Raw genomic sequence first — 142916 nt, forward strand, 5'->3', positions numbered from 1 at the left:
ACCTCTTTCCTTTTCTGTCTTAGGGAAGCCAAAATGCTTCCACACCTCCTATTTAAAAGGCGGTGGTGTGTCCTCAATTTCTAAATCTTGCTCTGCGGCCGCCGACCTCCTCTGCTCTACAGCTGCTGACGCTCACCATATTATTGAGATTCTTTTTTTCAGAGTACTGATGTGAATCTTTACCTTTGAATCGATTTATCACGATTTTAAGATTCATCTTTACATCCCTACCCGCCTCTGATAAGGTAAATAGCCACTCCTAGTTTGGGATTTTGGGGTGGCCAATCGGTTTTCAAGGCGGGGGCCCATGCAACCCCTCTGGACACGCCCCCTCTTACACTATAAAGTGCTAAAAGCTATAATTTAATTGATTGATTATCAAAAATATGAATAAGCTCCTTTGAGCTTTTGCCTTTTATGAACTCCAGACTCAACATTTGGGTTCAGGATCTACACTTCTCCAGATTGGCTCCATGCCTCTTTTATATTTTTGCCCCGCCTCCGTGTCTTTCACACGTCCATCAGCGTGAGGAAGACCGTCAAAGAGGCGAAGGTGAAAAGAACCAAGTCGAGCAAGGACCTCCTCCAGCGTGTCAGGAGGAACGTGGAAACATAACCTGAGAGAAAACACATGAAACAGTCACTCTTTAAAGGAATAAAAACATACCTGTCGATGTTTCAACGTTCATGTGTACTCACCTCAGATGGTGTTCGGTTGTAGTTTCACCATTCTGACATCCAGCTCCTAATAACACGCCTTCTTCTTTCAGCAACCTCTGACAGTACAGAACGTCCGCCTCCACCTCTGATACCTAAAAACAGAGATGTTAATCTTTACAGTGTGTTATCATTATTGGCCTTACAACATCCAAACAATACCATAGTTTCCTCTACATGTATTTGAAAAGGTCCTTGATACATTCCCACCTCTGCTTGCTTTAAAATCTCAGGTGGTAAACGCAGGCGGGGGTAAAGGTAGATCCCGCCCATCGCTGGTTCACAGCTCATCCCGGGTAGATCGTTCAGGAACTCCTGAGCCCGCTGAGCATTCTGGGACAAAGTGGCCTGAGTGAGAAGAATCTCCTTTGAAGAAGGAAATACAGTATTTTGAGTAGGAATGTAAATCCGACGTCAGGAAACATAGAGGAATAAATGCACTTGATTCTCTTTCATAATCTCTTCTAAGCACACAGGGGCTCTACAGATGTGTCACCTGTGTGTATGCGTCATAGGAAGGGTCTCCAGGTGTCGGTGGGTTGACCATGATATGCAGAGCGAGCTGTCCTGTGACTGGGGCGCAGATATCAGTGCACAGACACGTATCCACAAAATGCTTCACCTCCGGGTCAATGTTGATCAGCTCCATGTATCCGGTCCTCAGACCACACCTGCTGGGACACAGACAAGTTATTTAGTCATTCTTACATGCTAGCACACTAAAGCTGTCTGCAGGTAAAAGAGACAGAACTCACTCTCCCATGGTGCCGCTGGACAGGGAGTGAAAGGAGACCAACTCCACCTTCTCGGAGAACTCTTTGCCCATCTCAAACAGGACTCTCTTGAAGGAAACAAACTGTGTGCCCGGTCCGAACACACAGTCCTGGTACACCTGGAGCACAAGGGAACAACATTCATGATTGGACTTACTGCTGCCATCCGAAGAATGATACAAATATTAAAAAGTTATGACTTGAAAAGTGAATTGTTCTAACAAGGTGTTTGCCTTTTATCAAGATATGTTCACATTATTTTAAAACATATAATTCATGGAATACCAAGAAACTTAGTGATCTTGTTATAACTTTAAATGCTTCTTCTAAAAACATGATTCCTTAAAGGGGACATATTATGAAAAATCCACTTCTACAGTGTTTTTGAACATATATTTGAGTAACCTGAGTGTCCATTCTGGTAAAAAAAATCCCCTCCCCTCCCCTCCCCTGGTATCTCCACCCATGGACTCCACCCCCAGCCTAGAGCTAAACTTTTGAGCAGGTCGGCCATTTTTATTCTCGCTACAGAGGAGTGATGTCTACGGGGAAACTCAGGGGGGGCTCATTGCATTTAAAGAGACACACACACCAAAACGGAGCATTCTGAGAGAGCTGGTTTATACAGGGTCACAAACCTCCTCTGGTGCTTGATTCATGTTATATTTTGACTAAAGCACAGCACAGATGTTTCATTTAGACCACAGGGGACTGGTTGAAAAGGTAGGAAAGGGGTATAATATGTCCTCTTTAAATTAACCTTTTTCACACATGCACTCCAGAAATCTTCAGGACAGCATGTCCCTGAAACCTACCTGAGTTGCTCTTCCACACCTTCCCTGCTGGGAGACTTTCCGAGCTACATGTGTGAACACCAAGAGCCAAATTATACACCCCTGACTTCATCCGTATTTCGTTCTGCCAGCCGCCTAAATTTTCTGCAAGAGGTCGGGTTGAACTGATGTGTGAACACAGCAGGAAATATTCAGAAAATTCCCCATGAACTGGCTCTGATAGTAATTACATAGAAGGAAAAAAAACTGTCTTTATAGAACCGAACCCTGTCTCTACGTCTGCCATTTTGGATTTATGCAGCATGTTTTTCTGTAAAGACTTTCTTCCTGGGACTCCTGCCCTCCCTGTCAGACAGAGAGAACTTCACGCTGAGAGGGACATCGATGAATAAGAAACTCTGGAAGATTTCAGGCTTTCAGAAATGTTGTAGACATTTTCAGCAATTTGTGTGAAATTTGTCAAATTTGTTTTGTTACCTCGTCTACCAACAACAGGAGTCTCTCAGCTGCTGCAAACTGGATCACTTCTTGAATTGACTTTCTGTCCTGCACATGACCTGTGACGACAAACAAACTCAGCAAACTAAAGGTAATGACAACAAAGAGATTTGAACAGGCAGCTTTAATGTCGTTTTTCTTTGCTGTTTACCTGTAGGGTTTCCTGGGTTGCTGATGTAAATAGCTCTTGGGTTACAGCGCCCCCTAGCAGCCTTTAAAGCTCGGTGTAGCTCTTTCCGATCGACAGCCCAGCCTTGGTCCTCCATTAGCTTGTACGGCTCCAGCGTCACCCCGGCCTCGTCCAGCAGGGCGGGTATGGTGTGAGGACAGGGCAACGGGGTCAAAACACCTGTCTGAGTCTCCCCCTCCACAGTGGATATCAGTCTCACTATCACCTGAAGAGAAATTATCAAAATATCAAACTTATCCTTAGTCTTAGTTAGCCACTGCTGTGAGCAGAGGTGATGTTTGTCAAAAGACAAGGCAGGCAACAGCTTGGGGCCCCAGGTCCGGTTCTAGGACAAAACTACTTGCATCTGAGATTAAAGGGGGTGCAGCTATAGTGACCAGCAACAGCAATTAAAAATAGCATATAGGGGTCCTGATGTCTCACAGGTGGTCCCCGGTTACCAAACAGATATCGCGCACCTGTGATGACCATCAGATCATGGATGTAATAAACACGATCTGAGTCACTGTTGCCTTGATACTTATTGTAAAAAAAAAAAAGTCTTTATTTTTTTGCATCATTTTCAATTGAAGATGCAGAAATTTAAAATGAGGGTGCAATTCAACCTTTTGCACCCTTGGCCTGTTTTGGCCCCAGGCCACTCGAGGGGCCCGAATTGCCACTGGATGTGAGCTACTGCAGCACTGAGAGTTTACATCATAAAACAGTCTACAAAGATGGACAACACATCACGTCCCTCAAAATGAAGCCAAAAGATCGAACGTTTTACAGGAAGATGTAAAAAAAAAAAAATACTCTGATATTCTTACATATATTTGGCAGATAAATTAACATTAACATAACAAAAAAATGTTTTTTTTTATTTCATGGTGACTTCAGGTGTTATGGGATATTTTTGACTCGAGATGTTAACTAGATAGCGAAACATTCTGATACAGTGATATTAATCGTATATTTTTACCATGAGGGCCTTCTGAGAGCCACCAGAAATGAAGACGTCTTTAGCGTATGAGGGCACCCCGGCGTCTCGTCTCGTGATGAACTCAGCCATGCTTTGCCTGACGTACCACATGCCAGAGGAGGCTGTGTAAGAACCTATTTGATCAAACATTAGATGTGTTATTTTTCTTTCTTTCTTAAAAAAAAAAAAAGAATATCAACAGAAAACACCTCACCAATACTTCCTCCATCGCAGACCTCCAGGAACCTCTGAGCCCTGAGCCTGACATCCAGAGGCAGATCTTTGTCCTGTAAGAGCTCGGGGTACAAACACACTGACAAGACCTAAGAAGAAAAACAGCCCAAATATGGGATACATGCAAAGCACATAGAGAATTCAGAACATAAAGTAAGCTGTCAGATTCTGTTGAATTTGGATCATATTTATGGATAAATAGTTCCTGAAACATAGCTTTTCTAACCTCATTGCTAACGTTAGCTGCTGTTGATGAAGAAAATGATCGAGCATCATCATATGAGCGTTCAAAAGTGTGACGAATCAAAAACAGCTGCAGTTAATATACAAATGGAGTTACTTAGAATGATTCTAGTGGAAACCATAAAAGGACAATATCCTAAAATAACAAACAAAAACACATTTTATTTTGTTAAAAATAGTGTCTGACAAGTTTGAAGAAATAGTTTCCTGATGTAAACAAAAACAAACAAAAAAGACTGACCTGGCGAACAAATGAGACAGGTTTCATTCCTGCTTTGTGGAGATCACCTGAGCTGACATCAATCACCTCTTTAAAGGGTTGCAGGGCCCCCTGCTGGTAGAAACACATTACATCAAGATAATAACTTCCCCTCGGCAAAATTTAATTGGGGGCCCCTCCAACTACCATTATGTCTGCCAGTGTCCTGACACTCTTCCTCTTTCACTTCCAGACAGATAATTCCTGTCAGATGGGGCCCCATTACGGAGGTTTTCTACTGTCAATTCTACTGCTGCAGTTTTGAGTTTGTCAGCCTTTGGGGGCCCCTTTCTGGCCTGAGTCCCCAAGAATTTGCCTGTCTGGCCTGTTGACAAGCAGCGCCTCTGTGAATGACAGACCTTCTATTGAACTCAGATCAGGGTTAGGTGTGATGCTGTATTAGACTCTGCATCACTTCACTGAATCAGCGCTGTTGGGTTGTGGAGTTACAGTTGGACCATGTCAGTGTTATAGCGTTTAAAATTAAATTAAAGTGGAGCGGGTTGTTTTGGTTTATTTTTCTTGGTTGTTTGATGGCGGGGCTAAAATTATTCTTGGTATGGCTGTATCCCAACCAAGCCCTATCCAGCCGACGCCGCTGTTTGGATGTCCGGGGATGACCCTGCAAGCCACGAGCCGAAACACGTCGGTCTAATTTGTTACTACAAGTGTTGCTGGAGCCTTTTGACCTTTTCAAGCCTTTCAATCTTCATTTACCTTGCTAGTTGGTGAAGTTGTACCTGTGTCAGAACATCCCACTCTGCTTTGGATGTCTGGGGTCGCCAGAGAACAAATAGCCTATATAAATCCATTTTAATCGGGTTGTGATCAAATGTACGCTAAATCCGATCACGTTCACTCACCTGTGTGATTTGTGCAGCCAGACTCTGCAGCTCGCTGTGTGATGAAACTCTGATCCCCTTCACTCTGGGACTCACAAGCTGCAGGCCACTCATCCTCCCTTTTTATGCTCAATTTGTTCTTAAGCTCTCCAAACGATTCACATCAAACCCTGCACACTTTCAAAGGACAGACTCTGGAGACGCTTCAGTGAAAGTTGCAAAATCTGCCAAGCTCAGAGCATACCTGAGAGTAAATATATAACCATATATATATAAGTGTCCCAGCTCCAAGTTTTATAAGTAATCCTTCAAACTAAAACCTGCCTCTGAGGTGAACTTTGTCCTCGATGAAGGCGGAAAATGCTACTCTGCTGTTACATCCGATGAATGTGACATAAAAATACAAGTTATGATCCTGAATATTTAAATCAGGGGAGCCAGTCACCTAGTGGTTAGTGTGTGCGCCACATGTACAGAGGCTAAAGTCCTCGAGACCGCACAGCCTTGGTTCAAATCTGGCGTGTGGCTCCCTTCCAGCATGTTGTTCCCCACACTCTCTAGTCCTGTTTCCTGACTTTATCCACTGTATCTCTAAAATAAAGGCATAAAAAGCCCCAAAAATAAATATCAAACAAAAGATAATATTTAAATCAATCTCTTAAAATCAAAGAAGTGAGAGATTTTAAATCTTAGGCAGCGTCCTTTATTTAAATGAGAGGATGCAAACATAAACACAACTAAAGCAAAACAGGTTAAATGCTTATAATAGTAATATAATATAATATAAGGGCAAATAGAAACAATAACATAAGATATGAGCAGTGACACTCGACAAGGCACCAGATCTCATACTTAGGGGTGGCATGCCCCAGTCGGGCCACCCGACTCCAAAAAGTCTGGACACGCCCCTGCACCTTGCATATATAAAAATCTTTAATAGTCAAAAGATAACATTAAGCATCACTTCTTGTTCTCTCGGCTCCCTCAGAAACGATGACAGTTGCTGTAAATACTTTTGTTTGACTGCCTCGTTTCAAGTCACTGTTCGGGGTACAATATGTTCAGAGATCCACTATTTAGAGTCCGAAGGATGAAGGCTTATGGTTTGTACAGGCCGTGGAGGGTCACAGGGATGATGGTGTTGACTGTCGCCCGGGCCAGCTCAGTCAGTTTCATGGCGTCCAGCACCAACAGGAAGCCTGGTCTCTCTGCACCCGGCTTCACCACGATACTCAGCAGCACACCTGAAGCACAAAGACAGAAGATAAGGTTCCTTCACAGACATGATGGATAAATGCGTATCTAAGGGTTTCATTTGGGTTGATATTTATCCGGTGTTTGAAAGTGTAACTCTGTGTCTTCTGTACCGTCGTCCTCCTCTGTAGCTCCAGGTCTGGATACAAACAGCGGCTCTGAAGGGTAACACTCGTCCTCCTGCCACACCCAGGTCTCCTTGGTCTGAACGTTCAGCTTCACGATCTAAAACAAGTCAGCAAAGACAACGACGACATCACCAAGACGTTTTTTTTGATTTCTTAAAGGTAGGGAGACAGACGATGTGTTTACTGAAGGCCGCTCTCTCTCTCTCACCCTGTCAGGGATGAAGTGGTTGAGTCCCAGGCCGTAAGTGAAGGAGTATTTCCTCCCGCTGCACAGAGAGTAGTTAATCTGGGGAAACTCAAAAGCTGCACGAGAGAAGGAGAGACAACAAGATAGATGTGATACACAGAGTTTATAGTCACACTTTGTATTTTAAAGTAGATATTTTTTATTCACTTTCACCATTAATTATGTCAGTCTGGGACACTAACTGAGTCGCATTACGAGACGTGTAAAAACCTCCTTATTTATCGGATACTGGTGTCAGTTAAATCCCTCATTTTTAATCCTCTGCCTGAAACAGTTTATTTCAGCTACTGTCTCTTTAAGGCCCCGCTCCACACGGGCCCACTTCCCCCTGATTGGCCACAGGAAAGCCATTGGTCATAGGAAAATTTGAGTCAGCTTCCGGGTGGGCGTGTCCTTGAAAGAGCTGCCGGGATGGGCATCCTACAACTTTGCTCCGTACTTTAATGGGAAGACTTCCAGGGATTGCACAGATGTGTATGTGTGCAGTGTGTGTGTGTGTGTGTGTGTGTGTGTGTGTGTGTGTGTGTGTGTGTGTGTGTGTGTTACCCTGTCTGGGTCCAGAAAAGAGGACTTCAGGTTCGAGCCAGATGGTGCCATCAGTACGAAGAACAGCAGTAGCTGTAGTGTAGGGCAAAGACACTAGATTCTTCCCCTGCTCCTCCTGAGAACAAACACAAAAAACCACAAGAGGTATTCAGACCTTCTACTTAACACGCAGTAAAAACAGAGTGTTAAAACAAGGTTACGCTCATGTTAAAACAGGAAGTTGGGATTTAGTTGGAGAAGAGTGTTAATAAGATCCACCAGGGGGCGTAACACCATAATGATATGCAGATATATTTAGGATCATGGATGTGTGTATTATTCAGTTCTGGACACCGCAGATCTCAGGGCTCATTGTTTAAAGGAAGAACGTGTGACTGTTTGATCCAGTAGATGTCGCCCTTGAGCACCAGCATGAAACCAATACAAACTCTCCGCTCTCCTCCAGCGACACACCTCCAACCCCCCTCCACTCGCATTCACACCAAGGAGTTATGAATCAGAACGCACCATAATTAAACACCATTAAGCACAAGCGGTGGACAAAATGAATTGTCCTTGGCTCCAGCTGCAGTCACCTGTGTCCTGCATTGTTGTGTTAGCATGCTAATGTTAGCACGCTTTAGTTAGCTCGTAGCTTCATATTGCACAAAAATTGACACAGAAATGACCGTGATCTAAAGACACTTACATGACATCCAAAATAATCAGTGAGTATGTTCTTCTTCTTCTCTCTAGTCCTTGACTTAAACAGCTTTTAAACTCAAGGGGAGGAGCCGGCCGTCCCATCTATGTAAACACGGCTCTGACAACAACACAGCCAGCGGGACTTTCTTCCTTTAATCATTTGCTTGTTCAATAAATATCCTCGCAACAAAGAAGGCCGTCTTCTTGAAAAACATTTAGGATAATACATAAATTAAATAATAATCTATACACCTTTTTATCAATGAGCAAAATACCATGTTAAGAAAGTGTTATCATAGCTACTTTAATCGTTTGTCTTGGACAATAGTGTGCGTGCATGTGTGTGTGTGTGTGTGTGTGTGTGTGTGTGTGTGTGTGTGTGTGTGTGTGTGTGTGTGTGTGTGAGTGCGTGTGTGTGTGGGGTGTGGACTCACCCGATGTATATCCAGCGGCAGTACGTATCGTCTGACCTCGGGTTGAGGAGCTCTCATGGCTGCTTTCTTCACGTCCTCCCAGTCCTCCCTCAGGTTGGCCAGGTACAGGTAGTTATACACAAAGTCATGACTGTGCGAGCAAAAAGAGAGAGAGCGATGTGAGGACGAGAGTACACCGCTAGTCTTTAAACACTCACACACACACAGGGTCACACACTCACCCTTTCCAGGTGCAGACGTCGACCACGATGAATCCCTCCTCCTCCTCGTACGCGTTGATGTGGTGAAAGATGTTGAAAGCTGACGTTCTGAACTTGTGGTTGCTCAGATAGTTTGCTGGGTCCTTTGTGGCGAGGTGGAACCACGTCTACAAAAACACACATTGAGTATATGAACACGTGTAATCAATGAAACCCCTCCCAAAAAAAACAACTTCAACAGACAGATTACTACAACAGACTCCTGAACGAGCTGAAAGAGCTGCATTTATTTGTGGTAATTTGTGTCTTTTTGAAGTTATTTTGCTCTTTTGCTTCTTTTCCCTCGGGCTCACTTTGGTAACATTTTGCATCTCTTCATAGTCCTCTTGCAGATCTTGATTTTGGGGCTTTGTGTCCAAAAGCTTTTTTGTATCTTTAAGGCTGATAGTGTTGCATTGTTGTCATCTTGCTCCTCTTTTTGGTCCCTTTGTGTTGGTTTTTGGGTCTTACCTGATGAGTCTAATACCAAACAAACCTCACAGTTTTTTATGTCTTTGCATTCACAGGTTTAGCATCTCTTTGCTGTAACTCTATGTCTATGCTTTGCGTCTTTCTGTGGTTGTTTTAAGTGCTGCAGAGTTTTGATCAATCACAGCCGAGGCTGGTGATTAAACACGATTAATCCCACATTTAAACACACCAGTATTTACTTTATAAAATGTTAAACTCGTAATGAGCCACATGGAAACACAAAGAAAGGTACTAGAAGCCTGTTTCAACACAGCCCATACTGATGTTGTTTTTTGGGTGGCACATCAGATTTTAAGTTGGGGCCTAGGCCACCCTGGCTCTCTCCCTGGATCCGCCCCTGCTGCCCAGCCAAAATAACCTAAGCTCATCTTGCTCATCGTGCACAACACTACACATACAGAGGCGCCAATTCCTCAACATATGGATGCAAACACAGGACGACTGATGGTGTGTTAACGCTGCACAAATGTATTATGCAATATTTTGCGATGAGGTAAAATAATTTAATTTTGAAGGAAAATTAAAGTGAATGAGGCTCTTTGTAAATGTGTAAAGTCCTGTTTCATTTGCATTAAAGTGTTTAAGTCTCTAGGTGAATCACACGTGTTAAAGTTGACAGCTTAAGTTGTTTCTAGTCAATTTTGGCCGCTTAGCATCCCTTTGACTTTTTGTATTTCCATTTGTTTTGTGTCACATTTAAGTACTTTTTCTTTTTTTTTGAGGGGGGTAGGGGTCTTTTTATGTCTCTTTATGCACATTTTAAATCTCTTCATGATCATTCTGGCTTTTTGTTGCAATTGGTGTGTTAATTGTGGTATATTAAGGAGCTCTGTTTGATTAGTTTTTGTGTCTTTTTGGTCAATTTTCATGTCTTTGGATTATGTTTGATCCTTGCTTTATAAAGAGGTTCTGGTTGAGAACCCTCATCTATCCATGATACTACTAAACCATACCAACATCTTTGCTCCACCCCCCTGCCTGACTTACCCCCATGGTTTCGTTGGGTTCAAAGCAGTCCATGTATGTGGCTCCTCTGAAGCTCCACGCCGAGAGGAACTTGAGCAGGTTTATCTTCACCGGCGGCTCCACGAACACAAAGTAGTTTTTTGTCATACCAAAACTGCAGACACATAAACAGAGAGAATAAATGTGTTCATATGAAGCACTTACAACTTTGTGAGGTGTTAATTAATTATTTTATGTATTCTTGGTGAGAAAATTAAGGAATGAAGTGTGAACCTGTGAACGTAGGAGGGCTTTAACCTCTCACTGCTGGGCAGCTGAACCACAACCTCAGATTTCTCCAGTGGATTTGACTTGTCTGAAAACACAGGAAACGGGGAAGTGACATTAAAGGTCACATGTGCTCCTCCTCTTCAACCAGTTTAAATAAGACTCAGAACTACCCTAAACATGTTTGTGAAGTTTCTTGTTCTAAATCCACTCTGATCCTGTATTTGATCATGCCTATAAACCCCTCTATTTCAGCCCTACTCAGAACAGGCTGTTTCTGTGTCTGTAGCTTTAAATGTAAATAAGCTGTGTCTGACCACGCCCCCTTTCTGGAAGGGCTTGGGTGTCTCTGGCTTTCTTGCTCCATGTCCTATTGTTTATGTTGAGAAGGCAGACTCAGAGGGCAGAACAAACACCTAGCAGTGGGAGTGTCACCCACCTGGGGGAGGGGTTACTGCCCTTTGTGATGTCATGGCGGGGGGCCTTCCTGGATGTATTCATAACTGCTCAGCGTTAAGAACCACACGTTTAAAGCACCTCACTAACTCTTACACTAACTCAACATATGTTTTCAAAACAGGCAACATTTTAACAACTCCTCTGAAACTTCTTACAACTCCCCCAAAACTGAATTCAATATGCCTCTCTGCTGTTTAAAAAGAGAAAACGTTTAATAAAATTACAGAACAAACTCACCTTCCTGAGCAGGCGGGATCTTGACGATGTTATAAGCCAGACTCAGGTTTTTGCCAAAGCAATTTCCGATGTTATAGACCGCACCATCTTCGTCGATGTGGGGGTGGGCAGTCAACCCGTTCACTGAGAGGTACTTACACAGGTCCACCTGTTTCATGGATTCAGGCAGAAGCAGAAAAATGTGTCAGACTGATGAGGAGTAGGTGCAGCAGATCTGTACAAAGCTTTTTAAATGGCATACCGTAAAACTTCAAATAAAGCACATTCAGATTTAAGGCCCATTCTCGTTTACAGAACCCAATAAGAGACTCCTGTGCATTTAGTTTTGATTAGTTTGCAGATCATAAATTGTAAGATTAACAACGGGGTCTCCCCACAGTGCAGAGACGGGCTTACATACAAAGCAAGATCAAATAAGTGATTTTGTAATTCCTAATTTTTTTTCCAGGTGTAAATTTACAATTCATAGTCTTTCCCATCTTTTCTGTTCATGGTAAATGGTAAATGGTCTTGAGCTCGTACAGCGCTTTTCTAGTCCTGTGGCTACTCAAAAGCGCTTTTACACCGCAGGTCACACCTACACATTCAAACACTGATGGTTGATTTGTAAAGTGACCACCAGAAGTAACTAATCCTATTCACACACATGCCGACAAATCAGCGGGAGCAACTTGGGGTTAAGCGTCTAGCCCAAGAACACGTCGGACATGTGGCTGCAGGAGCTGGGGATCGAACCCCCGACCTTCCTGTTGAGAGACGACCAACTCTACCAATGGAGCCACAGCTGCCCCTGAATGAGTTCTGTTTGAAATTAATCAAAGGCCCGTCTCTTGTTGACGCCTGTCCCAAATAAAGGCAGGGTCATCGTTTCATAAGACTCAAGTAAACTAAAGCCTCATCCATTCATTTGAATTTTATGGTAACCATTTAAATTATATAAACATTTAAACTAACGCAATCAATACTAAGAAGAGTAAAATAAATATGATCCATAATTTTTGCAGCATACATACAAAGAAAACTTATAGTCTCCAAACTATTATGAGAAGATTATAATCAAGTTAAAGTTTCACTTGAGCTTCTACAGAGTCATCCTCTCTGCAAGTCCTAAGAAATGATTGTGATGTTAACCAATCAGCTCTCACCTTCTCTAAAGTGTCCAGAGAATCAGGATCCACTTTGGTGATGTAGTTGGTTTCCGTGACAGCGTAGAAGTCTTCACCGATTGGATATAGGTTCACCATGCAGTTATCAGTCACTTCCATGCCTTTGAAGTAAGTGAAGAACCTGTGCGGAAACAAAGAAGCTTATGGTCTTTTTTATGAATTACACCTACTACAATTAATTTAGCAGACGCTTTTATCCAAAGCAATGTACATCAGAGAGTAAGTACAACACAAGCAAGGATCTAGAAAAAAAGAAACAATGTCAGTAGGTGCAGACGATCAGCTTTGAGTCCGATTGGACACACAGGTGCTGACAGGAAGTGACCAGAGGCAAAGCACAACATGGACGCCAGTACTTGAGAGCTCTAGTCAGTACAGAAATCATCTTAAAAGTCGCCGTTATCAAACAAAACCATCGTCATTACCATCATCTTCATCAATAATATCGAGACCATCAGGGCGCTGGTGGCGCAGTGGTTAGTGCGTGCGCCTCATGTGTGGAGGCTGCGGTCCTTCAAGTGGGTGGCCCACCCGCGGCTCCTTTCCCGCATGTCATTCCCCTACTCTCTCTCCCTGATTTCCAATTCTATCCACTGTCTTATCGCTCCATTAAAGGCCCCAAAAGCCCAAAAATAAATCTTTAAAAACAAAAATAATAATAATATCGAGACCATTGTGATCATCATCATTTTATGTGACCAAACTTCACTATCAGTATATAAATATGTTAAATAATGACATAACAGTTTATAAATACAGTGGGGCATTTGACAACACAGGTAAAGACTCTGCACAAACCCTCATGACAGCATCAGTAAAAAGACTCTACCACTGAGCCACAGCCGCCCCCTGCATGACATTGACCATATATTCAAGGTCCCAGGGGAGTAGCTGTTGGGGACATGGTTAAATAACATCCTGTTCTGTTGAGGGTTCACCTGGAGAAGATGTTCTTGCAGGGGTCTGGGTAAGCTGCTGTTCCAAACTCAGTGATGACGATTCTGTTCTCCGTCATGGCACGGACATAGGAGTCCGAATTGATAAACCTGCAGACGAGAAATGACGTGTAATCATACGCCAGAGAACCGTAAATTCACAAGGTATTTATGAGTCATCAAACTGTCAGGGTTTATTTGAATTCCATAAAGCATTTAACTGACTCGGCTAAATAAACGAAAAGTATTTTCAGCAGTTGGAAATGGCTGGATGAAGGATTTTTGTGGTCTGCTGCTGATGAATTTCATGTCAGCTGTTTTTCTTCAGTTGCAAATGATCGACTAACACAAATCAGATGTGATAAAATGCTTCTGTACCCATTTGAATTGGCATGAAAATGATAAATATGATAAAGGGAAACATCTGCTAGATTATTTGTTGTCAACAGAAAAAATTTAAAAAAAATGTGGGCACAGCAATTTTGAGATGTCTTTTAAAAATTCCGGGATTCACACCTTGATCAGATCCAAGCCAAAAACTCAAGAAATCATTTCAGTACAGTGGTGGAAGTTTTCCCGAGATCAGACATTATATCTCAGGCACTTAAAAAGTGGTATAAACGTTATGCTTACTTCCTGTAGGTCAAAAGTGATGTGCTTACTTCCTGTAGTAGGTCAAAAGTGGTATGCTTACTTCCTGTAGTAGGTCAAAAGTGATATGCTTACTTCCTGTAGTAGGTCAAAAGTGATGTGCTTACTTCCTGTAGTAGGTCAAAAGTGATGTGCTTACTTCCTGTAGTAGGTCAAAAGTGGTATGCTTACTTCCTGTAGTAGGTCAAAAGTGATGTGCTTACTTCCTGTAGTAGGTCAAAAGTGATATGCTTACTTCCTGTAGTAGGTCAAAAGTGATATGCTTATTTCCTGTAGTAGGTCAAAAGTGATGTGCTTACTTCCTGTAGTAGGTCAAAAGTGGTATGCTTACTTCCTGTAGTAGGTCAAAAGTGATATGCTTACTTCCTGTAGTAGGTCACCTGACCGTCCTTCATGTCAAACTTGTGAATGAGAGCATGTCCATCAAACAAGTGGTGGAAAGGTTCATCCCCTATCTCAAAAAGACCTGGACCCATCCTGAGAAGACTGCCGCCCAGCCATGACGGTATCCTACCTGCAAAAATACACACGTATGTGGCGTCTGATTTTAAGCATTTATGTTAACATAACTTTAAGATGAAATGATACAAGAGGTGAATAAAAGAGTCCAGCTAAAGAATAAAACATGCTACCAATAATAAAAACGTGTCCGTTTATGTTGTATAGATAAATAATGTGTTGAAATGTTAGATTAATGAAAATAAACCAATAGTTTGGTTTTCTGGGAGTTTTTTGCTTGTTGCCTAGCAACTACTACACAACAAATGTAAGTCATGTACGCTATATCTTGCCTTGTTTGGATTAAATTGACGGAATATAAAGTTTGAGCAATATTGAGTGCCGCCCCTTGATTTGCCTTCTCGTTTTCCTACCTGTGATCTCAGCAGGTATGGGTTCATTCAGCTCCTCCACCGTCTCAAAGATCTTCCTGTAGCCTGCAGCAGGATGCTCAACCCTGGAGAGAAAAATTACAAACCAAATTTTGGACCCTGAATGACTTGAATACTGATTGGTTTGATCATCTTTACACCAAAGTCCATTTACATTTTTACCATTTGTGGCATTATGGTGATGCTAATAATAACTTCAGAGAATATTCATCCATGCTTCACATTAAAAAAAAGTGAAATTAGGGCATTTATAGACTGCTGATGGTAGCCTGACATGTGCAATGTAATAAAGGTTATATAAAATGTAATGTTTTTTTAATTTAACTCTGAAAAAAATGGAAATTACAAAACCTACACTACAGTAAATAATAAAACAGGCATCTATCCATCTCTGTAAGAAATTTTAGTAAAACCATTAAAGCCTCCAGAGGAGCAACTAAATTAAAATGTAAGGATGTCAGCTGTATTTTCTGTATTTTTCGTCTTAAAGGTCACATATTCTCCTCTTTTTCAGCCAATTTAAATAAGTCTCAGAGTTCCCCCAAACATGTCTTTGAAGTTTCTTGTTCTAAATCCACTCTGATCCTGTATTTGATCATGCCTATAAACCCCTCTAATTCAGCCCTGCTCAGAACAGGCTGTTTCTGTGTCTGTACCTTTAAATGTAAATGAGCTGTGTCTGACCACGCCCCCTCTCTGGAAGGGCTTGGGGTGGATCGGGCTTTCTCGCTCCATGTCCTATTGTTTACGGTGAGAAGGCAGACTCAGAGGGCAGAACAAACACCTAGCTGTGGGAGTGTCACCCACCTGGGGGAGGGGCTACTGCCCTTTGTGATGTCATGAAGGGAAAATCTCCAAACGGCCTGTTTGAGCACACATATTCTGAAAAGTGGAGAGGATGGACTTTTCTCATAATTTGGGGGGTTTGTAGACAGACTAGAGACACTTATTAGTGTTAGAGAAACATGGTGAAGTGCATTTAGCTAAATATGTGACCTTTTTTAACTTTAAAACCTCCTTTCTAGTATCTCTTTTTTATTTTCTGGCACATTCTGTTATAAATAAATCCTCATTAGAATTTGCAATGACATCCGAGTAAGTCTTATTTGGAATTTAAAACTTCAAGAATAAAGCACAGCATGTTGAGACATAAACTTAAAAATTAAATCTGAGGGGTGCAAGAATGCTGATTCTCCAAAATGTCTTAAAGGTTTTAACTTCAATTAAAAGGTTTGATCTAACTGCTGCAGCAATCACATAATTCAATGCTCTAAACCAAAGCCCTTTCAAATGTTCAACCATTTTGATTGTGAGGCGAGTTTTCCTTTACAGCAGGTTTTCAATGTTTACTCACCAACACATCTTTTTCTCTTTAACAGGGACAACAACAATCACTGCTAAGCTGCTCTAGAGTTTCTTTTCTACAAATCTACAAGTTGTAAAGGTTTTTCTTTTTTTGCAGATACGTTTGCATCTTTAAGTTCCTATCCTGCAGAAGAGAAAAGAAAGAAAGAAAGTTTTACTCACCGGCTGACCATGCTGCTGTATGTTCTTCTCACTCACAAACACAAGCTGCCTGCGAAAAAGACTCTGGCATTTAAACCAAACACAGATTTCCTGCGGCGAGGGATGGAAATTCAGACCACTCCTCCTCATTTTTCCTTCCCCCTTCACTCATGTTCTCCTCCCCCTTTCTAAACTTCTTCACTTCTCCCTTGATTTCCTCTTAAGCATTTTTGCTCCTCTACTCTTCCTCCACCTCCTCCTCCACCTCCTCCTTCTCCTTCTCCTCTGCAGAGCTGAACAAGCCATCTTTGTCTCCCCTCCTTTCAGCCATCTGGCCCTCGGCTCCTTGCAGAATGTTCTCCGGGCCTCAAATCAACTTCTTTGTCGACCCTGGAACACAAACACCCGCCCACCTACCCACCAATGATGTGGTCAAACTAATACAGTCAGCTGTTTAGAAGCAGTTTGCTTCTGCTGTTGTTTTTACATGCATGTAGAAAGAATCCAATACACCAGTAATCAGTTCCAGACAGGCTCAGAAAGTATTTTATTTGGCTCGCTTTGGCGGGGGAGAAAGGGGGTCAGAAAAAAAAAAGGTGGGGGGGATTGAATGATTAAACATGTCCAGTCTACTTAGTGTCCTGTGTCATTTTGATGAATGACATTCAAACACTGAATAGAATGAAAAAGATGAATGAAGTTTAAAAGGAACATCAATCTTTCCTCTAGTGTCTCTGTTTTAATGCAGATAACAAGCTGATGCTGCTTAATGTCTTACCAACTATTTATACTCACACAGTGTTTGTTTGTTTCCAAGAGCATGTTTTCGAGTTAGATTTTTGCTAAATGTAAAACTACAATTGCAAAAACAAAACATGTCTTGCATGTTTTCGCCCTTTTTGGACTGTTTATTTTTTCAAGTGCCATAACTAAGCTCATCACGTCTTTGTACATTCATACTGATTCCCCATCGGTGTATTATGGTGTCCCGGACTGTGAATTAACTTTGCATTCCTGGATTGTGGAAGCACGGCACAGCTGGAGAGATACACACACACACACACACACACACACACACAGTCTCAGCTGATACCATCTCATCTCTGTTACTACCTCTGAAGACAATACAGAAGGGGGATCTATTCCTCCCCCCCATTGCAACTCAGTGTCTTTCAGACTGAAGATGAAACCTCACAAGGACGTAAATAACGCAGCTTAAAGCAGTGGTCTGAATAAGGAAAGTACCAGGATGAAGGTACAGAATGTACTTCAAAACAACCCTGGTATACTTGCCATGTATCTTTCTGTATTTTTCAACAGTCAGGCAGCTTAGCAAAATTATGGGGACATGCCGGACAAAAGCATCATGATTATTTGTGTCCAACCACCTAGGAACCAAGAAAAATTATGTAATACATTGCCAAAATGAACATATGTATTTGATCTTGGCAAAAATAATATTCTTGTGTTATTTTAATGCATTCCTTGACCCAGAGAATTTCTATATTGACCACAAAGTTGGACTTTCTAAGTGGCTTGGAAGACATATTGGCACTTAGATATTTTACATGGCCGCCATCTTGATGAAGTGGCTCCCCTCCAAAATTGAAAGCTATGGTGACGGAGACTATGTGGAAAAAATAACTGACATGGGCAAGATTACATGGATTACATTAACTGTTATTTTTATATACTGTATATGTTTTCTCCTCTACATTTCTGTTGCTATATTAACTGTTATTTTTATTTCAGCTTACTTTGTCACAGTTTGAATTGTACATATTGTATGTCACCACATTTATCTGTCTTTCACATTTAATATCGACTCTTTTGAATGGAAATTGTTCACACGTTTAAACCCACATTCAGAGTGACAATAAACATCTGGAGTCTGGACAAAGATATTTAAATAGAACAGCTGAACATGTTTATTTCCCAGGGTTTGCATAGTAAACAATGTACATGAAGGGTAAAACTGATGAGTGCACAGATGGACATCTGATCTGAGGTATCAACACACACCAGACTAGCACTAATACTTCATATAGGATAAATAGAAAAAAAAAGACAGTGAGACAATTTAAGTCAAGCTTGACATGACGGGGGCTTAGTTTAACCTTCTGAAGGGAGAATTAAATATTTATAAATTAACTTTTTATGGTGATACGTGAGCTAACTTTTCTAAATCCAGTGCAAAATATCACTCTAGCCAAAGCTCTAATCAGGGATGGGTTAAACATGACAAACGAAATAGAAAACGAAGAAAAAACTAAGATCTTAAAATTCAAAATATCCAGATAGAAATAAAAAAACACAATCACATTGGAGGCAAAAGAGGAAAATCAAAAGGATAAGAATAAAAAGTTTGAGTAAGAAACAAAAAGGCTCAGAATGAGTTTAAAATAAAACTTCAGACACAAAGATATAAAATGTTTAGTAAAGTATCTAAAAACATGAAAAGAAACTCTTCGAGTAAACACACATCTAACACGTCTCCCACCATCATTGTTTGTATAAATAAAGACAAATCTAAAGTCTAATCATTTCCCAGGTGAACCAGTGATCTCACAATTGCATATTTTTTCTCCCAAGTTGTTTCTTACACACAATAAAGCCGTTTTCACACACGCACCAAAACTCCTGGGTGTGCTGCATGTGTGTGAATCTCCACATGAAGTCAGGGCGAGCTGATGTAAGGATGCAGCGGGTTCTTCTCGCTGTGAGGGACAGATGTGAATAACCCAATGGGCAACTAGGGAGGATTTCAGGGGCAGGCTGTCCTGCAATTTTCAGGAGTGCATGTGTGAAAACAGCTTCACAATCACACACACACACACACACACACACACACACACACACACACACACACAGGTCAGTATCAGCGAGCAAAACAGGCGACAGCTGAGAGAGGAAGATAAAGGCTAAAGAGAAAACACTTGTGTAACTATAACAACTATATTTCAGAAGAAAAAACCCTGCTTCATTAAAACATGTATTTAAACATGGTGTTGCCTTCATTATACTCAGCTGTCAACACACACACACACACACACATTAACACACACTTATACAATTGTAGAAGTCCTCCAGAAGTTACATATCAGCTCATACATGACACACAACAGGAGTGTAAGCATTTCCAATGTAACAAGGAAAAGATAAATGCTGCAAAGAGAAGTCAGTTTTCCAACGTCTTAGTACCAGAGTGCAGTTATAATGATGTGAAGAGCTGAGGCTTCTATAAAGGCGTCACCTGTACAGTTAATTTAGTTCCTGATGCTGAAAGCTTTGGTCTTCTTGATGCTGAGGAGCGGCGGTTTAATCTTTGGTTTGTTGTTTTCCCTGTCTGAGGAGGGACACCGTCGGCTGTAGATGTCCGGGTACTGCTTCTGAAACTAAAGCAAAGATGATAAAGCTCATTACTGAAAGACTGACTTTAGTATATTACATCCATTCTGATCCAAGAACGTAGGCTTAAATAGAACAAAGAAAGAACAAATTTAACAAATCAACTGGTTCAGCACAAAAAGTGCTCATGACTCCATCACACACCACCACACAAAAGGAGGCAGCAGAGGGCGACGTCCCATGAACTGAGACATAAAGAGCGAGTCATGCAGCGTCACTGGATCACAGCAGTGTCACTGGATCAGAACAGACTAGCATGAGTCAGCAGTTTTTTAAGTTAGTCTCCACAGAGTTGAGGAAACAGATGCCAGATCATTTCCTAAGTTTTAATTATCCCTATCCCTTCTGCTAGCCTGTTATTGGCATTTTCCAGTATGTGTTAGCATCAAGCTGAGGAATATATCCTGGTCCATTTGTGAGAAGTTGTGTCACCCTGGGGAACAATGCACCAGCCGCGACTGGTCAATGAATGAGCGAGCAAGCAAACATTGCCTCTCTTACCCTGCTGCATCAGTAGCATCAACTCACAAGATAACTGAATTTTTTTTCCTTCGATTTGTGACGGGTGAAGCCAAGCTTCTCTGAATCTGTGCTTTGCTCAGGGTGGATTGATGTTGGTCTTTTTGAGTCCCTTGAGATTACATTTGTTATGAATAGACGCTATACAAATAAAGATTGATTGTTTTTTTTTTTGTTCTTCTTCACCTGTTTCAGTTTCTTGCGTCTGTCCTTCTCACTCAGGCGTTGGTCTGTCAGCAGGATCTCCAGCAGCTCCTCCATGGCTTTTTGAGAAGATTCCGCTTTTTGCTGTTCGAACTCGGCGCCGCTGATCTGATGGCAAAACGCGTAGATCGGCATTGGAGCGCAAACTGGATCGCCAACATCAGCGTTAGTAACACCATCGACCGGGACCTGGAACCAGAGGAGAGAAAAAAACACATGTTAACTATAAATCAAAAGCTGACACGTCTAAATCCTTCTGTGGTTACACTTTTTTGTTTTCAATTAGCCTGACATGCCTCATCATCAGCTCTGGCATTTTTCAGATAGTTACCTAATTACATTGTTTGCAAGCACAACAATTTACAGCACAGAGAGAGATCGTGCAAACAGTTCACACATACAGCTCCTCCTGGAAATATCAGGAATTTCCTGCAGGTGTGAAAGCCTTCATAATGATGTCATCAATTAATGCATAATGTTAAGACTTAAAAAGGGAATAAGTTCAAGATTATAACTGCAAAATGAATAAAGGCTCTATCAATTGTATCAACAATCTGGTCCCTGAACCTCTCTCCAGATATGTTCAAAGACAGGACGGAAACAGGGTAACAAGAAGCACTGTGAATGGAGACTGTAGCGTACAACATCGTAGATCTACGTTTGGTCAATCGGCCTTCTCCATCAAAGGCTGTGAACTCTGGAACACATTACCACCTGAAATAAAATTAATGTCCGACTTAAAATCTTTTACAAAACAGGTGAAATGCTCAAAGCAAGCCAGAGCTGTACCCACTTTTAATTAGTATCTGAAAACTTCATTTTAAACTGGTTTATAACATTTGTATTGTTGTACACGTATTTTAATGTATCCTCATATCGTGTTATGGGGTTTTATGTAACTGAATGTTGTACATTTTAATCTGTTTGTTTACACAAAGGCCCAACTGGGGACACGAGTTGGAAATTAGCAATAGCTATATACTCTCGCAGCACATCAGTTTCATGCTTTGTATTGAAATTATGTTAAATTGCATTGTCCCTATTAAAATAAATACATTCAAATTCAATTAAAGTTTTTTCCAGATAGATTTAAACCACAGACTGTAAATACTAATGGATGAAGCCTGAGTGACGTCCCCCATCTGTTCCTGCAGGGGGCTTTGGAAGCCCATCGATGGCGGTCGCCATGCTGCAAATCCTGTCTCAGTCTAACGCTCAGTCAACGACAGGCTGAGAGCTGGAGCTGAGGCGGGTTTTAAGCCTCCTGACAAACCGTTGAACCGTGCCCACCTCTCTATCAGGTCAACTACGGGCCTTGTTCACCCCCGTACAGTGTGTGCCGATCTTTTTTGTTTTAATATCTGCTGTAAAAATGGCTTTTTTTGAATGAGATGTGTATCTGACCTCCTGCAGCCAGCTTCAAGCAAATCCTCATCGATATGCAGGATTTTGCACTTCTGCATAAGCTTGAATTTTCAACACCAGAGGTTGCTGCATGATTTAAAAATCTGACCCCCTGTCGCTGCTAGAGCAAAATGTGTCAACTTTCAAAGGGTAAAGGGCGAACCTGTACTGCACGCAGGTACTGTATGTGGTCATTGATGGCACTGAGCAGGTACTCGGGGACCGACAGGATGCTCTGTTGATGGTCCATTAGGAATGAAACCAGTCTTGTAGCCAGAAGCTCGTCCAGATCACACTCCTCAGCGCTGCCCAGGACGCAGCCGGAGAACGTGTGAACCATCTGGAACAAGAACCACAAAAAAAAGGTAACAAAAATCAGAAAGAGAGAATACAGGTGAATAAAGACACATAAATACATGTTCAGATAAGAAAGGAGCAAATTCATAGGATGTTTGTTTTTGTTGCTAACCAGTGTCCGTGTGCCGATGGCGGGGTGGAGGCGGGGCATGTCCACGTTCTGGCTGATGCGTGACATCATCCTCATGAGTAACTGCAATTTCCTGCGGGAGGTGGGGGGGAGGAGGAGCGTACAGAGCTGCAGGGCCTCGATGGCTACACGCTCACAGTGAGGCCGGAGGAGGCCTAAATACACACATTCATAAAGTAACGGTTAGAGAGAGAGAGAGAGAGAGGTGAGCTCTGCATGGCAATCGATGAAGAATCACTCCACATTCATCCATCGCTGCTACATCACATTCACTAGATATGATAGATGAATGGATGGGTGGATGAATGGATGGAAATATTAAACTACAGCTACAGTGAGAGACGATTAGTCAGCAAATATTCTACAAACATAAAATCTTGGACTATTATGGACTATAATACTGAAGGAAGAGGCATCGACATCCCAGATCTTAGCCCGATCCAGGACTGAAAAATGTGCCTCATGTTCCAGTACGGATATCTCCATGACCTTCACATTCTCAGATACATATACACACTTAAATCTTGTCATGGGAAGTATTTGGAAAATGTAAGCTTTGCCAGTCAGAAGTAAACATTAGGCATTTTGTGACTGGAGGAACTTTCCCGTTGCTCTAACCAGGAGGACGGACGCCGCTACTTCTTTTTCTTCTCTTGTTCTCAGTTGGAACTGGAATTGTACCCTTGTACAATGTTGTTTTTAAAGGATTTATTTAGCTTCTACTTCAGAGCAGGTACTCTTCCAGCACAAGAGGAACTTGAGTGTTAATGTACACTAATTGTCTCAGACATACAGTAGGTTTATATTAATAAAACATTTGAGCAAATGCAGCATCAGGGAAGGGCCATTTTTGTAGAAACCAGTGAAACAGCTCATTAAAAACATCTAAATAAAAAATGACCAATGCACAGACAATAAGACTGACCTTAAAGTCTGAATTGCCAGGTCACCTATTCAATGCCTTTATGACCATGAATGGAGCAACACACTATAAAACACAGAGCTCCATCCTTGCTCTTTTTTTTTATCTTACGGTATGTTGCCGTGCTATTCTAGTAAACAGGTCTTACCAGGAAGTGTTGGCCAATTGATGGTACTCCAACAAGGCTCCCAGTAGTTTGTTTAAATACATCTTCACAAAACGAGTGACTGCACCGAGCGCTCTTTCATCAATGTTGGATGATTTTTGCTACTTTAGTCCCTCCTGATATAGTTTCCCCTTGAAGTCTTTAGTGCTTAAAAACATCCACACACATTTTACAAGTTCATCTTTGGCTGGAGTGTAGATGTTGCAAGAGAGAACCCTGCAGGAGGGCTTAGTGTTTTATATTTTGGTACAAGATATAGCTACCTGGGTCATTGCATTTATTTAGAGCCATTATTACCAGACAATAAATTACCGGTACTGATATTCCTGTTTTTTAGAGCATCATAAAGCTGCATGGTGCAATCGTGTTTAATGACACAGAGCACCAAAAAGTGAAACGCTTTTACTCTCCTCCTCAAATCAAATCTCAACTTTACCCTCTGAATATGAACACAGTTGTATTTCTAAGTTACAAACCTCTCATGCCAGTCGAGGTCAGATGTTAGATGTAGTTAGTCTGATTAGACATTCAGAGACAAGCAGACAGACAGACAGGTAGAGGGGAGAGGGTCTTACTTGGCTCAGGTTTGCTTTGAGTGGGCTGGGAGCTGCTGGCGGGCACACAGACAGGCGGTTTGAGCAGCGAGACGAGTCGAGACGGCTTCGACACATCCAGAGAGCTGAGGCAGCGCCGGACAACAGCGGGCGCAGAGAGCGTCCTAAGATTAGAGGTGCTGGCGGCGGGTCTGGGTCCAACGGGTGCTGCGGCAGCGTGCGACCCTTGTGCTTCGGCGGCAGCAGATGAGGAGAAGGAGGAGAGGGGGTGATAGGAGAAAGCGGGAGGGTGTAAGGAGGAAAGCGAGGGGCAGCGTGATGAAGAGGAGGCGGAGTGATGCTGGAGTGCAGGAGTGTTCACGTTGAGGCAGCTGGCTGCTCGGTCTTGCAACTTGCTCGTTTCCTTCACCTCTTCCTCTCTTGTTTCCACGACAATGTCCAGGCAGCTGCCCACGCTGCGAGGCCGTGAAGAACGCAGCCTATGTGTTACTGACGCGCCTGTGAAAGACGCCACAGACAGTCTATTTCTGGTTTCAACTCCTGAAGCAGTTTCAGGAATAACTGATGTGAAGTCTGTATGAGAGCGTGCCGTTGTGACTGCAGGGCTGTCTTCCTGGCTTCTGTAGCTCCGGGCGCAGGACGCCAGGCTTTCGTTGGAGAGAAAAAGCTGTTGCCGGGTGAGAGGGGCAGAGTTGTCTAGGATAGTTTCCATAGAAAAGCTCCTGGATTGAGGCCTCATAGAAACAACTGTACTCAGGCTGATGCAGCTGCCGCCAAGCTGACCGCCAAGCTGACCGCCAAGCTGACCGCCAAGCTGACCGCCACCTCCTTTCAGCGCCGCCAGCCGGGACTGAAGCTTCCCGCCGAGCACGTCGCTCATGGGCGACTCGGTCTCGTCGCATGTCCCCTGTCTGATCAGCGACAGGAGGAGACACTCTGTGGAGCGGAAAGACGCTTTGGCCGGAGGAGGCGCCGAGGGGAGGTCATGCTTCTTTCGTTTCCCGCGTTGGTGTGTGGCGGGCGCTGCAACGTACCCACAAAACACTGAGAGCGAAATGCAGGGGACAGAGAGAGGGTGCAAAGCGGTAGCAGGCAGAGTGTCAGTGCAAGCGGACAGCGAAGCGGAGGGAGAGGGTTAAGTTAGTTCAAACATTTACTGTACATACAGAACAAATGAGCTGGTTTGAGACGACACACAACAAGCAAACAGACGCAGAGTCAGTACAGCCACTTAAAGCTCTGTTTAGACTCCACAAACAGAAGTGACATCATCCAGAGCCTCGGTTAGCCGTCCAAAGTGTTAGCATGTCTGCATAACCTAGTTCAAGATCCCGCAGTCAATCCTGTCAGCTTGAGCATCATTTCACTGCTGCAACACAATCAGCATCCACTGGAACTAAGGGCCTTCAAAGCACTTCAACCAGAAGCAACTTTGGAGAAAATTCATGTTGTGTCAACTTGCCCCCCTTGTTGAAAGAATGCCACTCTTCACTGGTATTTCCCCCATCATACAATCTTAGATAGAATAGCTGAAGAGAGACAGGAAATGTTGGGAGGAGAGAAAGGTGGATGACATGCAGCAAAGGGCCGAGGTTGGACTCGAACACATGGCCGCTGCTCTGATGACTATTGCCTCCGTACATGGGATGCGCGTCACAACCGCTAGGCTATCGGCGCCCCAAATCTGCTCCTTCTCACGGTCAACCATCAATGTTTTCCAGAGAAAACAACGCCTTCTTTTGTAAATCACTTTAGCAGTGTCCGAACAGGTGGCAGCGATAAGTGGATTTCTTTCACTGATGGTCTGAATCATTTAGTGAAATAAGTGTGTTTCATGACCAGTTTAAATACTTTTAACTAAACTTAGCTCATTGTCAGAAGTAACAGGAAACAGCACCAATGTGAACTCAGTCCATGATACGTACCCAGGACGTTGATAAACAGTTCATACAGCTCGTATGTGAGTAACGGCTGCGGGAGGCTGTAGAAGTAATCAGACACCGTTTTGAAGACGTCTCTCTCAAAGCCGGGATAGGACGGCTGCTCGCGGTCGTACTTGGGCCCTGAAGATAAACAGAATGTTACAGCAGCCACCAAAGCAAATAAGGAAACAGGAAAGCGTATCCCCTAGAAATACACAGAGCAGTAAACTTCACTCTACTGAAAGGTGCACATTTAATTCCTGAGATTTTAATAATCTGAAAGGACATCTGTGAATTCACATTATGCATAAAAAAGAAAGAGGATTAATTTTGCATCTTCCTCCTCAATTGCTCAATTCTCTTGATGTTGCCGTTGAGGTATTTACGCAGCTTCTTGTACTCACAGTTGGCCAGGCTCTTCATGGCAGACAAAACCCAGTGAGGCAGATCATCTGGAGAGACATGAACAGGTTAGACATCATGAACAGGTTAGACTGGTCGAAGGACGATGTTTAGAGTACTCTTAGTGGCTTGTAATTCAAATTAAGACGAGACCTCATTATTTAAGTTATGAGGTAGACTGAAGGGGATGTTTGTCGATTGTCAGCTTTATCTCAATCTTCTGTAAAGTCAGTAAATGCAGCTGTTGCAGATGTGTCTCTTGACTAATTCCTCCTTTGCTGGAATTGCAAACTTTAACACACCACACAGAAAGATAAACTTATCTACAAAGATACACTTTGGGGGCTGCATGGTGGTGCAGTGAATCCCCGTCTGACAGGAGCCTCTCTGTGTGGAGTTTGCATGTTCTCCCCCGTGCATGTGTGTGTTCTCTCCAGGTACTCCGGCTTCCTCCCACAGTCCAAAGACATGCTCGTTAGGTTAACTGGTGTCTCTAAATTTGACCATAACTGTGAATGTGAGTGTGGCTGGTTGTCTGTCTCTACATGTCAGTCCTGTGATTGACTAGCGAACAGACCAGGGTGTAACCCCGCCTCTTGCCCAATGACAGCTGGGATGTGCTCCAGTTGCCGCGACCCCAAATGGCAAAAAGCGGTGTAGATAATGGATGGATGGATACACTTTGGAGTGTATACAAGACATACAGCTGAAGACAGACCACAGTGCACAGCTGTAGCTAATTGCTTACATTTGTATTGAAAATTGAATCAATAAGAAAGCTATTCAAAATCCCCCTTAAATTGAGCAGAACACAAGCTAAAGAGGGTCTACAGTATTTTGACAAAGTTGTATTTAATTAGAGAGAATCGACAGAACTAAAACTTACACCCTAAACTTCATTAAGTGATACTTTTCTTGCTTTCCTGTGATATAAAAGTATCAAAAATAAACCTTCTAAGGGGCGCTGGTAGGCTAGTGGGTATTGTGCACGTCCTATGTGCGGAGGCTGAAGTCCTCCAAGCGGGCAGCTCGGGTTCGAGTCCGACCTGTGGCTCCATTCCCGCATGTCATTCCCCACTCTCTCTCTACCCGTTTTCTGACACTATCCACTGTTCTGTGGATTTAAACCTTTAAAAAAAGAAGAAGAAATGAACCTACTTGTCTTGTCGTCCAGAGTAACCACCCCGTGCTTGTTGACTTTGGTCATATTGTGGATGATGTTCTGTGGGTTTATGTACCGCTGGTCCAAAACTTCATCAAGAGACGCAACTCCCAGAATCCTCTGCAGGCTGAAACACAACACGCAATGTTTAGTCATAACACACACAAAAATCCTCAACCTCATAAAATCTTCTTTCTGGAGGTTTGAAAATAAATCAAATAGCAGTGCTATGATTCAATGCAGAGGATGTCTATGACACAAAGTGATGTTTGATGTGTGTGACTGTACTGGGTCAGGGTGGTGTCTCTCCAGATCTCCTGCTCATCCTCTACTGTCAGCTCTCGTCTCGGCACCTGCTGCTCTCCCATTGGCTGATTCTCTCCGCCTCCTTGGAGGGCAGGATCTACATTTTCCTGTAAAAGCACAGAGAGAGCAAAGACCACCATCAAACAATTATTGTTTTGTCATCTTTAGTACCTCGAAACCTGCCACTATATTCTGGCATCTTGAAAGCGGCTGATTAGAATGAGATAAGTCTGTTTTTTTTAACACTTAGCTGCACACAACAGGTATCATTCTGGCTCACCTGTGTCTCCTTGTCGTGCTTCTTGATACTCCTAAACTTGAAGAAAACGTCCTTGTCCCTGAATGAAGGCCGCTTCTTGATGGAGCGGGAGGCTGAGGTTGGAGCTGCACGGGGAATGGTCTTCAGAGGAGAGGTGGAGGGAAATCTGAGGACACAACAAAATATGTGTACAGACTGTTACACAATCCACCTAATCTCTTTTTATCCCAAAGTGATTATCAAGAAGAGGATTCTCGGGGTGCTGATAGCACAGTGGTTAGAGCGCACGCCCCATGTTTGGAGGCTGTGGTCCTCTGGGCGGGCGGCCCGGGTTAGAATCCGACCTGTGGCTCCTTTCCCGCATGTCATTCCCTACTCTCTTTCTCTCCCTGATTTCCGACTCCATCCACTGTCCTGTCTCTCCAATCAAGGCACAAAAAGCCCAAAAATAAATCTTTAAAACAAAAAAGAAGAGGATTCTCCTGGGTACCTGTAGAGCGTTCCGTTGTCCTCCAGATCCTCCGTGCCCCAGCGACCCTTCACATCTTCGATCACGTGGTTCTTCAGAAACTTCTTCAGGAGCTGCACCGTCTGCTGCCTTGTGACGTCGGGGCCGAAGTTGCTGTTGTTCCGGAGCAGCTGGTGCAGCCAGTCCACGGCGGCAGAGGCCGTGAAGCAGGAGGCGTGGTGTCTGAAGTTCTGCCGGTGTTTTCTGAGGGGCATGCCGGCCCGAAACAAACGGGTCACCTCATTCCACTGGAAGAGGACAGAAGGAGAGAAAAATCGTACGGACTGATGAGTGCATGAACAGAAAATAAAAGAACAGCTGATAGAATTTTGACCTTTAGAGAGATTTGAGAGTAAGCTGGCATCATTATTACAACATAAATAAGTATCACCATTTCATTTTTGCAAATTAGCTTTGCTTTCTCACTCAGCATGATGGAGGCCCTGGTATAACAACCAGGGATGGGAATCACCAGAGGCCCCACGATACAATATTATTCGATTTTAAACATTTTCCGACATGCTGAGAATTGCGATACAATATATTTAACTTTTTTAACTGCATATTATATCCTCAAAATTAAACTGAATCAAGAACTGTTTTGTCAAATAAGAATAAGTGTAACTCACTTCAGACTTGTTTTTATTTATACACAGTAATTGTTAACAATGCAACTTGTTCAAAATGAATTGTGGACTATTCTCCACTTTAAAACCTGAATTCATACATTTGAGTTTCTGGACAAAGGAGTCCTGCTGTCTACTTGTTCTCTTTTGATACTTTCTATATACATATTTTTAATGTTTGCTGTTGCAGCTAAAACACAAATTCCCTGTAAATGTCAACTTAAATGGCATAATTAACTATTCAGCATTTCTTAAATATGATAAAATACTGAAAATAAATACATAGATACTAGAGGTGGGGGAAAAATCAATACGACAATGCATCAAGATATTTTGTGTGGCGATACTATATCTTCTCATGGCCGCCAAGTATTTACTTTTTTATTATATGAATAGTAAATGTGCTTTTTAGATTCTTAATTGCTGAAGGGGTTAAACAGTGCATTTGATCAAGTTGCATTATTATAAATTTCTTCAGTCGTTTTAAATCACAATAATATCAAATCGAATCGAGTGTTGTGATAATATCGTATCGTGGGGCCTCTGGTGATTCATGTGTGTCCCATAGGTCACACATTTACCTTTAAGTAATGAACAAACAGTAATTTTATATTTATTATTAGGAAAAATGTAATGATGTATGATGTAAAAGGATCTTAGTTTAAAGACCATCATTAAACATATTCTCAATATCCAGGAAAACATTTGCCTTTTTTTTTTGCTTATGAAAATTACTTTATTAATTTATTATTTATTAATTTATTCAACTTTTTAAAAATATATTATGTCTTCTTGATTGTGAGCTGCTGTGACGGTGTAATTTCCTGGAAAGGATGAATAAAATATCTATCTATAAAATAAATGTCAACACTTATAAGAATGTCTGCAGGTTTAATTGGCTTATTAAATTGATCAATTAAGTTTCAGACATTCTTATAAATTCTAACTACATATGTCATTAGTCTTCAATTATAGTTTGTACTTACATTTTATGGGCAAATAGATTTATTTATAAATTATTGATGAATTAATTAACGTGAAAACAGTTTGTGTTGCAGGAAAAGCCACGACGACAAAACAACCAAAGCTCCGTTTAATTGACTTTAGGTGGTAGAAAGATGTCGTAAAAGACCACTTTAAATCAGGAATAAACAAATGTTTTAATACCTAGCCAGTCTATTTAATAACCTGAATCCCTTTCGGTTTTGTATATACAGTGCTCAGTCAAAAACGGATAACATTTAAAGAGTTAATGGATGTTTTCTCATGAATGAAGCTAACTGTTAGCAGCAGGTTAAGTAGCCTTTGACCTTTCCCAGTTCGGCGTGAACTCACCAGTTTCGTGGCTCGATACGGTCCAGGGGTGATAACATGAGAACTCATCATTTACAACTTAATAACTTCATCAAGAGCTTTAAAAAATATCCATAACTTGATGGAGGAGTAGCGGCAAGTCTTTGATAATAATCCTCTGCTCAGCCTGACTGCTCGGCTGCTCTCCGTCTGTTCAAAATTACGAGCCGAGTTCTTCTGCCACCTGATTGGACGACGCTCGGGTCACGTGACGCGCGCCAGTCTGCGTCGGGTGGAGAATCAAAACATGAATTTATGGTGCGTTCAAGTGGAGTCGAATACATCGGGGAAGAACTACCGTCCGAGTTGTAAAATGCACATGAACAGCTGCTCAAGTTGGAACAATAACTCGGAAACTCGGGAAAGAATTGCCGATTGACGTCAGAATCGTCCTCACACAAAATATGTTTAGCTACTGTTAAGATACATTTTATTAATTCGCGTATTGCACATCAACTTTTTGCTTAAATACTACTTGTAACAGAGTAGCATCCACGATGTTTGTTGCTATTGTTACGATATTCAGACTTCCCCAAATAAAAATCCACAGTCTGAAGTCGGAAGAACGACTTTCCAACTCGGAAAGTAGGAACATCCGAGGAGCACCTGAACGCAGCAATAGACTGAGAAACTATTATTCATTTATTCTATGAATCTGTCCATGTTACATTTCTCTGGATTGATTTTGAACATGTATTTCAAATGTTATGCGGGACTAATAATAATAATATTAACCTTTTTATTATTATTCAATTGTTATTGTCTTTATTGTTAATTTTATTGTTTGTGTGTGGATGTGTATGGTGAGGTTGTCCCCCCCCCTCTCCCCCCCATTTCTCTGTAGCTAAACTGTATTGCTCTGTTGTCAGCTGTTGCTGTTTTTAAATGTGCTTAAATGTTACTATGTTATGAGAAAGATGATATGGGTTGGTTTTTTTCATGGCAAGTAATAAATCCATAAATGCAAATGGTCTGGAATATCCACCAGGTTAAAAAGGAAAGAAAATGTATTTTTACTGACTTTAAAGAACGGCATCAGGACTTTGGGCATTTACAAAGCCTTGAAAAACTCTCTTTAATTGTAAAATTATATGTACACTTACTAATTCTTGTTGTTGTTGTTGTTTTTTAAAATAATTCCTCATGATTTGTAATTTCTCTTCATTATATTGTGGTATTGTAGAACAATAATTGATAAATAAAGAAAGCTATAAAAAAAAAAGTGAGGGCTTGATATCTGACATTTCTTTTTAATTAGGCTTAATTAAGGGAAGTATTTTAAAGGTCATGAAAATTAGATTTTCTTCTACAACATGTTCCTATTGGTTTAAAAATCATCTACATGTAACACGTTCAAGCTTTAAATGGACAGAATGAAACACTGTTTGCTGTTCTCCAAATGTAGAGGAGAACCAGTGAAGGAGCTGCATTCAGCCGTGTTGCATTCACTGACTTGCACTGTAATGGAATTTACTGCATTAGCATAACTATACGAAGAAAGGGAGTATGCTAAGAGTCAGACAAAAGGACAGTGGAAGTTAGAGGCTTTTTCAAAGGGATGAATACTGGGAGGATGGGGATTGCAAAAGACAGTTCTGTAGATATGCTAATGTCAACAAAGAGTACACTAACACAATTAATCAATCAAGACTTCTGCTTCAAAGATCCTCTAAAGACATGTCTCAGGACAAGTTGAATATGCTGCATGGAGAACAAGAGTCTGATAAAGTATTTACAAATTAAAACAGTTTAATTACCTTGTAAAATACTTTAAATTAAAAAATAAATCTTGAATCCCTCCTCTTCCCCCCCTTTGAAAAACCCAGGATTTACATTTGTACAATTCTACAATTGACATAGCAGATGCTTTTATCCAAAGTGAGGTACATGAAAGACTAGGCCTAAGTAAAACAAAAGCAATTATCGAGAGGAAACAACGTCAGGAAGTGCAAACATACAGCACAGGTGCTGACAGGAAGTGACCAGAGGCAAAGCACAACATCGACAGCTGTATCTGAGAGTTCTATTAAGCATCAAAACCATCCTAAATATCACCATTAACAAACAAAACTATCATCATGATCGTCATCATCATTAAGGTCGTATAGGTGTTCATAAAGAGCTGGGTCTTTAGCTTTGTCTTCAAGGTGCAAAGGGACTCTGCAGACCCAATGGAGTTTGTTCATTCCACCACCAGGGGGCGACAGAGGAGAAGAGTCTAGTAGGGCCCGGCCACACTGGCCATCCGTACCGTGCCCAAGCACGCTTCAACCCTAAAGTCCAGTTCGTTTGACCAGTGTGACCGCTCTGTGCTGTGCTCAGGCACGGTACACTTCCTTGGCTTTGGCACACTTCGGAGAGGTGTGCTTCGGCACGGTACACTTCATGCACAAGCACAAGCACGCAGGTACACAACGCTGACAGCCTTCATTATGGAGAAATCCAGAGTTTCATGACTGTATCTGACTAAAATGACACAATATAAGCCACAAAGTAGCTGTCATGTTCTCTGTGTTGTTCTGCGATGTGCGACTCACCTGCGGACTCGGCCATGCATCTATTTTTTTTAAAATGTATTTATGGCTGTATCTAATTAAAATGACTTAAAATAAGCTGCAAAGTCAGTAAAGTATCTGTCATGTTCTCTGTGTTGTTCTCTGATGTGCAGACGCCTGTTTGTCAACTGAACACGCTTCATAATAACATAAAGCATGCATGTGCTGTATTACGACGTTATGTACAAGCGGTAGTCGTGCTTAGGCACGGTTAATCCTGGCCAGTGTGACTGGGAATGGCGCAGCAGGGGGCCAATCGTGCTTGAGTACGGCACGGTACGGATGGCCAGTGTGACCGCGTCCTGAGTGCTCCCATGTGTGCTCAAGCAGGGTACACTTCCTTAGCCCTGGCACGCTTGGAAACTAAGAATGCTTCAAACGTTATGCAGGCCTACAAAAGGGAACCGTGCTCAGGCCCGGTAAGTCCTGGAGCAGTGTGAGTGCAGGCCTGCAGGGGAATGAGGAGGGAAGCTTAAGCACGATATGGGACAACTTTACCTGTGTGAGTGCGCCCTTAGAGGCCCTGTTGTGAAGGTTGGATCAGACGCCTTTCATTGGCAGAGTGTAGTGATTTAACATACACATTCAAGTTTTGCAAGTAGATGTTCATTCAAAAGTTTAAGCCAGAAACCATACGGAGGCTCAGCTGTAAAAAGATGTCAAATTCCATCATCAGATTTGCAGCTCTTGCATATTGACTCAAGATGTGATTCAGAACTGGTTGTGAAAACACTGCTGTCCTAAAGTCAGATTTTATGGGGACTGCAGAAACATGATTTACCCTCCACCATAATGTTAAAAAAGGCTTTACGTGGTCAACTCTGAACACATCATTCTGCACAGAGAAGGTCAAGCATCTGAATTAAGTTAAAAGAAGTAGTTGGTTTTAATAAAGTGGGGTTTAAGTGAAAAGCCATGTGGCCCATCCCTCGTTCTGCTTCTTTCAATAAAGTCATCAAATTATTAGAAATAACTTTTTACATATACGGGAAATTAAGTCCTTGAAATAAATCCAACAGTGTCACTGACCCTCACTATAAAGTCATCTCAGAATAACCCAAATGTATTATATTTTTCACTTTTAGCTTGAATACAACATTAAACATTGAAAATATCTCTGTCATGAGCTCACTGCACATAATGCTTAGACCTTGAGCAAGGCTGCCCCCTGCTGGTCATTGTGGGAACCTTCTATTAAAAGATCTCCAGCCACTTTTTGTATGTTTTTTTTTTTTTTTTAATCTTATTATTATTAAATTATCTACTAAATTGATTCTGTATTTTAAGATCAGCATCAAGCCATCAACAAGAAGACAACATCTAAAGTCTGTAAGCAGAGGTAAAAAAAAACTTCCATTTTGTACTATGTGTGAGTGTATTTTCAGGTCTTTTCTTATATCACACTGCATACAGACTTGTTTTCAAAGTGGATATTGCACGTAATGGTAGTTAATTTAGCTCACAACAGAAACAACTTTAAAAATTAATTTTATTAAATAGCTAGTCTACATTATTACGAGGAAGTAAACGAGGAATTTCATTGGCAGATAAATGACTTACATCTTGAAGTGTAAACTTTATAAAAGTGTGTAAAAATGTCCCATTACAGGTGAATGAATGAAAGGCTTTATTTCCAACTAAAAATTAAAATAAGATAATTAAAAACAAACAAAGTGTCCAAATGGAGTAAGCAGAAGTAAAACGTGTAGCTTATATTTCTACCCCTTTCTCACTTTTCTTCTATTATTTAAATATTATTCCAACAAATTCTCAAATGAATTTAAAACTACTCTTCAAACAAGTATCCACAGTTTATTTGTCATAGTACAAATCCAAACTTTAGCACAAATAAATGCATGAAAGTAGCCTATCATCCTCCAAGATTAAAAGTATGAACTGAGCAGAATAAACTTTGCCCCCCAGGGATCAATCAAGTCGAATCTACATTTTTACAGTCTATGATCTACACCTAAATTAATGTAATGAAAAGTGATTTATTGTTTTATTGATCTAAAGTTGCAAAGCAAGTCAGGCTACTTGTTTAATGGATATAATAGAGTGAAAAGTATATAAGCGTATATTAATCTGAAATACGGTGGATTGGGCCTATACAGTAGGGAGAAGACCAAGTGAAGTGGAAAGTAGGATATATCTGAAAGATATCTATCATTTTCAACCATCAATTTCAATGGTTGAGTTGAAGGCCTTTTATAATACACCACTGACCATTTAGCAGAGTGCAATGCAAATGCAATATATTTTTACATGTCTGCAACTGGCTAATCGTCAACAGTTCATCCACGACGGTGAAGAGTATCAAGACTCCTCAAAATACTGCCGTGACCCGGATTCGAACCGGGGTTGCTGCGGCCACAACGCAGAGTACTAACCACTATACGATCACGGCGAGCTGTGCTTCGGACGACTGAAAAAACTGTTCTGCACTCAAAGTCCACTGGTCTAATGTGGCTAACATTCAGCACAACGACAGACTGCTGATTTTAAAAAAAAGAACGCTTTCTAAAACTTGAAAAATACAGCAACAAAAAGTCAAACTAAAAAGCAATATTTTGGCCATACGTTTTCTTTCAAAGCAAAGATCCTTTATGAAGAAGAGTCATCACTCAAATAAAAAATATAGGACCGATATGATGTACAGAAGCAGATGGAAAACGCGTCTGGGTTACTTGTTCTTAACAAGGAGTTTGGTTTAATTTGTATTTCTTCAAAAAGCGTTCAAGAATAAATTGTTAATTTTGTTTTAAAACATAAAATACAAATAAAGTTCCGAGTGAGCCATCCTCTTTTTTTGGTTCCATTTGAAAGTAGGCGTGGTTAAAGGGAGTTTAAACATGCAGTCTCTTGCTGATTGGTCGTAGGCGATGTATTCATACGGATTCTGCCTGTTCTCTTCACTCATTGGATAAGACGTAGCCGTTGCTGGCCTATGATTGGCTGAAAGCAGAAAGCGAACGAATTCAAACCCGAGCAGTGTGTGTTGTTGAGGGAAGCGTGTTTTAACGTTTACTAGTGCTGAGCCGTCAACATTAGCAGCAGTTTAAACAAACTACCAGCGTAACATGTAGCAACCTCAGCAGGCTCATTTACTTTACTTAAAATGTCAGAAACTTTACCCTCGACACGAGGGGGATTTCTGGATTTCAGTCCGGTGAGGAGAGACGTCGCGAATAAGGAGAATGATGTTCCTGTTTTGAGTTTGATTCAGTTTTCAAAGGCTCCTTTTGTGACATTTGGGACCGTGAAGTTGGGGACCTCCAAATCGGCTGTCTTGCGGATTGAAAACCCCACAGAGGATGCAGAAGCGGAGGTCATTGTTGAAAAGATCTCCTCCAGTAAAGGGTTTTCTGTGGACTACAACAGCTTCACGATTCAGGTTTGTTCTGAGCTAACTATGCTACCTCAAAACTCTACTCTACATCCATTCATTTCATGCCAAACTTTACTCTACATCCATTCATTTCATAATGCTTTGTCCCTCAGAGCTGTGATCATGTTCAGGAGTTTTGCAACGATAAAATAATATCTAGGGCTCATGTTTCAGCATGAGCTAGTTTGATGGTGCATTTAAATATTTGTTTGTGTGTGCGCTTTGTGTTTGCAGCCTGAGGGCTCATTTGGTCTGACAGTAACCTGGACCCCAACAGAGGAAGGAGGAATCAGAGAGCTCCTCGTGTTCAATGCCAATGGAGTCCTCAAGCATCAGGCTGTTCTGCTGGGGAGAGCAGAAGCTCCCAAAAAGAAAAAAGTAAGAATCCTGAGCTGCTCATTGACACTCAAATATCCTCCAAAATAATATTTATATGGTATGCATTCTCCTTATATTCTAGTAGACATGCAAGGATTATCTGTTTTAATTTCCCCCCCAAATTGTGTGAACTTGTGGCTGCTAGTTTGATTCTTCTTCTTTATTTTTTTTTATGCATCTAAAAACAATGATATTTTTCAACTAGTTGGGGGCTGCGAACAACAGACTTGTCAGTGTGGTCGATTAAATGCTGCGTCATGTTGGTTGTGCTATTTGTTTAGTTCTCTGTCTTCTTGTAATATTAGCACACGGTTTTTGTCTCGTCTGTTATCTTCTCACCTCTTTCATTTTCTGCCAAAATGCTTCCACACCTCCCATTTAAAAGACGGTGGTGTGTCCAAAATTTCAAAATCTACAGCTGCTGACGCTCACCATGTTATTGCAATTCTTTTTTTCAGAGAACAGATGTGAATCTTGACACCTTTGAATCGATGTATCCCGATTTCATCTTTACATCCCTCGTGTTTCATGTAAAATAATTGCTAAAACCTCTTGGCATTATCTCCTGGATATAATGCAAAAACATTATTTTAATTGCCTACAAAGGAATAACAGTTTGGTCCGTTGACAGATGGATAAATGTTCTGTCTTTGCATGATGTCTTGCACATAATGCATCTAATAATCCTGGGCCTTACATTGCACCCATCAGGGTTGATGAGAGACAAGCATCCGTAAAATAAAAAGACACAATCCCAGAGCTGTAGATATGTGTATAGTGTTTCAACATGACCTATTTGTTTTTTTTTAGTTTTTTTTTAGAAATATAGTAGGGAATGTGCTAATAGAGCCTTTTAATACTTTAATTCTAAATATGACATTCATGCTTTTTATTTTCCTCTCGTGTTTCAGAAAAGCTTATGGGACACAATCAAAAACAAAAGAGAGGGCGAGAAAGTAGCCGCACCCAGGAGGAAGAAGCCGGAACAGCCGCTCAAGATGTCGGCCAATAAGACCTTCCAGGTGTCCCGAAAACCACAGTACAAACGGGAGAAGCCCCGCAGCCCCCTCGCCTCTCTCAACGACGGCAAAGCTGTTCGAGAGCGATCCCTCTCCAAGTACAGTCCCATGATGGACTACCCTCAGAAAGCAGAGGAGCAGGACACCTCGAAATCCAACCAGAGGCAGCGGTCTCTGGTTTTGACGGACCAGGAGAACGTCCACCCTCACTCTCCTCTCGTCCTGCTCGTCCCAGCCGCCAAGCTGATGGACTCGTCTGACACCCCGACGAGCAAACCGGAAAACAAAGATCTGCTGAGAATGCTGAACAGGACGCTGTCCCCCATCGGGACCCCGGAGAGGTTCAAGAAGCTCATGCCTCATATTCAGTCAGACAGCCCAGCTCCTCTGAAGTCCGCGGCGGATTCTGAAGAAGCCGACAGTGGGTTAACCGGGACCCCGGCTCTGTCTTTGAAGGACGCTCTCGCTCTTATCGACTCCGATCTGAGCCACGTGAACGCCAGTCCTCGGGACGCCAGCTCCAGCTGTGGGTTTTCAGATTCACTGGAATCAAAAAGTGTGAATCACGGCTGCACACCCGTGCTCAAAGCGTTACCTGACAGCCCACCTGTGCACGAGTCCAATGAGCCCAGACTTACCTTCTTTGTCAGCAAAGGGGCTGATGTGTCGGCGGCTGATACGGCAACAGAAAGGGTCAAAAAGGCTTCTTTTACCTCCGCCACGGTGATTAAAAGCAAAGCTCCAGAGGAGACAAACTGCTCGAGTGGAAGGAAAATAAAGAAGTCAAGGCGGAGGCTGTTGGAGAGAACTCTGGAGCTGTCAGACAGCAGCAGCAGCCAGTCCGAGTCTGGATCAGGAACTCCGAGTCTCCCTGTTATAGATCCAGAAGCCAACGGAAGGCCAAAATCTGAAGCTGCAGACTCTCTATGTGATTACAGGAATCAAACCTTCCCCAGCCTGACTCCTCGGCCCGACGGCTCTCCCACACCCGTCACCTTCCCCGTCACCTCCATCGCATCTTTGTCTCCTGCTCGCTTCTCCTTCTCGTCCACTCCACCGCCTCCTGCAGTCCCCGCTTCCATCGCTTTAACCTTCGCAGCGCCGTCGCCCTTGGGCTCATCATCCCCTCTCCATCAGAACGCCACATCACACCGCACACCGCGCGCGCTGTCTCCAACGGTTTTGCCGCCTCCGTGCGTTCAGGAAGACCAGTTTCCTGTTCAGATGGCGGGGCAGAGCAAGAAGAGGAAGAGCGAGGAGTTTTTGAAAAGTGACGCGAAGCCGCAGGAGGCTGGGAAGACGGAGCGGGTTAAGAGGAGCAGGGTGGTGGCGGCAAAGACGGAGTCGATAAGATTGCTCCAGGAGAGGAGGCAGGCGTCGCTGAGACAACAGCAGAGTGCAGCAGGTGAGTGGAATCCCACCGCAGCAGAGTCGATCAGTGCCTCTCCCCAAGAGGGGCTCGATGCACAGCACTGTTACTGCTTTATTTAAATCTCAAGACACACCGGCAGGATCGTTCCAAACTCAGGAACACCTCATCGTGTGTGCGCAACAACTCCAAGCTGCTCCCGAGTGTTTTCACTCTGCAGGGAGAATTATACACAAGTTTCAGACTTCTCAAGTAAATGGACAAAACACTTTCACACATATATTTTATTTAACCAGTTTGGTCCCATTTGAGATTAAAAACCTCTTTTTCAAGGGAGACCAGGCCGAGACAGGCAGCAGCTAAAACACAAAGTTATAGACGGAGACCCAAGGGGAGACAAAGTACAATTAAGAAAACACTCAACTTGGGATTCAAATAGAGAACCGTCTATATGAGTCAAATCTGGGAGTCACTTGTTCAAACATTCAAGCTTGAAACATCGACATCCTGTAGAATCTGCTTCCCTGTCTTTCGTTTTAGATATAAAAACATTTAAGGACTCCAGCTCCTCGAGTCCAGTGTTTCCCCTAGGTTTACAGCGTTGGGGGGGGGGGACACACACACGCCGACACACTTGAAGGAATCTTGGTGTTCATGTGTTACTTTTAATGACAGCTGTCCTTCTTCTATCGGAAAGGTATCCTTAAATGACTTTCCGACTCTATCCATTATCCTAGCTCTACAATGAAGGCACAAAAAGCCCAAAAATAAATCTTTTTTTTTTTTTTTTACTTGACCTTTCAAGGGGGGGGGGGGCGTCCCCTAATATAATGGTAGGGGAAACACTGAAGTCATTCTGCAAAAGACTCCAGTCATATCATCGTACTACATCTACGTCACCCATCAGAGGAGTGAATCTAGTTGAAATGATTTTTAAGAAGTTGTTTTAAAGTGTTCATGAATGAATGGATGCTGCAGCCCTCCCTTCTGCACCTACATACCTGGAAAATGGCGGCAATTCTTCAAAGTGAAAGTAGTTATAAAAAAAAATATTGAGTCTCAGTAGGTTGCTGTTAAAATCATTTGTGTCTTCACACATGGGAGTCAAATGATGCATGTCTTTAAGCTTCTGTGCAAAGAGTGTATCTGTCCTGTGACCCTCTGTATTTACTCTAAGTGTCCCCCCTCTCTCCCCCCCCCCCCCCCCCCAGGCTCCGTGCGCTCCATGACGTCATCCTCTCTGAAGACTGTGAGGTCTGCAGCTCCTGCCCAGGCAAAACAATCGAGCTCCAAACTCACCTCCAGAGGTATCTGGCTGATTAAGAGTTGATTTTATTTTAGCTGAGTAAGTCCGGTAAGCCCTTTTCACACATGAACTCCTGACACTTTCAGGAACTTTCCTTTCCGTGTTGTATGCACTCTCACACTGTTTTGGATGGGATGAAGGGGGGGGGGGGCAGCTGGGCAGTGCGTGCTGAAGTAAGAGGAGGAAGGAGGGGTCTTTTGTAATGACCCCTGTGACTGTAAACATCTGAGGCTATAAAGCCGAGAAACTCAGAACAACACAAGTTACGTCATCACCCTGCCCACCCGCTCGAGGTGAATGTTCCAGACTATCACCTGCTGCGTTCACACATCACCTCACCGAGGCTGGCAGAAAAAAAAAAAGAAAGAAAAAAAAAAAAGTCCAGATAAATTCAGGGTCTGTCCTTGGCGTTCACACATGAAGACCAAATCTGGAACTTTTCAGGATTGCATTCGGCGCATGTGTGAAAAGGGCCTCCCATGAGTTAGATTTCAGATTTTCTCCGACGTAATCGCTGTCAAAATTCAAAACTGCTTCGATGTCTGTGGCTCACAGGTGCTCCGTCTCTGAAGTCTTCCGGTGCTCGGTCTGTGAAGACGGCAAAGGTTGTTGCTGTGGCTCAGTCAAAGCTCACCTTTATAAAGTCGGTGCAAACAGGTACGTGACGGCAGAACAATCCAGAATCCACATTTTGTAACGAGTGGGGGAAAAAAAAAAAAAGTTGTTTTACATGTTTTAATTTTACCTCCAGCCATACCGAGACACCCGATGCCGTTTGCCGCCAAGAACATGTTTTATGATGAGCGGTGGATCGAGAAGCAGGAGCGGGGCTTCACCTGGTGGATCAACTACGTCCTGACCCCCGATGACTTCAAAGTCAACACTGAAGTCAAATGTAACCACCTTATATTTGCATCCGGATACTTTGTTCAGTGTGCACATTTCAAAACATGAAGCTGAGTATCTAAGCCTAAAAAAGGGGCCATGACATCACTTTTTTAAAAATTGTATGTCTCGTGCAGTGAACGCCGTGTCCATCGCCATGGGCAGCGACCACAAGTTCAGCGTCCCTAAAGCCCCCACCAAAGAGGAGATGTCTTACAGCACCTACACGGCCCGGCGCAAGCTGAACCGCCTCCGGCGTTCTGCCTGCCAGCTGTTCACCTCAGAGGCCATGGTCAAAGCGATCCAGAGGCTCGAGGTGGAGGTGGAGGCCAGGAGGCTGCTCGTCCGCAAAGACCGCCACCTTTGGAAGGACATAGGTAAACGAAGATCTTAATGTGAAACCTGCTGGATTTTTTTTTTTTTGAAGTGCACTGGAGTTTCAAACAAACCGTGTTTATTTTCATCTTCCAGGCGAACGAGGGAAAGTCCTGAACTGGCTCCTCTCGTACAACCCGCTGTGGTTACGGATCGGGCTTGAGGTATTCTGACGCAGCGCTCTTTTCTTCTGCTCTTCCACTTTGTTGTACAGGATGTTGCTTAACACAATGTTGCTCGTTCTCAGACAATCTTCGGGGAGCTGATCTCACTGGAGAGCAACAGCGACGCCCTGGGTCTGGCGCTCTTCATCCTGCAGCGGCTGCTGTGGAACCCGGACCTCGCCGCTGAGTTCAGACACGCCAAAGTGCCTCACCTTTACAAAGACGGTAATTTATGATCACGTGAGAAACGTAGTAGACGTGTCATTTCACTGTGATCAGACTGATAGTATGTGTTAAATCGCTCTGTAATGATGAAAGTAAAGGTGTGGCTTTAAAACCATTATTCAGTCGTTTCCTAATATTCCCCGTATTGCAACATGTTTGTCACCATCATGTGTGTCCCTTCTCCGTTCAGGCCACGAGGAGGCGCTGTCTCGCTTCACGCTGAAGAAGCTGCTCCTGCTCGTGTGTTTTCTGGACAAAGCCAAAGAGTCTCGTCTGATCGAACACAACCCCTGTCTGTTCTGTCAGGACGCAGAGTTCAAGGTACGCTCAGGTTTCCCCGTGTCAGCAACAAACAGTTTTTAGATTTATTTATTCACTCAAAAAAAAACAACCTGTATGGAGGTTTAGTTGCCATGCTACCCTCAGTGAAGTTCATTCTAAAAGGGGAACAGATGCATCAAATGACACATTTGGTAAAAAGCACTGAAGTATTTTTTCAACATGTTTTTCTCATCTGGTTCTATGAGGATTGACCTCATTTACTGCCTTAACGCAGATGTAGATTTGACCGGGGTTAAGAGCAAAATGAGGCTCATGTTTTGAGTACAGATTTTAAAGTTAAGAGGAACATTTCTGAATTAACACTGATCTTTCAAATAAATGACGTTTCCTCTCGTGAGTTCTTCTCTGCTGGCGTTCACTCCTTCCATGTTGTGTCCATCGTGTTTTCTCACAGACCAGTAAAGACCTCCTCCTGGCCTTCTCCAGAGACTTCCTGAGCGGGGAGGGGATCCTCCCGCGGCACCTCGGCTACCTCGGGCTGCCCGTCTCCCACGTTCAGACGCCCCTGGACGAGTTCAACTTCGCGGTGAAGAATTTAGCGGTCGACTTGAAATGCGGGATTCGTCTAGTGTGAGTTGAGACCTTAAGACTTTAAACGTGGTGCTTTGATCCTCGTGATGTGATAGGTGCTTTTTTTCTCCGAAGGTCAGACTCGGCTTCATGTCTCTCTCCTCACAGCCGAGAAGGATTTAAAGAGGACATATTATCCCCCTTCTCCACCTTTTCAAACAGTCCCCTGTGGTCTAAATGAAACATCTGTGCTGTGCTTTAGTCAAAATATAACATGAATCAAGCACCAGAGGAGGTTTGTGACCCTGTATAAACCAGCTCTCTCAGAACGCTCCGTTTTGGTGTGTGTGTCTCTTTAAATGTAATGAGCCCCCCTGAGTTTTCCTGGTAGACATCACTCCTCTGAAGTGAGAATAAAAATGGCAGACCTGCGCAAAAGTTTTGTTCTAGGCTGGGGGTGGAGTCCATGGGTGGAGATACCAGGGGAGGGGAGGGGATTTATTTTACCAGAATCCCACTGTGACGTCACAAGGAGAGCACATTTGAAACGGAGCATTTTTCTCTGTGTTGTAAGACTTATGCAGACCACAAACAAACGACTGGATGGATTTTTTTCACATTTTGTGGGTTGGTAGACACTCAGGTTACCCAAATAAATGTTCAAAAACACTGTACAAGTGGATTTTTCATAATATGTCCCCTTTAAAGTTTAGGAGACCCAAGCAGAGCAGTGTGCTAGAGAGGATGTCCTCGTTTTGGGATTCACTTTCTTACTGATAAAAACGTGTTGCTCCTTGATCATCTTGTTTGTTTTGCTTGTATACTTCCTTAAATGCACAGAAACACGGGTTGAAACATCTGCATGCATCTGTTTAAGTTCTTAAGAGGTGACCTGCTCTGAAACACGTCTGATGTCTCTCTCTCAGCTCACAGCTTTGTTTTTTTTTCTCTTCGCTTCCTCTCAAAAGTACGACAATAAAGGGATTCTCACCAGTGATTTATAACACGTTTGTTTTCCTGCTTCCAGACGTGTGATGGAGCTCCTCGTGCAGGACTGGAGTTTGTCAGCCAAACTCCGCATGCCGGCCATCAGCCGCCTGCAGAAAGTCCACAACGTCGACTTGGCTTTGCAGCAGCTCAAGAGCAAAGGGGTGGACCTGAAGGATGAACACGGTAACTAAGAGTTTCAGCTTGATGGATTTTTGCTTGTTTTTTGTTAGTTTCTGTGCAACACTCTCTCTCACTGAAGTGTTACTTATTTAGTGTTTTTATACGCAAAAGAGTTTCCTCCACTCTGTCGCTTTTTTCAAGTCATTTCTTAAATCCTTCACTTGTGTGAGAACAACAACGTCAGTGTCCCTGCTCACCTTTTTGTGTTTGATTGTTGTTTGATTGTTGTTTGTTATGTCGCTGGACGGCAACATAATCGGATCACTTTGCACCCTATGATGCTGCGTTAAACTTTATGTGACAAAATGATCGCTTCTGCATAGATCAGAATGTGTAAGAACGAGTACGCAGGGTAAAAACAGTAACTTTGATTTATCAACTTAATCCCTAAAAAAAAAAGACAAGATTGAACATTTAAGATATGCTCTTGTGGACATGAAGAGGCCTCAGTAATGAACAGTTACTTTAATCGCCCGTCAGTCTGTGATTTCTTCTTCAATGATATCCATTGTCTTTATTTTCAGGGGCGGCCATTGATGCCAGAGACATCGTGGATGGACACAGAGAGAAAACTCTGAGCCTCCTGTGGAAAATCATCTTTGCATTCCACGTATGTGTCTGACTTTGTTTCCAGTTTTAGTCTTTGTTTAGCATGTGGCCAGAGCTGACTGACATGCTGTCATCTAACCATGTGCTCAGGTGGAGGTCATTTTGAACGAGGATCAGCTGAGGGAGGAAATCTGCTTCCTGAACAGAAGCTTTCGGACCAAACTGAGGCTGGCGTCCCTTAAAGCGGACCGGGGTCTTCAGTCGAGTCCTGCAGGGACTCGGTCGGCGTACGAGCACAGCAGCACTAAGATCACTCTGCTCATGGAGTGGGTCCGAGCGGTGTGCGACTTCTACAGCCTGAAGGTGAGTTTGAAACTTTTCTTCCTTTGATTTCTGGAGTTTGTTTTAGCTTTGACTTGACGTCTTCTTCTTGTCAGGCGGGATGCAGGGAGACTTTGTTCCCCTGCTGAACTTTGTAATGTCATGTTTTATTGAGCTGTTGGTTCGTAGCAGCCTGTGAGGCTCTGTCTCTTTGCTCTTTGTCTCACCTGAAAACACCTGGCTGAGGAGCATCTTCAAAGCTTCAAGTTTGTCTCTGCCTTTTCAGACTGCTGCGCTTTCTTCTGGTTACTAAACAAACTGCAACGATGTGCTTTATGGAAAATGTTTGCAGCAAAGTTGACCGTGTGTTTCAGTTTCTTTAAAGGTATAACATGTGACATTCTGGGTAAAGGAAAAATCAAATATACCCTATGTAAACATATTGTGGAACAACAACTTTCTTAAAAGAGAGTGAAGTCAGACTCCTGCTGGGTTTGTTGTTCTCAGCTCTGTGTTCATACGGGGACGGGGCTTCTTTCAGTTTGTTTAAGTTTCTCTCAGAGGCTCGAACATACGCGTGTTAATTTCCCTGTGAAGCCCTGCCACCGTGTGTGGGAAGAGGAGACGGCCCCGCCCACTCGGGGAGCCTGATGCTAGCTGCACAGTGACAGAGTGACAGCTAGAGTCAACAGACTTTCCAAACCAAAGTGCAGACTTCCTAAGGCCGAAAACAGATCATCTTTAGGATGCATTTTCAGATGTTTATTAGCGCTCGTCTGCAGAAACCTGAAAGTGAAACAGGAAGGGAGGAGGGGGGGAGCTGAAGGTTGGAGGAGGCGTGTCTGAAGAGAGCACTGTTTTGCTCTGAATGTCAGTGAGCCTTTTAAGGGACCAGAAATATTCCTCAAACTAAATATTAGTTTACGTCTCTTTCTCTATTAGAACAGCTGTTTATCTCCCCTGTTCACACGGCTGGACATCGACACACAATTTCTACCTAAACATGTAGCGCCCCCCCCCCCCCCCCCCCCCTTCCTTTGAAAGCGAGTTCACAGTCTCATAATTCCGCCTTTAAAAGAAAAGTGACTGAGGTCTGTCTGTCTGTCTGTGTGTGCAGGTGGAGAACTTCACAGTGACGTTCTCGGACGGCCGCGTCCTCTGCTACCTCATCCACCACTACCACCCCGGCGTCCTGCCCGCGCAGGCTGTCAGTCACAGCACCACCCAGACGGTGGAGTGCTCACAGAGGGGGCGACTGGAGCTCGACTGCTCCGCCAGCGACTCGGACAACTCCTTCGACTACCCGCCAGCAGGCCACAACGGTACTTTAATTTCACTTCATGATAAGGTTTTACTTCAAATTCAACAACTTCTTTCTGTAAATATGTTTACAGTAATGGCTCAAATATACCAATTTACATGATTTAAAATGTGTGTTAGTTTTATTGGAAGGCATCTTACGCCCCCCCCTGTGGGGACCCCTGCCCTAGAGCACAGCTATTCTTCCTCTTTTTACTATGAGGGTGATTATCTCGATTTACAGACTAATAAAACCCTTTTATTTTAATCATTGTAACTTGAGGTCAAAGCAAGTGGTTGACTTCAGATGTATGTAAAGACATTTAAAAAAAAAAAAAAGACAATGTAGCGACAGTACCCGACTTGTTATGACTGGATCTGTGCATTGTTGTTTTTTTTTAAATTTGTGCACAGGCATGGGCTCTCCGTCGGTTGAATTCAAAGAGCTGCTGGAAAATGAGAAAAACAACTTCAGGCTGGTCAACACGGCCGTGTCTTTCCTGGGCGGAGTCCCCGCCATGATCAACCCGGCCGACATGTCCAACACCATCCCCAACGAGAAGGTGAGAGCAGACCTGGAGGTGGTCTTTACCCCCCCCCCCCCACCCTGCAGACGTTATTTGTCAGCAGAAGAAGAGTCAAAGACGGACTCGCTGCCTTGTTATTTTTCATTATTGTGGACTGAAGATTCAATAACTGAATTCAGTAAATAATGTTTGAATGGAACAGTATCAACTACAAATCAAGGAAGTCTTATCTTAGACCAGGTCAAGGCCTTTTTTTTGGCTCTATGTCCAAAACTAAATAATCTTTTTAAAGCACAAAGTCATCAGGGTCTCATCTAAAAGATTTGTCTGCAGTCATGCAATAAACAGTGTAGCCTGAAATCAATCTTAGAACCTGTTTAAAAATCTTCTAAATCTATTGAAGTGTTTGTAAAAACAAACAGAGCAACATGTCTTGTATTCGCAGAGCTCTTTTCTAAACTCCCCTTTCCTTCATTTCCAGGTGGTCATGTCGTACCTGTCCTTCCTGTGCGCTCGTCTTCTCGACCTGAGGAACGAAACCAGAGCAGCTCGGGTCATTCAGGGCGCCTGGAGGAAATACAGACTGCAGAAAGATCTGCAGCTGTACAAGGTTAGTTCAACGTTTGATAAAACTCCAGAGTGTGATGGAAGTTAGTTTATCTGATGTAGACACTTTGGTCCTTTTGGTCCTCTGACTGTGTGGAAGCTCAAGTTGTGCACTACAAACCTGAGTCTGTGTTGATAATGTGGCTCACATTTTCTTTTGAGCAATTGCAGTTGCCAATTGAACGATAGACAATAGACAGAGAAAGGCGTGCACGATCTTAAGTTGGTGAACACTGTTAAGTTGATCTTGTTCCTGGTTTTGTTTTGGTCACAGGAAAGAAACGTGGCTGCTGGGAAAATCCAGTTACTTGTGAGGAGTTTTCTGCAGAGGCGCCGAGCTCAGAGGCAGAACGAAGCAGCCGTTCTCGTCCAGTCGCTCTGGAGAGGCTACGCTGCCCGGCACAGGATGAGGCTCCACAAAGAGGCTCAGCTTCGGACTCTGCAGCACAACGCAGCGACTCTCATCCAGGTAGGTGTCAAAACAAGACCGTTGAGAAGAAAATGTCCCATCACACCGGACATATTTTTTTTTTGCTGTTTCCTCTGGCTCTGAGGCGAGAAAACAAACGCATTGTCTGAATTTATTGCACTATTAAGATCAAATAAAAAAATGTAAACATGCAATGCTTTCTCAATCAGCAGGCGTATGTTTAGCTTATTGCATGTAGTCAGATGAAGCTCTAGCTATCAGCTGCCCTCATATTAAATGGTGAGAAAGTAGTGGTAAAATAAAATGTGTTCAGGAGGATTTACAACTAAAGGTGTGTTAAAAACGAAGAGCAGCAGACAGAAAAGGAATCTGATCTATAGAGCTGATATGCACTCTTTGTTTATTGACTGCACTTCATATGGTTTATGCAATATTAAAGAACGTACAATGCACATATATACTTCTCTTACTGTGTAGGCTTTGTTTACGTCTACACTTAAAGTGTGATCAGATCATGCAGGACACTTTTCGAAACCAGGTGTGATCAAGGCCTCAGGCAGCGTGCACAGTAGTAAAGTAAAAGTGTTCCTGATTTGAAAGCCTTTTTGTAATATTGAAGCCTTCTCGTGTTATTTAATCACACGATAAATGTTTGTTATCTTTTCCTGCAGACTCAGTGGAGGATGTTTTCGACCATGAGGGCTTACCAGCGCCTCAGATACTACACCATTGTTGTCCAAGCACAATGGCGGATGAGCAGGGCGGCCTCAGCGTACAGAAAAGTCTACTGGGCGGCCACTGTCCTTCAGAAGCACTCCCGAGCTCTGGCCTTGGGAAGAAAAGACCGCGAACTCTACCTCTCTCTTCGAGCTGCAGCCGTGAAAATACAGCGAGGGTACAGGAGATGGAAAGCCGAGAAAACCTCAAAGGAAGAGCGTGCTGCCAAAGTGATACAAGCTGTGTTCAAGAAATGGTACGAGGGGAAAATGGCCGAAAAGAACGCTGCTGCTGTTCGCATTCAGTCCTGGTATAGGATGCAGACATGTCTCCGTCAGTATAGGGAGGTCAGGAGAAGTGCGGTGCTCGTCCAAGCCCGGTACAGAGGCCACGCGCAGAGACGCCGCTTTCAGAAGTTGAAGCTGCAACACCGCTCTGCTGCCGTCATTCAGAGTGCCGTCAGAGGCCACGCCGTCAGGAAGCAGGTGGTGAGGATGAGATGTGCTGCGGTCTTAATCCAGCGCTGGTTCAGGGCCTCTGCGAAAAGAGACGCGGAGAGGCAAACGTTTGTGAGGTTGAGATGTGCCGCCGTCACCGTACAGGCGGCTTATCGCGGTAACGTGGCTCGGGAGTGCCTGAGACAACGGCACAAGGCGGCGACGGCGATCCAGGCAGCTTTTAGGAGATGTGCTGCCCAAAGGCGCTACCGCCGTTTGAGGAAAGCTGCGTGTGCGATGCAGGAAAAGTACAGAGCCACGGTCTTGGCTCGTAAAGCAAAGGGGGATTACGACGCTCTCAGGCATGCCGCTCTCACTTTACAAGCTAAATGGAGAGGCAGAGCTGACAGGAAGAGGATCGAGAAGTGGCATCGCTGTGCAACGCTGATACAAGCTCACTACCGTCGGCACAAAGCGAAAACGGAGTACAGGTCCCAGAAGGCAGCTGCTGTCCTCATACAGCGACATTACAGAGCTCATGTGGCCGGACAGGAGACGAGGAAAGCATACCTACACGTGAGAGCGGCCTGTGTTACTCTCCAAGCTGCGTTCAGAGGCATGAGAGTCAGGGCGGAGTTGAAGAAACAACACCTGGCAGCGACCGTTATTCAGTCTTCAGTCAGGATGTTTTTATGTAGGAAACAATATTTCCTCCAACAGAGTGCTGCGGTAATCATCCAAAGCCGATACAGAGCTCTTCTAATGTGCAGGGCGCAGCAAAACAAATACAGCGAACTAAAGCAGGCGGCCTTAAAGATACAATCTGTCTACCGGGGATTCAGAGCAAGACGAGACCTGAAGAGGAGGCACGCCGCTGCCCGAGCAATCCAAGCTCAGTTCAGGATGCACAAAATGCGCATGGCATATCTCGCCACCAAGTGTGCTGCCATCATTATTCAGGACCGCTACAGGGCCAAAATGCTCAGGGACCAGCAGATGCAGACGTTCAGAGGCTTGAAATCTGCAGCTGTCGTCATTCAGGCAGCGTATCGAGGCCACGTGGCCAGGAGGACGATCACACAGATGCACCGAGCGGCTACAATCATCCAGAGAAAGTTTTCCACCGTTAGAGAGAGAAAAAGATTCCTAGCGCTCAAGGCTGCAGCTCTGGTCTGTCAGCGCAGGTACAGGTTAGTGATCCTGGCAACAAATGACTGTTTAGACTACATATCAAAGCGTAGAGCGGTCGTTTGTTTGCAGGCAGCGTTCAGGGGGTGGCGGATCAGGAAGCAGTTGCGTATCCGGCATGCCGCAGCTTTAATCATTCAGTCTTGCATCCGAATGTACCGGCAGAGAAGCTACTACAGGAGGCTCAGCTGGGCTGCAAATGTGTTGCAAGCACGTTTCAGAGCCAACAGGAAAATGAGAACAGAGATGCAAGTACTGAGTGCAAAGAGGAGCGCTGCCGTCGTCTTACAGGCTGCCTTCCGTGGGATGAAATCCAGACAAATAATCACGCAAAGACATCAGGCTGCTGGTGCTATTCAGAGAGCGTACAGAGCCCACTGTGAACACAAGCAGTATCTGACCTTAAAGTCCTCCGTCCTCACCATCCAGCGGAGATATCGGGCCACTGTAGCAGCAAAGGAACAAACGCTAAATTATCAAAACATGCGCAGATCTGCTGTTGTCCTTCAGGCAGCTTTCAGAGGACAGCAGGTCAGGAGGGAGGTTACTCACTGGCATCAGGCCGCAACTGTCATACAGTCTGTGTTCAGAAAACACAGAGAAGAAGTTAAATACAAGGCAATGCTCCTGTCTGCCGTCATCATCCAGAGATACTATCGGGCCTGCATTCTGCAGAGAAACGAGAGACAACAATTCCTTAAAATGAAACACTCTGCCATCGTCCTTCAGGCGGCCTTCAGAGGTCATCGTGTGAGAAGCGGTGTTGCAAAGATGCACAGAGCAGCGACTGTCATTCAAGCAAACTACAGGATGCATAAACATCAGTCAGCCTTCAGGAGACAGTGCTGGGCAGCCTGTGTCTTACAGCAGAGGTTTAGAGCTCAGAGACAGAGAAAGACTGAGATGAAACATTATCAAGAGGTGAGGAGAGCTGTCATTGTGTTACAGGCGGCATACCGTGGAATGAAATCAAGACAAATCATCAAACAGAAGCATCAGGCTGCTGGTGTTATTCAGAGAGCGTACAGAGCCTGCACTGAGCACAGACAGTATTTGAAACTGAAAATGTCTGTCCTCACCATTCAGCAGAGATATCGGGCCACTGTAGCAGCAAAGGAACAAACGCTAAATTATCAAAACATGCGCAGATCTGCTGTTGTCCTTCAGGCAGCTTTCAGAGGACAGCAGGTCAGGAGGGAGGTTACTCACTGGCATCAGGCTGCAACTGTCATACAGTCTGTGTTCAGAAAACACAGAGAAGAAGTTAAATATCAGGCAATGCTCCTGTCTGCAATCATCATCCAGAGATACTATCGGGCCTGTATTATGCAGAGAAAAGAAAGGAAACAGTTTCTCAAAATGAAACACTCTGCCATCGTCCTTCAGGCGGCCTTCAGAGGTCATCGTGTGAGAAGCGGTGTTGCAAAGATGCACAGAGCAGCGACTGTCATTCAAGCAAACTTCAGGATGCATAAACATCAGTCAGCCTTCAGGAGACAGTGCTGGGCAGCCTGTGTCTTACAGCAGAGGTTTAGAGCTCAGAGACAGAGAAACACTGAGATGAAACATTATCAAGAGGTGAGGAGAGCTGTCATTGTGTTACAGGCGGCATACCGTGGAATGAAATCAAGACAAATCATCAAACAGAAGCAACAGGCTGCTGGTGTCATACAAAGAGCGTACAGAGCCTGCACTGAGCACAGACAGTATTTGAAACTGAAAATGTCTGTCCTCACCATTCAGCAGAGGTATCGGGCCACTGTAGCAGCGAAAGCTCAAAGAAGCCAATACCTGAATATGCGCAAAGCAGCAGTCACCCTTCAGGCAGCTTTCAGAGGACAGCAGGTCAGGAGGGAGGTTACTCGCTGGCATCAGGCTGCAACTGTCATACAGTCTGTGTTCAGAAAACACAGAGAAGAAGTTAAATACAAGGCCATGCTCCTGTCTGCCGTCATCATCCAGAGATACTATCGGGCCTGTATTATGCAGAGAAAAGAAAGGAAACAGTTTCTCAAAATGAAACACTCTGCCATCGTCCTTCAGGCGGCCTTCAGAGGTCATCGTGTGAGAAGCGGTGTTGCAAAGATGCACAGAGCAGCGACTGTCATTCAAGCAAACTTCAGGATGCATAAACATCAGTCAGCCTTCAGGAGACAGTGCTGGGCAGCCTGTGTCTTACAGCAGAGGTTTAGAGCTCAGAGACAGAGAAAGACTGAGATGAAACATTATCAAGAGGTGAGGAGAGCTGTCGATGTGTTACAGGCGGCATACCGTGGAATGAAATCAAGACAAATCATCAAACAGAAGCAACAGGCTGCTGGTGTTATTCAGAGAGCGTACAGAGCCTGCACTGAGCGCAGACAGTATTTGAAACTGAAAATGTCTGTCCTCACCATTCAGCAGAGGTATCGGGCCACTGTAGCAGCGAAAGCTCAAAGAAGCCAATACCTGAATATGCGCAAAGCAGCAGTCACCCTTCAGGCAGCTTTCAGAGGACAGCAGATCAGGAGGGAGGTTACTCGCTGGCATCAGGCCGCAACTGTCATACAGTCTGTGTTCAGAAAACACAGAGAAGAAGTTAAATACAAGGCCATGCTCCTGTCTGCAATCATCATCCAGAGATACTATCGGGCCTGTATTATGCAGAGAAAAGAAAGGAAACAGTTTCTCAAAATGAAACACTCTGCCATCGTCCTTCAGGCGGCCTTCAGAGGTCATCGTGTGAGAAGCGGTGTTGCAAAGATGCACAGAGCAGCGACTGTCATTCAAGCAAACTTCAGGATGCATAAACATCAGTCAGCCTTCAGGAGACAGTGCTGGGCAGCCTGTGTCTTACAGCAGAGGTTTAGAGCTCAGAGACAGAGAAAGACTGAGATGAAACATTATCAAGAGGTGAGGAGAGCTGTCATTGTGTTACAGGCGGCATACCGTGGAATGAAATCAAGACAAATCATCAAACAGAAGCAACAGGCTGCTGGTGTTATTCAGAGAGCGTACAGAGCCCACTGTGAACACAAGCAGTATCTGACCTTAAAATCCTCCGTCCTCACCATCCAGCGGAGATATCGGGCCACTGTAGCAGCAAAGGAACAAACGCTAAATTATCAAAACATGCGCAGATCTGCTGTTGTCCTTCAGGCAGCTTTCAGAGGACAGCAGGTCAGGAGGGAGGTTACTCGCTGGCATCAGGCCGCAACTGTCATACAGTCTGTGTTCAGAAAACACAGAGAAGAAGTTAAATACAAGGCCATGCGTCTGTCTGCCGTCATCATCCAGAGATACTATCGGGCCTGCATTCTAAAAAGACGAGACAGAGAGAACTTCCTGAAAGTAAAACAGTCTGCCGTCATCCTTCAGGCACATTTCAGAGGCTGCTGCGTTAGGAGGGACTTTAAGCGACAAAAGCAGGCCGCCGTTGTGATCCAGTCACGCTGGAGGTGTTTGGTGCAAAAACGCGACTTCATGAGGAAGCGGGAGGCGGCGTTGATTCTCCAGCGGAGGGTCCGGGCGCTGCAGCTCGGCAGGTTGGAGAGAAACAACTACGTCCAATTGAGGCGAGCTGCCGTCACACTTCAGACTCACTGCAGAGCCTGGATCGCCAGGCAGCAGGTAATAATGAGCTTTATTTTATCTGGCTTTCTTTTAGATTTAACACTATAAATAAACATGTAACATAGCCCTTATAAAGATATAGAGTGTTTTTATGTGATTGGATGATTTATCTCTGCATTATCGCTCGTTTTCCCACCACTTCTGAATGAACACCTGATGCATTCTTTATTTCTCTTTAAATCGATCCATCAGTCGTTCCTTATTTCCTTTAAGACGATTATCTCAAAGAAAACCCTGAAAATTGTCTACCATGATGCAGCACTCGTAGTGGACAGATACAGCTGAATTTACTAAAATCAAAGAAAACAGCAGACTGCCTGGAAAGATGCTGCTCGTATTTAAATGTCTGTCGTTGTGTTTCAGGCGTTGGAGGAAGCCAAAGCAGAGAGGAGGCTTCGTTTTACATCCGCACTCTTCCACCATCTCAGTGCCATAAAGATCCAGAGAGCGCTAAGAGCTCACCGGGCTTTAGAGTCGGCCAAAAGACAAATCCATTGTGTCGTCACCATACAGGTACAGAGGGCGGGGAAAAAAGCCCACAATGCCATGTTGCTGCGATGAATTTAATTAAATGAATCATTGAGGAGCACAATGTTTCTCTATAATGCTTTTCTTGTTTCCTTCCTAGCGATGGGTGAGAGCGAAGCAGCAGAGGAGGCGGTATCTGGAGGAGCGGAGGAAGCTGGTCACAGCCCAGAGAGCCGCCCAGCGCTGGTTGGCTCGTCGCCACAAAGCCGCGTCCGTCCTCCAGCAGGCCGTCCGCAGGTTTCTCCTTCTCAGGAGGCAGAAGAGGGTTCAGCAGGGCATTGTCAAAGCTCAGGTACGGCAGGCGAGGCTGGATACACTGCTACTGGTTTTTAATGCTATAATCAGTTCAACTATTAATACTGGCCGTGATGATATCCTGCAGGCTCTTTGGAGAGGACACCGTTCCCGCCGCCTGAACGACAACCCCAGGGTGGTGGCGTTAAGGCACCGCCTACGCAAAGTCTCCGCCGAGGTCCGAGAGGAAGACAAACTTTGCAACAAGACGTCGTCCGCCCTCGACTACCTCCTTCGATACAAACACTTCTCCTACATCCTAGAGGCCCTGAAGAACCTCGGTAAGTCCGCCTCCGCTCTGGCTAATCGCTCAAGAAATCTGAATTTATTAGGAGCGACAAAAGCGTCACCAGAAGAGCAAATCTACTGTAGATGATGTTGGACGGCGTGGTTCTACGTTAAAGTTGAAGCAGATTCATCTGGGTTGCAAACGGCTCATAAACCTGCTTCTTACTGTGAGCATTTTTTGTCTCGTGCCTTTGCAAACCGTTTCTCCCTGAGTGCTAAAACTGTGTCTCTGATGGTGTGCGTTGCACAGAGACGGCCACCAGGCTGTCCCCGGAGTGCTGCGAGCGGCTGGTCGAGAGCGGCGCCACCAACGTCATCTTCACGCTCATCCGCTGCTGCAACAGGAGCGTCCCCTGCATGGACGTCATCACCTACTCCATCCAGATCCTCCTCAACCTCTCCAAGGTACCTCCAACTTCCTGCAGATTTAAGGCACTTTTTTTTTCCTTTTTCAAACCGGAAGTTCATCCGCTTCTTTCCCACCGATCAGACTTTTTCCACTACACTTCCCGCCTTTTTTTTTTTTGTTGTTTTCCAATCATTTCTCGTCCGCTTTGTCTGTGTAATCGTTTTTTCTAATTCCACCCGTCTCCTTGTCTTACTCTCAGTACCACAAGACCACCGAGGCCGTGTACTCGGTGGAGCACTCAGTGGAGACTCTTCTGGACCTGCTGCAGAGATACCGGGAAAAGGCCGGCGATAAAGTGGCAGAAAAGGGCGGCAGCATCTTCACCAAAGCCTGCTTCCTCCTCGCTCTCCTCCTGCAAGACAAACGCCGCGCCGTGGTCCGTCGCTCGATGACTTACAGACTCTTTTGACAGTCAATTGAACAGAGACACCTGCTGTAGATTTCTAAATGTAATGGCTTTTTTTGTTTTTTTCTTTTAGGAGGTTATGAAGCTTCCAAAGGTCCTGGACAAGATCCGCAGTATTTACCGCCTCACCGCACGCAAACACAAGATGGACGCCGAAAGGACGGTGCTAAAACAAAAGATGAACGCGTCAATCAACGGGAGCTTTTATGTTCCAGCGACGCCTCGCAAATCCAAACCTCCGCCAAAGTACGTGTATGCATGTTTTATTTAGTTCATGTCTGAGACGTCCTGGTAATCCTTTGATTCCTTTATTAATCAACTTCCTGCCTTTGTTTTCCAGGTTTGCGCCGGATTGGGTTCTCAGAAAGGACAAGCTTAAAGATATTGTGGACCCTCTCCGAGCCATTCAAATGGTGGCTAACACACTGTCCATTGTGTTGTAAATATTCAAGCTTTCAAATCTGGATTCATCTCTTTTTTTTTTACCTGAAGAAAATATTGTTTTATGGATTGTTTTACCTCCTTTTTTTTTTTCTAAACAAATGCATTTCCATGTGTAACCTGTAAATATTAAAATGGATTTATTTCTTACTTTTGGATCTTCTTTGTCTCTTTTCATCGTGTTTGCATAGTTTTCCCTGGCTCAAAACGAGAATGTAGACGTTTTCACATTATGCACTCCTGAAAATATCTGGAGAATTTCAGGAGGACTATCCATGAAATCCTCCTGATCTGGTTGTTCACACATGCACCTCACAGGAGAGACCTCACCTCACAATGACATCAAAAGAAGAGTGTAAAAGATCGTACGGGAGAAAAGGAAACATAATGCAGCAGTTTCATCACATGCAAGGAAATCCTACAGGTCATACACCTTGAAGGAACAAGCTGAAGACCCAGCTCTGTCACGAACGTCTACACACTTAATGATTTAGATGATGATTTTTGTTTGAAAATGACGATATTTAGGATGGTTTTGATGCTGACTAGAACAGCTGTCGATGTTGTGCTTCGCCTCTGGTCACTTCCTGTCAGCACCTGTGTGTCCGATCAGACTAAATGCTATTGTTTGCAATTACTGACGTTGTTTCCTCCTCTTGAGCCTTGCTCGTGTTGTACTTACTCCGATATACGACTCTTTTGGACTATGATCGTGCACCGATCGCAGGTAATAAACATCCCCACCCCCATTTGATCAAGGTGAATTCTCCTGATTATATCCTGCTGTGTTCTCACATCAGCTCACACAGACTTTCTGCAGGAGAAATACTATGGGGGGCTAGCAGGAGAAAGTCAGAGTGAGAAATATGTTTGTGTTCACACATGGAGCTCTACCCAAAAAACTACAAGAGTTTTTCTGCAAAAACTAAATATTAATGGACGAAGCCTGAGTGACGTCACCCCTCTGGTTCTGCAGGGGGCTTTGGAGTCCCATCAGCAACCATGGACACTCGATGAACTGCAGGATTTTGCACTTCTGCATAGGTTTCATTTTTCAACACCAGAGGTTGTCGCTTGATTCAAACACTGCTGCTTTACTCCGCATCCTTTAAAGTAAGAGAGGGAAACTTCCCACAGTACCTTGTGATTAGTCCTACTCACTTTGTCTTTAAATAGGAGACACCTTATTGGTTCCTCTTGTGATGAATGTACCTGATCGAATGAAAAGAAAAGACACTGAGTGAACACAAATCTTTATTAAAGCTGTCAACAACCCGGACACAGAAATAAAATGAATGAATTCCTTTTTTCTTCATATTTAGTCTACCAGCGATGTTCTCAAGTTTATGATGTAAATGTTCAAAAAACTTTACTGGCAAGAGGGAAGGTCAATCACACCGTCATTACAAGCTGGACGCATGTTCATTGAGGCGCCGGGTCTTCTTCCTACAGTACAACTGAACGTTACCACATCATTATGGCTTAAATACAGCTTATCCTGAGTGCTGTATCTGAAGCGAATGTTATGTTTGCTCAAGCTTTCTCCGGCCACAGTGCACGGTTCTGCAAGAGAACACGGACAAAGAGATTAACGACATTTCCAAATATACTTTATTACTTTTTATATCTTTCAAAAATTCATTATAAGAAAAACACAAAACACAACTGTTAAAGAACAAGTAGTGTTGTAGTACGCGAGACTGGTCTTGGTCTCAAGACCACTTTTTGAAGGTCTTGGTTTCGTCTCGGAATCAAAAGCATTTTTGCTCAGTCTTGTATTGGATTCAGGATTTTAATTGAAGACCACCACTGATCTGTTTTTTTTCTCCACATCATTTCTGTGATTAGAAGGACTCGGTCTCGCCCTGCCTTTGTCTCAGTCTTCACTCTGGTCTCGGGTATGTCTTGGTCTTGGTTATTGTGGTCTTGACTACAACACTAAGTACAAGTATAAGGACATCCAATGGACTTTTTTTCTTTTGTGCAAAGTTTTCTAAACTTCTCATCCAATGAGAGAAAATACTTCAACTAAATCATTTTAAAAAAGTAAGTAATTTGATTGAAATAAAAAGCTATAAAAAAATCATAATGAATTAATCAATCAATCAAAAATCCATCTTTATTTGTATAGCGTCAATAACTGTCCTCATAAGTATTGAAGCTGAAGTAATGAGCTCGTTTTGAACGTGTTGGGAGAAAGTGGATATTTCAGCTCAACCAGAATGATATTCTCAAGTGAAATATGAATATACCTGAAAAGTACAGCACTTACTAAGATCATTCTTAATTGATCCCCAGTGGGGAAGTTCAATGTAATAAAATGTTCTTTAATTGGAGATTGTTTCCTGGTTTCAGGTTTAATTTTTTTAACTGTACTTTTCTTTTTTAAAAACATTTTACGTTCTATTTTTGGACAATGAGAAAGGCCCCCACACACCGTCTGGCTTTATGCTGACATAACAAAGTTTCGGTCGGACCGACCTTCATCAGGTATAATTAGCGTCCTCTGATGCAGCTGTCACACACTCAGGTGTACAGAGATTTTTACTCTCTGTTTTTGACTTCACTGTATTGACTTCTATTTCCCAAATGTCCTTCTTTGTTTGAATTATTCTCATTACTGAAATGAGTAGTATTTAAGAATATTTTTTTACCTTTATGTTTACAAATGTTAGCACACTTTAAAGTCATTTCAAGAGTCACCAGTATCTGTGGTATCTGGACAGGTGACCGAGCACCTCCAAGCAAGGAACGAAACCCCCAACCGCTCCGATACGCTGCCTGCTTAGCGGTGTGTAGCAACCCCACTCTGACATCCCTTCATCAGTGAATGTCCATAGGTGCAAAAAAGGATGCATATTAAAGCTTACTGAGGCATCTCATATTTCCAGTCCATTCTCCGTTGTTGCAGGTTCTGTAAGGATTCCCGTCCATGGTGTAAAATCTCTGACATACGTACTCAACTCTTTCATTGTGCCTGTACAGAGGTTTCAAGCTTTCCTTCACATCTCCATCGGCAAGCGGCAGTGGCCTGAGGCAGCCTATGGGCACTATCAAGTTTTTCTGATTTCTCTCTGGAGAAAAGAAAGCGGTAATTTACAGTAACTTGGAGTCCAATTGTTTCATTATTTATTTTAGAATTGTCATAGCTTTATTTTGAAAACCAAAGCATTCAGTAGAGAAAAGAAAAGAGTTAAGTTATGTGTCATTATTAAGTGCTTCACTGTTTTAAAAATCCTTATCTAATGCTCTTCCCATGGTTAATCTTTAACATGTTTGTCCAGCAGGCTCAAGTCACTTCCAGTCAACCAAAGCTTTACTGGCAACAGTGTCATCATACCATCAAAACAAAAGGTGAAGAAGAACTTAAGTTAAAGGACACCTTTTCTTTTCTTTTCTTTTGATTTATAAATTTATTAAGAAATTACTTATTCATCCTTCAGCCAGCTTCTGTGTGTAGTTTTTAATTTAGAGGTGATTTTATATGGTTTAAAGGGATAGTACACACATTAATATTTTACATTGATGTAAAACCAGGTGTTGTCCCTGTGGTTACTGCACTGCAACTTGTGTTCTTGGTGATGACCATAAGCTGATGTCAGCAACCATGACATCACTAGATTTGGTGGCAATTTTTGTAAAAGTGAATAACGATCACTTCAGCTCAGCTCACTCAGACTGCAGGATAATCGGGCCGATTTGAGTTGCGATTCCCCCGTCCCGACAATCTAGGAGGGTGCTCCTGACTCGAGACTGAACCAACTATCTGCCCCGATTATTGTGTAGCGTGAGTGGTATAAAGATCCGATCTTAACCTCCCTGATCCGCTCAGAGTGCATTGGCGGCTGCCCCGATAAATATCAAACATGTTTGAGAGTAAGATTTAAAATCTTGACGATTACGTCATGAAAGGATCAGGTGTAAGCTTGTGTGATTACAATAACCGCGAGAGACAAGGGAGGGTAGTCGTAATGGCGACAGGCGACAAAACACAACCCTTACAGGTCTGATGGACTTCTCAAATGTACATGACAGTTAAAATCTTACCTCCAGCTTTGTTTGAAGAACTGACAGTCCATGAAGTCCGCCTCTCCCCAGCCATGTTATGTCTTTTCTGTATATGAAGTCTCTCGTTTGATTCAATGCTTTGCTTTGGCCAACACAGATCTCTCTCAAATTGTTTCACTAGTTTGCTCGACCCCTGGTGCTCCACCTCCTGCTTATTGAGACAGGACGATTCAACAGCTTGTGATTAATCTCCCTCGTTCTCTCTTTCTATAGGAAATATGAATATAGTGTCTCTCTTAATTAGTACTTGATTGAAAGAAGAAGAAAAGCAACTGAGTGAACACTGATTTTTATTCAAATTGTCACAACCAAGACACAAAAGAATCAGAAGAAGTTCATTTTGAGAATATCTTTTATCCTGCCTGCTGTGTCTTCTAGTTAATAATGTAAATTCCTCAAAACAAAAACTTTACTGGCAGGAGGGAAGTTGCATAACACCATCATTACAAACTTGACGCATACTCAGTGAATCGACACGTCGTCTTCCATAGTTACAACTGAATGTTAGTACCTCATCATGACGTGCATACAGCTTCTCTTCATTAGAGTAACTGAAGTGAATATTGTATCTATTCATGATTTCTCTGGTCACAGTGCAGGGCCCTGTAAGACATAACAGAAAAAAACAGCATTATGATTATCCTAAAGACTGCACAGCATACTGTTAATAATTACTGCTAGGTCTGGTTACAAAATATTAGAGCCCGACCGACATGAGATATTTGATCTGTATAGATGGCTATAGATATAACCATTTGTTACTTTGATCCCCCAAAGGCAGTTATCAAACACTTGTGGAAAAAGTATATAATGAAGAAAAGATGGTCACTTGTATGTGCGTCACCGCTTGACACTCTGGAGAGTGATGATGCTTGTTGTAATCCATATAGCGCCCTCTGCTAGTGACAGAGAACTGCTAGTGTGATACAATGAATTTAAATAAAAGGTTAGTGACCGGTGAATAAATCTAGTAATATCGACTTATTTATGTGATAAAGTTAGCCAATACCAATAGTCACTGAATATGCTAATATGGCCCGTTATTATCGGCTTGTGGATTAATCGGTCGGGCTCTACAAAATATAGTGATAGAAATCGAAGAACAATGGTTGGACCAATGTGAGGGAATAAAGAAGGTCAGTAACATATTCTGTTACAAAACTTAACATTTAGAGCACAAGTACGAGACACAAAACTGTCAAAACAGATAGCCATTACGTTAGCTGCACTATTTTCAAGTTAAAATATTGATATCTTGCTCCAGTGATGTGATGATTTCATCGCACAGGTCAGGATGAGGATATATCATATTTGTGCTATACAGAAGGAAATTCTGGAGGATAAAAACTTACTGAGGCATTTCATCTGTCCAGTCCATTCACCATTGTTGCAGGTTTTATAAGGTTCGCCATTCATGGTATATGAACTCTGACAGCCATACTCAACCCTGTCGTTGTGTCTGTACTCAGAGCCGACACTGTTCTTGGTGTCTCCATTTGCAAGGGGTGGTGGTCTCCCACAGCCTTCAGGAGCAGCAGGAGCATCAGCAATAACAGAGAAAGGCATTTAGGAGTGGGGTCAGGGAGAGGTTTAGAGAGGCTAAATTCACCTTCAACAGGGCGCTGAGAGAAGCCAAGCGTCTTTACTCTGAGAAACCACAAACTGTTCTCAGAGAGACGCCTGCTCAGTCTGGAAGGGTCTCAGACAGCTCCCCATGCAGCTACAAGCCTAACCCCCCCCCCCCCACTCTGTGAGTGACATGTGCCTGGCCAACAACCTGAACCAGTTCTACTGTCGCTTTGAAAGACAAATGGGACAGCCAAGAAAGCATCCCTCGTAAGGCCTCCGAACAAATGAAAGAAGTTTGTCACCAAGTTTTATATTAGGCCTTAACTGTATTTCTTTTCTGGAATCCTTACTTTGGTGCAGGTCCTGTCATGGCAACACACAGTCCAACATTGCAGGCCTAATAGTTAAGTTCAATGTACCACCCGCAACATTAACATAACAAAAAAACATTACATCTTGATACAGGCAACGTAAAGTAAACTATGTACTTTTGTTGTGTTAATAAGTAATGGTGAGTATTTTGGTTAAAATAAATGGAACAAATTGCTTAAATTTAGGATAGACAATGTTTTACCTAAACTTAATGGGCCCACCAATGTGGATGGGTCCCAGAAAGCTTCCCCCCCCCCCCCCCTTATGGGCAGCCTTGGACACTAATAAAGTTAGAACTTAACCAGTATCAATGTAATGTACTGATCTTATGGTATCGCAAAATCTTTTTTTCATAGATGCACAATAAATTGTAATATTGAAAATGTGTCAGTAATCTAATTAAACTACTCCTGAACTTATCAAAATCTTTAAAAAGCTTACTAACAAATGTCAAAATTGAACTGATGTTTAGAAATACATAGTTAGATCTTTTACAACTGGGTAATAATACTTGAGACAATACAGTGCATATGTAAGTCAACCATACCTCTGATTAACACTAGTCCTTAAGATTATATCAAGACATACAATTATCATTGGTGTTTTTGAATGTCCCTTTTCTGATCCACCCCTCTCTCTTTAAGTTAAAAATTGCAACAACAAAAAAATTCCATCTTACCATCCTGTGATAAGGAAACTCTCACATTCCCCCACAGCTGGAGAAACAACAGGATTAAAGTCAAACGCATTTCAACCTACAGTGAAACACACGAGTGTAGCCCTTTTGATAAGCTCTGTTTTCTCTGCAGAGTCCCTGTGTGTTTTCCCTCAAATGCAGCACTCTGGGAGCAGTGAAACAGATGCATTCAATGAGACTCAACAGCGGACACTGCTCTCTCTCTCTCTCTCTCTCTCTCTCTTTCTCTCTCTCTCTCTCTCTCTCTCTCTCTCTCTCTCTCTGCTCACCTGCAGAGTTTTTTTTTTTTCCTCAAGTAGACAGTGGGTGTGCGTGAAGCGCAGCCAGAAACACAGGCATTGTGACTTTGTAGCGTTTTTGTATAATATTTTCAAAGTAAAAGCCATCTAGTGCTTCATACATTGATTGGACCCAGGTCCTGACCTCCTTGTCCTCAAAGCAGGTTACAGCCATGCTGGCGCCCCCAAAATTGTTCTCTACTCTTATTATTATTCTTATTAAATTACTATTTTAATCTCTATTCTGGTGAATTATGGTGAATTTACGTTCTTCTCGTAGTATTTCAACTTTATCTTGTAACATTAAGACTTTCATCTAGAAATCAAATTTTTCACACGTTAATTGTGAAATAAATCCATCCAGTCCTTTGTTTGTGGTCTGCATAAGTCTAACAACACAGAGAAAAATGCTCTCCTTGTGACATCACAGTGGGCTAGTGGGAAAAAATCCCCTCCCCTCCCCTTGTATCTCCACCCATGGACTCCACCCCCAGCCTAGAGCTAAACTTTAGAGCAGGTCCGCCATTTTTATTCTCGCTACAGAGGAGGGATGTAAACCGGGAAAACTCAGGGGGGGTTCATTGCATTTATAGAGACACACACACCAAAATGGAGCATTCTGAGAGAGCTGGTTTATACAGGGTCACAAACCTCCTCTGGTGCTTGATTCATGTTATATTTTGATCAAAGCACAGCACAGATGTTTCATTTAGACCACAGGAGACTGTTTGAAAAGGTGGATCATATGTCCTCTTTAAAGCATTCCTTTTTGATAAAGCTTATAGTTAGGGCTGGTGTAGGTATGGGCCACCTCCTATAGTTACAGAATGCTGCTATAGGCTTAGACTACAGGGGGAACACCTTCCGCTGCCTGAAGTCCTGGCAATTGTATGCAAATCAGGCTGTATTACTTTCCAAATGGCTTCGTTGATTAACAAAGTGCTGTGTTTAGTGTGTCATTAAAAGGGACAGAATGAATGAGTTGATAACTTAACACTTATCACTGATATTAAAACTAAACAAGCTTGAGACCTAAACAAAACTATAAAGGTTTTAAATCCAGATTAAACCTCTGACTCTTCTTCTTTTGTTGTTTTCTTTCTATTTCTTTTGATTTTTAGGAATGTTTTGTACATTTGTTCTTAATGTCATGCTTAGTCTATAATAATGTGTTTTGTACCTTTTTATGATTGTAACAGTCAGACTTGCACGAGCACAAGCACGCAGGTGAACAACGTTGACAGTCTTTATTATGAAGAAATCCAGAGTTTCATGGCTGTTTCTGACTAAAATGACTCAAAATAAGCCACAAAGTATCTGTCATGTTCTCTGATGTGGGGGCGCGGTAAAGTTTACAGCGCGTCACTTTTATTTTTTAAATGTATTTATGGCTGTATCTGATTAAAATGACTCAAAATAAGCCACAAAGTCAGTAAAGTATCTGTCATGTTCTCTGTGTTGTTCTCTGATGTGCAGACACCTGTTTGTAAACTGAGCACGCGTCATCATAACATAAAGCCATGCATGTGCTGTATTACGACGTTATGTACAAGAGGTAAGCGTGCTTAGGTCCGGTTTGTCCCCATCACCCATCCTCTGCCAGGTTTTAGTTGCATAGACTGTTTTTAACACTGGTACTTTTTCATCTTTTAATGTCCTCAGACTGAGAACAACAAGTTACTGTGACGTCTTTTGAAGGAATTCAGTCTCATGTGTTCACAGCAGCGTTGTTTTTTTTTTAAACATGAATCATTCATGTTGACATAAAACTTATTTTTGCTTGCTCAGTCAGTGACTTTTAATCTAATTGCTTCATTGACTGGTTGCTCCATGGGGGGATTTTTTTCTAATGAACTTTGTACTGTACCAGCTCTGTTCCAGCAATATTGAAATCTGTTTGCTAACTGGAAGCCTAATGTTTGCAAACACAAACGTAACAAACATTCAGCATTTCTATTTAACTTGAACTTTTGGTGCCATCTGGTTAAAGTGTTATTTAATGTATTTGATTATAAATGCTATCTGACGTGTGTCCTTTAAAACACATAAGGTTACATCATTTATATAATAGTTGCAAAGCAAACTTCTTTCGAAGATTTAAGTAAAGTTCCTGCATAGTGCAGTATCGCTGTGTGTTTCTATGCCTCATGTTGTGTCCATGTGGCTTGTGCAATCCCACTAGGCAGTCCAATGTTGCAACCCTCAGTGCTCCCAGAGTGCTGCAGCTGAGGGAACACACACAGGGACTGAGCAGAGAAAACAGAGCTTATCATAAAGGCTACACTCGTGCGTATCACTGCTCGGCTGTAGGTGGAAATGCGATCGACTGTTATCCTTTTGTTTCTCCAGCTGTGGGGGAATGTTAAAGTTTCCTTGTCACAGAACGGTAAGACAGACTTTTTAAAATATTTGCTTTGCAGCTTTTAACTTAAAAAGAGAGAGGGGTGGATCAGAATGATATCAATGATAATTGTATGTTTTGATATAATCTTAAGGACTAGTGTTAATCAGAGGTATGGTTGACTTACATATGCACTGCATTGTCTCAAGTATTATTACCCAGTTGTAAAAGATCTAACAGTCTTACAGTTTGGGGAAAACTCTGCGTCTGTAGCACGCAGCTGTTGAGAAGAAATGTCCAATAACTAATTTGTTCCTCCATTCTGTCTCTCATCAGACTGTTCACAGCTCCCAGATATTCCTCACGCCCATGTCTCAGACAACACCAAAAAAGATGAATATCAGCAAGGAAATGTGATTCGCTTTACTTGTGAAACAGGATATATATCAGGTCCCCCCATCAGATATGTGTGCTCAGAAGGCGGCTGGATAGCAGTCCATGAAGGAACCTGCTACTGTAAGTTAAATGTTGATTCTTTTGTTCTCCTGGGGCGATCTAACCGGGGTAGTCAACTTACAACACAAGTGAATTGTTTAAAAGCTTTATTTCAATGTATTTTTTAAACATCAGTTCAATTTTGATTTTTGTTAGTAAGTTTTTTAAAGATTACTGACACATTTCCAATATTACAATTTATTGTGAATATATGCAGTATATGAAAAAAAAGGTTTACAATATCGTTCACTTTTAAATGTTCACTTGATGAGTCCTCTTCTTCTTCTCTTTCAGTAAAGCCATGTGAACTTCCTGATGATACTCCCAACGGCTACTATGAAATAATCAAGGGTGAAGACTTTGTTTTTGGAACAACGATCAAATACTTTTGTAATAGAGGGTATGTGGACCTACGATAACACATAGACACACTAGAAAACAAATGGTAAGATTGTAATTACAACCATATCCAAATTTAACACATTATGTTGTCAAACACCTGAGCAATAGTGTCACAGAGAGGTTCCAATACTTAAACAAACAAGATATATGAGGGCACAAATGGCAGTATTTACCTGACACATTGTTTGTACCCCCTTGGTAAATAGGTAAATACTCAGATTTATGGTTTTAATCCAGTAATGTTTTATCACTTTGCAGGTATCAGATGGTGAGCAAGGATGACACAAGGACATGTTTGCTGGACAGATGGACCAATCACGTGCCAATATGTGGTCGTAAGTCTTGAAAACGACAGCAACAAAATTGTAAAAAAAAAAAAAAAAAAAAAAGTTCTGGCCAATGAGATTTCACACTCCTTGCTGTGGGAGGACTTAGGCTCAGCGTACACAGCACAACCGACACTATGAAAAATGTTGTCTGAAATTGTACAGCGACAACAATACATTAAGGAAGGTGTCAGGAGCTAATGTTAGCTCAAAGGAGGTTGAATGGTAATGTTAGCTGTTGTCAAACCAAATAACCTGAAATACAGCACTACAACGTCACAACAGCGTTTAAGAAGAAAATGGCCACTTCTCTAATATCAATCAATCAATCGTTCTCTTTTCTTTTCCTTTATCTACCTCCCTGTGTTCACTCAGCTGTGAGCTGTGAGCATCCGTCTGCAGATGGACGGATTACAGTAAAAGGTTTTAATGAAAATGAAGAGCTCATACTTCCTGACCGTTTCCTCACGTTCAGCTGTGATGATCCTAGGACTTATCTTAACGGCAGTTCAGTGCTGATATGTGGTCATGAAGGGGAGTGGGACCATCCATTTCCCACTTGTGAAGGTACAAAAAATAATTATGTGATACTTAATTCTAGAGCATGTGTAAATACACTAAAATGACTGCATACATTTACAAACATAGAGCATGTAAAACCCCAAGTCCACTGAAACTTAGTTTTTAATTTGATTACATCTGTTTTATTCTTTGCAGATATAACTTGTACTGTTGGCGAGACGGATCCCCGTCTCACTGTAACTGGACCAATCATTGCAAATAAAACCGTTAACGTTGGACATAATCTACGGTTCCAATGCGATGATCAATACTCACTGGAGGGGCCAGAAGTCATCGAATGTTTACAAAATGGGCAGTGGAATAAAGCCTTTCCAACATGTACTGGTACGTTGACTTCCATAGGAAGTGAATCCAATTCATGTGTGTTTCTTTTCCAACGGCAGATTTCATGTTCAACATTTTTAACAATCACATGAGAGGCAGTGATGTTGGACTGAATATCAGCACTTCTTGGCTGTCCCATTTGTCTTTCAAAGCGATAGTAGAACTGGTTCAGGTTGTTGGCCAGGCACATGTCACTCACAGAGTGGGGGGGGGGGGGGGGGGGGGGGTTAGGCTTGTAGCTGCATGGGGAGCTATCTGAGACCCTTCCAGACTGAGCAGGTGTCTCTCTGAGAACAGTTGTTGCGGTTTCTCAGAGTAAAGACGCTTGGCTTCTCTCAGCGCCCTGTTGAAGGTGAATTTAGCCTCTCTAAACCTCTCCCTGACCCCACTCCTAAATGCCTTCTCCTTTTTCTGCCTTAACTGTCAGTTACAGTTTAGCTCTGAACCAGGGTTCATGTAAGGTTCATCTTCATGAGAGGGGAGTCAAATCCAAACAAACCAAAATATTGTTGCAGAAAATACGTTTTAACATGTGACTAATCAATTAAAAGCATTTTTTAATGAATATTTATTCTACAGTTTATATGTCAAAGACCTTTTGATTTAACAGGCTTTTTCCCTCATGACAGACAGATGCAAGTTCACAGTGTTACCACCCGGCATACGCATCACCCCTCCTCGACCACCTAACAACCAAGTAAGACAAGGACAAAAAATTAACTTTGAATGTCCCAGCAATCGGCACGGACACGTTCTTCGAGGGAACAAGACGGTTGAATGTTTAGCTGGCGGACAGTGGAGTGATCAGTTCCCAACATGCGGACGTAAGTCAACTTATTCTTTATCTTTTTTACTCCAAGGGGAAATGTTGAAAAAAGATGATCCATGGCCTACTTTCAGGTGTTTCCTCAAGTATGATGCAAACTCGGAGTGCCGCCACCCTACCCTTAGGCCACAAAATGTAGTTGCAAAATTTTCTGTCACTTCCTATTTACGTCTGATATCGGTTTTTGAAAGGAAAATATGTCATAATTGGATAAAATGGTAATTAACTTGCATTTTCTCTGTTATTGCTTATGCTCCTGCAGCTCCTGAAGGCTGTGGGAGACCACCACCCCTTGCAAATGGAGACACCAAGAACAGTGCCCACTCTAAGTACAGACACAACGAGTGGGTTGAGTATGGCTGTCAGAGTTCATATACCATGAATGGCAGACCTTATAAAACCTGCAACAATGGTGAATGGACTGGACAGATGAAATGCCTCAGTAAGTTTTTATCCTCCAGAATTTCCTTCTGTATAGCACAAATATGATATATCCTCATCCTGACCTGTGCGATGAAATCATCACATCACTGGAGCAAGATATCAATATTTTAACTTGAAAATGGTGCAGCTAACGTAATGGCTATCTGTTTTGACAGTTTTGTGTCTCGTACTTGTGCTCTAAATGTTAAGTTTTGTAACAGAATATGTTACTGACCTTCTTTATTCCCTCACATTGGTCCAACCATTGTTCTTCGATTTCTATCACTATATTTTGTAGAGCCCGACCGATTAATCCACAAGCCGATAATAACGGGCCATATTAGCATATTCAGTGACTATTGGTATTGGCTAACTTTATCACATAAATAAGTCGATATTACTAGATTTATTCACCGGTCACTAACCTTTTATTTAAATTCATTGTATCACACTAGCAGTTCTCTGTCACTAGCAGAGGGCGCTATATGGATTACAACAAGCATCATCACTCTCCAGAGTGTCAAGCGGTGACGCACATACAAGTGACCATCTTTTCTTCATTATATACTTTTTCCACAAGTGTTTGATAACTGCCTTTGGGGGATCAAAGTAACAAATGGTTATATCTATAGCCATCTATACAGATCAAATATCTCATGTCGGTCGGGCTCTAATATTTTGTAACCAGACCTAGCAGTAATTATTAACAGTATGCTGTGCAGTCTTTAGGATAATCATAATGCTGTTTTTTTCTGTTATGTCTTACAGGGCCCTGCACTGTGACCAGAGAAATCATGAATAGATACAATATTCACTTCAGTTACTCTAATGACGAGAAGCTGTATGCACGTCATGATGAGGGACTAACATTCAGTTGTAACTATGGAAGACAACGTGTCAGTTTACTGGGTATGCGTCAAGTTTGTAATGATGGTGTTATGCAACTTCCCTCCTGCCAGTAAAGTTTTTGTTTTGAGGAATTTACATTATTAACTAGAGGACACAGCAGGCAGGATAAAAGATATTCTCAAAATGAACTTCTTCTGATTCTTTTGTGTCTTGGTTGTGACAATTTGAATAAAAATCAGTGTTCACTCAGTTGCTTTTCTTCTTCTTTCAATCAAGTACTAATTAAGAGAGACACTATATTCATATTTCCTATAGAAAGAGAGAACGAGGGAGATTAATCACAAGCTGTTGAATCGTCCTGTCTCAATAAGCAGGAGGTGGAGCACCAGGGGTCGAGCAAACTAGTGAAACAATTTGAGAGAGATCTGTGTTGGCCAAAGCAAAGCATTGAATCAAACGAGAGACTTCATATACAGAAAAGACATAACATGGCTGGGGAGAGGCGGACTTCATGGACTGTCAGTTCTTCAAACAAAGCTGGAGGTAAGATTTTAACTGTCATGTACATTTGAGAAGTCCATCAGACCTGTAAGGGTTGCGTTTTGTCGCCTGTCGCCATTACGACTACCCTCCCTTGTCTCTCGCGGTTATTGTAATCACACAAGCTTACACCTGATCCTTTCATGACGTAATCGTCAAGATTTTAAATCTTACTCTCAAACATGTTTGATATTTATCGGGGCAGCCGCCAATGCACTCTGAGCGGATCAGGGAGGTTAAGATCGGATCTTTATACCACTCACGCTACACAATAATCGGGGCAGATAGTTGGTTCAGCCTCGAGTCAGGAGCACCCTCCTAGATTGTCGGGACGGGGGAATCGCAACTCAAATCGGCCCGATTATCCTGCAGTCTGAGTGAGCTGAGCTGAAGTGATCGTTATTCACTTTTACAAAAATTGCCACCAAATCTAGTGATGTCATGGTTGCTGACATCAGCTTATGGTCATCACCAAGAACACAAGTTGCAGTGCAGTAACCACAGGGACAACACCTGGTTTTACATCAATGTAAAATATTAATGTGTGTACTATCCCTTTAAACCATATAAAATCACCTCTAAATTAAAAACTACACACAGAAGCTGGCTGAAGGATGAATAAGTAATTTCTTACTAAATTTATAAATCAAAAGAAAAGAAAAGGTCTCCTTTAACTTAAGTTCTTCTTCACCTTTTGTTTTGATGGTATGATGACACTGTTGCCAGTAAAGCTTTGGTTGACTGGAAGTGACTTGAGCCTGCTGGACAAACATGTTAAAGATTAACCATGGGAAGAGCATTAGATAAGGATTTTTAAAACAGTGAAGCACTTAATAATGACACATAACTTAACTCTTTTCTTTTCTCTACTGAATGCTTTGGTTTTCAAAATAAAGCTATGACAATTCTAAAATAAATAATGAAACAATGGACTCCAAGTTACTGTAAATTACCGCTTTCTTTTCTCCAGAGAGACATCTGAAAAACTTGATTCAACAGATTTTTTGTCCCCTTTCAAAGTAAAACCAAATTATTGACCATGTCATATGAAAGCATATTTATGTCCTTGACCTTTGATATGAAATTTCCAGAGAGTCTTTGATTATTTTTCCTGCAACTTAACAAGAAACATGACGCAAATAATTGTGTGTGAGTGTGTGTGTGTGTGTGTCAGGGGTTAAGGGAGGACTGAGCCGTGTCCATATTTCTTAGACTGTTTTTATTTCAACTATATGTGTTTGCACTGCACAGTACATCTTTAATCTGTGCAACATTTACTCAGCCACAAAGATATGAATCACAAGAACAAATACTCCTGTGTCTTTACGATGAGAAGCTTTCACCTTCTTTGGCTTTTGATCCTGTCGCTGACCTTGAACAAATCTTCACAACAAAATGATAAGAGTCTCCCTGCACAATATTTTTATTGAATGCCTGGTTTGTGCCTCAAAGCCATCCACACTTTGATCTATCTAGAGGTATAAATGTGGCTCTGGTTTCTTCCGGGCTTCAGAGTCAAATGCGGTCATCTTTTAAACGTTGAAATTTAACCGTTTTCTTCCTGTCGTCATCAGCTTACGGCCATACCACCCTGAACATGCCCGATACTGCCCCCTACTGGGCACAGGTAATGTTAAGATGTTGTCCTGTGTTTTAAGGTAGATAGATAGATAGATAGATAGATAGATAGATCAGGAGTGTCCCATAGCTCACAAGTTAGAAAAAAAATAGAACAAACAGAGAAAACAAAACATCAATATTAACTTAAAAACTGCATGGATATTAACAGATAATTAAAATACTAAAAGTATTTCTATTCCTAAATGCTTCTTATAATGGCACACATCACCAGGGAGTTAGGAAGAGAAACAAGATAGTCAACTGCATGGTTTCAAAGAGGATGTTAAATCTAGAAGTGGACAGTTTTAGGAGGAAATGGAGGAAATCAGAGTAAATGGGATGTAGCATACAAAACATTTAGGCTAAGCTATGTTCCATTTTCTGTTCCTATTTTTGGCTCATTTGTTTTCTTGAGTCCTACTTGTTTTATATGCTTTGTATTGTCTGGCACTTGTTTTTGCTTTCATTGCACGATTACATTCTGCAAACACAATAAGTAAAGTACGGAGCCCCTAAAGGGACATTGGCAGAAAAAATAAAAATATATGTTTCGCGTGCGCACAAGAAAGTTTCGCGTGCTCACGAGAACGTTTTCTAGTGTGCACGAGAAACTTTCGCGTGCGCACCTGAAACTCTTTCGGACAGCTCCAGCTCACAGATTGGTAACAGACCAATTAGCATAACCTGTTAGGCAGTATGGAGGCAGAGGTGGATTTATTTACTTTGCTGAAAACCCGAAATATACCTGAAAGCACTATTAACCAGCTAACTGATGATAAAGTAAATGACCCTGCTGTTAACTCATTTCATGCTCGTAAGGTAAAATTCTAGCCAATAACTAGCCAGCTAATGCTAGCCAGACCTGTAGTATTGCTTAATATGTAAATTATGTAACCTGAAACTTCACCATCAAACACTCCTTGACAGACTTGCCTCCACTGGAATCACTGACACACCCTTGCACTGGTTTTCATCCTATCTCTCTGGTCGCACTCAGTTCACTCAACTCGGAATCTTCAAATCCAAGCCATTTCCAGTCACTACCGGTGTTCCTCAGGGTTCTGTCCTGGGCCCCCTTCTGTTCATCATCTATCTCCTTCCTCTTGGCCATATCTTCCGTAAGTATAACATCCAATTCCATTGCTATGCGGATGACACCCAGCTCCACCTATCCACCAAACCCACCTCCTCCCTCCTGCCCACTTCCCTGACTGATTGCCTGCAAGAAATCAAATCCTGGTTCACCTTCAACTTCCTCAAATGAAACAGTGACAAAACTGAGCTTCTCCTCATCGGCACCAAATCAACAATCTCCAAACTTGACAGTTTTTCTCTGGCTATTGACCACTCCTCAGTTTCTCCTTCCCCTCAGGTTAAGAGTCTGGGTGTCATCCTAGACAGCACACTATCATTCCAAGCTCACATCAATAATGTCACCCGGTCTGCTTATTTCCATCTATGTAACATTAATCGCCTCCGCCCGTCCCTCATTCCCAGCAGTACTGCCATCCTCGTCAACACCCTGGTTACATCCCGCATTGACTACTGCAACTCCCTTCTGTTTGGTCTCCCTCTCAAGTCCATCCACAAACTTCAACTGGTCCAGAACTCTGCCGCTCGCATCATCACCAGAACACCCTCTGTTAATCACATCACCCCTGTCCTACAGCAGCTTCATTGGCTCCCGGTTAAACATTGCATCACCTTCCACAACCTTGCTCCACTTTACCTCTCTGAACTCCTGCACATCAACACACCTACCCGCAATCTCAGGTCTTCTTCTTCCAATCAACTCACTGCACCACCCGCCCGCCTGTCCACCATGGGGTCCAGGGCCTTCAGCCGCTCTGCCCCCCACCTCTGGAACTCCCTCCCACCACAAATCCGTAATATCGACACTCTCTCCATTTTCAACTCTCATCTCAAAACACATCTTTTTAAACATATTCATTATTTAGGCATATTCAGTCTGATCATTCTCCACCCGTTCTCATAACTCCTTTACATCCTGTACATTTGTGTTTTTTAATGTTAATTTTATCGTTGTTTTTTTAAATCTCTGCTCTGTAAGGTGACCTTGAGAGTTTTGAAAGGCGCCTTTAAATAAAATGTATTCTTATTATTCTTATTATTTATTATTAATAAAGCGATATAACGTTAGCTGCATTAGCCTGTACAATGTGTAGTTTGTCAAACGTCTGACATATTTTCTGATTTTTCAGATTGACATTAACGTCATAAATGTCATGACTGATGAGGAGTTAGGACAGTATATCGTCAGGTATGGGGACCGGCTTGCACTCAGAGCATTTTGTCGGCAGAGAACTGTGACAAACGAAAGGTCGGGTGAGGAAAAAACAGTTAAGTCTGCTCTCATGCAGAAGATAAGAGACAGACTACGGGGAAAACAGAAAACTCCTGATGCCCGGCCGGACACAGCATGTCAGTCTGTTGGGAATAGACATGCAGCCAAAGACACCCGGCGGGTTGAAATGGGATGGCTTCACTTTGATGACGGTGATTATCATCAGGTGCGAACAAGACATGGAGGCGGAAACATCTTTCTGTCCAGAAGACAGTCACTATGGGAGAGCTCCTGGAGACTGGTAAAGGCCTGTTTTTCCCAAATGGACGTTCTTCTAAAGGACCAATAGAAGACTTGAAGTTTGATATTCGGCTTTTTAGTCACACCACAGTACCCCTTGAAAGCACAGTGAACCAGCTGTACGAACAGACTAATCTACGAATGCTACGCATCTACACCTGCTCCCGGAAAAAGCAAGAAGTTTCCCCTCAAGATGACTCCATCGTTTTGTCTGACTCATCTTCGGACTTCGAGCCCACAGAGAACAGGCCAGTGAAGGTAATTTCCCTCTGTCATATCTAATCAAATATTATATTTAACATCATAACTAGAGGAAATGGTTTAGTGGATTGTATATGCAGGTATCTATATAGAGTATACCCACTTACTTTTCATTCTCCTTACGGTATACACACTTCTAAATAATAACCGATTACTTGAAATGCAAAACAAATGTTTTATGTAACTTGTTACAACTAAAAAGTAATAAGATAAGAGTGGTGCATTGCTTTGTAACGCATTACCCCCAACACAGCTATGAATGAGGAATAGTTCACTCAAAATGCATCACTCTGTTGTTGCCTCAGCCTGTAGTTTGTTGGCCGGTTAAAATAATAAAGTCTGCTCCTTTTTCTGTGGCTGATGGTAATTTCACAACAATCCTTACTTAAGTCAACCAGCCGATGCTGAGTGTCAATGTCCAAATACATAAGGCCATTTTTTTTGGTGAACTAAATATACAAGTGCAGTCAGACATGTCAGTGTTTATAACAGAGGGCGTTTATCCTATGCTGGATGGGACACTTAAAAAAAAAACATTTTGGGGAAAAATCAACAATATACCCACTTGTTTAGGCACCACTACACCTCTGGATATATGTGTACTGTAGGTTTACTATGTCCCAAAACATGCTAGAAGAACTGAATGCATGTATTAAAGAGGCTCTGGATTATGCCTTTCTGGAAGCAAGTGTAAACCAGGTGTATACTTTATGTTTCAACACAGGAGCCGATTTAGCACTGTTGGTGTTGGATTCATTTTTTATCCCAATTTATGATCTGCTGATATATGAAAATGACCAAGTAATTAGTTAATGCAGTTAAATTCTTCTGTTAAGGCTTAAAACATGGGCTGAAAATGACTCATGAACAGCTGTCTTGCAAATGCTGTTTTACATTTTTTCTCTTCGTATGAATTCCATAACTTACCGCCGTCTTTATGGGTGATGGGATTTGTTAGTTCTGTCACACCAGCCTAAGAAACAATGACTTTGATATATGATGTAAAAATAATGCATTTATTTTGTATTGTTTTTCAATTGTAGCTCATTTAATATGACTTATACCTTAGCTGTTCAGCCTGCTATCTGTGGGTTGTGTATTGTACCTATTGTACTATCACTGAGACTAACAATATGGTCTAAACATTATATCCAATCTATTTGAAACATGAGTTTGTTTCAATTTATGTGGTTGATAGAATTGCACATGCTCGAGAATTGTTAACACAATTTGTAAATATGTGCCCAACTTCTCCTTTCACTGCTGTGCAATAAAAAGTACAAAATATCTTGTTTAGAACAGTTTGACTGCCTCTTCCAGCACTAACTTGACCCATAATCTTCTGATCTGTCTAATCTGGCTAATGTCTTTACAGACCAGGAGGAAGCTGAGACAATCATTGAGGACCAAAACCAAAAGATATAACTGGAATCCTGCAAGTGATCAACAAGTGGATCAGCCAGACAGATCTTCCGGTTCAGATCTAATATCAAGTGACTTGATGGATGAAAGAAATGAAAGCGTAATTTTCAACAGAAATAACTGCATTTACAGATAGTGACATATACATATCACCTGTGTTTCACCAGTTCTCCCAACATACAGTAAACATCACATGGTTATCCAATAATGCAGTCTGAAAATACATGTATCACTGATTAAACATTCTAATTAAAAAGCAATTAATATCAGTGAATGCTTCCAATTAGACTATACTAGTCCTTATTTTGTTTGTCCAATTTAACTCTCTAAAAACAGTGGAACTCAATAATTTAATTTAAACAAGTTGGAACAATGATTTAGGCGTGCAAGTTTAAGTTAAACCTCAGTTAAACCAAGTCTGCAGCAGGATTAACTTAAACTCTAGACATGGGGACCTCTAGTGGTATAAAGTTCCATCTGCAGGACACATACAGTAAATGAGTTTAAGGGGCTAAATGATTTTGTTCTTGTAAACAAACCAACATCAATTCTAAATTTAAACCAGAGCTGAGCTTATGGAAGTAGGTAAAGTTTTTGAATTTGATGCCATATTAAGTAAATATTCGTAAACATAACTGTTGAAATTAAGGTTTCTTTCATCTCATGTATGTGAAAGTAGCCATAATGGCTCAGGTTAGATAAATCATAAACACATCTGAGGTAATGTTTCTCATTTCATAATCAACAGGCTGGGGAACCAAGCAGGCAGGCAAGACCATCATCTCCTGAGATGTGTAACACAGAGATTCTGAATTCAGTATGTTTAGATAACGTTGGCAGTCATACCCGTCAGTTACCAAGCAGGCATGAATCTGAAGATGACTCTTTAATTCATGAGTCAAATGGAGATGCAGACCAGTTATTCTATGATGGGTCAGATTCCTCTGTTGCCCTTGCCGTCCAGGAATCTATTGAAGACTATGAAGTATGGACCCGTCTGAAAACAACCCATCTGTTGGTGATAATATTGACCAAGACTCCACCCTTCCCTGGAATCCACATGACCTCAACACTATGCAGGTACAGTGTGAAACTAAGATATTTTGGAAAAATGCTGCAAAAAAATGTATCTTCATGATCAATTAATGTCAGACTCAATTTTATGTGTACAATGTCCAAAAAATATGAACTGCCATCACCGGTTCCCCTGATTTCTGAGTTAATGGGTTTAGATTACTTGTTCTATCAAACACAAGGTTCAAAACTCAAACACATTTGGTTCACTTTGATATAAAGCTGCAAACTAATAAACAATGTCATAATAGAAGTAACTTAAATGATACAATGCATTCATTGTCAAAGTTGCTAATTTATTTTCTTTCCGTTGATTAATTCATAAATAATCACATCTAACTACTTTTTTTTTAAATCTTGCAGCATTCTTCACTCAATGATGGACCTGCAACATCAAACAGTCTTCCAGGATCACCTGTCCATTTTGAAAAAGAAATCCACCATGTGACATTAAGACGAGTAAACATAGTTCAAGATGTCCTGAATATCTTCATGGACCCACAAGTACTGAATGTTAATCTAAAAATGGAGCTAACAAATGAGAAAGCAGTGGACAGTGATGGTGTGTCAAGAGATGTGTACTCTGCTTTCTGGGAGCATTTCTTGGAACAGTGCGAGGGCGAAGATGAAAGAGTGCCCAGGCTGCGACCCGACTATTCAGAGAAAGAATGGGAAGCTATTGGGAGAGTTTGGTTAAAAGGATACCTGGACCACAATATCATACCCATCAGACTTTCACCATCTTTTATCCTTGCTTGTTGTCAAGGAGTTAGTGCAGTGGATGAAGAACTCTTGATGATGTCATTTTTCAGATTTGTTTCAGTGTCTGAGCGAGCATCTGTTGAAAAAGCACTACAGGGCAACATGGATGAAACTGACGAAGAAGACTTGCTGGACCTCTTCTCAAGAATGGGCTCACACAACCTGCCCTCTAAAGACAACATGCATGTTGCTATTTTAAGGTTGGCACAGAAAGCTCTTCTTCAAGAGCCAAAGTTCATAATTGACTGTTTCCACTCTGTTATTTACAATGCCATGTCAGCACTCATTACCAAAAACAACATAATGGAACTTTATGAATCAAAGAGACCAACTAACAAGAAAGTGGCCCAGATGATAAAGCCTTCGAGTGAGAAGGCTTTGTACTTCTCTACTACAGGGAGATGGGTTAAGATCAAATAAATCATGTCCAGTCATGTGATTTATTTGATCTTAACCCATCTCCCTGTAGTAGAGAAGTACAATGTTTTTGTAGTTTTATTACATTAGTCAAGTGCAAATTCATGATTGATATTATACTCTCATTGTACAGTAAGAGCTTCTGTGAGTATTGTACTGGTAAAAGCTGAAAAATATTGCGCTGTTTCATCATTGGTTACAAAACAAGATAGCTTGGGAAAAAAACAAATATTAGTTGAACCTGCTGTAAATTGCAATTTGTATTTAGATGCATGTAGATGTGTAAACATACAGAGGTTGAAACTTTGTTCAAAAGTGAGGTTTATTGTTTAATGAGTAAGAAAGGTGTTCCTTTATACTTTAACACTTTTTTCACATGTCACATCATGTTTACGTGTTCACTGTTATCCAGAAAGACATACATGTCTGCATTTAACAAAATTGTGCCTGTTGGGCTTGACTTTCCAAATTGCTACCCATGGCTAATTTTCTTGGAGCCTCATATGGAAATATGCTGCGGTCAGGGGCAGAATATTGTTCATCAATAAAATAGTTCACTGCCTCATTCATATCCACTTGTTTTTTTTTGTTGTTGTTGTAGTTGTTTTCATTTGTTGTATTTCTAATGTAAAGGCAAGTAAAGATTGACAACACTCACATATACATATAGCACTTTGTGTATACTTTCACCACAACTTACAAAAAAAATCTGGTACTTTCAAGTCATTTACCAAATGTAGGCACAAATATTCTCTACAAGGAACCACTGGTAGGTGCAACTTTGAATGCCCCACAGTAATATTGTTTATGTTCATGATATCTGTCACTGTCTCTAATGCATTTAGCACACAGCCAAAGATCAGTCCTTTCTCCTGGGCAACATAGTCCAAAGTCCCAAAGATCACTTCGGACTAGTGGAGAATTAGCACGTTTTGCTCAGCTGTATACACGTGCAGTTTCAACCCAAATTAGAGGGAGGATCTGATCTTATCCCTTAAATGCAGGTACAAATCCAAGGCTTGATAAGCATCGGCTGGAAGATGCAGCTGTGACTCCACCATCAGAATGTTGCAGATGTTGTAAATGTCTATGTCACATGGCACTGCTGGTCGGAATGTACAGTTACTCCGACACAACTGTACATCGGCTCTTTCTGCTGGGGAAAGGCAGTCATTGGTTCCGTAGAGCTCTGGGAACATGTACATAATTTTGGGTCGACCACTTGGTACTCTGTCGTTCTTTGATGGTCTGATGACATGCGAATCCCAAACACGTGTGGTCTCATTTAAGTTGTCCTGCATAAAAAGTGTTTGAGAAAGTAAGAAAACCAAGTGATATCAGTCATTCAATTAGATATTGTCATGTGGGTCTTAGATAAAATATAACATTTTAAATGAAACCTTAATTCACGATAATCAAAACAGCCAAGAAAGTGAACTGATTAGGCCAAATAGTACATTCTCTGTATGTTAAAATAATTTGTACTGTGATCATTAAATACTGAACCTTGTATATTTTCTACCACACTAAGCCTACCCTGTTTCAACTTCAGGAACATATTGTATGATTAACGTATACAATAAATTCCAATTCAACATTTTGAGTGATTAAAAATGATCTGTAGCTGTGTGTTCTCAACTGGTAAGAGCTTCAGTGGAAAACACTGTATACCATAATTGTTATTTGTATTATTGCCTTGGTTTTTGTTTTTGGTCACAGACATCGGCCCTTAACTTGTTGGAAAACACAGGACAGCCAGTAGCTGCTTTTTTTTAGTCCTGGTCCTGGTGGGCATCTGCCCTATGTTTCAGAGGTTTCCCTGCTAAAACACATCATCAACATGATGAGGTAATGATTCAAATCAGTGTGTTGGCGCAGGGAAACTTCTAAAGCATGCAGGACTAAGGCCCACCATGAACTAGAAACATTGGAGGGCCTTTTGACAGAAGACAATCACACAATTATTAGTGGTGGGGTTCTTGATAAATAATGGATATGCATTATCATCATCTAACACAATTCACATGACATTTTTAGCCCCTAAACACTCATCATATTTACATGAATATAGCCTAAAAACGAAATATGCTAATTGGTTAGAAACACGGAAGGCTTTAAAATAGAAACAAGTTTAAAAAAAACATCACAGCATGATAGTACATTTTTGTCTTACCTGGATTATGGACTGCGGTCAAGCCAGCCGCTCCTCGCTTTTACATGGTGAAGTGAGCCGCCCCTAAATTTGAAGTGCCCACGTATTCTGATCTTTATGGTAAATGCTCCGGACTCCAGAGCGAGCAGAGAGAGGGAGCGATGAAGTGAAGTGCTAAATGCCTAGGTCTTACCATAAAACTGACTATGAGATATATACGTGTATGAAACGTGTATTCATAGTCTCATTATCGTGATTTATGAGGGACTTTGACAGTGGATTTCTCAAAAAGTACACAGTAAAAGTACTTCATAGTACCTGTGCATGTAGTCTAGGACTTACTAAGTCCAACCATATCAGAATAATTTTCTACTTATGGAAGAATTTCTTTTTACAAGACATCAAAGTCATAAAAAAAGACTCATTATCGTGATTTATAAGGGACTTTGTCAATGGATTTCTCAAAAAGTACACAGTAAAAGTACTTCATAGTACCTGTGCACGTAGTCTAGGACGTACTAAGTCCACCCATATCAGAATCATTTTCTACTTATGGAAGATTTTTTTTTGTCTGGAAAAGGAGATTAATAACGGGTCAAAATTGCTCTCTCTGTCTGTTACTCCTGCTCGCTCTGCAGTCCGGAGCATTTACCATGAAGATCAGAATACGTGGGTACTCAAAATTTAGGGGCGGCTCACTTCACCATGTAAACTTGAGGAGCGGCTGGCTTGACCGCAGTGATTATGGCCATGAAGCAAAACTGAATTAGACATTTGTCCAAAAAAGCACCGTCAAACAAACCCCGTTCCTTCAGATCAACAAACAGAGCGATGTAAAACTCCAGTGATTCCCTTCTGAGGAAGCCCCACCAGCTCTCTATCCTCTGGTTAGCCGTGCTTGCCCCTTCAATGTAGCTGTCGATAGCAGACGTGTCCTGTAGATTCCGACGGAGAAAACGCTGAAAGTCTCGGACTTTGACATTCTCCGTACCCCGGTCGCCTCTGACAATCCTCGGACACCCCCCTTGTCTCTCGACTGCCTCCATGTAGTAGCCTCCAACTATTTTGGGGTCACTGCTTGTTGTAAATTCAATGCATTCATCCAGACGATTTTCCGCGAAAATTCGTCAATGCAGCCGTTAATACAGATGCCAAATGGCTTCAGTTTGTTGTATGAGTCCAGATGCCAAATATAATTGGGTCCTTTGGCAAAGTAGCTTCGGCGATGCAGCCGTCTTGTTCTTCTGAGTTCGACACCTCTTGGGTCAAGTTCTTTCAGGATTAAACGTACGTCTTCTTTCCTGGCGTGTAATCCATATTCCTTGCATTTTGTGTACAGCCATCTGTACCCATGGAGTTGGCCCGATGTTTGTAATTGTTCATTAATGAAAGCTGTTACCCGATGGAAACAGGTGTATCCCTTGCGCCGAAACAGATGACAAGACTTTAACATCCGTTTTAAAATGTCTTTCTGAGACAATATAACGATGACGGTGCGCAAGCAAAGCAGTTATGTCCTTGTAATTAAGTCCAAGGTTAAAATATAGCTCAACTAAGTCCTGCACTGTCATTTTTATCACAAGAACACAGAAGGCTAAGACTGGCTGGTTTCCGTTGTGCACCTGATATCTCGTGCGCACGCAAAACTTTCTCGTGAGCACCGGTTAGTTTCTGGTGCGCACGAGAGAAACATATATTTTATTTTTTTCTGCCTATGTCCCTTTAGGGGCTCCGTAGTAAAGCAACGGGAAATTCAAAGTTCATGTTGATATCGACACATCAATTGAGAAACAACAACCTCACAACAAGCTCAAATTTGTACCAACGTGTTGTAAGTCCAACCTCGTGATCACATCACTGTGTATATCTATCCGTACCCATTTCAGCGATCCAGTGCTGGGAACACTTTGGTGTGTTTGGTGAACTTTTCTGCCGAGGCTTATTTGTTTACAAATTTGTGAATTTCCAGCGTGTAGAAACTCTTATCTGTACAACTCGGCTCTAAGAGGACAAAACATGGACTCAGAGCAGAAGCTCTCACAGACATGTTTTGGGGAGCTCTGAGGTTTATTTAAAGTTGTTGAAAAGGAGGATACTTTGTGACCTTTAAGGTGGGAAAGTTACATGTTGTTGCTTTAATTCTTTTTCTTTGAGTTATACAACAAGGGAGGTGTTTATGAGATGGGGAAATTAGTAGAATAAAGCTTCATAAAATCATTAAAAAGGTTCAATAAATGCCTCAAATATGAGCGGAATAAGTCCCTTTGTGTTGAAAATACTTTTTCTAAGAGGCGATTTAGAGTATGATGTTGAATTTAGAATTTATTTTGAAAAACAGAAGAGTACGACTGAAAGGTCAAGTTCAGTGACTCTATTGGCTGAGGAGATGTCAGACAGCTAGCAGCGACACTGACCATGATTATAAACATGATGTAAAAAAAACAGATGGTTTTAATAAAATTAAAAAACCATTACAGTTGTTTAGAATTTATAAATCAGCTACAGTGGCCAAAACAGTTTTAGTAGCAGACTTAACAACATAAAATGTACCTCCAAAATAAACACTAAAGAAATAGCTTCAACTTTAAATTCCTGCCTGTTTCACATGTGAGTCTTAAAGGAGATCACACTTCAGCGGAAGTGTTCTCACAGTGTAACAGGAATTAACTCCACCTGTACCGTCCTCTCCCACCTTCTCTTAGTGCCCATAGGCTGCCTCAGGCCACTGCCGCTTGCCGATGGAGATGTGAAGGAAAGCTTGAAACCTCTGTACAGGCACAATGAAAGAGTTGAGTACGTATGTCAGAGATTTTACACCATGGACGGGAATCCTTACAGAACCTGCAACAACGGAGAATGGACTGGAAATATGAGATGCCTCAGTAAGCTTTAATATGCATCCTTTTTTGCACCTATGGACATTCACTGATGAAGGGATGTCAGAGTGGGGTTGCTACACACCGCTAAGCAGGGAGCGTATCGGAGCGGTTGGGGGTTTCGTTCTTTGCTTGGAGGTGCTCGGTCACCTGTCCAGATACCACAGATACTGGTGACTCTTGAAATGACTTTAAAGTGTGCCAACATTTGCAAACATAAAGGTAAAAAAATATTCTTAAATACTACTCATTTCAGTAATGAGAATAATTCAAACAAAGTAGGACATTTGGGAAATAGAAGTCAATACAGTGAAGTCAAAAACAGAGTAAAAATCTGTGTACATCTGAGTGTGTGACAGCTGCATCAGAGGACGCTAATTATACCTGATGAAGGTCGGTCCGACCGAAACTTTGTTATGTCAGCATAAAGCCAGACGGTGTGTGGGGGCCTTTCTCATTGTCCAAAAATAGAACGTAAAATGTTTTTAAAAAAGAAAAGTACAGTTAAAAAAATTAAACCTGAAACCAGGAAACACCCCCTTGCTCTCTATCCCTCTTCCTGCATCTTATCCCATCTCTCCCCCTATCCCTTTCCAAGCCCGGCGCAGTCTAGGCCTGTGAAGACTGTTTCGTCATGAGCCGGGGATCCGGCCGAAGATTTCTGCCTTTTAATAAGGCAGTTTTTTCTTACCACTGTAACTTTTGCTGCTTTGCTAAAGTGCTCATGATGGATAGGCCGGATCTTTGTAACATAGCAATAAGTAAGGTCTTTTACCTGCTTTTTGTAACATAACAATGAGTAAGGTCTTTTTACCTGCTCTTTTGTAATGTTAACAGACAAAGAGTAAGGTATTTTACCTGCTTCTTGTAAAGTGTCTCGAGATAACACTATACAAATAAAAATTGATTGATTGATTGATTGATTATTGACACTATACGAATAAAGATGGATTTTTGATTGATTTATTAATTCATTATGATTGTTTTTGTTTTTGCAGAATAGCTTTTTATTTAAATCAAATTACTTACTTTTTAAAAATGTTTTTGTTGAAGTATTTTCTCTCATTGGATGAGAAGTTTAGAAAACTTTGCACAAAAGGAAAAAAGTCCATTGGATGTCATTATACTTGCACTTAGTGTTGTAGTCAAGACCACAATAACCAAGACCAAGACATACCCGAGACCAGAGTGCTCCGAGACCAAAACAAGACCAAGACACTTAGGGGTCGAGACCGAGTCAAGACTGAGACAAAGGCAGGGCGAGACCGAGTCCTTCTAATCACAGAAATGATGTGGAGAAAAAAAACAGATCAGTGGTGGTCTTCAATTAAAATCCTGAATCCACCCAGTCTGAGACGGAGACAAGACTGAGCAAAAATGCTTTTGATTCCGAGACGAAACCAAGACCTTCAAAAAGTGGTCTTGAGACCAAGACCAGTCTCGCGTACTACAACACTACTTGTTCTTGAACAGTTGTGTTTTGTGGTTTTCTTATAATGAATTTTTGAAAGATATAAAAAGTAATAAAGTATATTTGGAAATGTCGTTAATCTCTTTGTCCGTGTTCTCTTGCAGAACCGTGCACTGTGGCCGGAGAAAGCTTGAGCAAACATAACATTCGCTTCAGATACAGCACTCAGGATAAGCTGTATTTAAGCCATAATGATGTGGTAACGTTCAGTTGTACTGTAGGAAGAAGACCCGGCGCCTCAATGAACATGCGTCCAGCTTGTAATGACGGTGTGATTGACCTTCCCTCTTGCCAGTAAAGTTTTTTGAACATTTACATCATAAACTTGAGAACATCGCTGGTAGACTAAATATGAAGTAAAAAGGAATTCATTCATTTTATTTCTGTGTCCGGGTTGTTGACAGCTTTAATAAAGATTTGTGTTCACTCAATGTCTTTTCTTTTCATTCGATCAGGTACATTCATCACAAGAGGAACCAATAAGGTGTCTCCTATTTAAAGACAAAGTGAGTGGGACTAATCACAAGGTACTGTGGGAAGTTTCCCTCTCTTACTTTAAAGGATGCGGAGTAAAGCAGCAGTGTTTGAATCAAGCGGCAACCTCCGGTGTTGAAAAATGAAACCTATGCAGAAGTGCAAAATCCTGCAGTTCATCAAGTGTCCACTTGAGGCTGGCAGCAGAGGCACCAGAAGTCACATACACACACTCACAGTGAAAAAGCCCGTTTTTAAGGCAGAAATTAACATGTTTACAGATCTGGTCTGATTAGCTCATGTCTCAAACGGCGAGTGTTCATTTTTTAAAATTACTAATCCGTTTTGATTTTATGAAGTAAAATAGTTATCACAATAAGGCCCATAGCTAACATCACTGCCTCGTGATTGTTAAAAAGGTTGAACATGAAATCTGCCGTTGGAAAAGAAACACACATGAATTGGATTCACTTCCTATGGAAGTCAACGTACCAGTACATGTTGGAAAGGCTTTATTCCACTGCCCATTTTGTAAACATTCGATGACTTCTGGCCCCTCCAGTGAGTATTGATCATCGCATTGGAACCGTAGATTATGTCCAACGTTAACGGTTTTATTTGTAATGATTGGTCCAGTTACAGTGAGACGGGGATCCGTCTCGCCAACAGTACAAGTTATATCTGCAAAGAATAAAACAGATGTAATCAAATTAAAAACTAAGTTTCAGTGGACTTGGGGTTTTACATGCTCTATGTTTGTAAATGTATGCAGTCATTTTAGTGTATTTACACATGCTCTAGAATTAAGTATCACATAATTATTTTTTGTACCTTCACAAGTGGGAAATGGATGGTCCCACTCCCCTTCATGACCACATATCAGCACTGAACTGCCGTTAAGATAAGTCCTAGGATCATCACAGCTGAACGTGAGGAAACGGTCAGGAAGTATGAGCTCTTGATTTTCATAAAAACCTTTTACTGTAATCCGTCCATCTGCAGACGGATGCTCACAGCTCACAGCTGAGTGAACACAGGGAGGTAGATAAAGGAAAAGAAAAGAGAACGATTGATTGATTGATATTAGAGAAGTGGCCATTTTCTTCTTAAACGCTGTTGTGACGTTGTAGTGCTGTATTTCAGGTTATTTGGTTTGACAACAGCTAACATTACCATTCAACCTCCTTTGAGCTAACATTAGCTCCTGACACCTTCCTTAATGTATTGTTGTCGCTGTACAATTTCAGACAACATTTTTCATAGTGTCGGTTGTGCTGTGTACGCTGAGCCTAAGTCCTCCCACAGCAAGGAGTGTGAAATCTCATTGGCCAGAACTTTTTTTTTTTTTTTTTTTTACAATTTTGTTGCTGTCGTTTTCCAAGACTTACGACCACATATTGGCACGTGATTGGTCCATCTGTCCAGCAAACATGTCCTTGTGTCATCCTTGCTCACCATCTGATACCTGCAAAGTGATAAAACATTACTGGATTAAAACCATAAATCTGAGTATTTACCTATTTACCAAGGGGGTACAAACAATGTGTCAGGTAAATACTGCCATTTGTGCCCTCATATATCTTGTTTGTTTAAGTATTGGAACCTCTCTGTGACACTATTGCTCAGGTGTTTGACAACATAATGTGTTAAATTTGGATATGGTTGTAATTACAATCTTACCATTTGTTTTCTAGTGTGTCTATGTGTTATCGTAGGTCCACATACCCTCTATTACAAAAGTATTTGATCGTTGTTCCAAAAACAAAGTCTTCACCCTTGATTATTTCATAGTAGCCGTTGGGAGTATCATCAGGAAGTTCACATGGCTTTACTGAAAGAGAAGAAGAAGAGGACTCATCAAGTGAACATTTAAAAGTGAACGATATTGTAAACCTTTTTTTTCATATACTGCATATATTCACAATAAATTGTAATATTGGAAATGTGTCAGTAATCTTTAAAAAACTTACTAACAAAAATCAAAATTGAACTGATGTTTAAAAAATACATTGAAATAAAGCTTTTAAACAATTCACTTGTGTTGTAAGTTGACTACCCCGGTTAGATCGCCCCAGGAGAACCAAAGAATCAACATTTAACTTACAGTAGCAGGTTCCTTCATGGACTGCTATCCAGCCGCCTTCTGAGCACACATATCTGATGGGGGGACCTGATATATATCCTGTTTCACAAGTAAAGCGAATCACATTTCCTTGCTGATATTCATCTTTTTTGGTGTTGTCTGAGACATGGGCGTGAGGAATATCTGGGAGCTGTGAACAGTCTGATGAGAGACAGAATGGAGGAACAAATTAGTTATTGGACATTTCTTCTCAAAATGCTAAGAAGTTTTCTTTGCAACTATTATATAAATGATGTAACCTTATGTGTTTTAAAGGACACACGTCAGATAGCATTTATAATCAAATACATTAAATAACACTTTAACCAGATGGCACCAAAAGTTCAAGTTAAATAGAAATGCTGAATGTTTGTTACGTTTGTTTTGCAAACATTAGGCTTCCAGTTAGCAAACAGATTTCAATATTACTGGAATAGAGCTGGTACAGTACAAAGTTCATTAGAAAAAAATCCCCCCATGGAGCAACCAGTCAATGAAGCAATTAGATTAAAAGTCACTGACTGAGCAAGCAAAAAGAAGTTTTATGTCAACATGAATGATTCATGTTTAAAAAAAAAGCAACGCTGCTGTGAACACATGAGACTGAATTCCTTCAAAAGACGTCACAGTAACTTGTTGTTCTCAGTCTGAGGACATTAAAAGATGAAAAAGTACCAGTGTTAAAAACAGTCTATGCAACTAAAACCTGGCAGAGAAAATCTTACACAACTAAGAGTAAAGTATGAGCATCAAATTATAGTCGTACTAACACTACTTCAATCAATCTTTAATTGTATAGAGCCAATTCATAACAAGTGTTATCTGAAGACACTTAACAAAGAGCAGGTAAAAGACCCAACGTTAATCCATCATGAGCACTCAGCAACATTTAACAAAGTTACAGTGGCAAGAAAAAACGTCCTTTTAAAAGGCAGACATCTCGAGCAAAACCAGACTCATGATGAACAGCCATCTGCTGAGATTGCGCCAGGTTTGAAAAATGGGATAGAGGGAGATGCAGGAGGAAGGATAGGGACAAACAGGAGTGGGGCGTGGGGGGTGGTGGTCCATAGCAGCAGGCCGTCCCGACCTACGAGAGCTCAGGAGGTCCCAGGAAAATATGCATTTAGTAAGGGTTAAGTACTTTCTAAGGGCGCGATCACACTGGCCATCCGTACCGTGCCGTACTCAAGCACGATTGGCCCCCGGTACGGCCAGCCATCACACTGCTTCAGGACAAACCGGACCTAAGCACGCTTACCTCTTGTACATAACGTCGTAATACAGCACATGCATGGCTTTATGTTATGATGACGCATGCTCAATTTACAAACAGGTGTCTGCACATCAGAGAACAACACAGAGAACATGACAGATATTTTACTGACTTTGTGGCTTATTTTGAGTCATTTTAATCAGATACAGCCATAAATACATTTAAAAAATAAAAGTGACGCGCTGTAAACTTTACCGCGCCCCCCACAAAAGAGAACATGACAGATACTTTGTGGCTTATTTTGAGTCATTTTAGTCAGAAACAGCCATGAAACTGGATTTCTTCATAATAAAGACTGTCAACGTTGTTTACCTGCGTGCTTGTGCTCGTGCAAGTCTGACTGTTACAATCATAAAAAGGTACAAAACACATTATTATAGACTAAGCATGACATTAAGAACAAATGTACAAAACATTCCTAAAAATCAAAAGAAATAGAAAGAAAACAACAAAAGAAGAAGAGTCAGAGGTTTAATCTGGATTTAAAACCTTTATAGTTTTGTTTAGGTCTCAAGCTTGTTTAGTTTTAATATCAGTGATAAGTGTTAAGTTATCAACTCATTCATTCTGTCCCTTTTAATGACACACTAAACACAGCACTTTGTTAATCAACGAAGCCATTTGGAAAGTAATACAGCCTGATTTGCATACAATTGCCAGGACTTCAGGCAGCGGAAGGTGCAAGTTCCCCCTGTAGTCTAAGCCTATAGCAGCATTCTGTAACTATAGGAGGTGGCCCATACCTACACCAGCCCTAACTATAAGCTTTATCAAAAAGGAATGCTTTAAAGAGGACATATGATCCACCTTTTCAAACAGTCTCCTGTGGTCTAAATGAAACATCTGTGCTGTGCTTTGATCAAAATATAACATGAATCAAGCACCAGAGGAGGTTTGTGACCCTGTATAAACCAGCTCTCTCAGAATGCTCCGTTTTGGTGTGTGTGTCTCTATAAATGCAATGAGCCCCCCTGAGTTTTCCCGGTAGACATCCCTCCTCTGTAGCAAGAATACAAATGGCGGACCTGTGCAAAAGTTTAGCTCTAGGCTGGGGGTGGAGTCCATGGGTGGAGATACAAGGGGAGGGGAGGGGATTTTTTCCCACTAGCCCACTGTGATGTCACAAGGAGAGCATTTTTCTGTGTGTTGTTAGACTTATGCAGACCACAAACAAAGGACTGGATGGATTTATTTCACAATTAACGTGTGAAAAATTAGATTTCTAGATGAAAGTCTTAATGTTACAAGATAAAGTTGAAATACTACGAGAAGAACGTAAATTCACCATAATTCACCAGAATAGAGATTAAAATAGTAATTTAATAATAATAATAATAAGAGTAGAGAACAATTTTGGGGGCACCAGCATGGCTGTAACCTGCTTTGAGGACAAGGAGGTCAGGACCTGGGTCCAATCAATGTATGAAGCACTAGATGGCTTTTACTTTGAAAATATTATACAAAAACGCTACAAAGTCACAATGCCTGTGTTTCTGGCTGCGCTTCACGCACACCCACTGTCTACTTGAGGAAAAAAAACAAACTCTGCAGGTGAGCAGAGAGAGAGAGAGAGAGAGAGAGAGAGAGAGAGAGCAGTGTCCGCTGTTGAGTCTCATTGAATGCATCTGTTTCACTGCTCCCAGAGTGCTGCATTTGAGGGAAAACACACAGGGACTCTGCAGAGAAAACAGAGCTTATCAAAAGGGCTACACTCGTGTGTTTCACTGTAGGTTGAAATGCGTTTGACTTTAATCGTGTTGTTTCTCCAGCTGTGGGGGAATGTGAGAGTTTCCTTATCACAGGATGGTAAGATGGAATTTTTTTGTTGTTGCAATTTTTAACTTAAAGAGAGAGGGGTGGATCAGAAAAGGGACATTCAAAAACACCAATGATAATTGTATGTTTTGATATAATCTTAAGGACTAGTGTTAATCAGAGGTATGGTTGACTTACATATGCACTGTATTGTCTCAAGTATTATTACCCAGTTGTAAAAGATCTAACTATGTATTTCTAAACATCAGTTCAATTTTGACATTTGTTAGTAAGCTTTTTAAAGATTTTGATAAGTTCAGGAGTAGTTTAATTAGATTACTGACACATTTTCAATATCACAATTTATTGTGCATCTATGAAAAAAAGGTTTTGCGATACCATAAGATCAGTACATTATGATCAATGGAATATAAACAACATGACATGATATGATACCAATGATACGATACGATATCATACAAATGATAAGATATACAAACAACAATGAAACAATGCGGTGCAATACGAAAAGATGAAAACGAAACAATTATGATACAATCGATACAAATGCTATGTTACGATTTGTTATGAACGAAGCGATGTGATACAAATGACGAGATAGGATACAAACAAAACGTTATGATACAAACGATAAAAATGATATGGCACAAACAATATGATACAAATGATATATGATACAATATGATACAAAGTAAACAATATAATACAAATGATACAATATGATACAAATGATACAAATGAAACAATATGATACAAATGATACAATATGATACAAATGAAACAATATAATACAAACGATACAATATAATACAAATGATACAATATGATACAAATGATACAATATGATACAAATGATACAATATGATACAAATGATACAATATGATACAAATGAAACAATATAATACAAATGATACAATATGATACAAACGATATATGATACAATATGATACAAATGAAACAATATAATACAAATGATACAATATGATACAAACGATATATGATACAATATAATACAAATGAAACAATATAATACAAATGATACAATATAATACAAATGAAACAATATGATACAAATGATACAATATGATAGAAATGAAACAATATGATACAAATGAAACAATATGATACACACGATATGATGTGATACAGACGATATACAGTATGATACAATATGATTCAAATAGTCTGAATAGTTATTCTCCTCATGGGCACACACTGTACTGGGGTGAACCTTTTTTTATAAGGCATCCGTTTAGATTTCATGAACGTTATGTGTTATCCATAGTTAGGCACGATGTAACGGTTCATCAAGAGGCTTTAAACCCGTCTCAGATCCAGCTCTCAATCTGTCATTAGGTTGACTGAAAGTTAGGCTGAGACAACATTTCCAACATGGCGGCTGCTGCTGGTGAGCCTCCTGATGTCACTCAGGCTCCGTCCATTAATATTTGCAGTCTATGATTGTTCCTGGTTTGATAGAAATCACAATGTCAAAGCGGGCTCTACTTTACTGTTTTCTTATTGTTGAATTTACTTTTTACAAATTGTTTTACATAAAGAATAGTTTTTTGAATTTCAATTTGATCCTGTTTCCTTCTCCAGCTCAGCAGTGTCCAGTGATTCATGTTGCCGATAATGTTCAGGCAACCTTCAGCAATGTAGTTCGATTTAGCTGCAAGTCTAACACAGAGGTTCTGAATGGGATGTCGGAGATCTCATGTGATGAAAATGGAGAGTGGAGTGCCCAGGCTCCAAGCTGTGAAGGTAAAGCAGGCTTTCTTAAGAGAGAACCGAACACACAGGAAAGTCTTCAGAGAGAATTGGAGAGGAATGGGAGAAGCAAAGAAAGAACCCCTTACATGCATAAAACACTACAGCAACCACCATTAATCACCAAACAACTTAAAAGTAATGGCCAAACCGACCACCAATTGGCCGTTATGTAACATTTGAAAAACTCTGACAATGTAGGCACAACTCAGAGCCCCAAATTGAAAGGTTGCCGAATCAAAATAATTGCAATAGTTGTTTATCATTCAAGAAAACCTCAGAAAAAAACCCTCCTACATCTGGAATCTGCTGTTCATCATCATTTAGTGTCATTAACTTTAAATTTATACCCATATTTCAATGAATAATTATAAAACAGGTCCAAAATGTTGGTGTCAAATGAGCAGCTGATCTTCATTGCATTCTTTATGGAAAACAAATGTAGTTATGATGCTTGTGTGTATATTTTTCAACAGGGATCAAATGTGCAATACCTCAGATTCAAAATGGACGATTAACTGGACAGCTCCGAGATCACAAAGAACATGAAGTCCTGCATTTTGAGTGCAATCAGAGATTCAAAAAACAGACTGAAAGACCGTCGAAATGCACAGAAATAGGAACTAAAGCCGAGTTCAGTCCAGCGCCTGTGTGTGAGCGTAAGTATAAACTGAGTTATATCGGTTATATCACACTGACTGGTGGGAGGTGAAGGGTTGTTGTGGGATTGTCGACTGCCTCGATCAACAAACTGATGAACAGAATTTTCTTTTTCGCCTACAAAATGCAGCAAGAAAATGCAAACTGTCGCTGACGACACTCGAAGGCACCAGCTATGACACTTCCCAACATGTGTTTTCACCTGGAGACACAGTCACAACCACATGTGATTATAAGTACTGGATCTCTACACCTCAGAGCACCTCAGCTGTATCCACATGTAATGACGACGGAGAATGGGATATCACACCAGTTTGCCAAGGTATAGAAGTGCATGGTATCACAGTGATCAGATCATGAGACAGTTGTTTACTGCGCAGTGTGTATTAGTCATTAAACTTTGGTGATGATGATTATTAATGCCATCTTGATCTACCAAAGATTAACAAGTCTTTCTCTTGTTTTAGAGGTGAGGTGCAGCAATCAAAGAGACTCACTTATGTCTCATTGGAATGTCCGTTGGGGACAAATAATAACACTGGATGAGAGTGTAAGCTATCAGTGTAAAAGAGGATATAGGGAAACATCAATCGGGGCCAGGTGCACCAGAGATGGATGGAGTCCAAATCCACTTTGTAAAGGTATTGTGAAGTTTTCTTGAGTTAATAACATGAATATTAATGTTAAATCCCTTTCTGAGAAAGTGGGGAAGGACATTGAGGTCTAATTAGGATTAGTCTTCTGGCTGATGTACCACAGAAAAATTCTAGACATGTTCAGGAACACCAGCAACTGAAATTTTCCAAACGTGCTACTCACACTTGTCCCTCACAATGGGCCTCAGTCACTAACAGTGCATACGCATAATGAGCTTAAACCGTGTGTACAAACGTTTGAAGCACAAATCTGGGATTCATCAATATATTCTTACTTGAAATTGTTCTTACTCTGCGAACAAAAATAGAACTTCCTCAGACCATGCGTATGCACAAATGATTAACCAGCTTTCTCAGACAATGTAAACATAACTCTTTTAACTAGATGCATGACATATTAAAAATACAGTCAGTAAAATATATAAATATATGAAAATGTTGAAAAGATGCATAAAAAACGTGAATTGACTGAATGTATTAAATAATCATGACATTTTTGCCTTATCATCCTTTAATCTTAAATCTTAAATCTTAAATCTAATCGTCGACCACTCCCACCAATATTTCCATGAAATATTACACCTGTTACCAAAACCAGTTGATTAATCTGAGAATATTTAAGAGCATACAGGGAACATACATGATTGTGATTTACGTATAAGAAAGTGTAAAGATCTAGCCTTGCTGAAAGATATTGCAGCCGGTGCCTTCAGAAGAGTGTGTTGAATGGTTTATCAGCTGATTCTGTCTGCCAGTTGCATGTACAGAATTGCTGCGACTATGTAATTAAGTGTAACAGCATCCAGAGACACCGCTCTTTTTTGCCTTTTGGGGCCATCTCCTAAAACCTTCTACTCGTTTCCACCTCACCTTCCGCTCTCGTACTGATACACCAAACGGATGTCCTTATATGGAGAGATGGGGGCGTGATAGAATGACGATTGCAGGTTGCAGGCACGAGCATGACGATTTAGAATGATTCTGATTCACTGAAATACGCATGGGGGTGAGAACAAAATTGGCCGGTACGCACATGTCATGAATACGACGGTGACTTTGCGTATGAACATTTCTATGAACATATTAGTGAATGAGGCCCAATGTGAAGGTTTCCCCTGTTGGACGGGAGGGGAGTAGGGTCTCTGGAGACCTGGCGTGACATGAAAAGGACGCTGTGGTCGTTATTTGTACAAGATATTCAAGATAGCAGGAGTAGGAGTCCAACACTATAACAACAGTTTTTCTGCTTTTATATCAATGCTACCCATTATTGGGCGTTTCCACATTATCAACAAAAGAGCTAAGAAGAACATAAAGGCCAACTGAAGAGATCATAAGCATCTTCATTACATGCACAACGATCTCACTGGTAGCATAAAATCGTCATCACCCCGTCCCACTCATAGTGAATTTCCCTGACACATCAGCTCAGGCTACTTAATTTGCAAGTTCTACCCGGGAGTTGGCTGGAAAAAAGTCTGGGTAATGAATGGTATGAATCTAGGCAGTTGGTGTTCACATCACACATGCAGCTCACCATGCACATCAAGTTTTGTGCATGTTTGAGAGCACCATAAACGTCCCCTTTGAGGCCAGTTCACACCAATGATTTAAAACTTATTAAGTTTAAATTTGAGATAATTTACAATGAGTCCTTCTACAACATTCTGATCTGTTTTAAATCAATATGACAGGAGGAGACTGAAACCCTTTTAACATATGACAGGCCAAGAGGCTGCCTTAAAGTCAAAATAGTGTGGTATCACTTTTTCCCACACACTTTACCTGGGCTGTTCACCAAAGTGTATGAAGTGCAATCCAAGTATGTTTGGCGACCTAGCAGCAACCTCTGGTGTGAAAAATTAAGCCAATGCAGAAGTGCCTAATCCGGCATTTGTCGATGGTCCGCTTGAGGCTGGCTCTAAGAGCCCTGAAACTCACATACACACCCCATTCCAAAAAGGAAGTTTTTACAGTAGATATTAACATGTTTACAGCCTGGTCCAAAAAAAGAAATAGGTCTTATTAGTTATTGTGCTCATGGGCAAATAGCCTCTCAGTGTGGTCTTGATCGGTCTTGATTTAAAATCCTGAGTCCGCCCAATCTGAGACAAGACCAAGTAATAATGCTTTTGTTTCTTGTGTCCATTTTGTATTTATACCGACAACCCAGGACCTCGATTTGATAATCTCGGAATGTCCCGTGAGAGAAACACACAACAACTGAATTATGACCACTACCATTCAGTTTTGACCAGTACTGTAAACCCAGTTTAATCCGTCACAAATGCAATGGCATTTCACCCATTTCAACAAACAAAGCAGGCACTGAGGAAGATCTAAAGGCTCCTGAACAGAGTCTTAATGCTTTAGATTGAACAATATCTATTTTTCTAAGAGCCTTGGCAGCAGAGACATACATAACACAGCCATGATCAAACAATGACCTTATACATAGCTTGATAAATTGTGTGCACGGTTCCTCTCTCTGCACCCCATTCACAACCACATAAACTTCTCTTTATATGTAATATGTACCGTATATAGTAAATTCCTTTACTCTTTCTGAAGGACAACCATATAAACACAGCTCTATATCAAGTATTGTTTTTCTTAAAGCCAAACACCGTGTACAACACTACGGCACAATTAAACCTGATGCATTTTGAGACGTGGTACTGAACACCTTTTTTTTCTCTCTCTCTCTTTTTTTTCTCTCCAACAGCTTTGTAACCAGCTCCAGCAGACTCTCAATAAAAACACCATATTTACATTTTTTCCATGGTCCTTTAATTTGTCGTGTGGTCGGAGCATTTAATAAACCAGCTGTTTTGATTGTTCTTATTGTTGAAGCTTCATGATGAATAACTAACAATATGCTTATTGGAAAGGGTAATTTAATTATTTAGATATGAAAGTAAACATATATAATACAACACATGAAATCACCCTTTAACCAGATGGCACCAAAAGTTCAGGTGAAAATAGAAATGCTGAATGTTTGTTATGTTTGTGTTTGCAAACATTAGGCTTCCAGTTGGCAAACAGATTTAAATATTACTGGAATAGAGCTGGTACAGTACAAAGTTCATTAGAAAAAAATCCCTCCATGGAGCAACCAGTCAATGAAGCAATTAGATTAAAAGTCACTGACTGAGCAAGCAAAAACAGTTTTATGTCAACATGAATGATTCATGCTTAAAAGAAAAAAAGAAAAATGACCACAATGCTGAGTACACGAGACTGAATTCCTTCAAAGCACGTCAGTAACTTGTTGTTCTCAGTTTGAGGACATTCAAAGATGAAAAAGTAACAATGTTAAAAACACCAGCCCACCTCAGACAACTGAAGGGCCAACTGGCTCTTGAAATGTAAGACCTTTTAAAACCCAAACCCAAAAACTCTCCGCCGGAGACGTGCGAGGTGAGGCAGCGGCGAGTTGTGCCTCATCCCAGATTGCGCAATCCCTCACAAACTGGGTTGAGCGTATGCCTTTTGCTTTCTTACTGTTTGTCACCAATGTAATGTTTGTAGACACTTTTATTATACGTCCTCACTTTCCACAGAATAAGTAATGTATTTCACATGTGTTTATAACATATTTAGTCTAATTTGACATAAAACCGCACTGAGAAAGCATGAGGTGAGGCAGCCAGTACGTTTGCCTCAACTGCAGGGGGCGTGTGTCAGGTTGTGTGAGGCTCATAAGGTCAAGAGTTTATGCTTGTTTTGATGTTGCTCCTCTTCTATGTCGAATTTTTATTTCAAAATTTGGCTCTGATTGCAAAAATGGAAGAGGAAGATTTTATATCTAAGCTTAAATATTTCTCAAAACTGGACTTTCAATCAAAATGTGAAGTGATAAATCATGGAAGACGTTTAAAACTAAAAGAAGATAATGAGGACTTTTACGACAAAGTTACGGATATTTTAATCCAGGAGTGTATGAGAGGCATTAAGAATCCAATAAAGGGTGGCAGCAATCACCTCAGGGTGTCGGGTCAGGACACTATTTTTGACGCAAAGGTGTGAGTGAGGAAGAAAGATGGAGAATCCAGTTCCAGTTCAAGCCATTTATATAAAATTCAGGTGAACAGTACAAGGCATGAGTTTGAGGCCTTTCCTTTTCTTGAAATAATTGAACCTATGTGTGTGTGTGTGTGTGTGTGTGTGTGTGTGTGTGTGTGGTTCTATGATGAAAGAAATAAAAGAAAGACAATTAGGAATGTCACTTATACATCCAGAATACAGACTGTTGAAAACACCTGCTACTGTTATCAATTAGCATGTATTTAAAGTGAAAAACAACATCAGCACTTGAGAAATAGAACAGGCAAAGTTGCTATGAACAATACAAAATACATTCATTTCCAGCAATACGCAAATCACTTGTCTCACGGACGCACACATTAACAATAAAGTCCGTCAGAAAATACACGAGTCCTTTTAATCCAATCTTGTATGGGCATGTTTCTCTCACTGCCGTCACTTCGGAGATGCGCTGTGCATGCTGCATTCAGGGGCGCTCAGACAATGAGCAACACATTCAGGTGCACTCAGAAACGGGAGATGCAGAACAAAATACTAACCTGAACAGGCCTTTTTTACAAGAAGGATAGGCGAATGGACTTTGTTTATGAGTAAAGGTAAGACCATGAATACACCACAGTATATAGGCCTACTTATTGAATGAGTATGAATTGTGGAATTGCAATGGAAAAAACATTTGAGGCGCTATAAATTTAATGTTCTTCCTTGGCCAAATATGCACCTTACCTATATGTGTGTTTAAATAATGCTGATATGAGATATGAAACACAACCAGTAGTCAGTGTGCAAGCTGCCAATTGAATGGTGAGTTTAAGCTACTCTATAAATGGGTTCATATATTTGTAAATCCGGATCCCAGGCTCATGACGAAACAACCTTCACAGGCCTAGACTGCGCCGGGCTTGGAAAGGTATAGGGGGAGATGGGATAAGATGCAGGAAGAGGGATGTAGAACAGTGGCGAAGTGGGGGGTTGTTGTTCAGGAAGGCCGTCCACCAACAATCCTGAGGAGCCTCCAGGAAAATATGTGGTTAGTGACTGAGATTTACAGATAGATACATGCAGTAATATGATGTACTGTATATGCACAGCAAGAGAAACAGATCGAGAGTGGGAGAAATAAGAGCTCAAGGTGCCAGTTCCCCCGGTAGTCTAAGCCTATAGCAGCATAACTAGGAGCCGGTCTACACCAGCACCAGCCCTAACTATTAGATTTATAATTATTTTTTTAGACACTTTATGACCCAACATTTAAGACTGCTTAAGAATCTGCAGTAACCTTGATCAAGAAGTAGACATATTATAACAATTTTCTTTAAAGAAATGCTTTTAATTTAATTTAAATTTGACATACTTTATTAATCCCAGAGGGTAAATTCAGTCCCTACAGACAGAAATACTACCCCCAAGGTTAATTTATTTATTATTAAACATGCCCTCTATATATAACTTGTTTGACAAACGTCAGTGTGTTAAGTTAGGTCACGCTAAATCTGAATTTTTGTTTATCAATAGAGGTGTGCCACAAGGTTCAGTCTTGGGTCCCATGCTGTTCACTGACTATATTAATGACATTGTTTCTTCTTTGAATGGTTGTCATGCCCGTCGCTATGCAGACAACACTATTTTGTATAGTACTGCAGATTCTGTACAATTAGCCATCAAAAAACTTGCAACTTCCTTTTAATTGTATCCAAGAATTTATCATTAACCAAAAACAGCTACTTCATGAGATTTAAACAAAATGAATTATATTCTCCAGAGCCAAAAATATTGATTATGAGAGTGTACACATATCTTCTTTAAATGGCTCAGACACTGAGTGTCAATGAGTATAAATATCTTGGCATGTGGCTCGATGAGGAATTTACTTTTAAGTTCCCTGTAAAAACTGTCCATGTCTCCAAGTTGCGACAGAAAGTTGGCTTTTTGAACGTTGGCTTTGTTGGAGTGGAATTCGGGCACCTACATGAATTCGTTCTTCTGATTGGCTTGTTGTTAAAGTTTAGTTTAGTTAAGTTTATTAGTTTATTTGAATCAGGGACAGTGAAAAAAAAAACATTAGTTTCAGAAGAGAAGAGATGCTTTGTACCAGATTTAGCTAACTAGCTGCTTTCCATCTGTTGTCCCTGGGCAGGTGTTGGCAAGAGTCCCTCTAGTTTTCGCTGACCTCGGTAAATCTGCATTTCTATTAATCCCAGAGGGAAATTCGATCGATACAGTTTCTCCAAAATATACAGTATAGCAGTAGAAATATAGTAATACAAACATTTATAGACATATTTACTTCAACACATAAGGCCATTTCCTCAACTGATTCCGAAATTTCTTCCAGAATTGATCTTGGAAATTTGTGGCAAAAAACAGACTCTATGTCTGTGTCCATAGACAAACAGTGAGAGCACCGACACTACCAGTCCGCCCCGGCTCCTCGTCCTCACCTTCGCCGACAGGCAGGCATTATGTCTCGGCTGCTGAACTGGCAGCGGCGGCAATATAGCTGCGAGACGGTTGCTGCCGACAGGCCGGTCTTGTGTCGCGGCCAGCTCCCGGCACAACAAACCTTGGCTTTTACATATTTTCAAGGCCCTTATTGTAAAACATGCACCTCACACCACAGACCTGTTGGAGTGGAGTTCTGGCACCTACATGACTCGTTCTTCTGATTGGCTCGTTGTTAAAGTCCCATTAGTTTTCGCTCTGTAAATCTGCATTTTCTTTAGATGCCCCAAACACCCTCCAGCAAACTCTAAAGATTAGTTTTCTTCCCTCTCTTGCAGAGTTCAGAATTTTGATTTCCAGCCACTTTGTTTGAAATTGTAACTGTTTTTAATTCATCTGTTTTTAAAAGTTTGAAATGAAATAGTCTTTGAATGCTTACTGTAAAAGCCACAGCTTCACAACTTCAGCATTATAAACCAAAATTGAATACATTTTTCCAAGATACCCTTTCCAATAAGCATATTGTTAGTTATTCATCATGAAGCTTCAACAATAAGAACAATCAAAACAGCTGGTTTATTAAATGCTCCGACCACACAACAAATTAAAGGACCATGGAAAAAATGTAAATATGGTGTTTTTATTGAGAGTCTGCTGGAGCTGGTTACAAAGCTGTTGGAGAGAAAAAAAAGAGAGAGAGAGAAAAAAAAGGTGTTCAGTACCACGTCTCAAAATGCATCAGGTTTAACTGATGTGCCGTAGGTGCTTGGCTTTAAGAAAAACAATGCTTGATATAGAGCTGTGTTTATATGGTTGTCCTTTAGAAAGAGTAAAGGAATTTAAGTTTTTGGTCGTATGGTTTGATGAAAGGCTCACTTGGGCCGTTCATATCAGAAATATAATTGAGAAATGTGGAAAAGTAGTACATAGAAAGAAACGTTTATGTGGTTGTGAATGGGGTGCAGAGAGAGGAACCATGCACACAATTTATCAAGCTATGTATAAGGTCATTGTTTGATCATGGCTGTGTTATGTATGTCTCTGCTGCCAAGACTCTTAGAAAAATAGATATTGTTCAATCTAAAGCATTAAGACTCTGTTCAGGAGCCTTTAGATCTTCCTCAGTGCCTGCTTTGTTTGTTGAAATGGGTGAAATGCCATTGCATTTGTGACGGATTAAACTGGGTTTACAGTACTGGTCAAAACTGAATGGTAGTGGTCATAATTCAGTTGTTGTGTGTTTCTCTCAAGGGACATTCCGAGATTATCAAGTCGAGGTCCTGGGTTGTCGGTATAAATACAAAATGGACACAAGAAACAAAAGCATTTTTACTCGGTCTTGTCTCAGATTGGGCGGACTCAGGATTTTAAATTAAGACCGATCAAGACCACCACTGAGAGGCTATTTGCCCATGAGCACAATAACTAATAAGACCTATTTCTTTTTTTGGACCAGGCTGTAAACATGTTAATATCTACTATAAAAACTTCCTCATCAATCCTCATTCATCGACAAATGCCGGATTAGGCACTTCTGCATTGGCTTCATTTTTCACACCAGAGGTTGCTGCTAGGTCGCCAAACATACTTGGATTGCACTTCATACACCTTGGTGAACAGCCCAGGTAAAGAGTGTGGGAAAAAGTGATACCACACTATTTTGACTTTAAGGCAGCCTCTTGGCCTGTCATATGTTAAAAGAGTTTCAGTCTCCTCCTGTCATATTGATTTAAAACAGATCAGAATGTTGTAGAAGGACTCATTGTAAATTATCTCAAATTTCAACTCAATTTGTTTTAAATCATTGGTGTGAACTGGCCTCAAAGGGGACGTTTATGGTGCTCTCAAACATGCACAAAACTTGATGTGCATGGTGAGCTGCATGTGTGATGTGAACACCAACTGCCTAGATTCATACCATTCATTACCCAGACTTTTTTCCAGCCAACTCCCAGGTAGAACTTGCAAATTAAATAGCCTGAGCTGATGTGTCAGGAAAATTCACTGTGAGTGGGACGGGGTGATGACGATTTTATGCTACCAGTGAGATCGTTGTGCATGTAATGAAGATGCTTATGATCTCTTCAGTTGGCCTTTATGTTCTTCTTAGCTCTTTTGTTGATAATGTGGAAACGCCCAATAATGGGTAGCATTGATATAAAAGCAGAAAAACTGTTGTTATAGTGTTGGACTTTTATCCTCCTGCTATCTTTGATATCTTGTACAAATAACGACCACAGCGTCCTTTTCATGTCACGCCAGGTCTCCAGAGACCCTACTCCCCTCCCGTCCAACAGGGGAAACCTTCACATTGGGCCTCATTCACTAATATGTTCATAGAAATGTTCATACGCAAAGTCACCGTCGTATTCATGACACGTGCGTACCGGCCAATTTTGTTCTCACCCCCATGCGTATTTCAGTGAATCAGAATCATTCTAAATCGTCATGCTCGTGCCTGCAACCTACAATCGTCATTCTATCACGCCCCCATCTCTCCATATAAGGACATCCGATTGGTGTATCAGTACGAGAGTGGAAGGTGAGGTGGAAACGAGTAGAAGTTTTTAGGAGATGGCCCCAAAAGGCAAAAAAGAGCGGCATCTCTGGATGCTGTTACACTTAATTACATAGTCGCAGCAATTCTGTACATGCATTGGCAGACAGAATCAGCTGATAAACCATTCAACACACTCTTCTGAAGGCACCGGCTGCAATATCTTTCAGCAAGGCTAGATCTTTACACTTTCTTATACGTAAATCACAATCATGTATGTTCCCTGTATGCTCTTAAATATTCTCAGATTAATCAACTGGTTTTGGTAACAGGTGTAATATTTCATGGAAATATTGGTGGGAGTGGTCGACGATTAGATTTAAGATTTAAGATTTAAGATTAAAGGATGAAAAGGTGAACAATTCATAATTATTTAATATATTCAGTCAATTCACGTTTTTTATGCATCTTTTCAACATTTTCATATATTTATATATTTTACTGAATGTATTTTTAATATGTCATGCATCTAGTTAAAAGAGTTATGTTTACATTTTCTGAGAAAGCTGGTTAATCATTTATGCGTACGCATGGTCTGAGGAAGTTCTATTTTTGTTCGCAGAGTAAGAACAATTTCAAGTAAGAATATATTGATGAATCCCAGATTTGTGCTTCAAACGTTTGTACACACGGTTTAAGCTCATTATGCGTATGCACTGTTAGTGACTGAGGCCTATTGTGAGGGACAAGTGTGAGTAGCACGTTTGGAAAATTTCAGTTGCTGGTGTTCCTGAACATGTCTAGAATGTTTCTGTGGTACATCAGCCAGAAGACTAATCCTAATTAGACCTCAATGTCCTTCCCCGCTTTCTCAGACACGGGTTGAACTTTAATATTCATGTTATTAACTCAAGAAAACTTCACAATACCTTGACAAAGTGGATTTGGACTCCATCCATCTCTGGTGCACCTGGCCTCGCTTGATGCTGCCGTATATCCTCTTTTACACCGATAGCTTACACTCTCATCCAGTGTTATTATTTGTCCCTGATGGACACCCCAATAAGACATAAGTGAGTCTCTTTGATTGCTGCACCTCACCTCTAAAACAAGGGAAAGACTTATTAATCTTTGGTAGATCAAGATGGCATTAATAATCATCATCACCAAAGTTTAATGACTGATACACACTGCGCAGTAAACAACCGTCTCATGATCTGATTACTGTGATACCATGCACTTCTATACCTTGGCAAACTGGTGTGATATCCCATTCTCCGTCGTCACTACATGTGGATACAGCTGAGGTGCTCTGAGGTGTAGAGATCCAGTACTTATAATCACATGTGGTTGTGACTGTGTCTCCAGGTGAAAACACATGTTGGGAAGTGTCATATCTGGTGCCTTCGAGTGTCGTCAGTGACAGTTTACATTTTGTTGCTGCATTTTGTAGGAGAAAAAGAAAATTCTGTTCATCAGTTTGTTGATCGAGGCAGTCGACAATCCGACAACAACCCTTCACCTCCCACCAGTCAGTGTGATATAACCGATATAACTCAGTTTATACTTACGCTCACACACAGGCGCTGGACTGAACTCGGTTTTAGTTCCTATTTTTGTGCATTTTGACGGTCTTTCAGTCTGTTTTTTGAACCTCTGATTGCACTCAAAATGCAGGACTTCATGTTCTTTGTGATCTTGGAGCTGTCCAGTTAATTGTCCATTTTGAATCTGGGGTATTGCACATTTGAGCTCTGTTGAGAAATATACACACAAGCATCATAACTACATTTGTTTTCCATAAAGAATGCAACAAAAATTAGCTGCTCATTTGACACCAACATTTTGGACCTATTTTACAATTATGCATTGAAATATGGGTATAAATTTAATGTTAATGACACTAAATGATGATGGACAGCAGATTCCCTTTAATATATCCTTAACCAGAGTTCTGTCATGCTCACACCATTTGAGAATGGATTCCTGGAAAGAGATTGCTGTGGCGCTTCTCAAATATATGAATTCATTCTGAGCAGTTCCACTTTTACTTTCTGTTCTCCCTGTTAGATTGCGGTTGAAAAAACTTGGTTTCCCCTGTGAAAGTCTTGCATAGCAGTTGCACCATGTGGAGCTAATTTTCCTGTCAAATCTTAACTGTTGACTATTATCATTTAAAACATGCTGTCCTGAGCATAAAAAAGTCATGATGTCCAAGAGGAAGTATTGTGTATGTGCATGATTAGCAATCAGAAGCAACATTTTATGTTGACTTTTTATTTCTCTATTTTTTAATGGGATTTATTTTACGACCATTTTTTCTAATTGTGTAAAAATCATAGACTTTATAAAACATGGACGTAGGCTCAGTGACTTCACCCACTGGTTTTAAAGAGGCATTCTGAATCCTAGTATTGGAAAAGCTGCCTCCACCTAAATCAAACTAGAAAGAAGCAAAGAGGTGGAGCTGAGGCGGACCTTAAAGTCCTGCACCAATCACAATATAAAAGGCGGGGCATAATGTTGGGATGAATTTCATTGGATCGTTAGCTCTGACAAAGCCTTTTAATTGCTCAACAAGTTAGTTAATGGCAGATGATGTTGGTCTGGTGGCTGGAGAGGTGCCATGTCACTTTCTGAGCACTGCTGAGGTGCCCTTGAGCAAGGCACCGAACACCCAACAGCTCTGGCACGCTCCCTGTGTAGCAGTGTGCAGCAGCCCCAATTATCTCTCCTCTAATGCATGTCCACAGGTCCTGTTTGTGCATGTGTGTTTTTCAGGCCTTTCCATATGAGAAGCAAGTCTCTCAATAACAGAATGTAAACCAGAATTTCCCCTCAGGGATTAATGAAGTATGTAAAGTTAAAAAAATATTAAATTAAATTAAATTGAAAAAATAATGTCAGATAAATTAACTTTTAACACAGGTACACTGGATTAAAAAGTGGAAAATATTTTGTTTATGCAGGAACTTTAAGCTTCCTGGTAAAGAGCTTCAACCTGCCCACCTGCTGTTCATATTAGCTACGCCCCCAATTTTGCAAATGTACAAAACTCTTTGCCTTTGCATAATCAAAACACAAGTAAAAAAATAATTCTTCCCCCTTACGTTGTGCATGAACAAAGATATGAGCTAGACACCAAAAAAAAAATGTTGTACTAAGCTGAAGACATGTCAAAACTGAATGGTAGTGGTCATAATTCAGTTGTTGTGTGTTTCTCTCACGGGACATTCCGAGATTATCAAGTCGAGGTCCTGGGTTGTCGGTATAAATACAAAATGGACACAAGAAACAAAAGCATTTTTACTCGGTCTTGTCTCAGATTGGGCGGACTCAGGATTTTAAATTAAGACCGATCAAGACCACCACTGAGAGGCTATTTGCCCATGAGCACAATAACTAATAAGACCTATTTCTTTTTTTGGACCAGGCTGTAAACATGTTAATATCTACTATAAAAACTTCCTCATCAATCCTCATTCATCGACAAATGCCGGATTAGGCACTTCTGCATTGGCTTCATTTTTCACACCAGAGGTTGCTGCTAGGTCGCCAAACATACTTGGATTGCACTTCATACACCTTGGTGAACAGCCCAGGTAAAGAGTGTGGGAAAAAGTGATACCACACTATTTTGACTTTAAGGCAGCCTCTTGGCCTGTCATATGTTAAAAGGGTTTCAGTCTCCTCCTGTCATATTGATTTAAAACAGATCAGAATGTTGTAGAAGGACTCATTGTAAATTATCTCAAATTTCAACTCAATTTGTTTTAAATCATTGGTGTGAACTGGCCTCAAAGGGGACGTTTATGGTGCTCTCAAACATGCACAAAACTTGATGTGCATGGTGAGCTGCATGTGTGATGTGAACACCAACTGCCTAGATTCATACCATTCATTACCCAGACTTTTTTCCAGCCAACTCCCGGGTAAAACTTGCAAATTAAATAGCCTGAGCTGATGTGTCAGGAAAATTCACTGTGAGTGGGACGGGGTGATGACGATTTTATGCTACCAGTGAGCTCGTTGTGCATGTAATGAAGATGCTTATGATCTCTTCAGTTGGCCTTTATGTTCTTCTTAGCTCTTTTGTTGATAATGTGGAAACGCCTAATAATGGGTAGCATTGATATAAAAGCAGAAAAACTGTTGTTATAGTGTTGGACTTTTATCCTCCTGCTATCTTTGATATCTTGTACAAATAACGACCACAGCGTCCTTTTCATGTCACGCCAGGTCTCCAGAGACCCTACTCCCCTCCCGTCACATTGGGCCTCATTCACTAATATGTTCATAGAAATGTTCATATGCAAAGTCACCGTCGTATTCATGACACGTGCGTACCGGCCAATTTTGTTCTCACCCCCATGCGTATTTCAGTGAATCAGAATCATTCTAAATCGTCATGCTCGTGCCTGCAACCTGCAATCGTCATTCTATCACACCCCCATCTCTCCATATAAGGACATCCGATTGGTGTATCAGTACGAGAGCGGAAGGTGAGGTGGAAACGAGTAGAAGGTTTTAGGAGATGGCCCCAAAAGGCAAAAAAGAGCGGCATCTCTGGATGCTGTTACACTTAATTACATAGTCGCAGCAATTCTGTACATGCATTGGCAGACAGAATCAGCTGATAAACCATTCAACACACTCTTCTGAAGGCACCGGCTGCAATATCTTTCAGCAAGGCTAGATCTTTACACTTTCTTATACGTAAATCACAATCATGTATGTTCCCTGTATGCTCTTAAATATTCTCAGATTAATCAGCTGGTTTTGGTAACAGGTGTAATATTTCATGGAAATATTGGTGGGAGTGGTCGACGATTAGATTTAAGATTTAAGATTAAAGGATGAAAAGGTGAACAATTCATAATTATTTAATACATTCAGTCAATTCACGTTTTTTATGCATCTTTTCAACATTTTCATATATATATATTTTACTGAATGTATTTTTAATATGTCATGCATCTAGTTAAAATAGTTATGTTTACATTGTCTGAGGAAGCTGGTTAATCATTTGTGCGTACGCATGGTCTGAGGAAGTTCTATTTTTGTTCGCAGAGTAAGAACAATTTCAAGTAAGAATATATTGATGAATCCCAGATTTGTGCTTCAAACGTTTGTACACACGGTTTAAGCTCATTATGCGTATGCACTGTTAGTGACTGAGGCCCATTGTGAGGGACAAGTGTGAGTAGCAAGTTTGGAAAATTTCAGTTGCTGGTGTTCCTGAACATGTCTAGAATGTTTCTGTGGTACATCAGCCAGAAGACTAATCCTAATTAGACCTCAATGTCCTTCCCCGCTTTCTCAGACACGGGTTGAACTTTAATATTCATGTTATTAACTAAAGAAAACTTCACAATACCTTGACAAAGTGGATTTGGACTCCATCCATCTCTGGTGCACCTGGCCTCGCTTGATGCTGCCCAATATCCTGTTTTACACTGATAGTATACACTCTGATCCAGTGTTATTATTTGTCCCTGATGGACACCCCAATAAGACATAAGTGAGTCTCTTTGATTGCTGCACCTCACCTCTAAAACAAGGGAAAGACTTATTAATCTTTGGTAGATCAAGATGGCATTAATAATCATCATCACCAAAGTTTAATGACTGATACACACTGCGCAGTAAACAACCGTCTCATGATCTGATTACTGTGATACCATGCACTTCTATACCTTGGCAAACTGGTGTGATATCCCATTCTCCGTCGTCACTACATGTGGATACAGCTGAGGCGCTCTGAGGTGTAGAGATCCAGTACTTATAATCACATGTGGTTGTGACTGTGTCTCCAGGTGAAAACACATGTTGGGAAGTGTCATATCTGGTGCCTTTGAGTGTCGTCAGTGACAGTTTACATTTTGTTGCTGCATTTTGTAGGAGAAAAAGAAGATTCTGTTCATCAGTTTGTTGATCGAGGCAGTCGACAATCCCACAACAACCCTTCACCTCCCACCAGTCAGTGTGATATAACCGATATAACTCAGTTTATACTTACGCTCACACACAGGCGCTGGACTGAACTCGGTTTTAGTTCCTATTTTTGTGCATTTTGACGGTCTTTCAGTCTGTTTTTTGAACCTCTGATTGCACTCAAAATGCAGGACTTCATGTTCTTTGTGATCTTGGAGCTGTCCAGTTAATTGTCCATTTTGAATCTGGGGTATTGCACATTTGAGCTCTGTTGAGAAATATACACACAAGCATCATAACTACATTTGTTTTCCATAAAGAATGCAACAAAAATTAGCTGCTCATTTGACACCAACATTTTGGACCTATTTTACAATTATGCATTGAAATATGGGTATAAATTTAATGTTAATGACACTAAATGATGATGGACAGCAGATTCCCTTTAATATATCCTTAACCAGAGTTCTGTCATGCTCACACCATTTGAGAATGGATTCCTGGAAAGAGATTGCTGTGGCGCTTCTCAAATATATGAATTCATTCTGAGCAGTTCCACTTTTACTTTCTGTTCTCCCTGTTAGATTGCGGTTGAAAAAACTTGGTTTCCCTTGTGAAAGTCTTGCATAGCAGTTGCACCATGTGGAGCTAATTTTCCTGTCAAATCTTAACTGTTGACTATTATCATTTAAAACATGCTGTCCTGAGCATAAAAAAGTCATGATGTCCAAGAGGAAGTATTGTGTATGTGCATGATTAGCAATCAGAAGCAACATTTTATGTTGACTTTTTATTTCTCTATTTTTTAATGGGATTTATTTTACGACCATTTTTTCTAATTGTGTAAAAATCATAGACTTTATAAAACATGGACGTAGTCTCAGTGACTTCACCCACTGGTTTTAAAGAGGCATTCTGAATCCTAGTATTGGAAAAGCTGCCTCCACCTAAATCAAACTAGAAAGAAGCAAAGAGGTGGAGCTGAGGCGGACCTTAAAGTCCTGCACCAATCACAATATAAAAGGCGGGGCATAATGTTGGGATGAATTTCATTGGATCGTTAGCTCTGACAAAGCCTTTTAATTGCTCAACAAGTTAGTTAATGGCAGATGATGTTGGTCTGGTGGCTGGAGAGGTGCCATGTCACTTTCTGAGCACTGCTGAGGTGCCCTTGAGCAAGGCACCGAACACCCAACAGCTCTGGCACGCTCCCTGTGTAGCAGTGTGCAGCAGCCCCAATTATCTCTCCTCTAATGCATGTCCACAGGTCCTGTTTGTGCATGTGTGTTTTTCAGGCCTTTCCATATGAGAAGCAAGTCTCTCAATAACAAAATGTAAACCAGAATTTCCCCTCAGGGATTAATGAAGTATGTAAAGTTAAAAAAATATTAAATTAAATTAAATTGAAAAAATAATGTCAGATAAATTAACTTTTAACACAGGTACACTGGATTAAAAAGTGGAAAATATTTTGTTTATGCAGGAACTTTAAGCTTCCTGGTAAAGAGCTTCAACCTGCCCACCTGCTGTTCATATTAGCTACGCCCCCAATTTTGCAAATGTACAAAACTCTTTGCCTTTGCATAATCAAAACACAAGTAAAAAAATAATTCTTCCCCCTTCCGTTGTGCATGAACAAAGATATGAGCTAGACACCAAAAAAAAAATGTTGTACTAAGCTGAAGACATGTTTAAATATTATGCAACAATGGGGCATTTTAACATGGGACCCAATGGGGATTCCTTGGCTTTTGCAGCCAGCCTCTAGTGGACACTGCAGTTTTTTTGCACATCAGATTTTCCTGTGTGTTCGGTTCTCTCTTAAGAAAGCCTGCTTTACCTTCACAGCTTGGAGCCTGGTCACTCCACTCTTCATTTTCATCACATGAGATCTCCGACGTCCCATTCAGAAACTCTGTGTTAGACTTGCAGCTAAATCGAACTACATTGTCGTAGGTTGCGTCCTCCGGGTCCCTTATCACCTGAACATTATCAGCCACATGAATCACTGGACACTTCTGAGCTGGAGAAGGAAACATGATCAAATTTAAATGTATCCACACTTAGGCAGGTGAGCGATTAACTCTTTATAAGGGAATGACAAAAAAATAAAGTACCAGATGACAGTGGGCCTCTGTTTAAGCTCTTACCTTCACATACAGGAATTTGAGGGATCAAAACAATAAATGTGAGTATATCTGCACCAATTGATCTAATTTTTTATTCCATTGTATCTAGTCTCTGATCGTCATGAATTAATTTGTGTCGGTAAACACACCAAAACTCTGAAGATGCCCTAAACATCACAGCTACAAATCATGTGTCCGTCGAACCATCAAGCAAAAAATCTGACGCACTGAAATTCTATTTTGCACACATTCATGAGGACAGTTTTGAATTTGTACGTACTTTTTCTTTAAATCCACTTTCATTTTGGATGTACTTACGTCTACATGAAATGTTCTTAATTTCCCATTGGCCATCCAAGCATCGAACCCTGCCCTCTCCCTCCATTGTGTACTTATCACGGCACTGATAAGTCACCTCCGAGTCAGACAGGTATTGCTTTTGGTAAGACTTCACAATTACAGCATTTTCAATTTTAGGTGGGGGTTTGCAGTGATTGGAGACAGCTGCAACATATCAAAACACACACAACACAGAGTTACATCCTGTACATTTTATAAATACTTTTATGATCTACAGTAAGAACTGACTATTGACTCACGTTTACAAATTGATTCCGGCGATAATTCATCTAAATTCCAATTTCCGTCTTCACATGATAAACGGTCAGTGTGAGCGCGGTATCCATCATGACACGTTATCTGCAGCTCTTGTCTTCTACGGAGGTTTAGTTCAGTGACCTTCGCATTAGGAATCACAGGAGCTTCTCCACACCGACTTTTCTCTACAGTGGAGATGATTACAAAGAGACATTAATTACATCGCTGCTGACAGCCGTGATAATTGAAGTAAATGAACAAAATGTTTCCTCTCTGAAGAAGCCGTCTTCAGTGATGTCACAAAAATGTGATCAAGCAAAGAAATTTAAAGTAGCACAAAATGTATTATCATGGTGTTTACTAAAATTATATAACAAACTTATATAACAAAATGTGCTATGTCAGAGGACTGGTGTAAGATGCATTTACTGTTTCACAGAATAGTGTTTTGTTTATTTCTTTGGAAAATCCTCTCTCAACCCAAACACTCTTTAAAGATCCCATAGTCTCCTCATTTTAACCTTTCATGTTTGTCAGTATGCGAAACCTATAGAGCAGCTTTCGCCTGATTTGCATCTAAAAAAACCTCCTTATTTATCGTATACTGGCGTCTGTCAAATCCGTTATTTCAGCCTCTGCCTGATACTGTTTCTTTATATGTATGTATGTGTATATGTATATTATATTTTATGTGTCCACTTTCTTCTTATTGGCCGGCTCTCTGGAAGCCTTCCAGAGGGGCAGAACGCTGTAGGGCTGCCAGGGGATAGCTGTTCTTCAATGCTGGGAGAAGAGAGTCTATACGTAGAGGCTTGAAGCCGTCTCGTGAAATTCTTGGTTTCATATCGGGGAACTATCCTGTGTTTAGCAGAACAAGCCATGTGGCGCCCTCTGCAGACTTATTCTGGGATTACTCCAACATACATTTACCTCTTGAGCTGTAAATTAGCCCACATTTAGTATGGACATCCAGCATTGTAACACTATAGGTGAGTTTTAAAATGGGGATCAGCATAATATAGGTAATCTTTACATGTATGCTTTCAAAAAATTCTTACGCCAGGCATAAGATGGATTTCTCTGGCAGTCTCTGGCCTGATTTTTGAGTGATGTGTTATTTACAAAGATGAATTACCAATGCATTCTTGAAGTCCAGACCACTTCCTGCCATCACATACGGCTTCTCCCCACCAGCCTTTGGTGGGAAGCTTAAAATTGTCATTGCAGGTGTAGTACAGCTTGTTATCCTCCTGAGCAACAACAAATCCATTTTGAATTTCAGGTTCTCCACATGCTGTTGCTATATAAAAAAAGAACAAAGAAGGATTATATTCAGACAGCACTGATGGAAAGATATAAGTACATAGTATCATGTGAAGTCCTTTGAGGAGGGCCATAGTCGTCTGTATGATTCCAGTGCTTGAGTCTAAATTCAAGAACAATCTCTCTAAGCTGTGAACTTTTACTCACGTGAAAACAAATTAACATTTAACTGTTCGAACTAGTAAAACCTTTTATATTAAACGTTGCTTCTTTTTGTCTTGGAGGAAGTGTTAGACATTTCTGTTGCTGAAAAGATAAAGAAACTAGAATCACATGTTAAGCATTGTATTTGTCATTGTACTGTCATAAAACTTCTTACCTCGACAGCTCTGAATCCCAGTCCATTTACCTTCCTCACAGGTAACACGGAAGGACATATCACGATCGTGCTCACAGGTGTATTCTACTGCTTGGTTGTGCCGGTATGTTTCTCTTTCATTGTAGGTAATGATTGCATTGGGGATGGGATGTTTTTTACACGGTACCTCTGAAACAGATTCAGTGAAAGTGTCCGGTTAGTCACACAACCTCCACTTCATTTGACTATCTTCATGAAAAACAAAACATCTTATTTAAGCAGGCTTGTCGCCAATAAAGTGTTTCAATGAAAATTCCTGTAATAGTGTTTTTTTTCCAACATTTTACTGCTGCTGAATAGAAATTATATAAATTAAAGCATCATCTTAGGACAGAACAACTGTAATTATATATTCACATCAGAGCCCCGTGATATTTTGTTTAAAATAACTACAGATCTGTTCAGTTTTATAAAGTTTTTTTTCTATGGGGGTGATAATCAATAGTGTTTGTTAACTGGTCAGGTTGTATGGTATTTGTTTAAAGGGGCCATAATATGAAAAATCCACTTTGACAGTGTTTTTGAACATAGATTTGGGCAAACTAACTGAGTGTCTACCAACCCACAAAATGTGAAATAAATCCATCCAGTCCTTTGATTGTGGTCTGCATAAGTCTTACAACACAGAGAAAAATGCTCAGTTTCAAATTTGCTCTCCTTGTGATGTCACAGTGGGATTCTGGTAAAAAAAAAAAATCCTCTCCCCTCCCTTGGTATCTCCACTCATGGACTCCACCCCCAGCCTATAGCAAAACTGGGGGGGGGGGGCTCGTTGCATTTAAAGAGACACACACACCAAAACGGAGCGTTCTGAGAGAGCTGGTTTATACAGGGTCACAAACCTCCTCTGGTGCTTGATTCATGTTATATTTTGGCCAAAGCACAGCACAGATGTTTCATTTAGACCACAGGAGACTGTTTGAAAAGGTTGACAAGGGGTATAATATGTCTTCTTTAAAGTAATGCTCGATCAAATCAACAGGAATGCACTTATAACGTTAAACCAAGAGCTCAAGTGTGCATGACCAGCACAGATGTGTTGTCTAACACTTTTATGTCTCAGCCGCTCAGTGACGTTAACGTTTTCTTGTTATTGAACCAACAGTCATGTGTACTAATGCTTGCATACTTGAGCTAGCATCAGTTCACAACAGTAAACGGGTAGTTTTGATTAGCATTAGCTCGCATTCTATGATTAGCCAAACTAAGTATTAGAAGCTACACTGTCACAAGTGCTGTGGGTTATTGTCAAGCGGTTGTTTCTTTACAGGTGTGTAGGGTAATTAGTGAAATACATGGGATTTAAGTGATAACCATAAATTTCACTATCATTGGAAAAAAAAACACAACCAACATTGAGTAAGTCTAAGCTGAGGTCAGACTACACGTCGTAAACGATCCGGCAGATGCAGAGTTTCAGGACCCGTCTACCTTGAAAATGGATTGTTCTATCCTGTAACACAGTTCTTCCTGAGCTACAATCAAGACCGCATCTGGGACACCTCACAACCTCCTTACAGAAAATTGGTGCTGCGAGACTGAACTATGCGACTATGGAAGAGTTTGTCACGTTCTGGCAATTATTTTGTTTTCGTTTACATTCTTCTTTCCGGGTGTCGTCTTGCCCATCCCATCTTCCTTCCAACGGCATCACATCAGCTAACAACCATGTATTCTGTCATGTCATGTCGGTCAAGTCACGGTACAAAATGTTTGCCTCTGTGATCGCCTAATCTGACACAGTGACCGTCATAACAGAAAATAAAGTGGTGTAGTGTGACCTCAGTATAACACAACCTCTTGTTCTGCTGTCGGGGTTTCCAACAACTCAAAGGGAGCATAGGTCAATGAAATAAAATTTACAGTATTTTTTTGCTTACCGACTGACTAACTAAGATCTTCTGTATTTCTTAACTGATCTAAAAGGTACTGTGTTGACTGGGAGTCATGAAGTTTTAAGGGTTTCTCCAAGTCGTAATTTCGAAAGATCTTCTCCAAATGCTTACACGACAAAAAAACAGATGAGCTAAACAAAACAATTCATTTTAACAATGAACTTATTGTTCTGTTGTTTCTTACCTTCGCATCTTGCATTCCCAGCCCAGTTATTGTCTCTACAGGTGAGAGTGAATTGTCCTTCAAAACCATCCTTGCAGACGTACCTGACCTTTTCATTGTAAATGTACGTCTGCTTGTCATTGCTCACAATATCAGTATTTGGAACCTCACGTCTGATGCATGTTATAACTGAAAAAGAAAATTGCAGTTAAACACAGTTCTGTTCACACTTCTAAATCTCTCGATGGTACAATTATTCATCATTGCTGGTCTTTCGGAAATCATGGAAATGAATAGAGAACAAGGGGACCTTGGACAAATGCCGGATTAGGCACTTCTGCATTGGCTTCATTTTTCACACCAGAGGTTGCTGCTTGGTCATGAAACATACTTGGATTGCTCTTCATACACCTTGGTGAACAGCCCAGGTAACGTGTGTGGGAAAAAGTGATACCACGCTAGTCTGACTTGAAGGCAGCCTCTTGGCCTGTCATATGTTAAAAGAGTTTCAGTCTCCTCCTGTCATATTGATTTAAAACAGTTTCAGAATGTTGTAGAAGGACTCATTGTAAAATATCTCAAATTTCAACTCAATATGTTTTAAATTGTTGGTGTGAACTGGCCTCAAAGGGGACGTTTATGGTGCTCTCAAACATGCACAAAACTTGATGTGCATGGTGAGCTGCATGTGTGATGTGAACGCTAACAGTCTAGATTTTCAGCCCACCTTACTCAAGACATTTCCCTGCCTACTCCTGACTAAAATTAGATAATTAAGTAGCTGATGTTTCAGCACATCAGATTAAGAGTCAGGAAAATTCACCGTGAGTGGGACGGGTTGATGACGATTTCACACGACCAGTGAAATGGCTGTGCAAGTAATGAAGATGCTTATGATCTTTTCAGTTTGCCATTATGTTCTTCTTAGCTCTTTTGTTGATAATGTGGAAACGTTCAATAATGGGTAGCATTGATGTAAAAGCAGAAAAACTGTTGTTATAGTGTTGGACTTTCCTTCTGCTATCTTGGATATCTTGTACAAATAACGTCCTTTTCATTTCATGCCAAGCCTCCAGAGTCCCTACTCCCCTCCCGTACAACAGGGGCAAACTTTACATTGTGAGGGACAAGTGTGGCAAAGTAGCAACTTTGGAAAATTTCAGTGGCAGGTGTTCCTGAAACTTCACAATACCTTTACAAAGTGGATTTGGAGTCCATCCATCTCTGGTGCACCTGGCCCAGCTTGATGCTGCCCTATATCCTCTTTTACACTGATAGCTTACACTCTCATCCAGTGTTATTATTTGTCCCCAACGGACATTCCAATAAGACACAAGTGAGTCTCTTTGATTGCTGCACCTCACCTCTAAAACAAGGGAAAGACTTGTTAATCTTTGGTAGATCAAGATGGCATTAATAATCATCATCACCACAGTTTAATGACTGATACACACTGCGCAGTAAACAACCGTCTCATGATCTGATCACTGTGATACCATGCACTTCTATACCTTGGCAAACTGGTGTGATATCCCAGTCTCCGTCGTCATTACATGTGGATACAGCTGAGGTGCTCTGAGGTGTAGAGATCCAGTACTTATAATCACATGTGGTTGTCACTGTGTCTCCAGGTGAAAACACATTTCGGGAAGTGTCATATCTGGTGCCTTCGAGTGTCGTCAGTGACAGTTTACATTTTGTTGCTGCATTTTGTAGGAGTAAAAGAAGATTCTGTTCATCAGTTTGTTGATAGAGGCAGTCGACAATCCCACAACAACCCTTCACCTCCCACCAGTCAGTGTGATATAACCGATATAACTCAGTTTATACTTACGCTCACACACAGGCGCTGGACTGAACTCGGCTTTAGTTCCTATTTTTGTGCATTTTGACGGTCTTTCAGTCTGTTTTTTGAACCTCTGATTGCACTCAAAATGCAGGACTTCATGTTCTTTGTGATCTTGGAGCTGTCCAGTTAATCGTCCATTTTGAATCTGAGGTATTGCACATTTGATCTCTGTTGAGAAATATACACACAAGCATCATAATAACTACATTTGTTTTCCATAAAGAATGCAACAAAAATTAGCTGCTCATTTGACACCAACATTTTGGACCTATTTTACAATTATGCATTGAAATATGGGTATAAATTTAATGTTAATGACACTAAATGATGATGGACAGCAGATTCCCTTTAATATATCCTTAACCAGAGTTCTGTCATGCTCACACCATTTGAGAATGGATTACTGGAAAGAGATTGCTGTGGCGCTTCTCAAATATATGAATTCATTCTGAGCAGTTCCACTTTTACTTTCTGTTCTCCCTGTTAGATTGCGGTTGAAAAAACTCGGTTTCCCTTGTGAAAGTCTTGCATAGCAGTTGCACCATGTGGAGCTAATTTTCTTGTCAAATCTTAACTGTTGACTATTATCATTTAAAACATGCCGTCCTGAGCATAAAAAATGTCATGATGTCCAAGAGGAAGTATTGTGTATGTGCATGATTAGCAATCAGAAGCAACATTTTATGTTTACTTTTTTTTTCTCTATTTTTTAAGGGGATTTATTTTACCACCATTTTTTCTAATTGTGTAAAAATCATAGACTTTATAAAACATGGATGTAGTCTCAGTGACTTCACCCACTGGTTTTAAAGAGGCATTCTGAATCCTAGTATTGGAAAAGCTGCCTCCACCTAAATCAAACTAGAAAGAAGCAAAGAGGTGGAGCTCAGGCGGACCTTAAAGTCCTGCACCAATCACAATATAAAAGGCGGGGCATAATGTTGGGATGAATTTCATTGGATCGTTAGCTCTGACAAAGCCTTTTAATTGCTCAACAAGTTAGTTAATGGCAGATAATGTTGGTCTGGTGGCTGGAGAGGTGCCATGTCACTTTCTGAGCACAGCAGCCCCACTTAGCTCTCCTCTAATGCATGTCCACAGGTCCTGTTTGTGCATGTGTGTTTTTCAGGCCTTTCCGTATGAGAAGCAAGTCTCTCAATAACAGAATGTAAACCAGAATTTCCCCTCAGGGATTAATGAAGGATGTAAAGTTAAAAAAATATTGCATTAAATTGAAAAATAATGTCAGATAAATTAACTTTTAACACAGGTACACTGGATTAAAAAGTGGAAAATATTTTGTTCATGCAGGAACTTTAAACTTCCTGGTAAAGAGCTTCAACCTGCCCCCTCGCAGGTTGAAGCTTCAACCAACCCCCACGCCCCCAATTTTGAAAACATACAAAACTTTGCATAATCAAAACACAAGTAAAAAAATAATTCTTCCCCCTTACGTGGTGCACGAACAAAGATATGAGCTAGACACCAAAAAATGTTTTTTGTACTAAGCTGAAGACATGCTTAAATATGCTGCAAAAATGGGGCATTTTAACATGGGACCCAATGGGGATTCCTTGGCTTTTGCAGCCAGCCTCTAGTGGACACTTGAGGAACTGCAGTTTTTTTGAACATCTTTACCTTCACAGCTTGGAGCCTGGGCACTCCACTCTCCATTTTCATCACAATAGATCTCCGACGTCCCATTCAGAACCTGTGTGTTAGACTTGCAGCTAAATCGAACTACATTGCCGTAGTTTGCATCCTCCGGGTCCCCGATCACCTGAACATTATCGCCGACATGAATCACTGGACACTGCTGAGCTGGAGAAGGAAACAGGATCAAATTTAAATTCATCCACACTTAGGCAGGTGAGCGATTAACTCTTTATAAGGGAATGACAAATAAATAAAGTACCAGATGATAATGGGCCTCTGTATCAGCTCTTACCTTCACATACAGGAACAACACCATCCCAGCCTCCAGCCATGCAGATGCGAGAGTTACTCCGGCTGACCATTTGATAACTGGAACCAGGATTATGTAGAAAATAGATCATAAAATGCTGAGGTTTAAATCTTACTCCTTGTTATGCTAAACATTATAAATGTACAATATGAGGGGATACTTTATACAGCTAACATTTTTTATCATAGGCTACTTCTTTTTTTTTTACCCTTTTTGACAGGTGTATACAACTTTTGACCCAAAAACAAAATCGTCGCCTTTGTCCAGATGGAAATCTGCAAACTGGGCGTCGCCAGGATGACCACATGATCTTGCTTCAAACATAAAAATTGTGAAAATTAGTCAAAACAAAACAAAAAGCAATTATTTATGCAATACAATTTCAACAGTATGAAAACCATAAAGTAGAGCCTGATTTGACATTGTGGCTTCTATCAAAACCAGGGAACAATCATAGACTGTAAATATTAATGGACAAAGCCTGAGTGACGTCACCAATCATGTATATTAAGTCATATGTCACATAATTACGTTTTTTACTATCATGTTTATTTCAGTATCCTTTACACTACTCATCACTGCACTGTTGTCCTATTAAGTCTTATAGGCTACATATAATTATTTGCATGTTTTGTCTTGATTGATTGATTGATTGATTGATTGAATAATTTATTTCAGACATATCAAATAAAATCAAACATGTCAAAAATACAAAACAAAATTAAAAGCACGAAAATACAATAAACAAAAAACAATGTTCAAATTATTTCACAAAAAAAGAAAAAGCAAATTACATATATTCAATTGATATGCCTGAAAAGGAGTAGGAAGAAGTATAAAACTTATTTCATCCTACCCCTTTTCCACAGCTCAATAATTAATATTTATTAAATTAAATCAACTTCCTGTGTTCCTTATAATCTCTCTATATATACAATCTATCTATATACAATTTGCTATATATATAATATATTATATTTATGATACTATAGTTGATATTTACAATCCAATGATTCTCCATACATATATACCACTTGATATACTATGATTTTTTATAATTTATATATTTATACAATCCATATATCTATAACTATATATACATATCTATTTGTACAATTTGATGTACTATATTTACATTTTATATATTTATACAATCCTTATATCTATACAGTTTGGTACAGTATGTTTACAATTATACATTTAATACAATCTATATCTATATATATATATATATACAATTTGATATAGGCTACTATATGTACAATTTACATATATATAATACACATTAACATACACCTGTGTATACAAAACTTGTAAACCCAATTATTATTATTGTTATTGTTATTATATTTATTTTATTATTATTATTATTATATTTTTTCCTTCTTAAAGCTCTCCCTCATCCCTGTACCTTTTGAAAATCATTGCTTTGTAAAAATGTTTTAAACTGGATCATGTTTGGACAATGCTTTAGCTCCGTGCTCATACCATTCCACAGTTTCACACCACCAATTGAAATGCATTGACTTTTTAAAGTCGTGCGAACAGCTAGCATCTTAAAATTTAACTTTTCCCTCAAATTATAACCCCCCTCTCTGTTTCAATTTTTTTGAATATTACCTGGTAGCAGTTTGTTTCTTACTTTGAACATGATTTGTGCCACTTGATAGTCAACCAGGTCAATGAACTTTATAGTACGGGAATGTAAAAACAGGACATTGGTGTGATCATAATATCCTGCTTTATTGATTGTTCTTATGGCTCGTTTTTGAAGTGTGACTAGTGGTAGCAGTGAGCTTTTGTAAGTGGTCCCCCAGACCTCCACACAGTAATTTAAATAAGGTAAGATCATTGAACAGTAGAGAATATGCAATGATTTGTGATCCAATATATGCTTTGCTTTACACAGGACTGAGATGCTACGTGACAGTTTAGATTTAACATGTTTTATGTGAGGTTTCCAGCAGAGCTTGTGGTCTATTGTCACACCTAGGAATTTATTTACATACACTCTTTCAATATTAACACCATCTATCTTAACATTTACGTCATTATTTAAATTACAATTTCCAAACAACATGATTTTTGTTTTCCTTAGATTCAATGATAATTTATTATTGTCAAACCACCTTTTTAATTTGCTCATTTCAGATGTAATTAACTCCAGAAGCTGCTGCAAATCCTCTCCCGTACAAAAAAATATTTGTGTCATCTGCAAATAACACAAATTGTAGAATATTTGAGGTTTTACATATATCATTTATGTAGAGAATAAAAAGAATTGGGCCCAACACTGACCCCTGGGGGACACCACAAGCAATGTCCAAACAAGATGACGTGTATTCACCCAACTTCACAAACTGTTGCCTGTCTTTGTTGTTGATATTTAATGTTATGCTTGTTGTACATAGAGAGCACAGTTCACCAAAGTCAAATTCCTCGTGTGTGTGAGCATACCTGGCCAATAAATCTGATTCTGATTCTGAATAAAAACTGTGCTGCAGTGAAAGCGCTGCAGTGCAATCATCCATATATTATGTTGCACAAACTCTTGGGCCTGAACGCATGAATGAATACTCTTCATTCTTAGTCTTACAGTAATGGTTAGACATTAACCCTTCTGATATTAAAGGTTGGTATTAAAAACTTATGTCCATCTTATTATCACATGTACTAAGAGGAAGTTCTCTTGAAGTGTTTGGAAGGGAACTGCCCTATTAGCATTATTCCTGAAAGAAGAATGGATGTCAAATATAACCGTGTTTGAAAATTATATTTTGCAGTCTCTACTGCTTATACTGCTATTGCTAGTTTTGTTTGTTTTGTTTTGAAGAGGACATATTATACCCCTTTTCCACCTTTTCATATAGGTGTTTCTGTTTCTGGAAAGTCGTCCTCCATTCCCTAGCAACAGAGAAGTTATGGTGCAAAGGTGTGGCTGAGTTGGAAATGTTGAACTTCATCTAACATCTGTTTTTTAATCTCTCCTTTAGGGACATGATCAGAAATATAGATTTGACTATGTTTGATTTCAGGGTTCAGGTTGTGCTTAGGGCTCTTTTGCAGTTAAAAAAAATGACACATCACCTAGCTATAAGCGTTTTTCTATAAAAGTAAAATGCCATGTGTGGTGTATATAGTCTTTAAAATAGCAGAGTAAGTATTGATCTCCAAGCAGTAAAGGATTGTAACTTACCTTGACATCTAGTGCCTTTGGACTGCCATCGTCCCTCAATACAGATGATTTTGAAAAAGCCACTGAAGCCAACATTACAGCTCACTCTCACTTGTTTCCCTCCGGGGTAAGAGTCCTCCAGGGACGACGTGTCGAAGTTTGTGTCATAAAAATCACTTTTCAAAAACTGATCGAGTGTACAGGCTGTGACGCAGCAAGAAAAAAGTCATTAGTAAACATAATCATCAGCGTAAATCCACACAACAACGATACAAAACAATCGAATTGTGAGAGAAGGGAGCATACTCGATCTTACTTAGACTCTGACTATTCACCACCGTCAGCGTATGAATCCATAACAACAGGACACAGCTTCTGATTATTACGTGCATTTTATCTTCATGACCCAACACAGTCGAGTAGAAAGCAGACTGAAACACAGAGGGAGCTGGGGATTTCACTGGCTGAAAAAAAAAAGAAAGAAGATTGCTCAATGATTTACGCAATCCCGTCTGCTCCAGCCTCCAACTATGATCTGAGGCGCACAGGGGGCAGAAAAAAAAACAGGAAGTGACCACTAACAGAACCTTACATCACACTATGGATACTTTACGCCACCTAAAACACAGCAGGATAGCTTTTAGGCTTGTAACCAAATCTCTGCCTCTGTGTAATCAGACTTTGTAATGTTTGTCATTCAGTGAGAAAAAAAGAGGCATTCCCGTAAGTTCTTTGATTACTTCTGGGTAATTATTTGCAGAAATCAATTAAGCAAACGAAACATTTCAGCAAGTCAGCTCGAGCTTTTTCCATCCAGAGTTTGGAAAAGATTGTTCACTTCAAACTCAATCAAAAGTGTGAAGATATTATTTTTTATGGAGGAATGTCATCGTTACACAGTTTACAGATGTTTGTGCTTCGATGTCCTTGTAAAGGTTGGAGACAGCTGCCAAAAGACCGGCTAACAAATAATTTCTGACAACAACATGTTATGCAATGCAGGGTTTTTCCTATTTTACTCAATGTGGCTTCACATTAGTCATACTGATGTTTTGAACACATGTTAAGTGTGTGTCTGCACATGTTTACATATTACACAAACTCTTTACTCAGTACAAGAGTCATCAAGTTGCACTGTTATCAGTTAAATCTCTCTAAAAGCATGGTGAAGGTTGGTAAAATAGCGCTCTGCCAATGAAAGGCGTCTGATCCAACTATCACAACAAGGCCCTAAGGGCGCACTCACACTAGGCAATCTGAAGCACGCTTCACCCCTAAAGTCCAGTTCGTTTGACTGTTGACAGTTCGTGCTTAAGGTACACGGTATACTTCCTTGGCCCTGGCACGCTTGGAAGAGGTGTGTCAGGCACGGTACAGCTCATGCTGGCGAGCACACAGCATGGACAGCCTTCATTAAGGAGAAATCCCGGAGTGTTCTGTCTGTATCTGACTAACATGACTCAAAATAAAACACAAAGTCAGTAAAGCAGCTGTCATGTTCTCTGTGTTGTTCTCCGACGTGCAGACTGTGCATCTTTTTAATTTTTTTTCCCAGTTCTTAATGAAACGTTCCAATGATAACAAGAACATTATCACAGCAACATGCAGAACATGTTTAAAAGATGTTATGGATGCTTCAGATTGGTCGGATGGGTTCAAATTCCACTAATGCCCCTGAGCCCAACAATCCATTCATGTGTTGTATTACGACATTATGCTCAGGCCCGGTTAATCCTGGAGCAGTGTGAGTGCAGGCCAGTGGGGAATGGGGGGGTGTTAATCCTGCTTAAGCACGGTACGGGACAACTTTGCCTAGTGTGAGTGCGCCCTAGGTCTCTAACTAGACTCTTCTCCTCTGTCACCCCGTGGGTTGTGGAAAGAACTACCAACCTCCATTGGGTCTGCAGAGTCCCTTTGCACCTTTAAGAAAAAGCTAAAGACCCAGCTCTTTATGAACACCTATGCCCTTAATGATAATTATGATGATTGTGATGATGATGATAGTCTTGTTTGTTAATGACGCTATTTAGGATGGTATTGATATTGATTAGAACTCTGAAGAACAGCTGCCGATGTTGTGTTTGGCCTCTGGTCACTTCCTGTCAGCACCCTTGTGTCCGATCGGACTTAAAGCTGTTTGTTTGTGTTGATGTGGTTTCCTTCTCTCTGTGTCCTTGCTTGTGTTGTTCTTACTCTCTTATGTTCTTCCCTTTTGGATAAAAGTGTCTGCCAAATGAATTGTGGAATTGTAGAAATAAGATTGCACATTCATAAGGACGGTTTAAAATCATAAAAATGTATTTTTCAAAGTTGAAAAAAGTGTTTAAAAATGTTTCAAATTCTTAAAAAGACTTTGATTTACACAGTTTAATTCATTATTGTTTTATTGAAAATGCAGTGAAGTGGATCTGTGATGGTAAAATGTATCTAAATCATCTGAAAATGATTCCTTCTGTCTCAAAGTCTGTTCCAGAAACTGCTCAACAGCGCCCCCCTGAGGCCGCTGCACAGAGACCCCACACCTCAGACTGTGCTGACGGGAATCACATCACGTTTTCAACCAGAGGCACTGAAGCAGTTTCTTTTCAAACAATCAAAGGTGAACTATTCAGAGGTTGGCGTCACTTAATTTTCCTGTCTTACTTCAAAGCAATTTCAACACTGATGGACTTTCATTGACAGTTTAGCAGAGCAACGAGAGTGAGTGCTGTCAGATGGGGCCCCCTTAGGGAGGATTCTTACGGTCATTGCCAAATGTGCACATTATAGGCCACTGCTTGGAGTTAAGTTTGTCTGCCCTCAGAGGCCCCCTTCTGGTCCCAAGCAGTCGCCTGCATGCCTTGCCTTTTGACAAGCAGTGCTTCTGGTTGCTGGATCATTTTGACCTCCTCAAGCCTTTATCTCTTCATAATATTTACAGTCTATGTATCAAACCCATTTTCTGGAGCGAAACATAACAAATCATCAAAAAACAATATTTATATGATTTAAGATCATTTTTGGGTTTTTTTGGCCATTATTTGGCAGGACAGATAGAGCGAGAAAGGAAACGTGAGGAGAGGGAAAGAAAGGCTCCAAACAGCCTCTGTAGGTGGGGTATCTTCAGACTGAGCTAAACCAGCACCCCCTGTGGGGATATATTAATATATACAGTATATAAAGAATCAGAATCAGATTTATTGGCCAGGTATGCTTACACACACAAGGAATTTAACTTCGGTGAACAAGTAAATGCAGACCATATACATACAGCATATCATGTGCTAAAAATAGTGTCCTCAGATTTCAGTTCATAATTATCATCATGATTTGTGGTTCAGTGTTGTTCAGAGAACAGCTGGAAGATAACTGGAGAAACAGAGGCGGATTCAAGTCCCACAGGACCACACACACAACACACAACACACAACACACAACACACAACACACACACACACACACGCGCGCGCACGCACACACAAACACACACACACACACACACACACGCACACACACACACACACACGCACGCACGCACACACGCACACACACACTGCTCTGTTCCCACTGGGGTCTAATATGCTATTTATGGATGCACTTCCTGTAGGCCTACAGTACACTAATGGTGCATTCATTGTATGATGAAAATATCTCCTGTATGGATTCTAAGGTTGAACAAAGAAAACACGTGTGGACTATAAACAATCCTTCCTGCATGTGGCATACAAATACATTTAGACTCTTAAATATTTAGTTTTAAGGAGGAGGAAGATCCAAACCATTACTTTCTGATACTGGCCCCTTTAGAGACCTTCCAAATGTCTCCACTAGAGGGCAGGAACGATCCACAAAGATGCTGCAGCAGCAAGCTGGGGTGCAAGATGTGTAAAACGGCAACGTTATAAATAAATAAATAAAATATATGAATCAATTGGAATATTTTAAATTACAGATTTTCTATTATTAATGCCTGACTGGACAGGAATAAAAATGGAGTCCAGCTGCTTTCATTACTTCCAGTGAGCACATTATTGACCTGAACTCTCCGCCTCATCCTGTTAGTTTTGGTTGCTTGTTAAAAAAAAAAAAAAAAAAATTATATAATGCAGGAGAAAAAGAAAAGGAGCCAGTAATTATTTGGCTCTGACCTTTACACTGTTTATATGTTTAAAGGAGCACTTTTTCTATTTTCTGTTCAGGCAACATTTAGTCGCCCTTTTGCACAATGAGGGAATGAATGGAAAAATACTTTTTAGGAGATTTCCCCCCCACACTCTCTCTTACTGCTGTATGAACCTCTAAATAAGAGACATCAATGAAACACGAGTGAAACAGGTTTCCCTCTGTTTGATAATTGGTCACACATTTCAAGACTTAGACAAAAAAGTATCTGACTTGTAGAAACCATAGTGCATCATTTTTTAAAATTATTTTTCTGTTACTTTAAAATAGCTTCATCATTACAGGTCATAACATCGACATGAGTAAGAAGAAAGAAAAATATAAGTTTAGGATAACTTCCAAATAGTTTATAATTTAAATATAATGTAAAATATACATTGAAGAAGAACATACTCTCTGATTATTTGGATGTCATGTTAGTGTATTTAGATCATAGCCTTTCTGTGTCAATTTATGTGCAATGTGAAGCTACAAGCTAACCAAAGTATGCTAACATTAGCCTGCTTACACAACAATGCTAACCACAGGTGATTGCAGCTCGAGCAAAGGACAATTTTGTTCGCTGCTTGTGCTTAATCATGGTGCGTTTGATTGACAACTCCTGCCTGTGAACGTGAGTGGAGAGTGGTTGGAGGTTTGACGCTCCTCAGTGGATCTGTGTGCGATGTTTCGGAGCAGTTAGCATGTTGTCTTTGGCACTATGATAATCTCAGCCTTTTTATTCAACACGATGAGCATGAATGTTTAAATCCACAGCAGATAAACAGCCGAGCTCTCCCTGAAGATTTTATCTTAATGCAATTGATTTACAGTGAGCAGAAATAGTTTTCTGTCGCAGGTTAATGAACTGTCCGTTTGTCAGCCGTGTGCCAGATTTCCTTCACAGCACCACAAAGGCTATCATGTGAAAATGAAGGATTGTCTTGCGAAGCTTCGTCTTTCTGTAGCTGTTATTGGCTTTCTACAGTCGATACTCGTTGCTGTTCCAGTGCTCCTTCTTCTTCTTTGAATCTCACGCTTCTGTCAAAAACAAAGATCCTGTTAAAAGACACGGCTGACCGACTCAATTCACATCCATCTCGTCTCCACTTTGAGCCTTGTGCTGCTCTGTGCTCACAGAGGAATAATAAATGAGTCAGAGTGATGAAACAGGAGGTCGCTGCAGAGTTCACACCCTTGTTTTTTTTTTTTAAAAGCCCAAACAAGGCCCATCAGTGCAGCGTGAACATTATTTATTAAAAAAAACCTGCAGACAGTAAATACAACACCACAGAGACCGGTCAGAACTGACGATGGACGATGAAACAGAGGATGAGGAGACAGCAAAAAGACTTTAAATGGTTGACACAGAAATGCTGTCTTTATATCAATGCTCTGTGTAATTGGACATATTAATGGTTAATGAATGAAGAACAGAAAAGAGGCTGAAGCAGCTTCACTTTGGTGCACGTGATTGTACCGGTTGCATGATATTAAAATGTCTTCATTTCCTTCTGCTCACGCGTGGTGAATTTTCCCAAATATTTCCAGCTGCGTTCTCACATCAGCTCACCACAACGTCACGCAGAAAATGAACCAGGGGGCTGGCAAAAAGAAAGTCAAAGTGAAAAATTCAGCTGTTCATTCACACATTCAGATCACCCCGAAAGCTTCAGGAGGTTTTCAGGAGTTTTATGCAAAAGTGGCAGCAATTCCAAGTGTTTAGATTTCCAGACATCCTGGAATGCATCAGAAATGATCACTCCGTCCTTCGTTCAACAAATGGTGTTTTAAAAGTTGTTTTCTTTTTATCTCGCATTTTGACTTTTAACACATCTGTTAACTTGGTCATATATTATGCAAAATCTATTTTACCAACACTAATGTTAGTGCCTAGTCTGTCTAAAAAAATCCTAAATTATCCTCTCCGTATTTTGCCTGCTCCACTTTTCAGAAAATGTGTGCTCAAACAGGCTGTTTGTAGAGTTTCCCTTCATGACATCACAAAGGGCAGTAGCCCCTCCCCCAGGTGGGTGACACTCCCACAGCTAGGTGTTTGTTCTGCCCTCTGAGTCTGCATTCTCAACGTAAACAATAGGGCATGGATCGAGAAAGCCCGTGGCCTTCCAGAGAGGGGGCGTGGTCAGACACAGCTCATTTACATTTAAAGGTACAGACACAGAAACAGCCTGTTCTGAGCAAGGCTGGAATAGAGGGGTTTATAGACATGATCAAATACAGGATCAGAGTGGATTTATAACAAGAACCTTCACAGACATGTTTTGGGGAGTTCTAAGACTTATTTAAACTGGTTGAAGAGGAGGAGAATATGTGACATTTAAGACACATTAGTTACATGTAAGCCAAGAAAACAGCTTTGTTGTTTTGGGCACATACTGCAGAAAGTGTCAAAATTCAACAACCTGACTATAAGAACTGTGGTGTAATTTTGCCACATCACCTTGATAATATATCAATGTTGTGTTCAAAACTTTTTTGCTGCCCCCAAAGCAACCATAAAACAGTTTAAGCATGCAATGAATTTCATTTTCAGCTTGCCTAAGCCGAATTCAACCACTGAATTTGTGTGCAGGGCTTGTATGTGAAGGGGAAGCATATAACGGTGGTGGAGTTTTTCAGTGTGGTCTATAAAGTGTTTCAGGTGGTTTTTCCTTCCGAAAGCACAAGAAAAACAAACTATTTTGAAGGGTCAGAATGTCAAGATTCATATTTCTCTTTAAAATCCCACATCAGTCCAAACTGAGTCCGCAGTCCTCTCCATCTTTCTGCTCCGTCCGAGTTTTGCAAAGCTCACTGCTCTCAGAGTTCTCAGTCTGCAGAAATAATTCATTACAATGGACCATGAGCGCTGATGTAACCACATGAACTCTGTTTCCTGAAGGCAGAAGCTTTGACAGACAGGAGCTCGAGCCTGAAAGTCAAGAAATAAATCAAATAAAGTGAGGTAATATTCAGCCCAAAAATGTTCTGCCTCGGCCTTTAAAAGCCAAAACAATACGTGGACAACTGTATCATGTAAGAGCGGGGTATGTGATACCAAAGGGCTGCATGGTGTGGAGTTTGCATGTTCTCCCTCTGCATGCATGGGTTCTCTCGCCAAAGACATCCTCTTTAGGTCAAATTGTGACCAGAAAATAGTTGTTTGTGGATGTCAACGTGTGTGTGTATGGTTGTTTATCTCTATATGCCAGTTTGTGATTTACTGGCAATCTGTTCTGTAAGTACAGTCCACCTCTGGACCAGCAGCTGGGATCAGCTCCAGCCCCCTGCTGATCCTGATCCTGGGAATATTTGTTTAGATTTTAACTCGCCTGTCACACACACTGCCTTTGCTTCAGTGCTCTTAAAGAAGAAGATGCACAACACAACACCTCCCTCAAAGTGAAGCCAAACACATTTGGAGAGCCCCCTACTGACTGGCTGGAGGTCTTAAAGCCCTACATATTAAAAAACAGGACTTGGGTAAAACTTTATAATTACAATACATGTTAAATGAAATTCTCTCCACCCGGTTTCTGCTCTAATTGCTACTCATTGTCACATTTGTTTGTGATCAAGGACGTTTTTTTCCCTGAGAAGTTTATTCTTAATGAGTTATTTGATGCTATTAAAAGGAGTATAAAAGGCCGTGATTAACAGCTCTGTTGACAAACTCCTGCAGCACTGTGTTCAATGGATTAGCAGAGTAGAGGAGGAACGGCAAGAGGACACGTAGCGAACATTTTACATAACTGTGAGTGTCTGCTTCAAATCGACACAACAATCTGCTGTGGACACCACCAACCATGGGGGATCTTTGATGTGTTATCTGTACGTTAATTGTTTGTTTTTTTGTCAATACTGGGATTACAAACTTGTTTATCTGTTCATTATATTTTAGGAAATTATCACTGTGGAATAATGATATTTGTATGAGCTATACAAAGAAACATTCAGGTAAATCTGTACTTTTGAAGTCAAACATTTTCTCTGCTCATCATTAAAAATATACACATTGTGATGCTCTCTTTCATCAGGCTTCTAGAGGTTTTATTTTATAAGTATTTTATTTAGCTGCAGGGTATTGGCGCACATCTGGATAATACCATAGATGCATCACTGCCACACGGAGTTACTAGAAGTCTTTAAAAAATATAAAGGACAGTGATGTTTGAAAGTAATTCTTCAGTTTGAGGATGTGGGATGACTTTGCACCTCAAACAGCAGACTGATTTGGTTCTGTTCACACCTAATCCCCAATACAGTCAATTAACTTAATTCCTTGGCGAAGGAGACAGCGACAGGGTTTTCCCGTGGTTGACTAACCTCAGTAATAACTCTTCATTAGTTCAGAGAGGCCTGAAAGGGAATAAAAGAATCGCTGCGTGTGATTCTCCCTCTTGAGCTTCACAAGGTTGTCCCTGATTCGTGTGATGAATGCCTCATATGTGTCCGTACCAAATACTTGTCTCTTACTTCAGGGTTGCAGCTCTGTCACTGAGTAGGAAAATTGCTCTTGGCGGATTCATGTACACAGTGAATTATGTCAAATGACTGCAGAGTAACATGTGGGAAATAACTTAATTCCTCCAACAAATGCTTTGTAACTAGATGGTGAGAAAGTACTGCAAAATGTAATAAGGTCATTTGTTCCTCTTGGCCCATTTCATCCGATTGATCACCTGGAAATTCATTTAGAGGCAATGCTGCTGTGGAAGCAGAAATCTGTTTATTTATTAAGGGCAGAACATTGTTTATGAATTTACTCGCAACCTTGAATGAAAAAGGAACTAGATTCAAAGTCAAACCTATTCATGTTGCCTTTGCCACAGTGTGATTTATGTTTCCCCTGGTTCTTTAGAGCAGCAATCTCTGTAGAGCTGAAAAATCCCAACTAGGTGTCAAAAAAACGCAGTTCCTTAAATGGCCACTTGGGGCATCACTCTAATAGTGAGTCAATCCCCATTGCACCCCATATTTAAATGCCTAACCTTAAAGTAAAATAAAAACAACCTGGTTCAACATAAAGTTTTGGTCTCCTCTAATGTCTACTTTAAAGGGGATACACCGATACCACCGATTCCAAATTATATTGAGCCTTGAGCTGGTCCAAGATTCAACCTCTAGTGTTGAAAAACAAAGCCAATACAGAAGTGCAAAAACCTGCAATTCCTCAAGAGTCCACTTGAGGCTGGCTGCAAAAGCAAAGGAATCCTTATATGATCCCACATTAAAATGACACATATTAACAGCCTGGTTCAAATACAAATTTGGTATCAATAGCCCATTTCTCTATTGGTATCACTGACTGAATATTATTGGACGAAGCCTGAGTGACGTCACCCATCTGTTACTGCAGGGGGCTCTGGAGTCCCATCGATGGTGGTCGCCATGCTGGAAATCCTGTCTCACCCTAACTTTCAGTCAACCTAACAACAGACTGAGAGCTGGAGTTTGAGGCGGGTTTTAAGCCTCTCGACCACCACGCCTGCCCACTCCTTATTGCTAATAACGCTTATCCTTCATAAAATCAAAACAGACGATTTATCAAAATATCCACCCCCTGTACAGTGTGTGCCGATCGAGACATGAGCTCATCAGACAATTTTGATTTTTGAACCAGGCTGTAAGCATTTTAATGTCTGCTGTTAAAACAGGCTTTTTTGAATGGGGTGTGTATGTGGCTCCTGCAGCCAGCCTCAAGTGGACACTTGAGGAACTGCAGGATTGTTCACATCCACATTTGCTTCATTTTTCAACACCTCTTGAATGTTGCCTCTTGAATGGTACACACTGTACCAGGGGTGATTCATTTTTTGAAAACTCATCTGTTTTGCTTTCAAGAAGTCCGTGCTCCAGTTTTATCGGTGAGTGAAATTTTGGTACATGTATTCCTTATGTAATTGTAGGTTAATGTCTTTTCTGCACCCTCTGTACCTGGCTTGTTAGCGAGAAATTCAGGGTTTCTCACATTGATTTATATATTTCTGGCTGACAATGCATGGGAGCCAGGATTATTGTCGGCTTTTCCCTGCAGAGTATAATGGTATCAATAGGCATCTGTTTGCTCAGAACACATTCCCCCAACTAAAATAAATACCAATTTAAAACTTCTCAGCATGTTTCACCCTCTCTAATTAAGGTTTTCACATCTGCTGTACCGCTGTGATTCTGGGTGTGTAACAATTTGTTATTTCAGTCAGGAATACTCTGGTCATAGATTGAACCATTTATTGCACTTATGGTTTGTACAGTTGTATTTGGTATTGGTTCTGCTCTTATCTTTCAGCAGTATCAGTGCAGCAAACCTTCAATTCCACCAATGGGGACATGCAGAACAGAACCTGAATGTGCATGTAATATCTTGCAGACATAACAAGCAAACAATTCATCCTAGAATATAAAATGTGCTAACTGAATCTGGTTGGGGTGGTGGAGGGAGAATTTCACAGCAGTGTCTAGCAGCAGAGTGGATTTGATGCAAGAGGAGTGAGAGGCAGGACCGCCTTGTTGTCAGAGTGTGCTAGTGATTGGTTGGCATTGGGGCGGTTCTCAGATCAGCTGATTGCCGTTTGCGGGCAGGACTACTCTGCCTGAACTAACGCAGGGCTCCATTTTTGCACTTTCTACAACAATCCTAAGAGATAGCATGATGACAGCACCTTGTTTGTCCATTTAATATGATGTTTTTATGGTATAGTTGATTCCAATGGTCTGCAGTACAGTAATAGCTATTCAACTATGAATCTTTTTTGATAAAGCAACAGAGCTATTTTACATCACATTAAAGTCTGTTTGGGATTCCTGTTGGCTTACTGTTGCTGATCCAATACTGCAAAGTGTTGTTGAAATCTCCACTGGCCAAAAAACTGTGTGTGTGTGCGTTCTTTATTTGCCTTTGCGTGAGAGAAAACATTGCTCTTCCATCAGCAAATATGTAATTTCTAAACACCCCTAAGCAAGGCACTTAACCTGCCAGCTGCTCCGAAAGCAGGAGAAGTAGTTTGAACCTCATTGCGCATGTTTCAAAACAAGAAAAAAGAAAAACAGTGCGTGTGTTTAGCTCAGTGCTGCCTAAATGTGTGTTTGTATTCATGCTTTGTTTTGTGTATAAAAGCTCAGACAGACTTCCAAGTGGAGGCAGCAGGTCAACGGGGGCGACAGTGTGGATGTGTTTTCCTGTTCTCGTGTGGCCTTTACTCGTTTGGCTGCTCATGTTGAGAAATACAAAGGTAAGTATTAGACAGCACTGGCTCTAATGCAACAAAAAACACACTGCACTCATGAGAAAACACGAAATCTACTGTGGGTTTAAACCTCAAACCTCCTGAGCACCACATACCGTAGATTCTCCCCGATGTCGTTTTCAGTGGCTCCCCTGGAGACTCAATCTAAAATCAGTCACTGTGCAGGGTCAGAAAAAAAAAGGAGCCAACTCTCTGCTGCACTTTTATTTATAGATGGCCCTGTGCAGTGCTCAGCTGCAGCAACCGCAGCCTCACACAAAACCGGGTCACTGAGTGTGTTTATGAACATACATCTTTACAGATGTTGTTGTTAATGCCCTCAAGTCATCTCCATGATGGCTGTGCGACACTTTGGAATACAACAAGGTCAAGTAAACGCATGAGAACACTTTATCTGAAACACAGAATCACTAAAGAAGAGGACGTATAGCCGCTCTGATGTTACCTGCCGATATGTGAATCCTTATTTTAATCATTTTCTCTGAGCCAGAAGTGACCTTTACATGAGCCGTTTTCACATATGCACTCCTGAAGATATCTAGATAATTTATATATATTCTCCTGACATGGCTGCTCACATATGCTATGTATATGGGGGGGGGGGGGGGGGGTCTCCTGAGGTAAGACCTGACGTAAAAAATAATGAGAATATTTGCCTTTATAGCGATGCTACGTGAAGTTCAATGGAATGACAACATCCACAAAAGAGCGGAGAACAACCTACTGGTGAACAGAAAACGTAATACTTTTAATAAACGTGCACAGAGATCGTAGTGGTCGCGTGCATGCACTATGCACCGTGCAGCAGTATCAGTATAGAAACGTCACTCCCCCTCCTATTTGCTCGAGCTGAATTCTCCAGAGAATATCCTGCTGCGCTCTCACATCACCTCACTCAGACTTGCTGCGGAATAAATACTAGGGGTCTGGCAGGAGAAACTCAGGGTGAAGTCCTAGTGTAAAATTTGGCTGTTTGCGTTCACACATACAGCTCCTCCTGGAAATATCAGGAGTTTTTCAGGAGATTTCTAAGTGTGAAAGTCCTAATGGTGAATACACATTGTTATGTGTCTGTCTTGTTTCACAGGTAGCCACGCCCTGAAGCATGCCTTACTTTAACATTGATTAAATCTGACTATAACTAATAAAATAAACATCATGTTTTACTTGAAGAGGCTTGAAACTAGGAAATAAGACAAACAGGACCATCTGTGGGAATATTGAGTGTATTTTTTAACCGCTGTATAGTGGGGTAGGTGTCAGGCGAAATGATGAACAGCAAGTTGTAGATACAGCCTTTCTTCTTTAGTTCAAGTTTTCTGTTTTAAAACACTACTACACATGACAAACCCGGCGTAGAGCTAAGAGGTAAGGTTTTGTCCACAGGGGGCGCCAAAGGCAACATAAACCAACATTTCTCACAGGAGCTTTAAGGTGTGTCCTAAAATCACTAAACGCTGCCTTCTGAAAAAATCCATAACAGCTAATGGAGGCCTAAACTGATGTTATCTACAACCGTGTCTTCATGTATTTCCCAATCAATCAATCAATCAATCAATCAATCAATCAATCAATCAATCAATCACTCAATCAATCAACCAATTTGTGTAGTGCCACTACATAATACATTTTATCTCAGGACTTGCAAAAAGAGCAGGTCTACACTGTACTCTTGGTTATATTATTTATAGAGACCAAACTCTAATCGACCACGAGCAAAGCACTTGGCAAAGTAACCAACAGTTTCCCCAGGATCTGTGTGCGAGCTTTCCATTAATACACCACTGCCTGTGTTTCCACTGGACGCGCTGTGGCCCGTCTCTGGTGAACGCCGGAAGCGTCACACTGCTCTGCTCCATTTCAAATACGTGCCGAGTCTACTTTCAACAGAGCCCACTGCATGCACACATCAAGATGAACAGAGAAGAGCTACCCAGACAGGAAGTCAGACAAGGAAATGCCGACAGCAATTTCAAAATAAAACCCAATGTAAAGTAGGTGTGTGATCATACGATCCATCACTTTATCAACATCACATCATAACAAGCACCAAATGAAAAACAAATCACTATATTCTGTTTAGTCCCGCGTGATCTTGCAGTTCTCATGTGATCTTGAGAAATGATGAATCCAGCTGCTCATGAATGCGCGTTCTGCTGGGCTTACGCTTCAGAAACGGACCCGTTTTGGTCCGTGAGCCCTGTCGGATGAAGCAAAACCACGGTGGAGAGAACGCTGCACACACTGATGCTGTGGAATCTGCAAGTAACTGCGGGGAGGAACATTTTACTTTTAGCTGTCAAACAATCATATGAAGGATATTTAGATGTCCGTAATTTATAGCTCACTGATATTTTGAGATTTTTGGTTCATGTGCGGCCAAGAACTTGACAATTCAGGCCAAAGCTAGAATAAATTGTCACATTGATGTAAAAAAAAAAACCAAAAAACCAAACAGACCATGAGCTCTGGGTCTCCTCGGGAGAATTGTGCCTCAGAAGGGCAGGGGTGAAAAGATTTATATAAAGATTTATTCAAGCAGATACATCGTTCCATCAGCTGAGTTTTTTTTAAGTCAAGCTGCTGTGAGAGCAAACTTGTAGAAAAGTTATTTTTCTATTTATTCCGATGCGTTATAAAAGAAGCAAAAAAACACCTACATGGTAGATCAGTTAACATCTTTATACAACGTGCAGTGTAGTTTGTGTCTCCTTGTCTTGATCTATTTTCAGTTTGAGTCTTGTTTCTGAATTCAGATCTAAACTGTGGCTTCTGTTTCACTCTAAATACATCTCCAGTTGTATTTTCTTCTGCGCATGAATAATTGATCTGAAGCGTGTGACAGACGCTGTTACGTTTGCGTTTGGTGTCCTGGGTTTGGCAAAGCCCCCCACTGCTGACGCTGGCGTTTTATCTTCTGACCTTTGATATTGTTTTTAATGTTCTTTCTCTACAAACTTTCAAAGACGCCATCCTGAAGTCTTTGTTACTGTCACCTACATCCAGCCTCTGTTATCTCAGAGACTGTTGTCACTTCTTCTTATCTGCTCTTTCGCTGCTGGTGATCAACAGAGCTGGAACGAGCGAATCTCTGCCAGGCTCTGCCTCCTGCATGCCAAAACCGCATTCGTCTGCAGAGGCATGAAATACCTCGCCACGAGAGTGTGCGTCAACGGTGAAGGCACAAAAGCACCATGAGATTAAAGCAGCAAAAGTTTAAGAAAGAAATATAACAAAAGTTAAATTCATGTTTTTACATTTTAATTAAAGCTCCTTCATTTATAGAATGGAAAATAACAAAGATTTTAGATATTTCAGATGTCCTATTCTCGTAGCTCTAGTTGAGCTAACAGTTTATAGGTTTAATCCTGGCCACCACAGAAGAAGGACATTTAAACTCAGACTCACGTAATGCTGTCTTTGCCACAACACAATCTTCATTTTTGAACCCCAGAGATGAAGAATTAGGATCATAGATGCACAGAACTGCAGTCTCTCTAGTTGCCACTTGATGCTTGCTCCAGAAGTGAGTATATCCCAAGCGGCAACCTCCGGTCTTGAAAAATGAAGCCAATGCAGAAGTGCAAAATCCTGCAGTTCCTCGAGTGTCCACTTGAGGCTGGTTCCAGGAGCTCACAAAGTCACACACACACCGCATTTAAAATTGCCTGTTTTTACAGTAGAAATTAACATGTTTACAGCCTGGTACAAAAAGTACAGTTAGGGGGGGTGACATTTTTTTTTTAAATGGCTCTGTTTGGATTTTATGAACGATATGTGTTATCCATAGTTAGTTAGTTTTTTTAAGAGGCTTAAAACCCGCCTCAGCTCCAGCTCTTGGCCTGTCGTTAGGTTGACTGAACGTTAGGCTGAGACAGGATTTCCAACATGCTGCCACTGAGCCTCCAGAGCCCCCTGCAGGAACAGATGGGTGACATCACTCCGGCTTCGTCCAATAATATTTACAGTCTATGGTCAATCTCCATCAAAACTTATAGAGGTGGTACAGGCATTCATATTCCCCTAACGGACCCATTGTTGATTGTAGCACCTATTGTGAACCCATCGCCTTTCATCTAATTCCATTAGGAACTAAAAGGTCAACATCTTAATGGATTTCAAAAACATTCTCATATTTGAAATCCATTTATTTAAAAGAGTCTGTTGTCTGAGGTGTCAGGTATATTAAGAACAGCTCTGTCAGCTTAAATGTTAATAAACTGTTTGCAGAACTCCTGGCTGAGGCGGAGTGATACACAAAGTGAAAAGTCCCTGTATTTTGTTCTTTATAGCAGCATGTATAGAAAGCCTCTTGCCCAATCAGATGACTCTGTCCGAACTAATTATTGTATAAACTTCTCGAACAACACCTACTATTTTCTTAACATCATTACTTGTGAAATTACTTGTGCATTGTATCCCAAAGCACATGCACCAGTTGTCTTTTTTCAACTATAGTCTAATTTTTATTTCTTGCAGCTGCGCCGCTGTGGGATCTCATGGTACCTGTCCACATTATAATATGATTAGTTGTGTCGCCTTGTGGGAAAACATGTCCGCTTCTCCTTCTGCTTCACTGCGTCTGTTTACATCTACCGCCTAACATCTCGTGGTCTGCACATCACACCTCTGCCAGGGAAACGTCAGCGAAGGAAAAACACAAAGCCGCGGAGAGCTGGAGCTGGAATACATTAGCATGCTGCAGCACGTGTGACTGGACGTGGACACAGAAACAGCTACCGCTATAAGAAAGAGAGAGAAAGAGAGAGAGAGGGGAAAGAAAAAGAAAGAGACATATGAAAAGCTGGAGGGTTTCATCCCTCCTCTCCAGTCTGAACATGTGCAGAGCTTTCCGTTCCCTGAGCTCGATGCCTCTGCTTCTGATCCCGTCAGCTCTGTGTGTCTCTCTCGGACGGGTCACCAAATGAGAGCTCAGGGTCTGGCTCCTCCACGGGGAAGAAACCTGCACCTCAAAGAGAGGTCAGGAAGAGAAAACTCAAACCCCAGGTCCTCAGGGAGAGGAGGCAGACTGCTTATCAGAGGCTTATCAGGCCATGGAGGGTTATATGCACAGTCAGGCCTCGGAGAATTGGTATTAAAAGCTGAAGAGGAAAGACGGGGCGCGAGGAAGAGGGAGTGAGGGTCAGTAAGAAGAGGTTGGGTCTCTGAGGAACAGAATAAATGAGATTAGTTTTAGACGAGATGAGCTTCGTTGTCATAAAGCGTGGAATATCTTTGCCTTCTTAATCAGCGGCTTTTCTTGTCTTTCTCAAAACGCAGAGACAGAACAAAAGGAGAAATGTTGGAATTAGATTTAATTCTGTTCCAGGGTGATAAAGACCTGAGGGGACGGTTAATTTTCATTAGAAAAACCCTGACGCTCATCAAGAAAATTCAATATGTTTGAGACTTGTTGGCCCAACCTAGCACCTCTAAAAGTAGAAAACAAATTATTTCACAGTCTGTTCAACGTGGAGTTTACATGTTACCCTCAGTGGCTGACCCCTAATGCCTCAAAGACATGTCTCTTCAAAGATAACATGTTCCTTCACAGATTGAAGGAGGAGACGTAAGTGGAAGAGAAAATGCAGATAGGCTTAGTGCCAAATTAAGGAACGTCTAATAAAAATGACAAGATTGCTCAAGGTTTGTAAGGACACAAAGATGTTGCTTAATTCAAATTCAGATTCTCTTTGTTGTCCCACAAGGGGGGATTTTTTTTTTGTTTTAGCAGGAGCACACTAAATGGTGCAGTACTCAAGACTATCTGCAACAGTTAAATCATATCCAATTACAATCCTACATAATACAAGTGTCAGTTCAGTTCATGAACTCATACAGAAATGGACCGAGTGGAAATATGCAAAAGAGCAATTGTAGTGCAAGAAAAGCAACCTGAGCTATAGTTTGCATTAAACATCTGAGTTGCACTTGGAATTATAAACAAGATATCCAGAGTCTTTTTAGTCTTCTGCAACGTTGCCCAGAAACGACGGCCTGAGGGCTTAAACTCAAACTCACCCCAGGTAGCCTGACACGTCTCTGAGATATCAATGTCTGTTTTGACAAGACTTCCACAACTATTCATATCAACCCGAGTTTAGGTGTCCAAACCGGGTAATAATAGAAAATCTCAAGATAGATTTAATCAAACGTCAGTGAAAGAGATCTCATCATCGTCTCTGCAGAAACATGAAAGGAATCAATTTTCCTTTCAAAGAAAAGTCTTTGCATTACTTTTTTAGAAGTGTGTTTTATCAAGAATGGAACAGAAATATGTGTCGCTGTCCACACTGTCAATCTCAGATATATGGGTATATGGGCAGTTTTTATTAAAAAGATCAGCCAGAGAATTAACCAAAAGGTTTTTGTTTCATTTCTAAAAAAGTCAAAAAAAAAAGCAAATGGACAGAGAGCGTCTGATGCTGCACAATGCGACTCAATATCTAACACTTACTACTATGGCACGGTGTTGTAGGAATGCATAGAGTGAGTAGTTTGTACATATTCTTTCCAATACATAATTTGACTTCTAAATTGAATGATATCAGGACGAAATATTGCTTTTTCACTTCAGCTCCAGCCAGTTAAATAAGTAAAATCCCCTCACAGTATTCAAACTTTCACAATTTTAATTACCTCAGGGGTTTTTAGATTGTATAAAATCTGTCACTAACAGACAACGCAGCAATGAGAAGACAAACAGACATCTGCTGTTTTCAGCTCAACGTTTCTTTCCTTCTTCTTCTTCTTCTTCTACTTCTTTGACGTTCGGGCAGCTAACAGGTGAATTATCTTCCTCGGCTGTCAGCTGTCTGAATCACTGTGTGTTTGCCCTCCAATGAACTGGAAACTTGTCCAGGATGTTTCCTCGCTTCCCACCCTGCAGATATTGTAGAATTCTTGCTGCAGTGATAGGATTCGAGACATTCAAGGGAATAAATATGTCTTTAAATGTTAGTAATACTAACTGCATTAATGTCCTTAATGCAAAGTCAAAGGACATCTATGACTGTATTTAAGTACCTTTATTCACACAGTATTTTCTGCTGTATCATTTTGTCACTATGTCCAATCTCTAGAAACAATAAGCATCAAACACAGAGTCACTCCTCAGTTATAACTGTGTTTTCATAAATGCAGACATTATGACTGAACTGCATCATCAGACCTCTGCAGTGATTTTAGGGTATGTGATGTCAGTGGTGAATAAATGTCCTCAAATCAGTCAAGAAGACATGAAAAATGCTCCTTAAAACATCGTATCTTGGCTAGTCATTAGTAGATTTGGCTTTGTCATCTGAACATCTGAGATTGTATGTTCTGTCGTTTTATTTAATCACTTTACAGGTATTTTTTGGCCGAAAGGCATCACATGTGGGGCGGCTGTGGCTCATTTGGTAGAGTCAACGCCTCTCAACCGGAAGGTCGGGGGTTCGATCCCCAGCTGGGCAACATGTCTGAAGACACTTAACCCTGAATTACTCCCGCTGCTTTGGTGGCGATGTGTAAATGTGTATGGATGATACTATATAGCGACCCAACATTCCAAGTGTGTGAATGTGTAGGTGTGACATGTAGTGTAAAAGTGCTGTGAGTAGTTGTAAGACTAGAAAAGCGCTATATAAGCTCAAGTCCATTTACCATTTAAATGATGCTGCAATACCAGGTTCTGGAAAACACTGATCCTAGCGCAATTATTCCGTTGCAGCACTACAATACAGCAAACTCACTGCTGTGGACAAAATAATGAAAAGAATGGGGTTTTGGAATTAATCTTATAAATAAAAAACACAGGATAAAGAATGAGCTAGAAGAGATTTATGATTCAGTCCTTGCAGCCACTATGCATTCTGAATGTGAACCATCAAGACCAGCTGTAGAGTGGAATATAACCTCTGCAAACTTCTGCTTGTGTCTTTGTTAGCCAGGAGGCTTATAACAACTCTGACTCTGACAGTTTGTGTGTGTGTGTTTCTGCAAGTCTGTGTTACACTTCATGGTGCGATAGACTCTTGATACTCTGAAAAAGCATGGAGGGAAAGAAAACAGGAGCAGCTCGTACAGAAACACACCGACACACTAATGATGCCTGATTGGCTGTAGCGAAAAGATGCCGCTTTAACTGCATGGAGGCCAATTATACCATCTTTCCAGCAGGGAAAGTGAAGAGTATATATTGCGCTTGAAGAAACCAGCCAGAGAAGAAAAAAAATATATCTTACAGATACACAGATGTGAACATCAAATTGCATCAATATCAAGGCTGGGAGAGTGGAGGCCTTTGAGTCCTGCAGGGATTCAAAGAGACTGCTTCAGTAGCGAAAGGAAAACAAACATTCTCCTTGTGAGGACGGCAGAGCACCAAGAGCTTAAAACAAAGACATCATTCCACCTCTTTCTCACACATAAAAATGCATTTAGGGCTCTGTGATGTTTGTGCTTTAAGTTTAAAATGTTGTGATGAAGCCAGGATTCAAACTTTACCAGAGTACCAGAACTGTCTTTGTCACTTACAGTGACAGCTTATCCTTGTGTGTCCCTGTGTGCTTGTGTGTGTGTGTGTGTGTGTGTTTGTGTGTGTGTGTGTGTGTGTGTGTGTGTGTGTGTGTGTGTGTGTGTGTGTGTGTGTGTGCTGGCTGCAGGGTTGGGGGTCTTACACAGCTCACTGTGCTTAATCCAACATGCTAACGGAGGCAGTCACACCAGAAAATCCTGTAACTACACATCGCCTACACTGCAGTTTTATTGCAAGCAAAGCAAACCTTTCTACCATTTGACCCCCAATTCACACGTACTCTGTGCGCACCGCGGTCCGTCAGCGCCACGGTTTTGCTCCGTCGGACGGCTCGCGCCCATTCACACTGGATCCGTTTCTGGGACGTCAGCGCACCCATGACACATCACAGGAGAACTACAAGATCCCGCGGGAATAAAGAGAAAAACATGCAAACAACATGTTGCTTTGTCTTTCTGAGGATGCATTGTTGTTCATTCGGTGCCTGTTTTGACGTAATGTTGATAAAGTGATGAAAAATACGATCGCGAGTCCGTAGATTGTGTTTTATTTTGAAATTGACCGGATGCTCTGCGGGTTTCTTTGTCTGACTTCC

The 142916-nt window shown here is 41.1% G+C and overlaps 8 protein-coding genes and 1 non-coding gene across 11 annotated transcripts; 3 read left to right on the top strand and 6 right to left on the bottom strand.

Moving 5' to 3' along the window:
* Positions 1-209: 209 nt before the first annotated feature.
* On the bottom strand, positions 210-5742 carry LOC132969055 (alanine aminotransferase 2-like). Its single transcript, XM_061034304.1, has 11 exons — positions 5533-5742; positions 4652-4744; positions 4148-4256; positions 3934-4067; positions 2934-3177; positions 2762-2841; positions 1473-1609; positions 1214-1388; positions 928-1083; positions 700-812; positions 210-617 (listed from the first exon to the last, which is right to left on the bottom strand). Exons 1-11 carry the CDS (start codon positions 5623-5625, stop codon positions 431-433), a joined length of 1521 nt encoding a protein of 506 aa, XP_060890287.1. The 5' UTR covers positions 5626-5742; the 3' UTR covers positions 210-430.
* Positions 5743-6422: 680 nt separating this feature from the next.
* Positions 6423-16785, bottom strand: LOC132969041 (retinal Mueller cells isomerohydrolase-like). The gene is made up of 14 exons (XM_061034300.1): positions 16634-16785; positions 15089-15171; positions 14580-14730; positions 13569-13676; positions 12610-12751; positions 11465-11612; positions 10775-10856; positions 10523-10655; positions 9026-9171; positions 8805-8934; positions 7687-7801; positions 7102-7196; positions 6879-6990; positions 6423-6755 (listed from the first exon to the last, which is right to left on the bottom strand). The coding sequence occupies exons 1-14, from the start codon at positions 16642-16644 to the stop codon at positions 6610-6612; spliced, it is 1602 nt and encodes a 533-aa protein (XP_060890283.1). The 5' UTR covers positions 16645-16785; the 3' UTR covers positions 6423-6609.
* A 1731-nt stretch (positions 16786-18516) lies between these two features.
* Positions 18517-30972, bottom strand: depdc1a (DEP domain containing 1a). Of its 3 annotated transcripts, XR_009671459.1 has the most exons (13): positions 30797-30972; positions 28818-29083; positions 28349-28493; positions 28051-28175; positions 27759-27889; positions 26603-26650; positions 26202-26339; positions 24298-25320; positions 22617-22789; positions 22311-22487; positions 20726-20932; positions 19464-20007; positions 18517-19425 (listed from the first exon to the last, which is right to left on the bottom strand). XR_009671459.1 is itself a non-coding variant. In XM_061034308.1 (12 exons), the coding sequence occupies exons 1-12, from the start codon at positions 30845-30847 to the stop codon at positions 19879-19881; spliced, it is 2613 nt and encodes an 870-aa protein (XP_060890291.1). In that variant the 5' UTR covers positions 30848-30972; the 3' UTR covers positions 18517-19878. The 3 variants fall into 3 exon arrangements, 2 of the variants coding, with proteins under 2 accessions (XP_060890291.1, XP_060890292.1); XM_061034308.1 differs by having other exon boundaries at positions 18517-20007; XM_061034309.1 differs by lacking the exon at positions 24298-25320 and having other exon boundaries at positions 18517-20007; positions 30797-30970.
* Positions 30973-35704: 4732 nt separating this feature from the next.
* On the bottom strand, positions 35705-35776 carry trnah-gug (transfer RNA histidin (anticodon GUG)). The gene has a single exon. It is a non-coding gene; the product is annotated as a tRNA-His (tRNA).
* Positions 35777-36415: 639 nt separating this feature from the next.
* On the top strand, positions 36416-56702 carry aspm (assembly factor for spindle microtubules). The gene is made up of 26 exons (XM_061034306.1): positions 36416-36763; positions 36992-37135; positions 38047-39559; positions 40735-40830; positions 41385-41486; positions 41581-41724; positions 41852-42091; positions 42186-42253; positions 42337-42478; positions 42669-42799; positions 43215-43390; positions 44358-44503; positions 45025-45110; positions 45200-45412; positions 46488-46692; positions 47084-47232; positions 47678-47806; positions 48077-48271; positions 48904-54183; positions 54550-54699; positions 54815-55006; positions 55097-55289; positions 55547-55701; positions 55905-56081; positions 56185-56357; positions 56452-56702. The coding sequence occupies exons 1-26, from the start codon at positions 36488-36490 to the stop codon at positions 56552-56554; spliced, it is 10578 nt and encodes a 3525-aa protein (XP_060890289.1). The 5' UTR covers positions 36416-36487; the 3' UTR covers positions 56555-56702.
* A 1219-nt stretch (positions 56703-57921) lies between these two features.
* On the bottom strand, positions 57922-88087 carry LOC132971987 (complement factor H-related protein 2-like; the record flags this gene model as incomplete). The annotated part of the gene is made up of 8 exons (XM_061034817.1): positions 57922-58115; positions 59423-59622; positions 61034-61223; positions 61973-62143; positions 70733-70744; positions 87170-87243; positions 87504-87609; positions 87883-88087. Coding segments are annotated over 8 exons (1152 nt in total), but the record flags the coding sequence as incomplete, so codon positions are not given.
* Positions 65742-70353, top strand: LOC132969134 (complement factor H-like). Its single transcript, XM_061034310.1, has 9 exons — positions 65742-65922; positions 66214-66393; positions 66667-66772; positions 67033-67109; positions 67476-67667; positions 67818-68006; positions 68636-68830; positions 69095-69274; positions 70024-70353. The coding sequence occupies exons 1-9, from the start codon at positions 65853-65855 to the stop codon at positions 70215-70217; spliced, it is 1383 nt and encodes a 460-aa protein (XP_060890293.1). The 5' UTR covers positions 65742-65852; the 3' UTR covers positions 70218-70353.
* A 4515-nt stretch (positions 88088-92602) lies between the features above and the next one.
* Positions 92603-96816, top strand: LOC132969150 (complement factor H-like). Its single transcript, XM_061034311.1, has 5 exons — positions 92603-92717; positions 93200-93382; positions 93514-93705; positions 93851-94024; positions 96765-96816. The coding sequence occupies exons 1-5, from the start codon at positions 92657-92659 to the stop codon at positions 96770-96772; spliced, it is 618 nt and encodes a 205-aa protein (XP_060890294.1). The 5' UTR covers positions 92603-92656; the 3' UTR covers positions 96773-96816.
* A 4272-nt stretch (positions 96817-101088) lies between these two features.
* LOC132969087 (complement factor H-like) lies at positions 101089-122901 on the bottom strand. Its single transcript, XM_061034307.1, has 21 exons — positions 122734-122901; positions 122439-122621; positions 119451-119556; positions 119225-119301; positions 118915-119097; positions 117262-117444; positions 116939-117130; positions 116620-116793; positions 115449-115616; positions 113331-113498; positions 112824-112988; positions 111691-111873; positions 111410-111595; positions 110803-110985; positions 109048-109230; positions 108725-108916; positions 108406-108579; positions 104600-104782; positions 104277-104468; positions 103958-104131; positions 101089-101203 (listed from the first exon to the last, which is right to left on the bottom strand). The coding sequence occupies exons 1-21, from the start codon at positions 122807-122809 to the stop codon at positions 101196-101198; spliced, it is 3333 nt and encodes a 1110-aa protein (XP_060890290.1). The 5' UTR covers positions 122810-122901; the 3' UTR covers positions 101089-101195.
* Positions 122902-142916: the final 20015 nt, after the last annotated feature.

This window comes from Labrus mixtus, chromosome 3 (assembly GCF_963584025.1).
Source record: "Labrus mixtus chromosome 3, fLabMix1.1, whole genome shotgun sequence".
In the NCBI taxonomy this organism is placed as follows: Eukaryota; Metazoa; Chordata; class Actinopteri; order Labriformes; family Labridae; genus Labrus; species Labrus mixtus.

Excerpts from the sequence above, each read along its gene's own strand:
- LOC132969150 (XM_061034311.1), top strand. The coding sequence starts at position 92,657 with ATGTCGGAGATCTCATGTGATGAAAATGGAGAGTGGAGTGCCCAGGCT. Across the intron at positions 92,718-93,199 it reads CCAGGCTCCAAGCTGTGAAG|GGATCAAATGTGCAATACCT; the intron begins GTAAAGCAGGCT and ends ATTTTTCAACAG. Across the intron at positions 93,706-93,850 it reads TATCACACCAGTTTGCCAAG|AGGTGAGGTGCAGCAATCAA; the intron begins GTATAGAAGTGC and ends CTCTTGTTTTAG.
- LOC132969041 (XM_061034300.1), bottom strand. Across the intron at positions 14,731-15,088 it reads CATACCTGCTGAGATCACAG|GTAGGATACCGTCATGGCTG; the intron begins GTAGGAAAACGA and ends GTATTTTTGCAG. Across the intron at positions 11,613-12,609 it reads CTCTGGACACTTTAGAGAAG|GTGGACCTGTGTAAGTACCT; the intron begins GTGAGAGCTGAT and ends TCCATGAAACAG.
- aspm (XM_061034306.1), top strand. The coding sequence starts at position 36,488 with ATGTCAGAAACTTTACCCTCGACACGAGGGGGATTTCTGGATTTCAGT. Across the intron at positions 40,831-41,384 it reads CTCCAAACTCACCTCCAGAG|GTGCTCCGTCTCTGAAGTCT; the intron begins GTATCTGGCTGA and ends TGTGGCTCACAG. Across the intron at positions 44,504-45,024 it reads GGACCTGAAGGATGAACACG|GGGCGGCCATTGATGCCAGA; the intron begins GTAACTAAGAGT and ends CTTTATTTTCAG.
- LOC132969055 (XM_061034304.1), bottom strand. The coding sequence starts at position 5,625 with ATGAGTGGCCTGCAGCTTGTGAGTCCCAGAGTGAAGGGGATCAGAGTT. Across the intron at positions 4,745-5,532 it reads TGGCTGCACAAATCACACAG|CAGGGGGCCCTGCAACCCTT; the intron begins GTGAGTGAACGT and ends TGTTTCTACCAG. Across the intron at positions 3,178-3,933 it reads GCTCTCAGAAGGCCCTCATG|GTGATAGTGAGACTGATATC; the intron begins GTAAAAATATAC and ends ATTTCTCTTCAG.
- LOC132969087 (XM_061034307.1), bottom strand. The coding sequence starts at position 122,809 with ATGCACGTAATAATCAGAAGCTGTGTCCTGTTGTTATGGATTCATACG. Across the intron at positions 117,131-117,261 it reads TCCAGCGCCTGTGTGTGAGC|CAACAAAATGTAAACTGTCA; the intron begins GTAAGTATAAAC and ends TACAAAATGCAG. Across the intron at positions 109,231-110,802 it reads CCAGGCTCCAAGCTGTGAAG|AGCTCAAATGTGCAATACCC; the intron begins GTAAAGCAGGCT and ends ATTTCTCAACAG.
- depdc1a (XM_061034308.1), bottom strand. The coding sequence starts at position 30,847 with ATGATGAGTTCTCATGTTATCACCCCTGGACCGTATCGAGCCACGAAA. Across the intron at positions 26,651-27,758 it reads TACTCTGGACGACAAGACAA|ATGATCTGCCTCACTGGGTT; the intron begins GTAGGTTCATTT and ends ATGTCTCTCCAG. Across the intron at positions 26,340-26,602 it reads CATGAAGAGCCTGGCCAACT|GGCCCAAGTACGACCGCGAG; the intron begins GTGAGTACAAGA and ends GTTTATCTTCAG.
- LOC132969134 (XM_061034310.1), top strand. The coding sequence starts at position 65,853 with ATGCGATCGACTGTTATCCTTTTGTTTCTCCAGCTGTGGGGGAATGTT. Across the intron at positions 67,110-67,475 it reads TCACGTGCCAATATGTGGTC|CTGTGAGCTGTGAGCATCCG; the intron begins GTAAGTCTTGAA and ends GTGTTCACTCAG. Across the intron at positions 67,668-67,817 it reads TCCATTTCCCACTTGTGAAG|ATATAACTTGTACTGTTGGC; the intron begins GTACAAAAAATA and ends TATTCTTTGCAG.